Raw genomic sequence first — 144179 nt, 5'->3', positions numbered from 1 at the left:
TGTTTTAGATTTTATGATATGTACGTATAAACAGTCCCTCGCACTTCGATTTGTTGTTGTTTTTTAACTAAACATGCCGTGGCAAGACTGTCACTTCAATTTGACATTTTGTTGCACGCTTCCGTTTGTTGCTGCGGCCTCGTTTTGGAAAAAAATACGTCATGTTCTATGTAAAGCTTGACTTCGCTCTATTTTTAGAGGAGTATTTTCCTGGTCAAGCTAGGCAACTGACCACCCATATCGTTCGCTGTATGCATTGAAAATGATCTGAAGATTATATCTATGTATAGGATAAATTTCAATTTCGTAGTCTTTATATTTCATTGGGCGAAACCTACCTTTAAGAACGAAATGACCATTTTAAAAACATACACGTAATCCATTTTTACATCAGCCATGTTCCTTCGAAATCTAGGATCCACTGTGGTCATGAAACAGATTGAGATACCTGATACCTTTATAAAAACAGATAGCAAATATTAACCACTAATAGCAGCAATCAGTAATTTGATTTATAAAAATTAATTGCCTTCTCTATGCAACATTTAGTGACGTTGTAGTCCATTAATCAATAAAAAGAATACATTTCCATGACTTGTTCGCCCGTTGTCAGTATAATGTGACCGGGTAGAGTGTGTTGTTTGGTGTCTTCGGCGGCATGCGTCAGTGATAAAGCCCTATAAAAAGGGCAAGAGTTCCACTTTTCCACTTTTCAAACGGATATAACATGAATATACCACAGTCTCGCAAAACACACTTCATACACATTACACACCGCATACGTGGAAAGATGTCCTTAAATGACCCTGACTGTTAAGACGTTAATGAATTAAACAAACTAACAAACAATTAGTCAATGTGAACGGTTTTCTTTTACGGCGATAACAATAATCAATGCCACGGGGATAGTAAATATGGAATGAATTTCGTCAATGACCAGTTGACGTTTCATATTAATCAGAAAGTAATTCTGTCGTTTCTGTGCAATAACTGAAGTGATTACATGTCCATAATTCTTGGTGATTTGACTAGAGGAATCCTTATTCTACTTAGTAATTTATTTTTAAATTTAAGTAATTTTTCCCTGCAGATATCTGGTTCATCCTTACTTATCTTAGAGAAACCAGAGTTTATAATATATTCTTCGCATTGACGTAAAAGACAAATAAAACAACTAATGAATTAAGTGGATTGATATTTTTGGATGTGTTATCCGCATTTGATCAACAACATTTTAGAGAAGAATGCAAATGGTATCCCATCAACGTCCTTTGGATCTGATTATTTGGAATGTTTTTCATTGCATAGAAACTGCAAAACGGCCTTATCAATATATCGGATAGGGTAAGTTTAGTATGGTCGATTAGGTTTTTTATTTTGAAATACGTGAGAAATGATACATTTGTCAATTGTCAGACATGCATTGTTCTTGGATTCTCTTGGATCTGTTTGATATCCAGTATGTTTCTTTAATGAACACATTAAAGTACAAATTTTTGTCGAGTACCTTGACGAGCAATGGATCTTTGCTATCCGGTTATTCCGTCTGGACCCTACGGCTAGCTCCAATACTACATACAAGCAACCTGCTCCAAATTTATATTTTCATGAAAATATACCGTCATGTTACTATCCTTAAAATCGTTATTACGTGTTATAACTCAAGACCCTGTTAAGCACCAATTGAGATTCAAATTTCATGAGCATCTCTCTTTGATAAAATACACATTAAGCATTGATCGTTTTACTAACGATAATGTCACTCTTACTAAAATAGGATTTTTTTTTCGGTGCGGTAACGAGTTCCATGATAACAGCTTCGTGGGCACCTTAATTCGGACGAAAAGGAGTCGTTTTGAATTGTTTCACAGCCTCGAAGTGTAAAGGCCAGGCAATCTATAAGCTAGTCTTTGAAATGATATTTGCTTAAAATAAATCAGAATTTCTCAAAGGGCTTTGTAAAATGTCTAATAAGAAACTGATAGTTTAATTGTTCTTCATATAAAAAAGTAGAAGGTAAATGTCACCTTTATTAGAAATATAAATGCGTTTCCGTGCAAAGATATTAGGTTTGTTTTGTTTGTTTGATTATTTTGACGTCCTATTAACAGCTATGGTCATGTAAGGACATATGCAGTATGTAGTGTGTGTGAAGTACGAGGTGCGTGTTTTGGGGGTATGAGGTCATGAAAGCCAATCTAGAGTTATCCTATATATAACAATATATGAAGCCTAATCACAGCTATACTCCAACATGCAAATCGGAGTCAGAGTTTGGTCAAATATCATTCTGCACTGGCCACACGGTGGGAATACAAATTATTGAAAAAAAAGTTTTAATTCATCATATTATCAAGGGAAACTTAGTATTTGACAATTATAGTATATAACTAAAGAATGTAATTTGTCGCGCTTTTGGGCCAAGGTATCTATGTATAGATTACCGTCCAAAGATTACCGTCCAAAGTACAAACCAGATCAATATCGATAATTAATTGATAACTGGACCAAATCATCCTTTCGTTAAAATGTCAAGCAATAGTACGGATCAAGACATCCAACCTAGTAATAATGTGTTAACAGTAGGCCGTCAGGTACAAGTAGGTTAGTTCATTGACAGATTAGCGGGCATCATAGGGAAGTAGGTTCATTGCCATTCATACGTTGTTGGCCCCATATTCTGGTCCTAACAGGCTTTAGTGACTTTTGCGATATAGATAATTGCGTATAGATAAGCTTACATACATTGATATGCTTGCTTGGTTATGTGGTGAGCAATGTCGGTTAGTGTTACATATCAGTGCAAATTTATTGAACCAGAAGATATTAAACAATGCACGAAGATAAAAAGTACTCCGCTATGCTACGAATTTTACAAAATTTCCTGTTATCACTTTATGAACCAAAAAGACATAGTATTGTCCTTGATGACACCCCGCCTCTTCATGGACAAGACCTTCCAACTCTTGGCTAAGTATAGGCTTGTGCGGTTTTCGGTTCAACAAAAGGTCTTTCTCCCGCAAGCGGAACCGTATATATTTTGAAACGACTAACATTCACCAATTCCTAATTAGTTTGGTTTATTAGATTTACGTCATTGAACAGCCAGTGTTATTTTTAGGACGGCCTCCCATTAATGTGACGTCTTGAGTGTGTGGAGTGCGAGTATTCGAGATAATTGAAATGAATTCCTTAATGTTAAATTTGCATAATTTTCATGCAGTTTTCTAACAAGATGAAAAAGTACCTGATGTGTATGGCTTTTCTAAAGTCAAATCCGTTCAAACAGTGAAACCAGCGGTCTTAGTACTTGCTATATAAACTAGTAAACATAATGGAATACTTATTCGGTTTCAGAAATACGTACCGAACCCTTTGGACTTACTTAACTGAAATGTACAATGTTTTGCAAATTTTGCCAAAATTTACAAACAACACAACTATCTTCGTTATCATGACGTCACAACAGAGACGTCGACCTTGCGTATTGATTTAGAAATTCTTTAAAAACTCCATTGGCAAATTATAAAATCGTATGTTTAAACTTATTTTATGTTATCAAGTAGTCTGAAAAATTAATTATAAGTATGGATGTAAATATTTAACTTCATTAGGTTATGAAATGAATTTTGTTTGCAAAGTTTTGTAAGAATTCGCTACGCGGATGAAGTTTAAAAATAATGACGTGGCATAAATGCTTAAAACAACAAAACATCATTAAAAAAATATTGAAATCATTACGCTTTCGTATAATTTAATCAGAAGAACCGAACCAAATACTACATCGTTATTTCTTTACAGAGTATTGTTAAGCCAATGAAAAAGCTTGAATTAAAATGCCATTATAGACTCGGAAGTTTTGTCTTTTCCAGGAGCGGCAATCACTACGAGAACAACAGAAATAGTTTTGATGCTCAAAGTGAACACGAAGACCAAGGCTGTAATATAGACCATTTTAATATTTTGTACGCTTTGCTTTAAAGCTATAGCGGAAAATAGTTGTACTCTTATTTTAAGGCAATGTAATGCGGTGTCTGAAAATCATATTGAAAATTTCAACGTCCCTTTGAAAGGAAAACAATTCGTTCATTATCCTTATAAATAAGTGCTTTACCAAGTAATAAAATAATTCATCATCTGTTATTTATACTTTGTACATTAGAAATCCGCTAGCATTTCAGTTCTCGTGTAAAAAGTATGCAACAGAAAGATAAATTGAACGTTCGTCATAATTAATGATTTAGTGGTAAATCCGACCTGTAGGAGGAATGTATCATACTCCATTATTTCGACTCACGGCAAGTGCATAAAGGTATCACGCAACAACATGATCGTTTTTTCCCTGATCTACTATACAGATGGCTAACATAGTCTGCTATTCGACTTAACGCAAAGAAACACAAATAAAGAAAATGGCTTCAAAAGAGGAACCTTTTTATTTATTTATGGTATGAGGTGATGGTGGTTTCTATAGATTTGACATTGACCCGAAATTTGTGGCATGCTAAAGCTATCAGCATTCTTAGGTGTCTTAAGACATTTGTTTATCCGCTATGTTGGAAATGTTGTTAGAGATACTTTAACTGTAGTGTTTACTAGACATAATTCTCAAGATAGTTCTCGTCACATAGAGATTGGCCCTGTTTAGATTATCTTTGAAACTTCAAATGTCTTTAAATGCATTGGTTCATTACTATTGTATTACATCTCTTTTCATGCAAGATAAATGTAATGACTTAAACCTAATAACGGTAAAAAAAATAATAAATAAAAATCACAAAGAAAAAAATTATGATATCCATATCAGCTATTAAAATAACAACTTGATATTTTGTTTCAGGTTTTACCGTGGATTTAGCCGATATTGAAGAGATAACTGATACAAATAACGATATTATTATTAATTTTGATTACTCTCTTTGGAACGCGGATAATGGTTTTCAGATAAATTACCATAACAAATAGAGTATTATGCTTAAAAAGTTTTGAATATAATCTAGAACCAAAATCTCTGTTTAAAACGTAACATTTTATGTATTTTCTTCTCGTATATCAAAATAGCCTACATTAAATACATCATAATAAAGTAATAAAATAAATGGTTAAACCCAACACCTAAAGGTTCTGAAATATGTACTTATCTTTAAATTGTAGTGCATTAGAACTTCTTGAGGTCTCGTTAAAACACTGTTACGAGAGGAGATGATTGAAGACGACTCTTGGGTGGTATATAGCATTTGGATGATCCTAAATCCTCGTTTAACCAGTGCTTAACGGCACAATTTCTACACTGATGCTGAAAAGAGTATTAATGACCTTGACACAGACATCAGTAAACATGGTCTGTGAATAGTATCAACATTCCTTCCCATCAGTGTTGCCCAGACGTGCGCGAACATTTCTGAGAAAAGGAAGAAATTTTCTGGGACACAGAGCTACATGATTGTAGGTATGCATAATGAGGACAAAACACGTGATTTTGTGAATACTTCCAAGTCATTATTTTTATAAGCATGATGTAACAGGTAAAGAGAAAATGTAGATGTCAGACCGGATTCGAAAGTGGGACCTCCGACATAGTATGCTTAACACTAGGGAGATTGCTGTACATTTGTACCGTGCCTTTCTGTAATAAAGAAACACATATCATTTTATAGTGCTATCCTAATGATCCATACAACCGAAGACTCCTAACAACCACACTCTATCCGGTCACATTAAACTGACAACGGGTGAACCAGTCGTCCTACTCCCCGTATTCTTAGCGCTAAACAGGAGCATAAACTAACATTTTTATAGACTTTTATATGTGTGTCTCGGCCAAAAGAGGCAAGTTAGGCAGTGTCAAGAGAGACGTTAGAAGAAGAAAGTCATTTTCGAAAAAAAAAAATAATTATACCCTAAACTTAATGCATTCACAGAATAAGACGCTTATTTCAACACCCAACTGGCCAAATTTAATAATAGTAAAATAATACGGATAGATACTGATTTTATATAGTTCCTTGTTTTATTGGTTTTTTTTAGGTCATGGTGATCTATTACTATAGTCTTTTGTCTGTCGTACGTCGTCCGTTAACATTTCCTTGTGAACGCGATTACTTAAGTAAATATAAATCGAGCCTCATGAAACTTTATATGCAGACTAACATTGGAAAGAGCTCAGGCAAGTTCGAAAATCATCCTGATTCAAAAGTAATTTACGAAGTTATTGTCCTTTGCACTTATGATTATAAGTATATGATTGGACCATGTAAATGTCAACCAACACAAACGGGTTTGGTTTGTGATTTTGGCCAAACCGAAAAGGTACCGCTTTCAAAACATATGTTGTCATATTATGAAAATGAAAGCTTCTGATTGATCGAAATCTATACCGATTTTCATGAAAATATGGGTTTTCATGCTACAGTAACCCATTCAAACGCCCTACCTACCTATTATCACTACGTTGGATAAGAGGATCTGACAACAGCCCATTAGGAGTCATGTCCAGGTGACCTTTGGAAATGGCCAATCAAATTGCTGCCTGCAAAATACTGAAGATGAATTTCAGAGGACGAAATTGTTTGAAAATGCTTTTAGAACTATTTTTGTGTATGTAGTCATCTCGTCCAAAGAGCACAACAAAGCAAATTGCATATGTATACTTGGACGAAAAGACGTTTTCAATTGATGTAGCAAGATGTAAAACCTGCATTTTATGTGAAGTACACGTGGTAGAAAGGTTATCTGGACGTGACCCCCTATGGGATATTGTCAGATCCTCTATTTAACGGAGTGGTTATAAGGATCTGTATTTTAATCAGATTGCCTACCTACAGGACTGATATATTTGTGTATCAAATCACACCCCTGCGAGATGGTGTTCATGACATCATGAATATTCCTTAATGATTCATGAACTTTGAAGAATATTAATAGATTGTATGGTTCATGACAAATGTTCATGAATATCATCAAATGAGTATCATGAACTCTTCATGAAGTGTTATGAATCCATGAATAATTCATGATTGTTCATGGTCAATGTGTCGATAATTATCCATGAAGTTTTATGCATGACTGATATTCATCAAAATTCTTCAAAATGAATTCATTTTTAAAAAATGTAATGAATATTAATTATGCATAGAGCTTCATGAATGATTCCTGACATGCTATTTCATTCATTTTGATGAATTTTAATTAATATCCACCCACTGATTCCACATGACTACATGAGTCACATGACTTTTATATATATATCCCGCCAAAACAGTCACAATACAAAATGGCTGCTGTATCTGCTGGCATGTGGAAGGGGAAATATTTTTTTATCTTAAAATGGAACTTTTGGCACATTAATGAACCGATTATACTATTCCTGGATTTCCTTAAGCACTGATGAACACTTTCAGTAAGTTTTGATTTATCTGCATTTCTTTTTCAACATGAAATTGTTGCACACCGATATTTCTATAGTGATTTTTACAAATGTTATTGAATTAAATTGTCAATATAAACTATCATGCTTTACAACTATAGGTATATTTTGGACAAATACTAAGTTACTTGGAAAGTATTATGAAATTGATTGCTGAGTAACACTGAAAACAGATTTGTTTGCACTTAGCGGTGGCAGTATGAAAATATAAAACACACAGTGAACTCTTCGTGATTTCATGATGTTATATATTAATATATGGGTTATACTTAAGTTTTAAGTACATGAATTGCATGACAATATTCATGAATAATTGAAGAAAATTCATCAACGTCTCGCATGGCAGTTATACTTAGTAGTTTATATTAACAAATAAAATAAACTATATTTGTATAATGAAATCCCCCAAACTGTTAAGAAAGTCGAATTCCAGACGGATGTTAGGCGAATCTGTTACCAACACATCATGAACGTGATAAAGTCGTTAAACGTTTAGGTTCGTTTATAGAAAGTGTGAACAAAAAAATGTTAAAAGTACTATCACACCAGATTTTTCTTTTGACTCGTCAAATATGGCTTGATTTAAAAACAATCTGTCCTATCCACAACAATGAAGTTGCCATGTGTTGCATTTTTTTTGGGAAACTGCGTCATGTTCGTTTTGTCCATTTTATAACGTTGTTTCACTGCAACAAACTATAAAACAAAATTAACAGAACACCCGCATAACAACGGGTTAAACCGAACGCCATTTATATGTCTGTGTTGGTCGTGCAATACACATTGTAACTCTTTAAGTCATAGACCTTTGATGTCGACATCATACTTAAAAATGAGGTGGCGCAAGGAAGACGCTCAAACGAAAAAGATAACTTAAGAAGAAAAACAATATACCAAATTTGTGTTCTGTTACGATCAAGCATTTTAAGAAACACATAAGTCTACACATGCATAAAAAACAACCCGGTTAATAAATATAAAAACATCAATACATATATGCTGAATCTCGATGGCATCGAAAAGTAGGAGATCTAATCCAAAGGCCATTTACATGTGAAATACGCGCGTTATAGGGTCATTTCTATGCCATGCGAGATGGATGAGCAGCTCCTACTAAAGGATCCTTTTGGGTATTTTTTTGTTGTATTTTTACGATTTTATTGTTGATCAATTTCGTCTTTTTTATGCAGAACAAACATAAAAAATAGCAATCAGCTGTAACTTCTATGAGTACATGTGCACTTAAACATTGTGTCAATGATTCAATAATTCTACTTATTCTCGTTGTCAGGTCATCCTTTTGATAAAATGTGATTGTGCTAAAATATAACGTTTTAAGATGGATAGCCTGAAATACGTCTTTTATAATGTCCAGTAGTATCGACAGCAGGGAATATTATTTAAAAGACCGATATATCCTGTTCTCTACTGGGTGTCCGCAGAACACACAGCATGCTTTCGATGTTCAATCTACGAATTACTGGACCTGAAATAAATGCAATTGTGTTCTTGTTCTGGTGAATGGGAGATGGGGCGATTTGTAAATACAAGGGCTTAGAGAACGCTGTGTGTGTGGGTGTATAATACACGGTACCATACAGTAGTCATTGACGTTATAGAATTTCTGAATGAAATTCTGTGGCTCGTATTACAATATTTCTATGAATAATGAATTGATCTATGATAGGCCGTTGTGTATTTACATAAAGCAAATCTAGAATTTTCGGTCAATAACCGGCGAACATTCATGGTTTATGGAAGATCTGAGATAACCTTTATACTTTCATTGGCCAAATCTTGTGTTGTAAGACTAGAAAAGCCCAACACATTACTTACTAAACCACTTTTAATAACAAGTTCGTTGACTAAGGAATAAAGAATCAAATTATCCACAATGTATACATAAACACTATAAAGACAAATATACTCTCCTTTCTCATCATGGACATAAGCTGTGTTAATTTAGGTCGACACTTCGAGATATACATACGACAGAGAACGGTGGTGGAATGCTAAACTCATTTGAAATGTAAATGTCGTGTCCAGTAATGATTCGGTGGGTCGACTGATTCATAATCTTTATCAATGAAAATACATGTTTGTTGATCGTATTCTTCTGCAGTATGTTTCAATTAGGTAGCACCATGAAGGTGAAAGTACCGCTATCAGGATGTTTGAGAAAAATATACAAATAACAAATGTCAAGACTTTGGATGAGATGGTTCATGAATGTGTATAAAATGTAGCAAGGCGATATTGATACATATTTGACTTTCAAGGGAAAATCTTTTAATGCCTTTGAAAGAATAAAAGGTCAAACCAAATAACTGTTTGTCAGTCTTATTAAAATGTCTTATTTCAAATGTATTTATTTCTTATACCTTAGTTTTAAAATTGCTATATCTGTATTAAGTTTATAATGTATGTGTTTGTAATGGTGTGCGTGTGAATGTATGATGTATGTATTAATATAATTCGTATATATAACCTAATAGTTACCTTTTCTATGTTTTGTTCTTATATAATTTATTCATTTCAAATATTTTAACTTATTATCCACCCAAGGAAAATTTATATAGGCTTTGCCTGTTATTCGATCCTTTTGACTACGACATCATGTCAATAAAATTTGTTGAAATGAAATGAAAAGAATAATAATTGAAGTTGAACTCGATGAAACTACTTAATACATGCTGTTCATTTGCTCGTGACCTTGGGTAGATAAACATCGGTCTTTACGTGGGCGTCGCTTTCTAATAGATCTAAACTGTGGTTGTTAAAAAAATGAAAGGAGTTTTGAAGATTACCAAACAAGAGTTTTAACATTTTTCTTTTGGAGCTTTAGGAATATATTTTTTCACGTTGTCAGCAAACGACACGTGAGACGTGTGTAGATTTCTATCTTGCACGAAGAAGCCTACAATCAGCTGTTTAACTTGTATCAAGACTAAAAGTACATAAATTGAAATACATCTTCAATACAATTGCAATTTGTCATACGTGTATTTAAAAACCAATGTCTTATCAGTGTGAAATCAGCTGAAATATAAATAATTTATAATAGATTTAGAAGTGATTGCAAAAATCTTCCGCCAACGCTGCCAAAGGATCATGTCTAGAATGTGTGATACGGTTGTCTCCCGCAGTATTTTCTTACGTCTCTCGTTGTAGTCTTGCACAAGCCCAATTTAAGAATTGAATCTTGCTTTTGTCGATTTCATAGTTTTTTTAGCAGTTTATGTTGAATTCATTTCAGAATTTATGGTTGAATTTGTTTCTAAATTTATAAATTAAGCTGGTGTTTTAATGCCAAATATACGTAATTTTTCAGTTCTTTTGGTAATCACAAACATATATAATGATTGAACATTGTACCAATGACTTAGAATAAAGATGAAAGACGTGTATTTTAACATAAGTCCGTGCAGATAAACCTATGATATCTAGCAGTCAAATATCGTCTTGTAAACAAACCTGCCTTCTTGAAACATTCGGAATTAAATAACCAGTAATTATCAAAGCGTTTTGTATATAGGTTCACAGGGACCTGGCACAAATTTCTACCCAACAGTATATATGTCTGTATTATAGTATCAATGGTATGGACTCTATGGTAGAGAAAAACGGACATATTTGTAAATCCGAATATTTTAATAAACTGGCTCTACATATCAGGGACGCATATCTTACCTTGAAGATAAATAAACCTTGAAGATAAATGATTGATACTATAATACCTATACATATATACTGTAACTGTGTATAGGCCTACACATTTTGTACAACCGCTAACATATTTGTTTTTTTTTCTCTTGCGAAGACATCGGGTCACGACAATTACCGAAGCGTTCGTATATAGGCCTATTAAGCCTATTTTGATCGGATAACGTAGTATTATTCGTATCATTTTGGTTTGTATTTATTGTGAGCCACTTTTTTCATATTTTTTTTTCGAAACTTCACAGTTGGCCTCAGTAACATCTCACTTGGCTTTATTTTATTCAGAGAGAACGTGGTAATGTTTGTGATTACAAAAAGAAATGAAAAGTTACGTATACTGTGCCTTTAATCATATCCAAAATGAACTATAAAGTTCATGTTGAATTTGTTTCAAGAGCAACTCAATTCACCAATCCATGAAAGCGACCAAATCGACCATATTTTGATATAGAAAGTCAAACAAACCATACGTTTGTTCTTGTAGATTATGAAGGCGATTTTAAGGCTCTTATATCTTCTATCTAACTGACATTCTTATTCCAAATGTCCCCCTTCTGGCCTTCGGTTGAGCGTTCACACTTGTGAAGTCCTTGGGATGTGTTTCACCATAGTCTACGATATCAAACTTTATACTTACAGCTAAGGTCATTTAAATTACTTTCTCCTGATGCAATGTGTTGTGTGTGTAAATGTATGCGTATTGCGAGAGGCTGGGGTATATTCAGTTTCTTTCTAGTGGGATTCTAGACATTTTAATGGTGCTCTTTCTAGTGAAACTCAATCCCTTTCAATGGTGCTCTTTTAGTGAAACTGTAGCCCTTTTAATGGACAGGTGCTCATTCTAGTGAAACTCTAGCCCTTTTAATGGTGATATTCCATTGAAGCATGCCCCAAAACATACCTAACAGAACACTCCACTCGGTTATATTATACTTACAACGGATAAATCAGTCGTCCCACGTCCCTCATGCTGAGCGCCTAGCAGAAACGGTGAAGACTACCTTTACATATGTATATACTATGGTACACCCAGATGGGTATCTGGTAGCAAAATAACCTCTTTAGCAACCAGGAGCAGGACAAACAATTTTCAGTTCTGTGAACATTGCTGTTTTGACAACATAACTCATTCATACTATAAAAGTGCACGACGAGTGCGTTGAGTTGAAAAGTATATCGTCCATTAAGGTTACGCCAAATTACATCTAAAATTGAGCATTCAGTATTGTTAAAGGATAATCTGTCATTTCCGGTAATTATCTAAGTATCGATTTTATATCCAATAACAGTTATTGTGTACATCTAATCCCGTTAATGCACAACAACAGCTTTATAAAACATGTATATCTATATATTACATTTACATATCACCGAAACACATTGCCTTGCAGGTAAGGGCGCAGAATTCTACCTGCTGCTCCGGTTGCATGTTCGTAAAGGCGACCACAGTTAGGATATTAGCTTTTGTTCATCTTACTTACTTTTTTCTTCTTAATGTCTTTCGACGGTATGTTTCAGTGATATAGCAATATACGAAAACACAACACAAATATAGCGCATTCTTCCAAACCACGCCCCTTGCACTTCATAAAGGCATGTTGGGTCGTCCTAACATTTAATCAAACAAACACTTGACTAGCATAAAAGAGTGACGTGCAAAGTGTTTTATAAAAGACTTTGAGAAAGCCAGGTACCCGGATTTAGAATGGTTTTTTAACCTTAAGGGGCTAGGTCGCGAACCTATTATAAGTAATCTATATATTTTATTTAAACATCCATCTACTCATTTATTACATTAGAGATACTTAGATGAGAGTAAGGAGGGGGGTTGAACTATTACAATTTTTTTTATCTGTCGCCTCTTATTATATTTTGTTGAGGTGGATGTCAATTGCGATGTGGATTTGATGGTATGAGTCTTTCATCGATGCAGTTTTCGTGTGTTCATCATTGACAGAAGTTCTACATCAGAACAGTTTCGCTATTACTTGACATCAATCCTCAGCGTTAGAATTGCTGCCCCTATTGCATGATCGTTGAAGGCGACTTAATTAAGGATCTTATCTCATCTTCCTAACTGAATATATCCTTCCTAATGCCTCCCTTGGCACCGCCTCACTTTTGGCCTGGAGTTGAGCGTTCGCCCCTGTGAGGAAGGCTCTGGGTTCTATCCCCTGGCCGAGACACACCAAAGTATATAAAAGCGGTAGTTTCTGTTCCTGCTTAACGCTCAGCATACAGGGAGTGGGACGACTGGTTCGCCCGTTATCAGTATTATGTGACCGGGTGGGGTGTGTTGCTTGGTGTCTTCGGCGGCATGCTTCAGTGATATAGCACTATAAAAAGGGCAACAGTTCCACTATACAAGAAGACACAACATGAATATACCGCAGTCTCCCAAAACACGCACATCGCACAACATACACGCAAAACACAGCATACATGGGAGGCCGTCCTTACATGACCATAGCTGTTAAAAGGACGTTAATTAATCAAACAAACAAGCAATCCTCAGCAAAATTAAAGACCTGAAGACATGTGACAATTTAACCACATTGTAATATCATATTACTAAGAAATGTTAATCTGTTAATGCAATGCTCCGATCTCCGAACCAGAACATCTAAACAGCCCAGGGCACGCGATGGACATTGCTGTAGCACTGTATGACTCCAGGTTTTGGCGGGGCATAAGGCATAAAGGAAGACAAAAATGCCCAGATAATGAAACGATCCAATGAAATGATAAAATAACGAAATGATACTTTTGGTGCAATGCACAAGAAACGAATATATTTCGAAAGACAAATAAGCTAGCAAAAACAAAAACTAAGAAAGTAAATAAGATCGCCACAATACTTGAAGATTGCTTCTGCATCATAATGGAAATTGTTAGGATGCATTGTATATAATTTGCGATAATCTACCTCTGTAGATAGGATATATTACCTGCAGTGATGATATTTTGTTACGTTTAGTTACGTTCATTATATCTGTCAGAACATCTAGGTAGTGATAGCTGTTCCTCTAGCTGCAAGTAAACATCCCACAAGTTCGTAACAACGTTTGATGTAATATTCGTTTTACTAACCCACATTTCTTGTAAAATTATTTTGGTTATATTAATAAAATGGGTAAACAGAACACACAATTGAAGCCAGAGTGCATAAAAATCAGCGACTACACTTTCATTTCAACAATTATTAGTTACGTTAAAATTCAATGTATGTTTATGTTAATTAAAAGTGATTACATACATAAAATGTATGACGCATATGTAATCTCGTTAATTAAGGTATGCTGATATCATATCACGGCTCAAAGCACTATTTTGAAGCAAAACTATTAGGTTAATAGCAAGGTACACAATATCGAATTCTTCAAACTTTTAAAACCGTTCAGCACGGATATCTAAACATTGTATGCAAAATAGCAAAATCACTATAATACCAACACTGATTGCTCCTGGCAGATAGATTATAAAAAAGACTTACTGGTCGCATTGTGATCTAGATTAATTGACCTAGTGACCTTAATCTTTCAGATTTATAGGTGTACGCATTCCCACGAGGGAACATAACAGCTTAAGTATACATTTAGTCTTCGCGTGTAGTTTGTTGGACAAAAGAAGTTGTAGAATTAAAAACAATACCACAATAATAAAATTTTGACGGTAGAAAAAGGGCAAGTGCTCATTATTATACAATTTCATTATGAGCCCGACAAAACGACTTGACAATTACATAGTTGTACGAATGATTCATAATTAAAAGTATAAAAAGTTAATAAATATTACATCAATGCCATTTCGACGGATTCTTATTGCGTTCACGCTAAAAAAACGTTAACTTACTTTACTTTCATTTTTAACATTTTTCAAATTAAATGTTATTCGGATGTCGTTATATCGAAATAGCGATTATTCCGCTGGTCAGCACTGGTATCCACTAGCCGTGTGATGTTTCTGGCATGATAGTATATCTAGTTCTATATGCGCACACTACTAATTAAGCATACAAGATAGCATTTAATTCCATTGACCAACGAATATCATATTGATTAATTGTAGCTGAAATAATTGACCTACTAAGTCAGTTCCCATAAAATTTGACCTTGTAACCCACATTATATTTATTGGTGTCTGTCATAGTTAGAAAAGAACCGTTAAACTCTGATGAACCACATAGTTTAGCTAGATATTGTCTTAATCGAAACCTATATATTACAAAAGTTAATCCTCTTTGAGGTGAACTCGTCATACTTTAAGGAAAATCAAACCATCAGTACTTAACTTAGGGTGTCAAAGAGGTCATATTCTTAACTTTAAACCACTACTTCTACACAACATATACTTATGGCGGAAACGTACTGTAAACCTGTGATTATTTAATTCGGTCAAATGAATAAGGTGAGGTGGAACAAAGAAGATTTTGAACTGTATTAAAGGCACAGTGATTTAACCATACGTACGAACACCCTTCAGAAATATCTATTTGCGGTCGGTTAGGTTTCGATTGCCATTGGTGATTAACACTTCAATCTTAATTTATCTCCCTCCCTTGCCTGATACTAGTTATTTGTTAACAAGACGGTGACTCCAGAAACAATGGTTTTCTTCTGTTGTAAAGAAATCAGGGAGTCATCTTAGAACGTGACCTTTTCGTCAACAGCATGGCGATGGTCGTACATTATCTAAAAAGAAAATGAAAAATACACTTATCGCCAGGATGATTTATGGTGACTTTATGTTTTGGTGTTTTCTGAAGATTTGATTACATTATGATAAAGTACAAAGTGATTTCTTTTCATTCGAGGTCGCAAGAATTGTAAATGATCTAGTCCATTTTCTATGAATGATATCATTTGGTCGACCGTATCATGTTTTACGGTGAAAAGAATAATCGGGTAGCTGTCATTGCGAATGTTTTCGGACATAGATAACACGTTTGTAGGGACCCTGTTAATATCAGGGTATAAAGCATAGACATACGACCAATACCTACTAGCGAAACATAAATAGAATATTCAAATTTATATCTAAATTTAAATGGTGTTTTATTTACCAAATTATTCAAGTGTTCTCTCTTTAATTATCTGACATCTTTCTTGGCCTTAATGACATTAATTTTGTTGTCTCTAGCTTGAGTTTGGAAAGTAAATATTTTTTTTAAAATAAACATGTTTTCACAATGTTAATTTCAAAATTAGTTTTGCTTCTATAAGCTGTGACTGAATCATATTTTCTTTGGTAACGATACTACATGTACATCCATAATGATAATGTAAATAGGTCCTGTAGTTAGGGCATTAGAATTCTGATTTTCATGATCGTAAAAGGCGAATATATTTAGATACTATCTTTTCTCTTTTTTTCCTAACGTCTCGCGTGACACCGCCTCAATTTTGGGCTTGGGTTGAGCGCATAGACTATCGTGGTAGTTCCTGCTCCTGCTTAGCACTCACTGCTTAGCACTCAGCATTAAAGGAATGGGACGACTGATTCGCCCGTTGTCAGTATAATGTGACCGGAATGGGTGGGTTTCATTGTGTCTTCGGCAACATTCTACAGTAATACAATACAAGAGCAACACAAAAAGGGCACATGTTCCATTATATCCATTATACAAGAAGACCCAACACGAATATACCATACCTCCAAACCATCTCAAACGTCACTCACGTAAGACATTACACATTGGGAAGTCCGTCCTTAAATGATCATTGTTTTTGATAGGGCGTAAAAGTGATAGACCAACGTAAATATGTGTAGACTATTACAACCCAGTGATTATGAACCGTCAAGTGAAGTAGACGCTGGGCTCTGTAGAACCCAAGCGTTGCTATCTCACTGACCATAACAATAAATACTTGGTTAATTAGGCCATTATTTCCATAATCAATAACACTTCATATTATTATCTAAAATATTTATCAATAAAATATGTAGTTAGAATTAATTTATTACATAGCGATTCAATCGTTATAAGGTCACTACATCCTTAATTTTACAATTTGTATGTAGATGATTGTAGAGATACAACACATGATCATATTTCATTCGAAGTTTATAACAGCAACCATAATATTTAACCGAAATATAAATGGATGACTTCATTTTGATCTACTTTACTAGATACTCGGTTTTAAAGAATTCAGTTTGAATGTATACGTATAGTACAGGGATTAACATTCATGCAGTTTTAAATATATAGTTTGTAGACCATGAATCTTAAATCAATAAAATAGGTCCCTGTCATGAGGGCATACTTGAGAGGCCGTCCTTACATGACCTTGGCTGTTAATAGGACGTTAATTAATCAAACAAACAAATAATCACGACATGATCATGGGCCCTCTGCTAATCAAACTTTATGTCGAATTGTTTTGCCTAAATTTCCGGTTCGACATGTTACTTAGCACACGCAGACTTTGGTACTCTAGAGGTTGACAAATGGTTTAAACTGATGATTAATAATTGAATATAGAGAAAAATAGTTCAATAAAAATATTCTTACAATAAGATGTTTTGTTGTGTTAAGCTGGCCGTTTTGGTTATAGCTAAGGCAGGACGGGCAGCCTTGATCCAATATGCATCATGTAAGCTTGTGTGTTTTATAGTCGGTGTTATTATTTTTAGTGTGTGTGTGAGCTGCCCACGTTACAGTTGAAACTTAGGCACATTTCATAGTGCTATGTTATAGAAGAATACTGCCAAAGACATCCAATACCACACCTTACTCGATCACAATATATTGAATACAGGCAAATACGTCCATTGCCCCTGCTAAAATGAATCATAAGAGAAACATTCAGCCAAATACAAATTAAAATAAAACGACATTTAAGAAAGGGATACCCATATATCGGTGTAAAATCAGAATTTTACATAGCGCGATGCTTGGCCCTGGCTGCTAATAGGACGTAAATATAATTAACAAAACCACGTGACGGAATGTAACATGAAGGACATTTTATATCGATAGTTCATGTCGGCGGCATTAAATAACACACGTGTTCGTCCTCCTTGTATAGTGGAACACATGTTTTTTGATAGTGCTACATGACTGAAGCATGCACGACAAGAATATACTGCAGTCTCCTTAAAAAAAACCACACACTTATACACGCAATACACCGAGGCCATCTTTATATGACCCTGACTGTTAATAGTCAAGTAAACAAACAAACAAGTATTCGTCCGCAATAATGTTGTGTCATAAAAGGATAAGTCAGGATTGAGATTTGATATTTATTTTTTGGAAAACACGCAGGAAAGTTACTTTTCTCAAATACTTTTTCATAGGTTTAAAAAGATGATAAGAAGTTACGTAATTATGTATATCAATAGATAAAGGCAAATTACACCCAAACAAACCATGTATTATTGACAAATTAATTACGGATATTAAACTAGCAAATGCTTTTTCGTCAATTACGCAAATAAAAAAACCTACTTCTTTGATCCAAGTTGAGGTGATTACACGCTATGCAGCCGCGTGTAAATGGACATTAAATTTCACCATCTTACCAATACAAACTAATTTGCTTCATTAAAAGTTAGAGATGTATAAAGTATGACGTCAATTCAAATATGTTAACGCATGTGAAATGAGGAGATTTTGACGTCATACTGATTAAAACTTGTTTAATGAGTACATGTCATAGTATTAATTTGCATAACATAAACGTTACCATGGTAACGAAACGTAACATTATCTTTTATTGGAAACCCTATATAACATGAAACGCGTAAAACATCCAAAACACCAGTATTGGATAATGTAATGAAAATGAAGAATTTATATTGGAAAGTTACACTTCACCAAGATGGTTGCTATACGATTCCTCGTCCTGAATAACATGCCTGTTATTCATAGGTACTGAAGACGATCATTTTACTGCTTGTTCAAAATTCAAATGATTGTGATTTTTTTACGAACATTTTTCATCGAAAGGTGTGCATATTATTGTTTTGAATCACCAAATTACAATCATGTGTTAAATATGACGGTTGTCGAAGGATTTGCATTAGCCCCAACGTATAGTTTTGTTTTAAAGACTACAAGAACCATATTAATATGCAGATATGTCAGTTTATTTTCAAAACGTCGGAGTTTTTCACTTCCTTAAAAATACATTTTTGTGTTAATTTCGATGATTCAATTAACGTCCTTTTAACAGGTAGGAAAAATATGGAACACCTTAAGGATGCTCCACCGCTGACAAATGGTATTTTTTCACCATCAAAAACAGGAGCAGACGATGTAGTATTCTTCTTCAATTACAAAAGTTACTAACTTTACACCATTACCACCTTCGAAAAGTTTGAGCTTCTAGTTTTACTTTAAGTTAAAAATATGAAAAATAATTAATTGCATCCCGAAAAAAATTCCCTTGCACTATATCCTAACAAAAATTGTGCATGCACCAAAGGCGAAATCAATTATTTTATATTTTGATTAGACATATATATACACGATTAAACACCAATTATTGTTAAAATGATGAATATCATTTATGCTCTGTCGGCGGCGGAGCATCTTTAAGGAAGAACGCATGTTCGTTAATTGCTACAAAAAAGCCTTGTTCTTTTTTGTTCTTTTTTAATTTGTTTATGACGGTACACTAAAAACTTCGTTTTTAATCTTAAAGAATTATTTTCTGGCAAGAGGATCTGCACAAAGTTAATTGTTATGTCTAGGTAATGTGTTACATTTTCCGATAATCAGGGTGTCTACATTCCGAAGTGAAGCTAGCCCTATCTATCATTAACCTCATACTATTTACTTTCAGTAGTTCATGTACTACCCAATTTTCTTCACCATTTTGAAATCATCATTACTGTGTGTTATCACCGAGTTTGCAGTATTTAAGGAAAGTTGAAAAATTCTTCTCTGCTGGAAAATTTACGATAACTCAATTTCATTTGCCAAAAATAAGCTTAAACAGATATATAACTAATACACACAAGGGCATTTTAATATAGATGTAATGAGGTGTCTTGGGTTGCCGTTTCGAAGCAACTTCAATCAAATCTGTTTAACAAATTAATGATGTATGAGGTGAGCGTTTTCTATTTTATGGCAATCGCTTTAAAAATTCATCATGAAAGAAGGTCCGCGATCCTAAAATGTTTTAAAATCTTTTCTTCTTACACAGTGTTACCTCTGCAAGGATCACCTTTGGTTGATATCGTCTAAAGGAGCAGATAAAGCATTGTGTACTTTGTTCATAGTCAATATGACATTAAACATACATTATTTTGTTATATACGAATAACAGCATAAAAATATTATGAAATCGTTATAAGTCTTTAAAAGGAATTGTTTTACATTTCTATGTTAGAAATTGGTTAATTATACATGTCATAAGGACCTCAAGGAGTGTAGACTTTATGACCGATGCAATTTTTTTTCAAGAATACTGGTATGAATGATTTGTATTGGTGTGTTGCCCTGTTAGGAATTTGATATATCTGTTTTTAACGAAGGCTGACAGAATTTTAAAAGACAAGATAATTAAGTGTGAATGTCATTTCGACATCAATACAGTTTGTGTTGTTGAATTTCAGTTGAAGTATATATATGTTACTGGAGACAATACCAGCGATCGTATTTAAGTCTAAGGTTTGCTTTGTCATGTAATGCGATAGCGCCTTTATGGGGAAACTACTCGAAGAAAACATCTTCTACAATTCTATAAGTTATGACTTCTGACCTACCTGAGTTATAGATCGATATTTTTCACGACAACTCCGTATTAATTTTAAAGCAGTTCATTGTTGAAAAGTATTAAGAATACGTGTGTTTGCGTTCTAACTATTTCCTGCATGGTAAGCAAATAGCAGATTTCCTATGAGGCTAATTAAGTTTTTCAAAAAAAGTAACGAACGTTTCTTTGATATCGCAATGTCTTGTTAAAGATATCACATCACAAAGGCAAGATCATTCACTATGACGTTAATGAATTTTCACGTAATCAATATAGCGACGTTGCATTAAATATTGTGCCTTTCTCAAATCGTTGCTAAAATGCCATAATTTTTGTTCGGCTGTTCAACTAGCCAAATGTTGACAACATTGTTGAATGAAAATAATTGTTATTCAAGATTGGTGAAGAGTAACATTTCAGCGCTGTAAGCATGTTTTTTTGTATATATCATACGTCAAACCGACATACATGTGATTCATTTTAATATAAAAATACTGCATAGCGATTCGTATTACAATAGTTGACATGGGCAGCTGTTCTTATATTATCTTCTAACTTATCTCTCTGTGTATTCTCGTTTTGCCAAGTAATGTTATCCTTTCAATTCTAATTTCTCTACTAATAATTTAAAACAAATGCAAAACAAGTTTACAAATCGTTTAACACAAACTCCTTTCAAAGATGTACTCATGACAAAGGCAGAAAAGTCAGAACGTCGATCTGTGATAAATACCTAACAATTATTCCGCAGTGAAGGAATGAGACACTTACACATGGCTTTGAATTAAATTTCAGGACAACATAAATTCTGCATTTAAAGACAACGTAAAATCTGGAGGATCTTTTTTGTAGAGTGTTTGACACGCAGAATGCAGGCCTAGCCATCGACTTGTGGTCGCTACTCAACTATCAATACTCATACATAACTTGACGGCATACGAAATCTTACACGAGAGTGAATTTTATATAAGACACAAGTCAGTATTTTTATTTCAAACTGTGTATCTAAAAGTAAATTTCTTCTAGCACGAATCAGATATAATAGTATGATAGACTATGCAAGACAAGGACACGCAACACGAACCTACCAGTCTGTTGATAGGACGTTAATTAGATAAACAAACATACCAGTCTCCTAAAACACATGGTCGTAACCGTAAATTGAATTCCTGTATCATCTACCCAGCGTTGAGACTTGTATGTGTTCGGTGGGTCATTGCTATACCTAACAAATCTACTACGCGACCAATTGTCAATATAACAAATATTTACATGAACGCGGCCAACGGTATTCTATGGACTGAACATTTAGTACCAGTCATCAGCTGCTGTACATTCCTAGGAACAAGGCAAAATTTTCCGAGCGCGACGCAGTTAGGTGACCCCCTACCTATATAGATTATTTCTATTTAAGATACCTCACACTGATCAGTCCGAATTTTTTATTGCCATAAATCAAATAGCGATGCTATCTGGCATCATTTTGACATCCGTTTACTAAAGCCTTATCAATGATTAGATGACCTTGAAGACACACACATATTTATAAAATCATACTCAAACGGTAAAGCGGCTGAAGTAGGCAGGGAAATATATATAGTGGTACCACTCTGATATCATATCCTAGCTTAAAGGGCCCACAGTACACATTCCATAGCATTTAATTTTGCTGGTATACATCGCCTTTATCTTTTGCTGTTGAATATATCGTGTCTCATTTTCTTTTTTAAGCCGATTACTATATGCATTCTTTCTTGACATTGTTCATCTTTGATTTTTCACCAAATCACATTATCCAGGCATGACAATCTGATATAAATGACCTCTGCGTCTTTTGATTTTCACGGCACATTTGTCATAAATATGCATTGCTAATGTTATGTTATGTTTGTGGCATTTCGCTGTGGCTTTTCAGCAAGTCGTAAGTCAGTTAGCCTCTGGCTTCAGGTATCTCATATTAAGTATGTTGGATAAAGCACCAATTGTTAATGTTAAGTAAAACCCGAGAGAAGTATACGATATTTCTATTTGCCTCCAAAATACATAACGTAACCAAGTGACGGAGTTTGGTTGGTCAGTAAGAGGCTTAACAAATGATAGCTATATAAAAAGTTTAATGAGGATCGATATATCTTTCTCTACTTTTGCTGTGCGCTATGGTTTGTCTCGGCCAGGGACAGAGCCCAGAGACTTTCTCATGGGTGCAAACGCTCAACTGAATGCCAAACTTAAGACTGTGCCCTGCCCAGGGAGACATATTAAGTCGGTTGTCGGAAGAAGAGACAATATAATATCCTTAATCAAGTCGTATTTAATTATATCAAGCAATACGGGCACCGTGCGCCTATTCTATTCAAAAGGCCGGCCTGCATGATAACGTTGAATCATTTCATTAGTATGTTTTCCCAAAAGGGTTCCCGATGTTTTTCTTTGTCGTTCCTTTGATAATAATCTAGTTTCCAGTTTCGATATAAGCGTTGCAATGGTTTCCATAAACTACTCGGTACAATACAGTTTCATTTGTATCGAAAACATTGCTCTATCCTCTCAATATCAAAAACATATTTTTCTGATCGTCATAATTTTCAAAATATTAATTGTATGGATCAGGATCATTGGTGGTTACAAAACCTGATTCGGCAATGTTGATATTCTACAATAGAACGTATATGTAGATATGTTCGCTATCTTCATTCCCTACACATCAATCACCCGGATATTGCTATGGTTAATGTTACAGAAGCGAAGTGATTTGCATCAACATTCCATGGCCGTGGCACACATTCAAAAAAGTATATGAGGTTTCGCTACGTAAACACGAACCACAATCTCATCAAGATACCAATATCAAATGAATCATATATTTTGTATTTATCATTCTTGGTGACAGGTCTAAATGGATTTATTTTTTATATTTTATGACCTTGACACGTTGGTGATGATATGATCAGCGTTATGAAAAAAATTATATCTTATTTACTATCTAAGTATGTAAATTGAATTTCACTGTCGATTTATCATCGATTATTGACAAGAATGTATTCGGTTCCTTTCAGTTTATAATGATTTCACAGGCTGTAAGTTGGCGCGTATGTGTCGATGTGTTGTTATATGTAAAAGTGCATTGGGGAAAAGTTCATACGAATATGACAACTAGCGTACAGGACAGAATGAATTTCGATTGTTCTAGTTACGGTAATTAAATACCTTTCAACTTTTAAAAGTACTAAAGTAATGTCGTCATATAAACTATAGACTAATAATGAGTTTAAACTTGGAGAGATTTATATTGTTAAACGTTTGTTTGATCAAATTAACGTCCGTTTAATAGCCAGCGTGATGTGAAGTCGGGCTCCCATGTATTCGGTGTATTGCGTGTATAGAGTGCGCGGTTCGTGTTTTGGGAAACTGCGGTATATCCATTTAAGCATTGATGTCACTATTTTTAACTTCATCGGGATATGAAAGGAGGTTTTTTTTGCAAACTGTGAATCCGCAAATTTCCAAACAACATCAAGCATCGTTATAAGGAATAGAAATGATAAAATTAGTAGCCTTTAACTACCATGCAGATTGGGAAGTTTGTAAAATTATATCGTCCTAGAGGCATAAACTACCACCTGCAAATACAACTACTACAAAGCCTTTTCGCAAGACATACACAACCAGGGTTACGTAAAGGTTGGATGCGAATGGTAATATGTCGGGCAATAGTTAGCTCAAGCAGTCGAAGCAGTTCCCTAATAATTTTGGTAACAAGAATTTAAATTAATATGGATAACAATTGAATGTAATTTCATATGACAGGCTCCTTGGGTATCTGCGTTGTAACTCTTTTATTTGCACTTTATATTCTTTATTAGGCGCGTCAAATTTTGCATTAACACATAGATAAATGACTGACTATTTGTTTTGTTTGAATAGTAACATTTTTTACTAAGGAATTATCCAGTTCAAAGACCCAGGGGATATATTATATTATTATTTTCAATTTATGATAATACTACAGACAGATTAACCAAAACGCATCGAATGCTGTCAAATAAAAAAATATATTCTTGTAGTAAAAATAGTTTGTAACCGTCTCGACGGAACATAAAATGGTCTACCTCAATTAATACTTAATTGCGACATGTCAGTTAAAAAAATATTGACCAACGACCCATAATTGATAAATAATGTTTCCAGAAGCACGACGTGCTCCGAAGACAAGTATCTTAATTATCTACTTACATGACTCAAACACGCAACATGCTGTTTTAAAGGTAGGTTAATGTATTTCAAATAGAGAAAAAAAGAAAAGTGTCTGTCTAATTCCATGGTAAGAAACTCCAGTAAACTTTAACTCCACTGGGAGCGAGTCGGTACAATAGCCTGCTGCTTCTACACACCAGTACACTACCCCATGTCCCTTATGTAACCGCCAGCAATTTCAGATGAGCTAGCATATTTAGATTTATTAATGTCTGTTTAGCGTGATATTTAAACTCTCTGAAGCATTCGAAATATTTTCTTTTCAAGTTCCAAATGTACGTTTAGTTAATAGATAGAATTATATAAGTTTCTGTGAATATCTTTGGAATTTCGTAGGGAGTGATGCCAAAATATACAGGAAATCTGGAAGTGTTGTTCACGTACAGCTGTCGATCAGGGGATGCAATGATAAAATAGTTTCTCTCTTACTTTCATTATTTTGTTAACCTAACTTGCATTACGAGATATAATGCACATATGACAAAACGATTACAGACTTATTCCAATACCATTGTCTTTTACCCTTGAACTCAATCATCTGGTGCATTATTTGAGACTGTAGGTCAAATAAAGAACATATCTCACGACGCGATATCTAACTTAGATCTTATTACTATTGTTTCTTACGGGCTTTTTTGTCTCTCATGTGGGGAGAGTTGTCTACAGTCGAGACATGCAGAGACGTATAGTTTTTGCTGCTGCTTAACGCTGAACATTGCGTAAGTGTAATGAGAAGGATGTTTGTTGAATATGACCGGTTTTGATATTCTTCTCCATTGCTGCATTATTTAGTGCACAAGTACTAAAACGTGGACTCTCACAACCACAAGGAAAATAGTACGAGTAATGTTTACAGATACACCGTACATATACACTCATACTAATACCGTCGGCAAATGACACTGACTGATGAAAATAAATAAAACTAAATTTCCAATGATACATGTATATTGTCTCATTTGAAATTACATGACTTTATCAGTTAATTAATCAAACAAACAAAAATTACACATTGATACTTACAAACGTTTTTGTTCAAATGGTTTTTGTTAATACGGTGATATTATAGAGTATTCTCCTGCGTTTCATTTAATTCTGATTAGCACTATCACAAAGTGACACAGCACACTGCTTATTTACAATGTAGCTGTGAATTAACGTACGTTGTAAGCATCCGTTCACACATCGCAATACATGGCATTAACTTGAGGCTGTATTTGTGATCCTGGCTATTAATAGGACGTTAAAAGCAACTTAATTCCAGTATTGAAAATGCGTTTTCACTTGGCAATCAGTAGCTATGATAATGATATGCCGTAAAACTAAATTTAAAACGGAAGTGATATGTTAAAAAAGACCTGGCCCGAATTTATCCAAACAAAAGTGCAGACTTAAGTCAAAACTTACGTTTTTCTCCTTAAGTCACTTGTATGAAAATTTATGACTTAAGTCAGTTTTTGACTTAAGTTTGTCTCGAGAAATCGGGGACAGGTCAAAAGCTTAGGGAAACTAATTTGTTGACACTTGTTAAATATTATACAAATATTTCATGGGTTATTGTGCTCTAGTTCATAATATCTAACCCGAGGTGGTGGTAATCAACATATGTTATATTGCACGAGGCCGAAGGCCGAGTGAAATATAATATTTGTTGATTACCACCACCGAGGGGTAAATATTATGAACTAGAGCACAGTAACCCATGAAATATTTGTTTTATTACATAATCACCAATTTTTCAGTTGAATATTTTTATAAAACTAATACGACAATCACTTAACAAAATCATCAGCACCGTACCGTACAGAAAAGCTTCAAATCCTGTTTAAATTTGACGTATAGCCCACGTTCGTCACGTTGTAACTCCGGTTTGGATGTCTTATTGTCTTCTTTAACATTATTAGTCCTCTATGCAGCCTTTTAATCTAATACATTCGCCGTGTCCGTCCTCTACTCGATAAACATCTACATGACGTGCTTGATTCGAGATCTATAAATTAAAGCTAGCGCGAAATTGAGCGTGAACCTTTGTGACGTCATAATAACGTAACTCACCGTTTCGCACGATTCCTCGGAGGTTTTCTACAAAATTAGACAAAAACGGCGAGGTGTTCCAAAAGCCGTGCAATATAACATCTCGAACCGTGCAATATAACGTTTCCATGGAAGCGTGCAATATAACTTCAAACTGTGCAATATAACAAGGTTTTATTGAACGGTCGCGGTAATAGTTCGAAATATTATATTTCCTCGTATATAGATTGGTGTAAACAAATTATGTAATAAATACCATTGGATAACAAACACTACTCTTTACATGTATATTGCATACTAGTAATACTAGACTGCATGGCGGAAAGGCCGAGTGTTAAAGTGGGATGATTACGACTGGATAAATTAGTCATATCGTCTTATTAACACCTCATTTAAGGACAGATTCTCTTGTATGCAATGTGCTGTTGTCTGTAAGAATCGGGGAGGCTTCGGTATATTATGTTGTGTCTCGTTGTTTTTGTATGTCTCTTGATACTTAATTCTCTTGGTAGACAGATTAGTGTTAGTAGCATGTGGTTTTCTAGTGTTATGTTATCTTTTCTGAAAATTCTTACTCAAAATCCTAAGAAATCCTGGCTGAATCGTTGGAGAGTTAAAACTATTTAACGCCCTACTGAAATGTTGCTTCAATATTCCTCTACCGCCATTCAAACATTTCATTTTAATATTTAAGAAGGTAATCACCATAACACAATGTGATAACTTCACAGACACATTTTTTTTAAAAGCAATTTCATTAACTTAGCGTATGACGTACGTTGCGACATATCTTTTGCCATTTAATCCTATAAATGTTGAAACTTGTCACATTTTAGACAATCCGGCAATGTTGATGACGTCATTGATTTTACTTCAAAGTCTTTATCGATCAACGTTTGCAAAGCGATTCTCTACAATCTTGTCAAAACATTTTATTATTGTGTTTTTTTATGTGACGTCATTGGTTTTAATAAACACCATGAGATCTGACAAAAATGAATATGCATTTACATTGCCATATATAAACAGACAGTGTGATATACACAAAGACAGTGTTGTTTGAACAGTAGCTTCTATTGAAAACTCAACAGAGACATTGGAATTGTATGGCGAAATCAAACATTTTATCAATTCTAGTGGTAAAGTGCAGTTTCCTGGATCATTAATGTAAAAATGAGATTAAAGATATTTTTCTCTTCTACATTAAACTTCTCCCTTGACACCGACTAATATTTGACGCAGTTGAGCAGTCGCTTCTGTGGGAAAGGCTCTTGGTTTTGACTCTTAACCTAATCTTAAAAATTGGCTGTCTCTGTTCCTGGTTAGCGCTCGACATCAAGGATGTTAGACGACTGGTGAGCCCGTTGTCCGTATAATATGACGTAGTGAGTTGTTCCAGTTAAGTTTCTTCGGCGGCATGTTTCAGTGTGCTAACACTAAAAAGGACAAAAGTTCCATTATTACAGGGAGAAACAGCACGAATATACCACAGCCTCCCAAAACATACCCATACTCTTACAGATATCACACATGAGAGACCATCCTTACATGGGCTTGGCTTGTAATAGGGTTTAAGGACCAACTAACCAATCAACCAACTAAACATGAATCCAACGAATCATTCGAAATGTGTAGGGTTAATCGGAATTCGTTTTCAGCTCGAGTGTAACGTCCTGTGAACAGTTAACGTCTTCATCGCCATGTTTTAGTCTTGTCTGGTTGACAGTTGGCTGTGATAGACAAGTTTTGAAGTGATATGATGAGGATCTGACAATATTCCATTATGGGTCACTTTCATTCGGATAAGCCAACCATATCATAACTTGATAGGTAGCGAATTATTCCGTAGAACTTCTAGAAAAACGAACTAGTTGACAGAGCATCCTTTTTGTCTATATAGTCATTTCGGCATTTTGAAATGATCTAACCAGATGAAAACTTTGAATTAATGAGGTCACCAAGACATGATCTCTAATGGTATCTGTATGACACTGTAACGTAGAAGGATTTGAAATTTAATCCGAATTTAATTTAAATGTATGAACCACCATATGATGTCGTTGTTTTCAATACGTTAGGAGTAATAAGGAATTACTCACACACACACACACACACACACCTATATATATTACGTCCTTCATTAACGTATCATTTTATGCCCAATCTGATTAAAACACAGATCTCTTTCACCACTCCGTTCAATAGAGGCTCTTATCAAACGTAGTGATAATAAGAATATGTATTTAAATCATATTGTTTATATGTCATTCATCAACTGCTATTTGAACATATTTGTTGTCTGAGATATAGTGGGTTCATCAACAGTTTGATATTTAAATCAAATGTTCAAGATACGCAATCAATACTTTCTGCCTTCATTGGATGACTGATTGATATCGCTCAATTCCCTATTAACAACATGGGTGATGTAAGGACGAAAACTCCACGGTATACAATGTCTTGCCTGCGTTAATGATTTGGAAGGCAGTGGTACATTAGTGTTGCATCTCTGTATGATAAAGGGATTCTTACCTTTCGAAAGTTCCTAAAATTTAACGAATCCTTACCCTTAAAATTCTCCATAGGAAGGAATTATATATTTTTAAGAAGGCGCTTTACCTGAAGATGTTTTCCTTAAGATCTGTAATGCTTTTCTATGGGACAATTTAAGTTAAGGAAGGGAAGGAAGTGTTCATGAAGCAGGCCCCAGGGTATTGAGGTCTGATCATTCTGTTTGTGACATGTTTGACAGTTTGACAATATCCAACCTCATCATTATGTTTGCTATGTTGTATCTATGTGTCGGTCGATTATGCTTCGGGTCCTATCAACACCTGATATCGTTTAAGATTTGTCTCTTATTTGTGCCTTATGTTACGTGAGGGGATTTCGTGTGTGAGCCTGCGGTATGGTCATATTTGGTCTCCTGATAACATAATTAATGGTGTCCTTTTGCGGTCATTTAATTCAAAGGGTCAGAATGACTTATAGTCATCGTACTTCGTCGGTCATCCGCCGTGCGCTATCACCTTTCAAATTTTAAACTTCTTTTCCAGTTCCACCAAGTGGGATTGAGCTGAAACTTGCCAAAAACGATCCTGACATAAAGAAGTGTTGTTATTTTGTATGTCGAACCGAAATCCAAGATGACCACCACAGCCGCCATCTTGAGAACACTTTATGAACCTCATAAGTTCTACCATTACAATTTAGTCACAACTTGCATGAAATGACCCTGAAATGGTACCGACTAAGTTTTGTTATTTTGTGTGTCGAACCGATATCCAAGATGACCACAGCCGTCATCTTGAAAACACATTTTGAACTTCTCGAGTTCCACCATTACCTTTTAGCCGCAACTTGCCTGAAATGATCCTGACATGGTACCGATTAAGTGTGATGGGCCGCCACAGCCACCATTTTACAAGCACATTTAGACTTTCGTTAGAGTCCTGTCTGTTTCCTTCAATGAGACTTATTAAAGAGGTATCGTTAGAAAGCAATTTTAACATTAGAAAATACAACAGAAAGAGATGATCCCAAAACACATCCCTGAAGTAACCCTGTTGGTATGTTTTAAAAAAAGGCTTGAATCAATCGAAGACCACTCTTTGTCTCCTGTTTTGCAGATTAGATGAGGACAATGTCAGATTCAGATTACTTTAATACACTCTGACACAATTACATGACAAATCAGTATATTATACTTTGACATGACAACATATTATCACCGATTCCACCAAAGCACGATCCAAAGCTTTGCTTCTTTACCATTATCCTAATGTTATATGTTGTGTCATTTACAGCTAATAGTTGATAGGCTATTCAATCTTTAGGTAAAAATCCTTATTTGTGTTTGGATATTATATTATGACTGGATAGATAATGAGCAAGTTTTAATTACAGTGTATGTGAATATTATACTTAATAAGAAATCGCTATCATGTTTGAAATCAGAAGTATTATTTTCTGAGATTTTTAAGGATATACCAAGATAGGACAGCAGAGAAAGCGTTCCGTTTCAGCATCAACGACATAAACTATACCAACGTTGATTATATTTTGGTCCAGTTTCGATTCGTCATACTGATCTCGGTCATATCCTACCCGTGATACCAATGTAGGTCATATTATGTACCTCCATTCCAATATAGGTCACATCCTGACCCTCCATTCCAATAAAGGTCACATCCTTACCCTCCATACAGATATAGGTTACATCCTGACCCTACATTCCAATATAGGTCACATCCAGCCCCTCCATACCAATGTATGTTTCGGCCAGGAGAAAGGAAGCCACAGAAAAGAAAATCTTTCCTTAGTTTACTAATAAAAGGGATGCATAGCTGACAGTTCATTATCAAGCACTAAATCGGCCAGGTACCAGACATCAAGTGTTATAGGCTCAAGACATTCTAGAAAAAAAAAACAAGCATTATTTATTCATAGGGCGTAAAACGTAATATGATTTACTTAACACGGTTCTTACAAGTCAGAGAAAGTTGTAAAGTGTCGTTTCATAAAAAAGCAACAAACCAAATATGAATTATTTTTATTCATTTTAGAGCTAGCATAGTGCCAATATCTTAACAAACACCAATATAAACACATTGATACATAAATAAATTTGAAATCAGTATTTGTTTCAATGAAGAAGACAATCGTTTTCATATTCCTTTGTTTTCCTGTCTTCACTTATTTTATCCCTAAATGGTTTAATATTAATCAGTAATATTAGATGAAATGTATCCCCGATATGATCCAACAGACAATAGCATCTAAGCAAATTATGAAACAAACGTCACAAAATGACATGAATCATATATTGCTACAGCATTATCTTTTTACTTGGAAACTTAAATGACATCTTTGGTAAAACGCTCATGAATACCCATGAAAAACAATGTACAGCATTATTTTTAAATCTGTACTTTACAGAGAGAGATCTGCTTCTGGAATCAGGCATTGATATTGACTAACTATGCATTTATATATTTTGGACATTTCAAAGAGATGATAGTCACAAGTCAACAGTCACGTAGAACCAATAACTGGTTACAGAAGCAGATTTTGTCCTTACAAACAGACGGAATAACAGTAATTTTTACATAAATCTTTGTATATGATTTCTTACAGTAATAAATTGTGAAATATGGCAGCAAAGACAGTTGAACAACATATAATTATATATATTTAGTGTGTATCACATTTGTACAGCATTGCACACACTCATTCAGTAACTAACTGACAACTGGTGTTCACATTCTTCAAACCACTGTCCGTGTATCAACAATATCGCCAATGATATCAATGTCCATAGACATGAATAAGTATAAAACAATAATTAATAGACGTAATACACATGGATAGAGGGATCATAAAACCAGAAACTCAGTTAAGTAACAACAACGAATACAACAATATCTGATCGGTCAAAGTGGGACAGGAATTATTTCTTAGTTTTAAAATGTTTATGAAAAATGTACGGTACTACCACTAATATTTGTTAACTACAGCTTATACATTATGTAACACACACACACACACAAAACATTTATTTATTCTCGGTAGAAGATAAAATAGTTTTTAGATTGAGCTTTCAAATTATTCGGCAAGTGAGTTTCAATATTAAATACTTGATAAAAAGACTTCATAGTTGCTATGTTAATCTACTAAACTCTCTATTTAAGACATGCTGAATCTAAATGAACTGTTTTTCAATATTCAATTTCCCATGAAATGAACTACAAATATGACCCGTTTTGACGTTATAAACATTCAAATATTCATAATCAAAATCCTACAGTATAAGAAAAGTATAATAAGCAATTCGGTAGAGTAAAGATGTTTTAATTGAACATGTCGCTTTAAAGTGCTATGTTTTTTCACATTAAGCCAAAACGTAAAAACGTTTAAAACACCAACTGTGGCAAGAGAAGAACATAAAATTTATTTTGAAAGCGTTCTGTCTCACGTGCTATAACATGAAGTTAACTACGATTCAGACAAATATAAGAATATTCAATTATGTAATTAATGATAGATTCCTTTGGCAATATCGTATACCACTATGATTACAAGGAACAAATATCAAAATTCAACTGACGAGATTTGATTGAAGGCAAAAAGAGTTCTTGTAATAGATACACGCATTTTGCAACTAACAAAACGTTAAAACAAATTTAAGAGTCATTTTATCGAATATTTCATCGCTTTACTAAGTACAAAAACGAAACTTTGTAATATAGTGTAGACAATAATAAAATGAGATTAAGATTGGACGATATCACGATTCCTTACCTTGAGCGGTAGACTATTTTTTTCGGTATATAGGGAAATGTCCTTCGGTATATTGGAATATATCAACTTACTGTAAACATACCTGATTTAGAGTAATCAACTTTTAGCGCGAATTAATCAGGTTAGCGCAGTGGTGAATTCGCGCATGTATAATAATAAGTATGCTTACGTTACGCTAACATTGTAATAAGCACTAAATGTCAAAGCGGAAATGCTGAAATAAGTATGTTTACAGAATCAAATCACCGGGTTAGAGCAGAGAAACATAAATGTTATAATAAAACTAATTGAGCAAAAGTAAAACGGGTAGGTTTCTATTTCGGTGATTAATAAATTTGAGTTACATAGGTATGTACGGTAATTATTTCTATAAAAAAATCTAAACATGAATATGTCGAACAACAATTGTCTGGTGAAAAATCTGTTCGGTATTTTACAATTGTCACCGGTGTGTTATATAAACAGGTAATATTGAAAATGGCATAACAGAAAAGTTCGAACTTGAGGTATATCTAATATCGAATCTAAATGATGTTATTACCAGTAATATGTATATTATATCAGAGTGATACGCAGAGAAATGCTGCTTAATATAGGATTTGATTGAGTGTTAAAAAACTGTCATATATTAAACATTCCAATACAGCTTATCGATTGTAAGATTCTTATGGTAATTAAGATTTGATTTATTCGACCACTTTAAGTTATTTAAAATAGAGGTTAGAGTATAGAGCATCTAAACGTTTGACCTCTGTATATATAACATGAACAATAACGATGTTTTAATGATTTTGTGATGTAATTGTTGAAATTGTTATACTTTTGTAACAAGTTTCAAGAAAACTCAAACAGAGCACACATTTACTTGGATTACATTGTGAATACAATTCAGCCACACTATTTCGCAAAAAAAAACCAAAGCCGTTTTGCTTTGCGGTCACCGATTTCGTCTGTTTCATCATTTATCATGTTGGGATACCTTAACTTTTTTCGATATGATATAATAACGCTATATATTGCATTAGTAGCGTTTGCACAGAATATAAGTGTGCTGAAATTGATATAAATGCTATGAGCCTCACTAATGTGTAAGAGTTTGAAATTCGGGGACATATTACATTCATTTCAAAACAATCCCCTTTTTTAATTAGTATCTATAGACTTTTGCGATTAATGTGTCATACACTCAATGCCACAATAAAATCAGTCATCATCCTAACCAATCAGAAAGTCCATTGCATGTATGATATTATCTAAGAGAAAATGTGTATACTACCTGAGGCAGTTGTCATAGTCAGGGAATAGTATAGGTGAAAAGGGAAACCCCTGCTAACCTCCTTCATTATTACAAGGCTCACCACATGAAAAAATAATAATCAGCTTTCGTACACGGGCGTAAATTGTAGATAACAGACCGATTACTTCATTATACCTACACTCGATCAACAAATACGAAAACATTGAATTTCAAAAATACATTCGAACACTCGCAGATAAAACACACTAGAATACTATTCAAGTGTTATGAATCAAACATACATTTCTGACGGAGTTAGCTGTGGAGCAAATAAAACACCGGGAAAACATTAAAATCTTATCGAAATAAAGTATATAAAACTAATCTATATCGACACTTATGTATTCAAATCGAAAAAAATGCATTTCAAACGCGATATGAAACGACGAGTTATTTTGCTTACGTCAGCAAATGACTAAATCTCGATGTATTTCTTACCGTTAATACAATATCAGAACAAAGCAAAATATGAAAACAATCACAAAAAGAAACTCACGTTATATAATATGACAACTTGAGAGAATTCAGCAATAATGAATTATGGATTGTCCTCAACCTAATATGATTTTATTTGGAAAATTAATTCTTCATCGCATTATTTTCGTTTTTTATAGATTTTTTAGAATGCCAAAACTTACTGCCTCTAAGCAGTTTTAATCACTCTTCGATTATGTTGGTTTGTTTAAAGCTAGAGCTTCAAACACATTTTACAACATAACCCAATAAATGGTCATCCATTATCTACGTAGCAGATACCGCTCTTTGTGAGTGAAATAGTAGTGTTTATATTTGACCAATATGGCTATTATTAACCTGCCATAAACTTTAATGTGCGATACCCCTTTGCGTTGACCGAATGACTTTCAATAGAGAATCATAAGATAATGTAAGTTTTTTACCTGTGATTTTTCTTTAATTTATGTAATGCTCATCAATAGAGAATTAAAAGGATGTTTTATTAACGTTAGATAAATGTTGATATAACTCTGGGTTCACTAGTTTACCATTCGTAACTCCCAATTTTGACTCTCTCAACATTATACTGATTCAGTGATTCAGATCTATGAGCACTTGTCAATGAAAACATACTAGCTTTGAATAGCATAGACTTTGAAATAAAACACATATGTTGTAGTAATCTAACTTCCAAAACTGTTGAATCTCGCAGCTCTACACGCTATTCCTAAAACAGACGACTTTGCAGAAGAAATATATGGAAACTGAATACGGTGAAGGAACGAACAACTTGCACTAAGAGATGAATACTGTAGCACTGTCTCGTGAACATAAATGCATATATTGTTATAATATCTAATCGTAAAATGAACCTTAGTTAGCTAAGTCAGACAAATGTGATTTCCATTGGGATTTGTGAGTGCGACATCAGCACTGCATATGAATATCCGTTATCTCCCTTCTCAACAAAACAAGAACAGGAAATGCAACACCAGCGATGTCTACAAAACCATTTGGAACGTAAAGGACCAGGGTTATAACATATATGTCCAGGGTTACAATTCATCACCTGAACATAAAATCTATTATATAACACCAATGTAACTCCAATGTAGCAGTTTGCTGAGTACCCGTGGAAATTACAGATTGCAATGCAAGATTATGGCAGACATTTCTTATACTCGTAAATGCCAAACTAAAACGTTCCAATGTTAACCAGATTTACAGTTCAATGTAGTCCTGTTCGTCTTCTTAATAAATGTGTGTTGCATATCTATCCAAAATGGACCCTATCGGTATTTCTTACTGTTTTTTGAAATGTGTCTTTTCTTGAAATAAAAAAAATCGCTAGAAAGCTATGGACAGAAGACATATTAAAAAGTAAAAACATAGCTGTGCTTTACATTAACTTATGATGGGATTTTTTCGTTATAAATTGCGTCTTACTTTCTTTGACTGCAATTGAGATATTTTGGTTTATTGGAAAGATGTGGTAGGTACTTGTAGGTGCTAAGGATATCCACTAAAAGACACAAAGGTAACCTGCCTTTTGTCTAATAAGAAACTGACTTCACACAAACCCTGATCATGAACCTGAACACCCCCTCTCGCGCAACCGTTCTCATAAATGATATCATAATGGAATCATTACGAATCGGAAGCTATATACACACAAATTTATACATATATAACTGCCACACACACGGAACATGATTCGACGACTGCGTTAATATCGCAGATGTGTTATACATATCTGTAACTCTGTAATTCAAACCGTCAATATATTACCCTCCCCTTGCCGAAATAGTATGTTTATATCTGGTACTTATAACAAGGAATGGTGGTATACGTTCATTTTTACGTGATCTTCTGTGTAGCCGTCGCATCTTTGCTGCTCGTCGTTTTTGATGAGATCTCTTCCTCTCTTTCTGCAAAATGTTTTTTTGTGATTTTCTTTTTAGATTTTTATGTTTTTTAAACAACACTGGACGCACAACTTTCCCACATTTTCTACATCGAATTCTGAGTCGCAGACGACGTTTGTTTGAGTCTAATAGTGACTGGATAAATGTAACAGGCAGACTAACTTTCTGCCATCTTGTCTTTTTTACACGCGTTATTAAGCTAGTCAACACTTCGTGACCAATGTCATCCTCGTCTATACGTAATACATCCAGGAAAATCTTCTTGCCTCGATTGTTCTTCCGCTTACGCTTGCGCATCAATATCCATAAATGTGCGCTCAATGCTTCCAAAGGACCCGGATTGTTTGTGACGTCTATGGTGAATGATAGGACATCTCTTTCTGATACATTTCCTGCGAAAGAAAAAAAAGAGTCTTACAACACTATTTAATACATTCTGACTTCTTAGTTGAAATCACAAATGACACATGCTAATCTGCAGAACCTTGAAAGACGTCATTGATATGGTTCCAGTACTAAAAACAACTAGAGGGAAAATAAATATAACATTAAAAAAATGAAATTCATTCACATTGGCAAAACAATAAACAAAGCACAGATGAGATTTTGCATTGTCTGCATTATTTAATCCTTTAGCTGTCAACTTCATACATATATTTATTCTAGTCAAAATTTCTCAGTGTGTACCTTCGTGCAGGTGTGCGTAAATAATGTGCCGACCCCATAAAATGCATATAAACTTTATTATTAATGACTTTAATTTACACTGCCTTGATCTTAACGTGTGGGCATACTGGAAATATAATAGTTTTAATGACATTAATGTATTGAATCACTTTTATCCTTTCATAAAAGACAAAATCGCAATTCTTGTGAACAAACAGGTGAATACCCGGTTAGAAAATAAATCTAGCGTCATCACGATGCGACGATTAATGATACTTTGGGTCGAATTTCCTGCATTCTATGGGCAAATACAATATAACATCCTTCAGACGACAGCATGATATATGAGAGTGTGCTGATAGTTTGATGGCTACTTAAAATTTCTCTAAACTCTTAAAACGGCGTTTTCATCACTAAAAAAATGCAATCTTAGACAAATATTGTCCGGTTTCGCTTTAGAAAGCTTCGAATTATAATGAAGACATACGCAATATCTTACGCGTGACAAATTTATAGCAGACAGAAATTCATCGACATCGTAAAAAATTTAAGAAAATGCTGCAAATAAGAAAATGAGACTGTTTTATGTTTTATTATATAAAACATGGAAGTCGATAAAAATATGGCCGCGATACAATGTTACTTTTGTCATAGTTTGCGTGAGCTACAAAGGACAGCATGGCAGATACAGAATAAGGCAATATTGGCATTTTAATATCGACTTTATGCCATTGTTTTTTTTTAAATAAAAATGCTTTCCGCTGTATTAACATATGTAATGAAGCATGTCGCCGACGACACAGAACAGGCAAATCCTCTGAGTTTTGTTCGTTTGTTTGATTAATTAACGTCCTATTAACAGTAAGGGTCATATAAGGACAGCCTCTCATGTATGCGATGTGAGACTAATAAGGTTACATAATGTATTTACCTGCAAGTTATCTATAACTTTGAGTTTATATTGGTGATAATTACTAATAGATTTTTAAATTAATTTATATTTTATTCAGCTAGTGATGTTTTATGTCTTACGGTTAAAATTTGTGCGACGAGATGGTATTTGATTAAACTGGGGTTTTTGAACCCGGTATTACATCCTGAACTGTGTAGGACACGTGGCTTGGCTGATACGATTTTCGTCCTAGTAAGTAACATTCAGGGTCATTACGGACCGGCTGCTCGTGAATGCGGCATTTTGCTTATTCGGCATGCGTGCTTTGAGGGACTACAGTATATTGATGTTGCTTGGTGTCTTCGGCGGCATGCTCCACTGATATACGTATGTAGCACTATAAAAAGGGAAGAGTTCCACTAGAGAATAAAACACAACATGAATACAATGTATATCGCAGTCTACGAAAATACGCACCGCACACTTCATAAACGCAACACACCGCATACATGGGTGACCGTCCTCACATGACCCTGGTCGTTAATAGGACGTTAATTTGATCAACCAACAAGACATTGCAATATGTATAGTGCTAGCCCACTCAAGCATTTTGCCAGAGACACAGAAAAAGCACACTCTACCAATTCACATTATACTGATAACGGGCAAACCAGTCGTCCCATTCCCGTTATGCTGAGCGCTAAGTACATGTAGGAGCAGAAGATACCATTATAGTGTATCTCGACCAGGGAACAAAACCCTGAGCATTCCTGCAAGATTCAGGGAGGGGGTAATGGTAAATTGAAACCTTAACCATGTGGTGCTTGCGTCGTAAGACATGAATACATATTATCTGACAAATTAACCATCTAGCCATGTTTGTTTTTTGGCGCGTAAGTTATTTACGGTAACTACTTGTTTCTGTGAAGACAAACAAAGTTCCTCAGGAAGAGCATTATTGCATACAAAAATTGGCTTTGCCCATTTAAGTGTACACCGTCGCCAGAATAGACTAACATTCGCACTGACACAAAGCTATAACTTGCATATTTACCGGAAATGAAACGAGAGCGAAACTTTCAAATGTAAGATAAATTAAAAGACATTTTTAAAATCCTGTAATAGGAGCCGGAGGATATCTTTAATTAATGGGCAAGGTGTATTTTAGGAAGTAGGCTGACGGACAGTGTGACTTTAATTGGTTGATAATACAATTAATTAAAAGTTAAGAAAAAACATCAAAATATGTCTTTAGAGACGTCACCACTTAACATACACGCTTTGTGGTCCTTTAATTAGAGATAAATATCAACTGTGGTTTATTTTAAGTCAAATAATTTATATATAGAACTATATAACAAGGCGAATCAAGTGCATATGCATATATTTCAATTTTGTTTGGCAATGTTAAGAATAATAAATATTGGATTTTTCCTGTGTACAAATTTGGTCTAGTTTATGGACATTTCATTTGAGACACAATGAAATTCGGATTAAACCGTTAAAAGATCCGCTACACAAGCAGGGCCTGGCACCATAAAACTATTCACAGACAAATTGTTTACTCAAGTATATGATTTTACATAGACTTGAGTAAAATTCTGTCTCAGAAATTGTTACTGTGCCGGGCCCTACCTTTCCGATATAACCCAAGATGTCCATTATTGAATGTTTGTTAGAAATATTCCATGTTTTCTCCTGTACTTAGTTTAGATCTATGACATTCAGTAGGGAGTGTTGTCCGGTGTCGTCTTTATCTTGCTTCACATAGCACTTTAAATTGGGAAACAGTTTGCACTAATGCAAAGTTACACAACACGATCATACCGCAGCATCCCAACATACATTCACATATACACATCGCATACATCGGAAGCCGTCCTTAAAATGACCTCGGCAGTTAATAGGAATTAATTAAAGCAAGCAATCAAGAGTCGTCCATTGACTATATATCAAAGACTGCACCAAGGTTTAATTATAAGATATGCGACAGTCATTGACCATTGCATCGAGATCCTTCATAATTGTTTATCTAATTGTTTGAGTAACTTAACGTTCTTTTAACAGGCAGTGTCATGTAAGGACGGTGTCCAATATATTCGATGTGTGGCGTGATTGTAACAGATGAACAGTTGCCCTTTTGATTGTGCTATCATACTGAATATTCTTAATGTGCTAATATGTTTAAATAATAATGATTTTTGTTTGTTTGATTAATTAACGTCCTATTAACAGCTATGGTCATGTAAGGACGGCCTCCATAATAATGAGCACATTAACACGGGGGGTTAGCTTGTGGTGGAAACAAGAATTTGGTTTTCTGCATGTTTTGGCTTTAGCCTTTCCGAACGAGTTATCATCATTTAAGGTAACTTGAAGTAGGTTGGTCTGTTGATTACGTTTAAATTACAATTACTATGAATAGGTTATATACAATGTTCTGTGTCTAACGGCCGATAGTGTGGTTTTGAACGATGCGGTATGTACACGTTGTGTCTCCTTGGGATAGATGATATTGCTGTTTTCATGAGAGAAGTATGCATGGAAACAAGTCGTCCTTCTTCTATTTAGTGAAAGTGCAATCACATTTCCCGGACATATATTAACATGTTTGCAACGGAACGGACGTACGTAAATTACTTTCACATCGGCAAAAGCTCCTTCTCTGACCTAATAAGGAAGTTATTGCGAAAGATGAAGTTCGGTTATAACCAACTGAAGTCGTATTTTATTATTATGCTTCTTGGACAACAGGGATGATTCTTTCACTCGTACTGTACAGACAAAAAACGTCTCATACATTTATGAACCTCAAAGTGACCTTTTTAGAAGTATAACGCTGGAATTGTGATATACTAAATATGTGGATTACAAAAAAAAAAGAGTATAGAGAATTACCTTTGATTTCACTTATCCATTAATCTCATAATTTCATTTCAGTAAAATAAGTTACTAACATTAGATAATTGTCAGTCTTTAAACACCTCAATATAGGGGGAATTCAGGGGGTATTGATATTCATAGGATTTTCTTTTCAAGATACAAATGGATGTTTCGTACAGAAAGCTATACCGTGATTAGTTTTAAATATGAAATTGATCATTATTTACAGTTGTGAAGCAGTTTACGGTAAATAATAATTGCATTACTCCCAGTGGTTTCAACATGGAGAACGTGACGATGCAGAAGATCCTCTTTGTTCCCTCCTAAATGTGTAAAACGGGAATGCCTTGTGTTTATAATGAGTACCTAGCGCTAATGACATGCGCCGTTAGGGATATAATGCAGACACTTAATCGCTCGTGTCAGCTATGACGTCATTATGACAATGAGGGTGCAGACAAGGGTCACGCGAGATGAGCAAAATTGAATTCTTACACAAAGACCTGTCCATTCCCTATGTGTCTACCTGTCGATGCGGATAACATCAAACCTCAAAGGCGTGGACGCTCGGAGATTAACCTTCGAACTGCATTGTTATGCATACAATTTCATGTGTAGAAGAAATTTAAATGTACCGGATTACTGTCCCTATAATAGTGTTCAGTTTCATGACATCCATTTTCACGGTGGTTTAATTTGATGTAAACATGTTAGTCGCAGCAGCAGTTTTTTATATACACTGTAAAAGATAAGAGGTATTGAAAAGACATACTCGCCCAGGTATCCTTGAATAGAGACCTGGTTTTTTCGCATTAATCGTTTAGATAGCTTGTGCTAAGATCATTCAGTCACCTTCCCATACCTTCTCTCCGCAACTCTTAGTATTATGAGGTGGCATCACAATGTCACATTATCAATACAAAGAAAATGTAAATTTCAAACTTAAGCATTAACCGTTTAATAACGTCTCGGATTACATTTTGACTTTAGTCTCACCGAGTATACGGTTGACAGCTCTTTCGTCATATGTCTTCCACAGGTTAGGCTACAAATAAAATCCGGTTCATCTGTGTTTAATATACTTCACATGCATACCTGCTGAGAGGAGCTTTAATGTTTTGGCTCTTCTTTTCTATTCTTATTCCCTTTGAAATATGTCGGGAAAATTGGTAAATTGCAATCAATTGCCCTCTCATATCAAATGTATATCGAAGAATTGTTATCTTATTGATTAACTAATTATGTATTGTGTATTTGATCCGATCTTCAAGTGCAAAAACTTGTTTACAAAATACGTTTTTTTCGAAGGACTTTCAGACTCCTTCCCCTCGCTCTCAATTAATGAAGGGGTTTTTGATCTATAATATCTAGATGAAAGGAAGACAATTGAAATTCAAGACCCCTCGGATAGGTCAATGTTACTTTGTCCACACTATTATCTTACTGAGAATTCATAGTTGACGCACCACCGACAATAACCATAATTCATGTTAAGCAATAATATAAATACTACAGCGTTGTCTATTTCGGCAATATGCATCTATCAGATGAACAAAATTATGACATTTAGACAGCATGGTATTACGCAACAAGACTACGGTAATTCTGTCAATGGTTTAACTAGCCAATTAAATGCAATCGAGAACGTATTTGACACGTTTTTATCTACTCATCCAATTGACTCCACATGACTTGTCATTGTGTTTGTGTTGGTATTGCTACAGTAAAAAGGCAAACCAGACTTTAAATATGGATTGTAACACTATATAGTGCCAAGATAAGCATCCCTTCAAGTAAAATTGACCAATTTTTATGTCATATTCTGATGAAAATGCTTTTGCGCATGCGAGAATCTTTGTAAAGGTCAAATGCCCGAAGAAAATATTTATAACAAACAGTTTAAGCATCTCCGTATGTCTCTTTTCCCGGTGACGAAGTTCAGAATGTTGACATTTCAAGTATTCGTATGTTATGAAACTGGTGTAATTTGAGAAAGTTTTGAAGAAAGAATACTGATCAAAACTTAATTTATGCGGACTAAAAATAAGCTCATTAATAATAATTGTCACATCCAAATAATAATAAAATATTATGCATATTGTGTATATTGTGCCTAGCACGATATCAATCTGTCTTAGTTTCCGTAGCTTTCGGATTGCGTGCCCATATTACTGAATATCCACATATCTAAGATCATATTAGGCTCGTCCCTGCTTATATACGGACCCTGTGTATATAATTTCTCATCGAGTTCACGGACAAACTTGTAATGTAGACCCAGTATATTGTAACTAGCAAGCAAAATCGTATGCAACTCATCAACTTTGCATTGAGAACTACTGTAAAGAATTGTTTACGACATAATTGTTAGCAAAGGTACGACAAAAGAAAAAAAAAGAGAGAAAAAATCGACAAAAACATAAATAATGAGAACATCATGTGGTACAACGAATAAACATGTATCTGGAATCGTTATAGCTACAAACAATGTGTGGATATTGACTCACGCCAAGGGTTCGTATAAATAGGTCACCAAGATTGTTTTAAACAGTACATACGTTCAAGCTCTGCATTTTGTGAATATTTCATTTTTTCAGTTAGTATATTGTGTTGTAATGATGAAACCACATGATGTCATTTTTGTGCCATCCGATGATAGTTACAATGTTATCTCTCTTCCTTGTGCTATCTAACGAAGGCATGTTACCTAAGTCACTGAGCGGCTAGGAGACCCAGTCGTAATATACAGACAACAAACGAACCATTCTCACCACTTGTAAGATGTTTAGTCTGTGATATATATTGCTTTCTAAATGACCACTCACTATAGGCGAAGATCAAAAATGAACAAGAAAACCTTTTTTTCGAATTTAGAATGAAAATTTAAAAAAAAAATCAGGTATGAAATTAATCATACAATCGGGTGACAATAATTGAGTTTTAGTAGAATTATCAATTCATTCTGTTTACAAATTAATCATTATTGTATATGCTTGCAGACAGGTAATAAAAATGAAACAAACATGTTGTAAGCCGTTATAAAAACACTTGTCTCACAAAAAGGTGTGAGAGAAAAAGAACACCTAAATGCAATCGAAGAAAAGCAAATGTTTCTTGAAATCATACAAACAAGACGGTAAATAATACAATGCTTAGTCTGAGAGCACCCTATCTGTTATCGACCGATTTTCTTGGTGTATATATGACCTCACAGAAGTAGGTCGGGTAGGTAGGACCACGCCCCCGGTACCCAGTGTCGCCCTGTACCTGGCGGAGTTTTATCACAAACCACCACGACTGGGAAAGTATAAAAGGATTTACATTATGCATGTCATTATCACCAGACTTTAAAAGGTAATTTATTTTAAAGTAAAGTCATTTTGATATAAAGTTGTGTGCTCTGTCTACATATATTGAGTCATGATACCCGATAAAGCAATTGATTAAAAGAAATAATTTCGAAATAAATATTTAAAGCGTGACCTTCCATCGTAAGTTTGCATGATAGATTACAATTTGTCTGAATAGAGTAATCACGATAAATAAAATAAAAAGTAGTTCTAGCTAAATGGTATCTAAGAGTCCAATTTACTTATATTGCTAACAAAGTATGGGAATATTATGCGTCATTGTGAAAATGAATTTTCACGTTCTATTGAAATGCGGAATGTTATGCCATTTGATAATTAAAATCAAATTAGCTGGATGAATGGGGAAATAAGTACACTCATAAGAAATTGAATAATAAGTTTATTTTTATTAGAAAGCGTTATGTACTCTGATATAACCATACGAACAGTTATATGACACCATTAACTAACGACGTTATTACATTATTTTGTGTGCTTGCCACCGAAATAAATAACCTGTTTATATATATACATTAATTAGTTGCTAAATATGCATGTAATATAAATATAATTATACATTTCATCACCAAAAACTGGTAAACCACAGAGAGTTGTGCAAACGAAACTTGATATATATAAATATTGCATTTAAGCATACACCATTACAAGCGTGTAAACGTGTATGTGTATGTTAAGCCGGCGTGAGCAAATGCTGTCTTGAAGATGGCACATAGCAAAATACAAACTGTTCATGATCAGTCGTGATCCTATTTGTTAACAGGCGATATCAACAAGAACCACATCCTATCAATTAACCCAATATCTATACTTCATTTCAAAGAATATTGGATGGATTGATAAAAAATGATAAAGATTGATATACAGTGCAACTCAGTTTTGGTTGGTTCGCTTGATTTTGATCCACGTCCTATCATTAATTAGTCATTCTAGGGCCTCAATGTTATGCATTGTGTTGCAAGTATGTGGTGGTAGCGTCTGATTTAGGAGACTACGGTACGTTTGTGGTGTGTCTTCTCTTGATGGCCAAATTCAATGTGTCATTTTAGCATAGTGCAAAATACAGCGAACAATGCTGCGCAGCTAGGGTGAATTGTACCTGTTGCCTACAATGTATCAATGTATCGCAGAAGACGACCGGATATGGGATCTTATTCTTCTTTACTGATTTTCATTTTCCTAACGTCTCCCTTGGCATCGCCTTACTTTGGAATCGAGCGTCATTGTTACTTTATTTTTCTGTGATTGTGGGAATCTTTGCCAATTCAAAAGTGGAAACGCATACTATAAAATAGACATGACGTAGGACACTCTACCATGTCGTTTGATATTGACACACACGTGCAAACTATTATTAATCTCTATGATTACAGCTTGAAAAATCCTTTTTCTTCTTCTAACACTTAACGAATGAAAGTGCCAATATTTAAACTACAAAAATTATGTCATTCAGAATAAACCCAACTGAAGTGATTTTATGAAAATGGTGATTTCCTCATTCTTTCGAAACTATTTAAAAGATTGAGAAAGATTCAATTTCCTAAAACCCATATACACCAATTTTATTGAATGCGGAATTTTTGTTCCAATTTCGATCCGTGTACAGACTATAGCGACCATAATTGATTTCCATACTTTAGAGCACTTCAAAACTATGAGCATTGTATGAAAGTGTTCCTAGGAACCTCTTACAATTATATTCATTGCAATCAGACTATTTAAAAAAATTATGAGTCACAGCGGTCATCTTGGATTGCTTGCATATCTACCTATTAAGCAGGCTATTAACATGATTCAATACTAGGATAACCTACACTAGAACCAATTGCGGACTAAAATACAGACAGACCTACGGTGTTTACTACCTATTCATTGATGCAGGGCTGGCATATATTACATGTTCCATGATGGACCATGTCGTCTTTTCCTTCCTGCCGCGGATACAGTAGAAAAGACATTATTCTGTACGCACATTGCAAGTTGGACCCCCCTGAAACAATTTCACATTAGTATTTCACCAGGCCTGACATTCATTATATCACCCCAAGGTCACGGTGCTGGCTTGTTTGTCGGAGGAAAACAAGAAACCGTGCACTGCATTCATTGCGCCTAAAAGTCCCTATAGTTTTCTTCTATATATATTCGACTTTCGATCGTGTAAATAAGTGAATATCGATACGTTTTCGTGGTTATCATGAATCCCCTTAATGAGTTCGAATTACTGTTATGTAAACGATAATGATAAATTAAATGTTTTATATACATGTAATCAATCTTTTAAATAAAGAAATGAACGGTTTCTAAAAGTTGCCGACAATATTCATTGATTAAACGACAGAAATAGACCATATCAAATTCAGTGCTGAGTATATATATATACTCTAATTTCTCGTAAGTTCTAAAACAGAAAGGGCATCGCACCAGTACAGGTAGGAAATAGATGGTTTGTTTTTAATTTTAGAATTAAATGTCACCGTATACCTTTATAACTATTAAAATACGGTTTTTGTATTGGCCACCTACACGAATCTGACATGCCTGCATGGCAATTAAATGAATTATTTATTCAAATATGATATGTAATGTCATGCAATTTGATCTGATGTCAAAATGATTGGTCTTATATTACCAATATATATAAAAAATTAATTCCTTTTCAATCTAAATTGCTCCTATATTTGGATAAACATGAAACCGAAAAATCAGGAAAACGACTTTTAAACTAATCAATATACAAGTGTATGTTCGCTTTTTAATTGATCTTTATGGGACGTTTTTATGAAGTGTTTCTGCCATGATAAACACGAAATACACTTTTATACAAGCATGAATTCCGATAAATCAGATTCAAAGCATGCAACATATTGACGAATTTATGCACTTTCATCAGACTTAGGACAGATTTACGAGCGGCTGGTCGTTTTGATTAATGATAATCATATCAGTGCAATTAAGTGAATATATGGAGGTATGCATGAAGAGGGTTCATTATTCATAATTTGCAATGCAATTAAAAAGGCAATAAAAGCGATGAATATAAATTATGCAGACAATTAAAAAGATTAAACAACAAATATTTGATGATAAAAAATAAAATGACAGTTATGTCCTCATAAGTGATACCATTAATTAATCAATCGACGGATGATGATTAGCAATAATAATCAAAATCATATCGTTAACAACACGTGCAACCGTTAATAGATTCATATAATAGGCAGTTAATCTATTGACCTTATACATTATATAAATTGGCTAGTATGATAATGAGTTTTATAAGAAACAAAACAATTTCCATAATACTGTTTGGTACAGTCTGACATTAAAAATTCTTTTGTTAACAAAATCAAAAGTGTATATAGTGCCTTGTACATGACCCAAAGAGCAATTAAAAACTTCAGTTTGCACATTAAATCGCGTGTAGATAAGGACTATATCTCTACCGCTGTGATGGCTCGTCACGTTTGAACATATATGCAATCTAAACAGAATCATAAAACCTGGTGCCCTACATTGATATATATCTTAAAGATTTACAGTATTGAAGACACAAGCTTTAATTTACTACAATTGGTGAGAGCGATAAAGTTTCAAATTGCTTACGTAATGACATGATATTGTAAAATACTTCCATAGAGTATACTATCAAATCAAACAATAAATTTGAAGTTTGATATTTAAAAAAAAAAATAAAAAAAAAAAAAAAAAAAAAATAAAAATAAAAAAAATGAACAGTGAAATGGGAGTCCTTTCTTCACATATGTAGTTAAAATTGATTTTTTTTTAGCTCACCGGCCCTTGGGCCGGTGAGCTTATGTCATGGCGCATCGTCCGTCGTCCGTCGTCCGTCGGCGTCCGTCTGTCCGTCAACATTTCCTTTAAATCGCTACTAGTCATAGAGTTCTGCATGGATTGTAACCAAATTTGGCCACAAACATCCTTGGGGGAAGGGGAACAGAACTTGTATACATTTTGGCTCTGGTCCCCCGGGGGCGGGAGGGGCGGGGCCCAATAGGGGAAATAGAGGTAAATCCTTTAAATCACTACTAGTCATAGAGTTCTACATGGATTGTAACCAAATTTGGCCACAAACATCCTTGGGGGAAGAGGAACAGAACTTGTATAAATATTGGCTCTGGCCCCCCGGGGGCGGGAGGGGCGGGGCCCAATAGGGGAAATAGAGGTAAATCCTTTAAATCACTACTTGTCATAGAGTTCTACATGGTTTGTAACCAAATTTGGCCACAAACATCCTTGGGGGAAGAGGAACAGAACTTGTATAAATATTGGCTCTGGCCCCCCAGGGGCTGGAGGGATGGGGCCCAATAGGGGAAATAGAGGTAAATCCTTTAAATCGCTACTAGTCATAGAGTTCTACATGGATTGTAACCAAATTTGGCCACAAATATCCTTGGGGGAAGGGGAACAGAACCTGTATAAGTTTTGGCTCTGACCCCCTGGGGGCAGGAGGGGTGGGGCCCAATAGGGGAAATAGAGGTAAATCCTTTAAATCGCTACTAGTCATAGAGTTCTGAATGGAATGTAACCAAATTTGGCCACACACATCCTTGGGGGAAGGGGAACAGAACTTGTCTAAATTTTGGCTCTGGTCCCCCGGGGGTAGGAGGGGCGGGGCCCAATAGGGGAAATAGAGGTAAATCCTTTAAATCACTACTAGTCATAGAGTTCTACATGGACTGTAACCAAATTTGGCCACAAACATCCTTGGGGGAAGAGGAACAGAACTTGTAAAAATATTGGCTCTGGCCCCCCGGGGGCTGGAGGGGTGGGGCCCAATAGGGGAAATAGAGGTAAATCCTTTAAATCGCTACTAGTCATAGAGTTCTGCATGGAATGTAACCAAATTTGGCCAGAAATATCTTTGGGAGAATAAGAACTGAGTTTGTATAAATTTTGGCTCTGGTCCCGGGGGCAGGAGGGGTGGGGCCCAATAGGGGAATTATAGGTAAATCCTATAAATCGGTACTTGTCCTAGAGTTCTGCATGGATTGTAACCAAATTTGGCCATGAACATCCTTGAGGGAAGGGGAACAGAACATGTATAAATTTTGGCTCTGATACCCCGGGGGCAGGAGAGGTGGGGCCCAATAGAGGAAATAGAGGTAAATCCTTTAAATCGCTACTAGTCATAGAGTTCTGCATGGAATGTAACCAAATTTGGCCACAAACATCCTTTTTCGGAAGGGGAACAGATCTTGTGTAAATTTTGGCTCTGACCCCCCGGGGGCAGGACGGATGGGGCCCAATAGGGGAAATAGAGGTAAATCCTATAAATCGCTACTTGTCCTAGAGTTTTGCTTGGATTGTGACCAAATTTGGCCATAAACATCCTTGGGGGAAGGGGAACAGAACTTGTATAAATTTTGGCTCTGACCCCCCTGGGGGCAGGAGGGGTGGGGCCCAATAGGGGATTTAGAGGTTAATATTAAAATTCCTTCTGAAAAGAAACAATGAACCTGTATTCAGAACATTACTTGGCATTACAAACCAGGTGAGCGATACAGGCCCTCTGGGCCTCTTGTTTATTTTCCTTCGTGTCCTTAATACCTTTCTCTCTAAATATTTTTTCTGTGTTTCTCTATATATGATTGTAAGATAAAGCATAACTCATGCCAGTCAGTCAATTATTTATAGATTGCAGTAATTTGTGGTTTGCAACTCATAATTGTTGATCAAGTAACATAGATAATCTCCTCCTGTGTTTAAAGGTAACTTTTAATACATCTACATGGTCGAACGGTCTCATACACTTATATTATTTTCGAAACAAACACGTGTACTATATCGTAATCTAACAAGAAAATACAACGAATTTTTCGGCTAAAAAGGCTGATTGGAGAGGCACATAGACCATTAGATGATAAAAGCGCTATCAAAATGATCAAATTATTTGTTAAGTGCGATTGTAACCTTCTCTCCAACAGCATTGTCTTTGATTCAAAAGATTTTAAAGCACCCTGGGTTCACGCCGATCCTTAGTATAGCTGAATGCAATAATTAGTATTTGATTCTTTGCGACTGTTTGGCACTTTAAAGGGAAATTAACTTCTATTTGATTATACTAAGCTATGCTACTGTTTAATCGAAATATGTTATTGTTTTTCATGATTATTGAAAAGATTCTATATAAATCTATATTGTGTAATTGCTAGTTGCGTTGTCAGTTATATCAGCCGTAAACAGTGATGTACCCGAGTAGAACTGGGACCATAGTGACCAGATGGTCTGGATATGCCGACATACTACCACAAACCCTGGGATGTGTCCCCTGATTGAGACACACCATATAAAAGTGGTAGTTTATGCCACTGCTTAGCGCTCAGCATAAATGGAATGGAACGACTGGTTGCCAATTGGCAGTATACTGTGACCAGGTAAGGGTGTGCTTGCGTGCTGTCTTTGGCGGTATGCTTCGGTGTGATAGCACTATAAAAAGGGAAATAGTTCCAACATAACAAGGAGGCATACATACATACATCCACCCATCGAAATAAAATGCCTACATAAGATGCTGACCATAAATCATTTTGACTGCAGATAGGACAAATAAACCAACTCGGGATTGCGAGTTCGATCGTTTTGCAAAGGACGATTACCCAACATTGCACACCTTTAAATGCTATTTTAGGTCATAAAGAAAACAACATAAACCAAAAAGCAATTACTTTTTCCTCCCTCATTACAGCAATATATATTGCTATGTATGTTTTTACATATCCACGTGATTGCAGACCAGTAGATCAATGGTCTAAGTTCAGTGATACACAAGTCAGAAATACCATACGCACCACGTGGTATAAGGTCTCAACGTAATCTTCGCTTATGAAGTTTGATGTGCTCCATCGTGTATAGTAAATCCTATGGTAGATCTCATGACTGCGTGTAAGCTATCTGCCTGGCACGCTTCATAATAGTCGAATAATATAAATATGCTGTTAACCAAATGGGAGAATTTTGTCATATTTAATTCTCGAAAAATTTAATATTCTAGTTCTAACAATATGCTTTAACTGGTTCTGTTGAGCTTTCTGTTAGAGGTAGACTCTGGTTTGGCCCATTCACAGCATAGGCTATAAAATGATACATGTAGCTTTTTCTATTAAGCTTTCAATCGAAATATGGTTTGCTGGTTTGCAGTATAATGTCAACGGGTTGAGTGTGCTAAGCGGTATCTTTGGCGGTACCATTGCAATAATACATATGTACTATAAGAAGGGAAAATCACAGTATTAGTACAAGCATAAAGAATACGAATATACCGCAGCCTCCTATTACATACAAGCAACCATGTACGCAGCACATAACATACAGTGGAGGTTGTCCTTAAATGGCATTGGCGTTTAATATGATATTCAACATAATTAACTCCCTAACCAACTTGGTTGTGTAATTGTGGCATCAACCCAACAAATAGGCAGGTGTACGACATAATCGTTTCGATAAAATATCTGCTTACTATTTAGACTCTGATTTAATCAAGCAGTATTGATATTGTTATCTGTAATCAATGTTGCTATAGTTTCTTCGAGAACAGTGATCTCACATCCTAAAGAAATCGATAGGAAGATAGGCTCATAGTCATTAACCCATGTGTCATGTTCATCTTGCATCTCATGAACTCATTAACTAAATAAAGTCATAAAGCTGCAGCAAGCATGATTCATCAACCAAAGTACGCGCATTAGCTACTTCCCAACGTTAAGGTTAAGTAGAAAAGTCATGTGAGCATTGACAATCAGACCCGCGTGTCAACGAACGTTACATATACTGTCGAGTGGTTTGTTATCATATCCAAGTGTCTACCTATGGGACACTTATTCGGAAGATGTTTGCGGAAATAGTTTTCATTTCTTATGATAATAGCGTATCTTTCTATGAATACACACCACGTTACTCTGACATATGTTGGCCGCTTATTACATATTTACCAACAAGGAATTCCTTTCAATGGTATTCAAAATGACAACTCTGTATAAAGCCAATACAAATTATAGGAAATGATCGCTAGAATCGATATCTATTAATAATAATTGTTTAGTCTATATATTATATATTCCGTTATAGCTCCCTCCAATGTCGTAACCGTTTTCCCCTTGTCATCTGCCTTTGGTCCTATGTTTAAGAATATATTGTTCTTTGTATAAAAAGTTATTATTGAGTAGTTACGTATACATTATAAGGGGAAATATGCATGCAGTTTTTTTTAAAATAGCGCTAGAATATTTCTTATTAATAAAATCTACCCTGACTTTACAAAGTATAGAGAACATTTATATCTTTCCTGTGGGTAGGTATCCATTGTGATGTCATTTTTTTGTTAGCGAAAATCACGACGTATGACGTTACGCTCGTAAACACATGACGTCACAATCAATACTTACCCGCAAAGGTAGATAGCTTTGTAATATGCAAATACAGTGATGTATCAATTTTTTTTTATTTAAAAAAATTGTTGATGCGTATGAAACGAGATGAAAACATGCAGCTGTTCCTGACACAGCGGCTTATATACATCTATGCACATACTTTATACAAATCCCCAGCTGAACAAACAAAGGTAATATTTTGTTGTCACATTAATACAGAAAAAATAACAAGAATGTCACACAATCTACAATCATGCATTACGATATGTGTGATCCCGCCCGATCATGTGGTCTTTGACACATGACATCTGAACTTTAAAAAATATTTCATATCTATTTATGGTTGTAAATTTCATATGCTCGTCAGCTGCGAGTTCACGATAAAGTACTTCCGTTAAAGTCTGAATATAAACTGCACATTTAGCATGTTTAATGTTTATTTATTTACAGCAGGTGTGCATGATAAAATATGCGGTGAAATGTTAGCCATGCTATATAGCATGCGGAAGTGAACATGTTTGCATAAACGATACAAATACACATGTACATGTTTTATAAAAACGTCTATATCAATACTTTTATAGTTCTAAAAAGAAATAATGAATGTCATCCCAACTTGTTGAGAGTAGCCACCTCAGTATGAATGAATGATTCTTGTTCATTGATTCTATTCCTCTGCGCGGTAAACAGTAGACACCGCCATGCTATGAGAGAACCTTAACAAAAGCCGTCATTAATGATTTGAACGCTCAAATGAATGCCAAATTAAGACTTGGCATATAAGAAAATGTCCGTTGAAAAAGAAATGATCCTGCCCCAAATTTTGTTCCTCTTACATTAAATGTGAGAACAGGTACCTTGGATTCACATATTTGTAACAAAGTCGTTATACAGGTGAATTATCAAGATTTAAATCTATATATTGTAATTGTTCTACGCTGAATAGCTGACATGCTGGTTTTTACGGTATTAAGGATAAGTCATAATTTTCGAGAGAATAAATTACATGACTGCTGCAGTTGAACGCAGTATCCTTTGAACGAACCACAAAATCTATTGACTTACAAATGATGACTTTTGTGAGAACTTTCATTAACATTATAAAGTGATGATGGTAGATTGAACAGGTGTTATCGAGTTATACATAATGTTTCTTAAAGGGGCGGCATAACCCACAATGCAACGGTATTAATAATGTGCCTATCAAGTTAGTTAACCTCACCTAACATAATGAGATCAATTAAGATGTAAATAAGAGAAATAGTTTTGTAACTGAATTAAACTGCTCGAAATACGTCTGCTTTACATCTTCATAGCTACCACACGTGTTTCCCATTTATGTTTAATTAACTGCGAAGTGTCAATAGCACAGGCAAGATACCTCAGTGATCAAAGGAGTATAATAAGTATCTGTCAATTTAGGTTGTGATCCTCCTACGTATGATGAAACAAAATCATTATTATCGGTTATGACATAACACGATATTTTATTGTAATGTGGTGACCTTGACACTGTCATCATTGATAGGATTCCTGAACGAAGCCCCCATGGGTGGCTTGCTGTCCTTTGCGGTGAAGCAATCTTAAATATCAGCGCATCATCATCTCACACCTATGACACTTGGTATAAGGCACAATGAGAGGATTACAGCTGCATCATACAGTCACTTTGTACATGAAAAAAATGATCTGAAATGCTTTTTCATGTCAGGATTAAGAAATTAATTGTATTTGGAAAATTGCATTTTCACTCCGGACTCTTCCATTCCGAACGCTATCATATGGCGATGTTTAGTATTGATATAATACGCCAATGACACTTGTAACACACATAAAATGTTATATTATTACGAGCTACTATTGATACAGTTCTGAATAGCATCACCCTGTCTAACCAAAACGCAAAATGAGGAAAAGTGTTAACATATAGCTTAATGAGTCGGATATGCATCTACCTGTGAGAGTAATACGAATCGTTGCATGAAAGCAATTTTCCAAAATGGTTAGTATCAATGGAAACCATTTTGAGGAAAGCGTTTGCGGAAGAGATGATCAGCTAGATGCCTACGTGACGTCTCGAACATTTAGCATGACGTGACGCTAAGCAGTGGACTCTTACCCCGTATAAACGTATCAAATTGTTTACTTTATAGGAGACAACCGATACCATATCTTTGGGAGGATATGAAAAGTGCCTATCAGTATCTGAGGAACATTCTTCTCCCGAGACATTTGTAAGAGTTATCATGTCATGACTCACAACCACATACACTGTATCGGATGCTTACAGGCTAATTAAAGTCTTTCAGTCCAATAAGGAGAGCATTTAGAAAATTGACATGAACAGATTTGTGTATTTAGAAAGCCATTCATTAAAATAGTTTGATTCATAGTTTTATTGCAGTATGGAATTTCTCTAAAAAGCTAACATTTTCTAATGTGCGTTTTTATTGATGATCAACAGATTTCGGGATGCGATGCAATGGAGTTTAATGTCTAATGTGTTCTCGTTACCTGAACTGCTATTTAACAGTCTATACATTGAATGTAGTGCATACACTGCGCATACAACGTCGATTGTAGTTTCTTTAGTAATTACTTCATTTATGTTAACCATACGTAAGGCTCTGCTAAACCCTTATTGTCTCGAAGAAGTTTTGGATCAACGATGTAACAATTTTTTTCTAACGAAGCCTCCTTTTCCGAGTTATGAAATCTCGGAAAAACATAACATGATAACGCATTTAATAAAAGGGTTATCTATTTGAGTTCTTTGTTAAAATTGCTGTCGAAACAAATAAACAATGATGTTCTGATGAAGCCATAGTGATTTTTGTCTCAAATGTTCCACGACGCACTAATACCTCCGTAGCACCAACGCTAGCCATATGCCAACGCAGTTATACACCGTTTAGGTGTCGTTAAGATATGTACGCTTCTTATGTAATGGGCAGTGTTGGAGCGTTGCTGTGATTCAGATGTTAGAGTAGTCAAGCGTTCTGGTGAATCAGAGGTAAAAGTATTAATAATTTTGTTCTGCTATGCTCAATAAATACACACTGATGTAATACAGTCAGGTGTATGACTCAGTTGCTAGAAATAAACATTTCAGCATCAGTAGTTTTGACCACATTTCGAAAGGCAATCATATCTATTGATGAAGGCTGTAAAACACCATTAGTATACAAAAAAACCAAAGTAAAACAGTTACCATGAATCTCAGGGGAAAAAGAGTTCGTTTTTTTATAGTAAGCGAGAAAACGATGAGGTAACACTTCATAAATTTGTACATTTTTGCCCGTGATGGGTCTTTAGAAACTAGAAACATTAGTGTTTAAACAGTATCAAATTTAGCGTAAAGTTAATATTTAAATGAATGATCTACAATTGATTTCGGATTTGTTTAATTCTTGAAGCGCATATGTTCTTGCGTTCCAACATGATTACCATTCTCAATGTGTACATTTGATATATATGATGTTTGTGGCTTATATTTTATAAGATCGTAAGTCTGACTTAGTTGTTTCAGATACATAGATGCCATATATTGAGATAAATGACGTCAAATTAGCCGCGTTTCTTATTAGATTCACAAGGGACATTTATAAAGTTACAAATGCAATGTTCGTCCAGTATTTCTGTATTTAAATAACGGTATGTGTGTGATCAATTATTTCGCATTAAGTGTATATACTGTCACTAATGAATGAATCGGGACTAAGTACATGAATGAGCAAAATGTGATTTATACACAAAATGTAGTGAAGCCTCCATTCATGTCTTTCCCTTCGCGAACAATGCTCTGTCATGTTACAGCATATAAACAAGCTATCATCCATTTCTTTACACTATAGAGAAAGACGTATGACATGGTTCCTAAAAGAGTTTTGTCTTTGGTGATGAGAAGGTGTTGGGAGTTTATGCCGAAATGAATTAAGATCAGACTGTCCCGGGAGCTAATAATTCATATATTAGAGTTTTTATCTGTGTTGTTTTCACACAGAGTGTTGCTAACGTTGACATTATCTGCAATTTAGTAACAGTTTGAGTCGGTAGGAATGGCAGAAATGCCATAAAAGTGAGGGTAATGATAATATAAAGAAAGTCGCTTCTGACTTTTACTGTATAGCCAAGGTCACTAAACTCTCTCTTGCCTCTTGCAAACAGGTTTAATGTGCATTTACATATGAATCAGAGCTTCTGGAAGTAGCACATATTTCATATAACTAGTGTCACTGACTCCTTGAACCCAAACTGCAGACCTGAACAAAGATGGATAGACAAAAGTAGCCCACCAATTGCATAATATGCACATAAGTGATCACTACATTAAATAAATGTGTTAAACCAATTCTATAAAGTTGGTTTAATACTTTTAGTGAATTAAATAAAAATGTTATTGTAGCGAGATTTTCTAGAAATAACAAATTTTACAATCACAAAATATAAACTTATATATACTCACTGTAACTGTATATAAAAAAGACAAAAATCGTACATACCTGCTTTTTCCGAGAAACTTATTATTTCCGAAAATCCACGAATATAAGATGTTTCCTTTTTCGGATGTTGTTTTTTCCTCTTCTCCAACTTTGGCGTTGTGTTAGAATCCCGTGTTAAAGAATTGGTGTTAAAAGGAGTTTGAACATCTCCCCTTTCGTTCGTAGATAAACCCAACTTTTTTATAATTCTATTTTTTAGTCTCTGTATATGAATCATTTCATTAAATTTCAACTGAAATCCTTTTTTATGGCAATTTTTCGTGCAGTTGACACGTACTTCCGGTGAATACTGCATTCCCCTATCCTTTCTGCCGAACAGATTCCTTCCATTGAACCCTCTTGGCACTGGGGGATTTGCACGTTTAGTCCGAGAGATTGTATCGTATCCTTGACCAATAGTAGGTCCAGAGAACATGATGACCAAAAGACATAAAGTCAGAAGGCGACTTTTGATTACTGATTCCAACATTATGTCGTGATAAGTTCCTTCACTGAAACCTGAAAATTTAAGACAGAAATTATGTCAAAAACATAACCAAGTAAACACATTTAGACTAGCTTGCTCAGTCCAACAGTTCACTCTTTTATGAATATGAATAAAAATTATTTCTTTCTGCAGGTCAAGTACCAACATTTAAAGGTACGTTAAAAATAAAAGACATTAAATCTTAATTAAAAATTTGCTCTAATGTGTTTTCAAGTCGATGTAATCAGTCGACAAATCTGTTCCCAAGGCCATTGACCTTTGAAAAAAAAACTTGAAGGTTATTTTACAGCTTCCACTTGAAGTTGCCTGGAATCCGAACTATTCTGACGATCGACGACAGGAAGATACAAGTTTCTAGCGTATTCAGAAAATTTCAGAATAAAATTAGCGTCCTATAAAGCAGATAATATTGGCATTTACATTTAAATTAGTGTTCATTTTGTCAAATAAAAACAGCTTCATCTGTCATAATTGATTGTATCTGATATTCATCCCTTAATACTTTTTGTGCGTTTCATTCTTCCAACTGTAAAATAAAAAGTCGCAAATGTGAAAAAACAACGTTATAATCAAACGTCAGATATTAATAGATCATAACAATCTTAAAAAAATGAATTGGTTGAAAAGCGATATATTATGATTGTGATATCAAAGTGCAACGAATTTCAATTCAGAATGGATATATTTAATGTATACAAAGGCCGAAATCTCAAACGAAAAGATATTGAAACCTTCGTAATCCTTCAACGGCGTCGTACCAAAGGTAAAAATGCTGAGGAGGATACATTTTGATTTGGTGAAATTATAAATGAGGTCATTACGATGTAGGTCCAATTATCTAGAATGCTTTGCGGTAGATCCCAACTTGGTCTTTACCACTGGGATTGATTATTACATACCCGTGCTTAAACATTTTATAGCTCGCTCCTAGGTTTTTGATGTACAGGTATTTACAATATCACTTGTGTTAACCAGGACACCATTCCCTATAATTGAGTTATACTCTCGACGTAACTATAAATTCGAGATATTTTTTAATAATCCCAGTTATTTGCCAATTTAGTTCTGGAATCTTGCAGATATTAACTAGCCAATACCGATATCTGAATGGGTTCATTACTACCGTGCGATAAATCCAAACACAAACATCTAGACTAACAGGAAATCAGAACATGATGGACAGATATATATGGGTGGCACTATAGAGGCTCAGATCATGTCGGAGATACACAACTGACCTTAACCCTTTGACCGAGAAAGGGAGTTCAAGATAATGTCCTCCTGTCTGTTTCAATTATATTCAATATACATACTTCGATCATTTTGGCAAGACATTTGATATTCAGTATACTTTTAATTGTTTATGGAGATTGACAATATATGGTATCCAAAATTAATTTGCCAAAGGTTGTTCAGATAAAAAGCAATTTTCATTACAAGAACGAAACATATTTGCCGAAAACGTTAATCATTAGTTATATGTGTTTTTTATCGCATCACTATATCATTAACATGAATATACCGCAGTCTCCCAAAAACACGCACCCCGCACAACATACATGCAATACACCGCATACATGGGAGGCCGTCCTTACATGACAATAGGTGTTAATAGGACGTTAATAAATCAAACAAACATTAGCTGAGACGATTCATATATCACAAATCTTAAATAACATAAAGATCATGTAGTTTCTTGTAACATAAACAATACTCACAAAATATGTTTAATATTATCTTGTATTTAAATTGAAATATTTAAGTTTAATCAACGGCCATTTAAGAAGATTCACGGTTAAGAAGGTAAAGACAATCCTGAGTACCCGTGAAAACCCCATCGCCCTACGGCCGAGTACTACGGTCATAACCCGACAACTGTTCCCCCTGCAATTTAATTGTAAAAATTGAAACAGGAAATCTATCACTTGGCTCATACATCGAAGGTCTAACGTTCAATGTTATTCGACAAAAACATAAAAAAACCGTTCGATAACCTTTTGGAAAAATCAAGAGTCAATATACCACGATAACTCGTGAAACTATGCCTAAAAGGAAGGATAGGACAAATTTATAGGGAAAACACTTTGTAAGAGTGCAGTTAACTGAACTGGTCCACTGTTAATGGGGATGCATAAAAGTCGTATAAATGTCAGGAAACAAATAAGTAAATGCCGATAACCGAGTTAATACATGCAGAGATAAAACCTGAAGCAGCAAATGTTGGCCCAGATTGTCTATCAAATGAGTGTTCAATGCATAAAGATCGATTTTTTAACAAATTGTAATAGATTAAACATTACGCAGATTCTACAATAAACAGCATATACCGTTTTATATGATAGAAAAGAAATCCAGATAACCTTTAGATTTTTTTTTCTTTATCTGTAAAATTCTGATAAGAAAATAGTGTATAATGAAGGATACCGTAAAGCGCATCTCCTGATCTAGCGATAAGTTCGTCTTATCAGATAGGTTCGTCTTGTTCTATTCAAACATTCGTTCGCCAGAGGGAAGTAATGATATATCATATATCCAAGCCTATATGAACTTAATGTACTAAATTACCGAATGGTGGTTTAATTCATGTATATATGAACATGGTTCATGCGTGTTGGATAATGCGGTTATGTACACTACAGTTTGATAAACCAATATAAGACATAAGCCGGGAAGAAGTAAAGAACTTATCTGAAGGATGTGAGTTTATTATTTTAACGTCCTATTAATAGCCGGGTGACGTAAGGACGTGCCAGGTTTAATTTGTTGGTGGAGGAAAGCCGGAGTACCCGGAGAAAAACTACCGACCAGTAATCAGTACCTGGCAACTAATAACGTCCTGTTTGTTAACTGGCAGGGTCATGTAAGGACGGCCTCTCGTGTATGCGGTGTGTTGTTTGTATGAAGTGCTGGTGTGTATTTTGGGAAAATGTGGTATTTTTGTTTTGTGACTTCTTGTATCGTGGAACTGTTGTCCTTTTTATAGTGTTATATCACTGAAGCTAGTATTGTGTAGGACAGCCTCCTTTGTGTGCTATATGGTGCTCGTGCCGAATAGATGTTTGGGAAGATGATGCATGTTCGTATCTAAGTATTTCGTCAGGTAATAGTGGAACGCTTACTTACGTACTTGGGTATGCTTTCAAAGGTCCTGTACAACACACCACACCTGGTCACATTATTAATGACCACAGAAAAATCAGTCGTCCCACTCACGTAATAACTAACCACAACAAACTTAGAGGCGCTTGTTGTGTGTGTATTTATATATACACAGAAAAGACAGTTCGACGTTACATTTTCAAACGCTTGTATCAACATTAATATATGTTTTAAGAACACTCGAGTCAACTAATGATGGAAACAGACGGAACGTTTTATAACGATAAACTTACAAATATTAACTAATTTAAATAACGTCATAAAAACCATACTGATATCAACAAGAAATAGGTTTGCAATATCTCATCGCTTTTTTATGTTAAGAAGTTTTATAAATGCCTTACTAAATATCAACATTCCTGTACCTTTGACGTACAGAATAGCAAGTGTCAGTTAACCCCCGACATGTACAGCGGTATAGTAATATGCACCGAATTTTATGTTAGCCTCTGTCATCACTTGACGCTAGTGACAATAGTCATGGTGCAAAGCTTACATCACGCGGGACGAAATCTGAGAATGGAGGAATGCGGGCTTCCCTTTGTAAGTTTGAATCGTAAATCAATTAGCCATTATATATCTCTCTTTTATAAATAGAGAGTGCAACTGCGGCATTTTTTCTTGTCATTCATGTGCCATGAGTGACTTGGGTAACCTTGACGCTCACACCACCTCTACATATTTCTGCTTAGACTGGTCACGTGGAAAAGATTTATTTATTGTCCTGTGTTTTCAAAGGCTTATCAACTTGATGGAAATGATGTCATTTAACATAATGTTATACGTTATAAGACATTGTTATTTTTTTATTGCAAATAAAAAACCTGTTCGTCACATGAGACATAAGATTATATCATGTATGCTGCATGCTTGTGGCATTTTGATTTCCTATGCTATACTATATGCGTTCTATACGGCGCTATCAAATTGTAGCGCAAAACTAGATTTTGATAAAGTAACTGTAATGATGAATTCACACATTGTTAGTATATAAAGCACAATTAGCTGAATCTTATTAAACCGCATTTTGTACTGGCGTAATAAACGCTTAAATGAGAAATAACGTTCACAATAATTGTATTTTGTGTAACCAACAGGACAGAAAAAGAAGATAACGTTATTTGTATGGAACGCGTTATCGTGATATCAGATTTAACATTTGTGTATCAGTTTGTTTGTTTAAATTAACGTCCTATAAACAGCTAGGGTCACGTAAGGACGGCCTTCCATTTATGCGATGTGATGCGTGTATGAAGTCCGGGTGTGTGTTTTGGAAGGCTGCAGTATATTAATGTTGTGTCTTCTTGTATAGTATAACTTTTGTGTAGCAGTGTTGATGATATCATTATGTAATAGTGATTCATAATACCCAATTATATTTGCATCAATAGTACATCCCTGCACATTACGTAGCGACATACTTAGCGTTCAACAATTATGTTATAGGAAAAACAATACGGGGCAAAACAGGGATAAAGAATAAAGAGAAAAAAAAAAACAAATTAAAACCAGGACGCAAAAGATTTCAAAAAATAATGAAGTGTTTAAGTAAGCGATTGAAGTTTAAAATATCTTAGTACGCAGTGTTTGGAAGTGCAGTGCTTTAAGTGGATAGATTCAGTTTGGTTGAGAATGTGAATATGTTTGTTTGATTAATTAACGTCCTATTAACAGCTATGGTCATGTAAGGACGGCCTCCCATTTATGCGGTGTGTTGCGTGTATGTTGTGCGAGGTGCATGTTTTGGGAGACTGCGGTATATGTGAATTAATAATGATTTTAGAAATTAAGAATGATTAGCCGTACATCTGTCAATGGTCAAGTGTTCAAGTGGAAGAATTCTGTTTGTATACCAAAGTAGTATTAAAAAACAAATACGTGTATTTTTTATTGATGATGTTGGTAAACGCGAGAGACATTATGCTAGGTTTACACTATGTTCCCGGCGGCCACGGCAGCCCTGTTTCAGTCCACCGTGGACAAAACGTGGTGACCGCAACACAACGTGAAACAACGCAGGAGGACGTGATAGACAAACGTGAGCCACGGTACGGATGGTAAACGTAACGTGACGTAATAAAACGGGATTGACGCAACAAAACGTAACTGTGCGTACGAAGCCGTAACAGAACTTGCAGACGGTCCGTGGTCGAACGGGCAGCAAACACGTTCCCCGGAAACTCACGGTGCTTTCAAGTTTTGTAACGTTCTGTTGCGTTTCTACACGTTTTATCACGGATGATGCAGACTGGCTGCACGCTTTGTTCCTAGAACGAATATACGTACCCGGCCTATATACATGTACCTTTCGGCCGGGTACGGATTGGTTCCTATGTGTCGTAGTGGAGCACTGCCTCCGAAAATCACTCGGGCATAGTTTTTCATACTTTTTTGTAGGTTTCCGATTATTTTATGCGTATACATGCATTTACATATTATTTTTGTCCAAAACAAACATAACTACCATTCTTAATATCTACCGTACAGCTCACAAGACGTCAAATTCACAATTTGTGGACTCGCCGTATAAATTCCCTTCAGAAAGATCTTCATATGTAATATGTAAAAAAAATGATGCCTCGATGAGAATTTGATATTTTATGTGGTTCAGTTTTATTGCCTAGTAGGTAAGCGATACCAAACAAGTACGATAAAATGCAAACAAATGATTTATAATGGTTTGCATAATCATTAATTTGCTCCATTAGCGGTAATAGGCACCAATTGTAGCTCTAAAGACGACACCATTTTCTGTCTATAAGTCTTTTGAGCTACAATATTGCAGCTAGCTTTGTTCCGTTTTATCCAGGTTTGTCACGATTTTCACGGCAAGCCAAGGTGGATGGTCACCGTTTCGATGCGTTCTGGTAAGGCACATCACGGCTTTTAGCGGTTGAAAGCCCGACGCGCTACGGCGTATTGCGTCATATTACGGTCTTACGTTGCAAGTAATATATGATGGAGTACCATTGGTTGGTCTGGTACATATTTGATACTTCATGGAGTATTTGTATTAATGGATAATAGAAATAGTCATTATCAAACACATTTTAACCATCAAATTATACCAAAGCTGTTCTTACAAAAAAAGCCTATTAAGTGAGAACCATAACATAAACATGATCTGCATAGAAACACGTTGCCATATTAAACTACTGTCTCCTATTACTTAGCTGCTATATAATGCATTAAATATAAGATAATGATATATTTTTACCAAATCTAGTTAAGATTTTTCTTTTCTTTTAATACATTTTGGAATCAAAATGTGTTTTAAAGAAATTTTCGGCAATAGATATCGTTTCATTTCTGATTATTTCCAATCAACTTTAATACTCTGGGCATACACCTGCTCCAAAGAGTCCGTCATCAGACTTGCATCCCTAGTAAGCCTTGGCGAACCGTGATAAACGTATAAGATCTTGATCAAAACGTGCAAAACGTAGCAGACCTTATCAGATCGTAGAAGTCCTAGAGAGAACGTAGTGGTATCCTCGGTAGACCGTACGGAAACCGTAGTGTACCTTTAACCTCCTTGAGCAGTCCTTTCCCCTATATCCACGGTCCTCCACGTAATCCGTAAAAGACCGTGGCAAAACTTCGCAAGACCTAGCTCAGCTTGAATACAGAGAGAAAAACAACCAAAATTCCACGGCGTACTACGTTTCGGGCAAACGGGGCTGCCGTGACCGCCGGGACATTGTGTACACCTAGCATTATGCAGTAACCTAGATTCCATGGTATAAATATGTTTTCTGATCATACGTTCTACAGCTTGCCGTGATTCGGTTTGATTTCATTGTTTAAAATTTTTATCATGTCAAAATTTTGTTTAAAAAAACCTGAAAAAGGTATTTTGATATTGATTTCTTGCTCATCTCCAAAAATCGTATTGCGTAGCTTGTCATCCTTCTTTCCAAAACCACTTTAATAGGATCTCGTTAGGTTGAATAACAAAGACCTTAAAAATGGTAATGCAAAAAATGGAACGTTATTATCAATTACTATCAATTGAATCTAGTTCCTGCTGCTTTTCCATGACCTATTTCCTTGCTTGGCTGCGAAAGGGCGCGATGAAAATTCGATTACTTTTTTAAACACACGTTTGTCAATCAAGTGCACCCTAACATACAAAACGCATGCGTTAAAGAGTGTACCCAGAGGAGCACTTGACACCGTATTCTCTTGCGCTTGTTGATGTATTGTCTCCGTGGTCGGTTCCTCACTAGTAAATGTCCCAGTTATAACACGCTGATGGGCTAAGATTTAGATCAAGTGATGGAAACATTAATTTGAACGTGAAATACATTTACTTACGGCAGCACCATTGGAACAAGATTTTAATAATGTAAGAAAAACATACGATGAGACCGGAAGGGATATACTGTTCGATGTCTCTGATGCTTTATGAAGAAGGAGGCATTTTAAAATAATAAAACATGAGATACAAACCTTTGCTACAGCTATAATGAAATCCACTATTGGCTTTAAATAGTAATGTTATGCAATGAAAACAAAATGATTAAAATTAATATATGATTTTAATTGATATCGTCGAATGCGTTTAAGTCACGTATGCCAACGAAAGCTCTGTCTTTTGATTTTGTGTTCATTCCAACCATTTGAGGTTACATAAGATAATTCTACTAATCTCGGATAGGTTTTGCTAAAAACTAATTGCTTTTTTACATAAATTCGCTATATCTTTATATGTTATTATATAATATATATACTTTCTATATCAAATCTCAACACACACACATATATATATATATATATATATATATATATATATATATATATATATATACATGTACCTATATAACTATTAGAGAGTGTGGAGTGTTCTATAAATTCTTTAACTATGGACTATAAATAACCATCATAAAGTACCATGATACCATATGAGTGATAACCATTTTGTTGTTTGCCTGTCGTGTTGTAATTTGACACTATAAATACTAAGAGTGTCATGTTTGGTATATTAGGGAAGATGAATCTTCCTTCATCTGATGTATTGTTATTTACGAATTTATCTTGATGCACAGGTCTTCAAATTAAACAGATCCGTATTTTCGAAGTCCAGCCTAATTGCGGGGTCGATCAAAAGTAGATCGGTATTTATTTAAGTCTTGATATTGTATGACTTCAACTCATGTGTTCTAATTGCATGAATCGTTATTTTCTGATAGCTTTGATTCGTTCGTAATCGTTATCGCGTAATAGCACAAAAACATGTCACATTTCCAAATGTTCTAAACCTACGAATGTTGATATGTTTCCGCACACCAGAATTCCTGAATGTGAAGTACGGGAAGGCAAGAGAAGGATTTAATATCTCAATCACATATAATGACCGAGTGATGGTTGGTCCATCCTTCTTCGACCCCCATTTTCCTACTTCACATACAAGTGTGCGTTTCATGTGCATTTTGAATTTCATATGTTCTTAGCATCAGAATAACAAGTGATGTCACTGTTGTTACATTCGGAAGTATATGTCGAAAGCTGTAGGGATCAGCTAAGCGACCAACTAAAACCAGATGTTCGCGAAATAAAAAAGTTCTAATCTAATGTGCAACACCGTACTACGAGTTAATATGCAATAGCTTGCGGTTCGTGATTTCAGTAACCACGTGAATACCTTCAAGCAACATGCTTGTAAGATCTTTCATAATTTCTTACTGATAAAAAAAATAAATCTGGAAACAGATGTATATGCAATGCGATGTTTGTTTGTGCAACTTATATTCCTTATACTATGTCCTAACTGAGTACCATTTTGTTGTTTTATAATCACTTTTACACCACTTGTACCATCATCATCAAATGTGTAGCAAGCTTTGTTTGTTTGATTAAATTAACATTCAATTAACAGCTAGGGGCAGGTAAAGAAGACCTCCCATTTATGCGGTGTGTTGCGTGTATGAAGTGCTGGTGTGTGTTTTGGGAGACTGCAGTATATTCGTGTTGTGTCCTCTTGTATGGTGTAACTCTTGCCCTTTGAATAGTGATTTAGTACATCACATGATAATTACTAGGAATGCGATTGGATAACAGCCATGGTCTATTTTGTGATAGTTCCCTGTCCTTCTTTACTACGGGAGATTATACCTGACTAAGGGAACTATACCAAAGTATATTCCCCCAGGAATGAACACGGGACCAAATACATGACGTCATAATGAATGCCATATGACGTACTAAATCTATTATGGCCCTTTCCCTCGGGAACAGTTCTCCTATAGTGTTGTCTTGCGAAGTAAAGTCCCCTCGTATTCGACTCGGGGACTATACCTCGCCAGACAACACTATAGGAGAACAGTTCCCTCTGGAAAGGGCCATAAAAGAATAATAGCAAACATGGACAAATAGACATGCATCATATTAGTATCGACGATAGAATTGTTTAATCATTTTAATCGGAGTGTATTTCATAGGTCAAGAACAGTTTAATATGTATTTGATATACAACTGCTTTAAGACGACTCAAGAGCCACTTCAACCTCTCTGAAAATTATATTTGTACCACAAGATTGTCACTAAATGATTCAACGTAGCTACTACTTAATCTATCAAACAGACCGCCAAAATAATATTAGTGTTTAAAGGACTTCTGAGTGCTCCTTTGGCTTTGAGAATTAGGCCAAGTTAGGGACACGTCGAGAAGCATAATAACAATTATGTATGGTTTACTTAGTAATCCTCTTACGGATTAGTGATTAGCATAGGCTAGATTGTAATGACTTTATATATTGCATTTATCTGGTAAATTAACTCTAAGTCTTCAAAGTAGGTCATCAAAATATCACAACGACATCCAATCATTGGAAATGACCATTTAGATCAATCTTCAAATCGAAAGTTAAGTTTGATTTTGTGTATTTACGTCCTATCAACAGCCAGGGTCACTCAAGGACGACCTAAATATGCGGTGTCTTGCGTGTGTAAATGTGTACGGTGCTTGTTTTGAGAGACCGCGGTATATTCCTGTTTTATCTTCTTGTACAGTGGAACTGTTGTCCTTTAATAGTGTTATAATTAAAGCATAGTTTTTACAAGTCGTATCAATGTATGGGCTTTGTATGTTTCAGATTGAAGTGGAATCGGAAAGTGTCAGTATCATACAAAACTTGTGAAACCTACCTGTTCTATCCATGATCCGCATTAATGTGTTTTTCAGTATGGCGACGGATTCTTTAGCAGCTGTACATTACGAAGTCTTCATTGTTTATTTTGTTATTTAAATAAACATATTTGTACATCATCTATCTATAATTCCTAGAGATGCTTATCTATGAGGGGAAAGAAATCTCGCATCAATAAACTAATTTAGGGGAGGTTTTACGAGAAAGCTAAGGTCTTTGGTGTTATTTTCATCACAATTCGTTCATTTACAATTGCTTAAACTGATGGCAATTTATTTTATCATCTTATTTAGTTAATCTCATTTTGAGACCCTCCGACTACAACGCGGGGGTTGCAACCCTGATATTGTGCCCCAGTTAAATCGACATTGTATGGTCTGTTCATAATTTCCATGTAGCTATCGGTCATAGAAGAAAACGCACTCAATGGTTCCTTAAAGGCGACTGAATTGAGGATATTTTTCCCCTACTAACTTCTTCTTAACCTTTGTTTAGCGTTCGCCTTTAGTTTCTGCTCCTGATTAGTATTCATCATATAAGAAGTGGGACGACTGGTACATAAAAGTGGAAAGTATTTCATTATGAAGAAGAGAAACGGGTTTAAAAAGTAAATCTTACCTTTTTAACTCAGACCTGATACGTGAAAGTAAACCGAATCTCGGTAGATGGCGTTTCGCTCGGTAGATTGGCTGGCTGCTAAGATAATTTCCATGAAATTTCAAGATTTTAGCTCAAACGATTAAGATTCTAAAACCCGGCTCACTGTGAATATCTGCTTTCAGATATTTTATTGAAACAACACTTCATGGACTGTGTTGGCGGATGCAATATATGTCGTTCAACCTGGAAAAGAAAAAAAAACATAATAAAGACGTTAATATGAATTCAAGGTCACGTTTAGGTCATGTGAAGCACGATTGGGTGGACGTTTGATACATGTACAGTTAACCTCTGACAAAACAGTATTCTAAAAGTTGACGTTATTGATAGGATCAAATGATTTACGTCTTATCCGTCAATTAAACTAACAACTTATTATTATCGTAATTACACCCGTATGTGAATACCCTATCCGTATGTACTATTATGTAGATATGAAAGGTATATTTCAAAGGTATAATTGACGTATGTTCTTACCGTTATGAATGAGCACCTGCATTACGCGGACGAGTGAATATAATCTGATTTGGCAGATATAGCATTGCTAATGAGGTGTGATTCTGATTCTATCCTGAAGCTCTAGTGTTGACAGTCAACATTATGATTGACGACACACTGCCATATTTTATAACAGCTAGTTTGTTTTAAATCAGTACTACTTAACGTGAACGATTGTTCCATCGTGATCGAGATCGTATCATGTAATCATTAAACGTATCAGAATAAAAAAGCCCATGGTCAATGGAAATATAACAAACATGGATATCTCTCCTTTTAACATTTTAGATTAATCAAAATTACCTAAGATCAGATTATTGTTTCGTGTCACAAAGACGTGAATTACGTTTAATCGAATTTATTAATTGAACTGCATTACTAATGAGTAGGTAATTTGTAGACAGGGATATATAATTATTTTACTCGCTATTATAGCTAGGGTCACATGTTACATGAGGTAAACCGGATTACCCAGAGAGACGGAAGTCTAACGAAAATATGGCACCCAAAACCAGTTTGGTTCGAATTTTGTTTCCTCTTATAACTACGGGTGTAATACTGGCTGGTCTCATGCAAATCACCCATGTCTCTTGAGGCTGTATTACAATATACATGGCTACCCATGCAATATAGTCTCATGACGTCACGGCGTCGACAAAATTTCTTTTTTTTTTCTCCGTAACAGTTTATAATCATGTTTCAGAAACTATACTTGTTCCTATAAAAATATGCAAACAACGGGATTTGCGTATCGTGCAATTTTCATATATGGAGAATTGCCTTGAACAAATTTTAAAATGCCGGGATACCATAGTTATTAAAATTGCAATAAAACGTCGATGTATGAGAGAAAATATTTTTATATGTGGATAGGAAGGATAGGGATAGTCTTACCTCGGGTTTATAGTGTTCTATAACCATCGGAAAGCCTGGGGATTTACAACATTCTGTGAATGCGAGGGTAGAATATCCGTATCTTTTATATCCACATATGAACGAGTCTTATATATACCACATATATATTTTGATAACCAGACAGTTAAATCGAAGTAGATACTGTATTTGGTTAGTACATAAAGATGTTTAAGTTTCAATTGGTTAATAAAAAACAACCTAGCGAAAAGTTAAAAAAATGTTTTGCAATATTCCAGAATCGTCTTAAGAAATAAAGTCATATTAACAGTCAGGACTGCCTCCTGTGTAAGCAGTTTCGTGCGTGTCTGAGGTGTTATTCATGTTGTGTTTCCCTGTGATAGTGGAACTCTTGTCCTTTTTGTAGTGCTATCTCACAGAACATGTCGCAGAAGACACCGAACAACACATCCAGTGCGGTCAGTAAGTACATGTAGATCATGTTCAGACGGAATTTACACAGAGTTTGTTTTCATTCTCATTACAAAAGAATTATCATAATTTAAAACTTTAAATGTAACTGCTTCTGGCTCCTATCCTATATATAAACAATCACACTTGATGACGCTAGCTTCAAGAAGTTTAGACAGCTCCAGGACACACTGTATATTGCAGAGAGACTTAATTTGAGATTACAAACTAGCTGTATCCTGGTTCTGGGGTTAATGTCTGTGTAGCAGATCGCATTTCTGACGCCTAAAAGCGATTTTTTTATACAGGAGAGTTAAAAATTGCATCAAATGCATAATACGATGACCTCCACATATCATATGCCATTTGATATGCATTGATATACTTTTTGAACAGTAATACTTGGTACCTCTGTACATATGAACTACCTGTACAAATGAAAATGAACTACTTTTACACATAAAAAAATAACCCTAGTGATACCGGATAAGAGAAAATACCTGTACAGACGTATAGCCTGTAAATATCCGCATGCATACTGCAGCTCTACTGCCCTCGTTTTATCATAGTAAAAGGCGACTAATTGTAGAATCTTATCCTTTTTTTTCCAAAACTAGATTCTTTATCGTAGTATTTCGTAAGCGTGCCATCAATTTATGGTCATGTTTGTGGTGAGTGAGTATGATTATTTTCATGGTTTTCCATTAGCTCTGAGAGAATTGTGCCCTCTTCTCTCTTTCTCTGATTTATAATAATCATGTTGTGTATTTTCCCCCTATTCTCTCTCTAATTTTGTACATATTATTTCATGCTGTTACCATATGTATTTTCATATATTATCATTATATACTCTTCATTTTGGAGGAAATAAAGATAATAATAATACTCGAGCATAGTATTCGTTAGCTTCATAATGTCTTAGGTTTCCGATCACTTTATCGAAATACAAAACGATAGGTTAGCTTGGATAAGTTTATACTTTTACAAATGTAGGTTGTTGAACTATTGTCTATTTTTATAGTGTAATCTCACCGAAGCATGCCGCCGATTCTGTGTCTACCTGCTGCATAAATGGAAAGGGACGAATGGGTTTTATGTTGTTAGTTAAAATAGGCCCGGGAGGGAAGTGCTGTCCTGTGTAATACTATACATCGGCATTTGTTTCCACTATCGGAAGAAACACCACACAAGTATATACCGTAGCCTCCCGAATCACATATACACATACTATAGTGTATACACGAGATACCTTTCTAATCTCGTATCTTTAACAGAGAGCTAAGAAAAACAGACATGTTCTGCCAGTATCACTTGCACACTTGTTATACCTGTACGTACGCTAAATCTTTTTGTCCTATCAAGACGTATGTAGTAGTAGGTATACAATGTAACTTGTTTTCAAGATTTGATTTTTAATGTAACATATCAGATATAATTAATTCTAAGCTGTCAGCACCATTTAAAAAACATCTAGACCAGATTTACGTTTCACATTTTACATTTAAGTTATTTTAGTCCTTATCTAACTCAATGTATAGTGTGCCCTATATAAAGGTATACGTATTGTTTATCTAATTAGCAGAATCTTTTACCGGTGTGTACGTACTTACTTATACAAATAACTCCATACATATTCGGTACATACACCACTCGACAACTACCGGTTTGAATTTTCTAGTGTTGAAAGCTTAAAGACATTATCAGCATTTTACCTCTTCCTTATTACACAAACTCTTGCCGTTTTTCCCTCACAAAAATAGCTGAGAACACCTCGGCATAGGTTAAATTACTACCGAGAGAGCTTTTTTACGTGAGAAATAATTACTGCCAATGTGTTGTTCATTGGCACATGGTTACATTGCAGGGCATTAAAAAATAATTTCAAGCTAGAGATGGGAGATACGTGATGAAATCTAGGTCAAAATTCCTAGCAACACGGGATTACTTTTAGCGAGGAACACTGCTGAAAAGATTGTTTCTCTTAGCTGTAACGTTTTATAACGATTAGTTGTTTATTACCACCGTGTTATGTAGAATGGGGGTTAATATTCTCCTGTCACTACACAGAACGTTTGTCAGTGCACATCAATACTATCATCCATACAATCTGGTGTATTTTACACATCGTAATACAGTTAGTTTGTATCTGGGCTTGCTGATCGTACAGTGAATACATTTAAGGTCATGTTTGTTTTGATTCTGATAAACTAAAAACACTCAGATCTGTCGAGAGAAAGTGATATAAGAGATCACTTACTTGTACATTTTTTCCAATACCCTCATTACTATTTATCAGCCCAATCAGGTTACTAACACAATACAATCTAGGAAATATGAAACTTAACCGAGAGAAAATTATTTTGAATATTTATGTGTATAGTCAGTATCAATCATACATTTATGTATGTACACGTAAATTATGTTTTTCAAAATGATATGGTCTCGTATATATTTTTATAATATTTGTTTAGAAGGATGACAGCATACGCCTTGTATAACAATAAGTAACAAAGTTGATATCCATGTAAATGTGTATAAACATACAGCGTTAATATACATGTACTTATACAGTTGGGCGGTTGTTTAGAGTAAGAGTATGACAGAGTTATGAAAAGTTACTTAAATTATTATGTAAATATACTTGTAAGACCACGCGATCGTCACCGGCGGATCTGAAACACGTGCTAGTTATAAAAGATTGTCTTAATATGCACCATGACCTCTCCTCGGGTATTAGAACGGGGCGCCTAGTACCTGGTGTTACGCTTATAAAATAATGTCATTCAGATTGTACATTATACATTGATGTGTCCCGTTAACAAATTAAAGTAAAATAAGTCAGACTCACCTTCGGCTGGCAGATGTATAATATCCATGAAATTGTTTAAAAATCGTATAACAGATATCTTATGCAGTTGTATCGTACGCTCACAGAGCCGCTGTCATTCATAACGTGTGTTTTATATAATGGTAAGACCGGTTACTTTGTTATTGTATGTATGTCACACATAGATATACATATACTCGGAGCGTTGTCTGCGAGTACTTTGTTTCCGTGGAAGTGAATTGCTTTGAAGTTGGTGTATATATATATATATATATATATATATATACGTGTAAGCATGAAATACAATGTAGTAAAACACCAACACAGAATATAATCAATTCGGGAGTCATTCACAAATACAAAACCGCGCATGTCACGTGATCTAACAGCAGTGTGTCCATTTCATTGGTGTATATTACCCATTCATGCTCTCTGCATACATACATACTGACTTGGTTCGCTTTTACAGGGTCCCCTCAGAGCATGCTGCCCTGACTAGCTGTAGGGCCAATAAAACACTTCACGGCTTTAAATACACACACAACGTGAACTATTCTGTTGATTCTAAATAGACATGCATTTTACTTGCTCGTATGTCTGTTTCTGATACGTACAAGCACGCTGTTTATTCTAGTAGATAAACTGACGATAAATGTGATACATTTGTAAGTGGACAAAGTTTAAATACCGATTCGCGATCGAATCTGGGACAAATCAAGCACCTTGTTTAATGTCAATTAACTCAATTCTTTGCATTCTTAAACTGTTTTATGACATGATTTTGTGTGAAGTTCTTTTGTGTAGCGTGAACTGCACATTGGATCCAGTTTAAATTGTCGGATGTTCCGATATATATATAGATCATTGGCGATATATTGTGGAAGTATTTAAACTATTTCAGTGATAGCAGTAGCCTCTATCACATTCTCTGTGAGGTGTCTTGCATACCTTGCTTCTGATCTGAACTATTTTAGACGCACGTGCGTTTATATATAGATAACCAAAGTGTATCAGATTTTACTTGAGATATTCAAGTGTATATCGTTACAATAAGATATATTCACAACTAAAGGTATCATTAAGCAATCGTTACATTGATAAATTATCTCAAAGTTATGCGTTTAAGTGTTGGCGGAACAAACTAATGATGTTATCATTAAACGTTCGGATAACCCAATTCTAAGATCCTTGACCACCATAACACTATCAGCAGTTAATATACAAATCCCATCATTTATCTCTTTTACTTCATTTCATTATGACTGAAATGCATTTTTTTCTCTAATTAGTGAGGAATACACACGATCAGTTGGCTCTGATTGTGGGACCAGTGTAAAATATAACTAACATGAATATGACATATTATTTTGTATCTTTTATTACTAGTTTCATATGCGTTTATTGTACGTGTTTCTTAAAAATTAACAAAATTGTTGCATTTCTTCGTGAAGTTGGTGTATATTGCTAAACTGTCATCTCTTAAAACTTGGTCATTGAAAATGGCCTTTGGTCTTTTAAATATAACGTATCAAATCAACCAGTAAAGCAATAGAAATTGAGGAGTCAGTTATGTTGGTTGGTTGATTATAAATATGCCCTATTAACACCTAGTTTCTGTAAAGGACGGCATCCCGTTTATATGGAGTGTTGCGGGTGTTTAGGGAGACTGTAGTATGGTCTTCTTGTGCGTCGTTGTAGTAGTGGCAATCGTGTCCTATTTATATCTCGCTGACGCATCCTGCTGGAGGCAGAACAAACGCATTCCAACCGATCACATTATACTAACATATGGTAAATTAGTCGTCCCACTTCAGTTATGCTGAGCGCTTAGCAGGAGCGGTAACTACCACTTCTACAGACTTTTATGTATCGGCAAGGGAACATAACCCAGAGCCTACCTCACAGGTTTTATCGTCTTAACGATCTAACAATCCGGGCAGCAGAAGCCAGGTTTTCGTCACTTGATCTCGCTAACCAAAGATTTGTTTTCCGAATTCAATATTCGATACTTAAAATTGGTCTGGAATCGGCAATTAAAATTTGTCTTAATTATAATTTGTATGATGGCGGGTATAATTAATGTTGAGATCAGAAAACAATGCTTGTATAATTAGAAAACGAATAGAGTGGTTTATAAAAAGAACATTATTTGTTCGGTGTCTTCAGCTGTATGCTTCAGCGAGATAGCACTATAAAATGAGTTCTACTGTTAACCGCAACACACTACACACATGGCAGTCGTTTTTAAATGAATCTGGTTGTTGATAGGACGTTAAATCTAGTATACTAAACTTTTATCATAATATAAAAAAACTAGTGTTAATCTGATTTTTTTTTAAATTTTTCGATTGGAAAATTGTCCGTATCTTAGGAAAGTCAATGTTTAATTATATTCCTCCCACGCGTTAATCTATCCACGTAACTTTAATGCAAACTCGTTAATGTAAACGCTTTGCACCTCATCGTCTTGGTCAAAAATCTCCCATCAGTAAAGCTAAGTTCTGACGAGAGGCATGTGGCCGGGTGAAATACGTAAGGAATTGTAAACAAAGACACGTGTTTACTGTAGGTTTAAGATGATGACGGGATTGAACATACTACAAGTTTCCAAAAACTGGTTCAGTGGAATTCGTTCGCTGGTCTAAATCAGGATACTGCTTAGGAAGACTCCTCACCGCTATTGTTAAAAGTACATCTATACACGGAATCCGGATACAAAAACAGATCCTTACTTCGTATCGGAAATCCGCCCATGGTCAATTCGTGCATGTAGTTCAGAATTAGAGTGCATTCGGCAAATTATCACTTAAGTTTTAAGGATCTTCTCTGGTGAAATTCAAAATTTCCCGTGAGTAGCTCTTTTTTCTAAATACTAAAAGTGGCATTGAAATGCAAATTAAATAATGATGTGCTTGATTTCAAACTATTTTGAATCAAATATAGTGATATGAAACTAAGATTTTGCCGTAATTTCACTGTTTTGACAAAACACATGGCAAACTACAATAAAATCTTCCATATAAGTTATCTGATCAGCATCATTGTTTGTATGATTGACAAACAATGTCTTTAATAAATGATAGTAACATGTAGTTAATTAATTGTGCAGAATACCAACATGGCGTCCCAACTCCCTACACCCTATTTGGCTGTTACAACGATTCATCAAAACGTCATATAATGGTACCCTCAGTACTTAAACTAATACAGTGTATGTGTTGATTTATGAACATATATAGGCCCAATTAATAAGTGATTGAATGTAATATTTGGGTATGTGGAATTCTGATTTACAGTGCAATTCTATTATTGATAATTTATTTATTTTACAATTATGAAAGGAATTTGTGGAAAAAAGATTGTCCGATATTAATTATCATAGGCAATTGGAAATATATGGATGCATATTGCAAATATTGTCTATTTAATCATTTTTCTTAATTGAACAAAAATATATAATGTAAATTTAAAAGGCCAACACATAGAACAGTATGGAATGACAATGGAGGGGAACTTACTGAAATAGTACAATGTAATGGGCAATATGTTTGTTCTTATTTGTAGGAAAACAATACTATTATTTAAAACGTATAATCATTTGTTCTTATCAATTAGATATGACAGTTTAGACTTGGACAAACAATGAAACCTTATTTGAGTATTCTGACCACTCTCAACACAATAGCATTGTTTAAAGAAGCTATTGTAATTGCTAATTATCATCAGTTTACTTCATATCCTAAATCTTGTCCACTGTTCATTGTTTGGCTTGATGACCACAACAGCAAATGGATAAATGTTGTCCATGAACACCCAAACACATTAAATCTCTCAGTTATGACAGGAAACGGATATCGTTTCTAAACCGCAAATCCAGTTTCCTAGAAATTTGTATATGTTTACAATGACTTAGTTATCTTAGGGTTCAGTATCCAAATAAGTACAGTCATTCTCCGAGATAATGACCTATCCCCGACCTACAAACTATCGGACACACGCAGCAATCAGAAATGTTTTAACTCCTCTTAATGTTGCACTTATTAGTCATTACAATTTACTTTATTGATACAGATCGGAATATATTCAAACAAAAATTTAACTATTTATTACAAATTGCGGAAAGAAAAAGGTTAGGATGATATTGGTAAAATTGCAACTTATTATTCAGAGAGTTCGATTTATGTATATACCTTGGTTTTGAATGTGATTACATATCAATCGTATCGGGTGACAAGCAAAATTTTTAGAACTGTTCATTATAAACAAATATGTACGCTCGTCTATTCAACATAAGTGCGGCTGTCCTTAATCAAGTCAGCCTTGCACAGCCACATATTACACGGTAAAACACAGCTAAAGATGGCCGAGCTAAATATAAACGTTTACTTTATTCTGAGACCTATAATAGTTTAAGATTCTTAATTACGTAAGGGGTATCTCAGTGTAGAGCGTCTGGTGAACCCAGACTTCCAGGTCATTTATCAGTTAACTACAAAGAGCTGCCTAGACCCTGATTGATTAATACCCTCGAAACCGTCGGAAAAACTTGCTGTTTACGTGATTACGTGTTTCTGACATATTGTGATATTTCAACAACACGAAACGCTTAATACACGTCAAGTATATTGTAACATTTTGAGGTATTCAAATTTTCTTTATCTGTTTATGTACATATTCCACATAAAGTTCCTGTCCACAACACCGGTCACACAGAGCTTTTTGTTTATTTTTTTCGGCAATAGATTGTTTTGTGTTTCCATTAGTAATTTTACTTGTAGGATACAGCGTCTAATTGAGCTCCAAGGACCCTCAAGCTTTCTACCTATGTAATGACCTTTTTATTACTTAACGGAGTATCAGTACGATGCCAGACTTATCAGAGCTGTCACGCCCAATATCATCAAAGATTTAAAAAGTATATTAAGGATGCAATACATTACTCTATAAACTGAGCTTTACCTTTACACTTTTTACCTTTATCAAATCTGAAAGCATGCATTTTTTCTTCAAAATGGTTTTCTCATTAAAAGCGTTATGAATTGTTCCAAGCCGACTAGAATATAATAATGCATTACGGTAACACATTTTGACTGTAACGTGGCTTTTTAGTTATCAAGAAATAGCGGAATTGCTTTAAAGAGTTCAAACCGACTAAATAGAGTTAAAGGTTTGTTTAGCTTTATACACGGAAGTAAAATGTCAGGAGGCAAAATTATATACAAACATCTTTTTTGATGGAAGATTTATTAAGAATACCTGTTTGGCATATTACTAGACATCGTCGTTCCGAATAAACTCTGTATTTATGATAACGGAACCTTTTTGAATTTATAGCATGCCTCTAATGCAAGCTAAACTTGATCTTTGCAAATTGCAAAAGAGCCGTTGTTTCAGACAGAGGAATGGTTTAAATTTAGTTTCATCAATAATAAATTTCGTACTCAGATAACTTAAATAAATCTGAATAAATACTGGAATACATTTTCTTTTACTAGAAAAAAAAAGTAAAATAAAATTGATATTGTATAGACAATGTGAAAGGCTACATCGTCACAAATAGGTCTTATAAGTTGCACATGTTAATATACGTGTTTGATCAATGATAATATGGTATTTTCACTTCCTGGAACAGCAAGATTATCAGTAAATATAACATAATAATGTACGAACGAGGATTGATACAAGAAAGGTAGTTATTTTATAAATCAACAAAAACATCGGTTATAATAATATAAATAATATAGTACTTCATACTGTATCCTGTATACGCTTCACAAAACTAAATTACATATTTGTTTTCATCTGTATGTGTTATTACTGATTCAATATTAGTAATTGCCCAAAGAACAACTATTATCTTAACTTTGTTGGCAATGTCGCATATTTTCGTGATTATTCAAAGATAATTTCGAAATTAAACTTTTTTTCCGAACTTTTTTTCTCCAATCAATTTAACTTGAAATAAAACACTAATTTTCGAACATTTCATCTTTGCAACAATTACCAGCTATATGATATCTTAAACGATCGCCGCTGTGTTAAAGACTATGGGTTTGGTCCCTGGTTTGAGACTTTATTGATGTGGTATGTTCTGCGTCTACCAAGCGCGGTCAGCATAAAAATGGGACGACTGGTGTGTACATTGGGAGCATTACTGCCTTTGGCTGCAGTGAGATAGCACTATAAAATCGACAGGAGTGTCGTTATTACAAAGATACATAGCACGAATATACCACAGCCTCCATAACATACAGATATCTATATACCTAATATGTTTCATGAAGACCATCCTCAATTCACCTTGGCTGTTAACAGGACAAATCCCCTGCCAACACAACCGATATTTTTATTTACCTGCATCGTATAAGCACTTTTAGACTATTGTAAAGGTGAACGACCTTCCAAGGAGTAAGATCAGCGTCCCGTGACGCCAGGACTTTTTTTACCATAATAATAAGTTGTTATTCAATTTCAAAGACATTAAATAATTACTCTACTGGATAGATATTCAAAATAAAGTTTACCACACACAAAATAATTTCACGAAGCATAGTTATCATACACGCAACATGTTCTATCTGGAGGCCGTCCTCAAACAACCTAACAGTTAATACGACGTTACGCCAAACCGCCTAACAATTATTATGCTGACCAACTGATGTCATTTGTTTCTCCCTGCGAAGAAGCTTTATTTTTGAAAGGTGAACGCCCTTACATCATAACCAGTACTTTGACCTCAGCAACCCAATTTCTACCACAATAAAACTTTATTCAATTCCTAGCATATTTGATATGTACCATACTGGATGGATTTTCAGAATAAAGTTTAAAGCTCGTTCTCGTCAAGGTGTGCAATTACGCTCAAATATTAATCCCGAGGTAATTTCCAAAATTGTCGTTTTAAAATAATTGTGTCTCAGTGTCAGTTGGAGTATAGCGCGATATACCCAAGATTTGTTCTCAGTGTGACACTAGAAATATTAACTACACGGTGTTATTATCTATAGCCATACACTTCAAAACATGAGGATCATTCTTTAGTTTATTATTATTCAATTAGTAGTGTATGTAGATACGGACGTTATTCCGGTAAGAAAAGAAAGACCTCAGTTGTATTGCGAAAGTACAAAAATGCGTAGGTACTAATTTAGAATACTTTGTCAGAAAGGCCGTCATAATAAGATATGTTATCTTTGAGTGACGCGAAAGAAGGATTGGACATTGATTAGAACAAAATGTCAGTTAAATTAGAACAAAATGTCAGTTAATGTCTTATGTTAATGACCTTCTTTTGTTGTTGTTTTGTTTTACTTTTGAGCTATGATATTACTGAAAAATACTTTAGGACAAAAGATATGTTTTCAACACCTGATGAAATTCTGAGCTCCAGCCCTGACCTGTACATGATCGCGGACTGAATCGACGATCTTCCGAGACGTTCCCGCTCGGGTTACGAAATTTTGGCTATTTTGCATTAATACGTACTTTACGTGGTCTGTTTACTGTGTATTCTGTCACAGTTCGTGACCCTTTGACTTCTGTCTGGGACTTACGATATTGTTATGACTTTTTCAGCTGAATACAATACACCGCCGCGTATATATACACGGTTACACCACCGTCTGGGTCGCTTTCATTGGTTAGCCGGGTGGCATGGCGCTATGACCTTGGTCATTTTGTCACGAGCCGAATAAGGGTCACGCGATTAGTGGTCCGGGCTTATGGAGGCTAGTTACAATATCTTTTGTACCACGTATACATAGTCGAGTAGAGGATAATTCTCTTTGCGCATTGCTATCAAATTGGTCAATGTTTTTGATGCTAAATGTAAGGATAAATAATAAATTCACCTGAAAAGTACCTCTATATATTCTACTGCCAGCTGATCTTGCCGTGACACGTGATTTTAAAGTTCCTGTTAGTCCTATTTCTGATTTAAAATCATATAATTATATACTATACGCTGTCATTACAGTGTGCACATGAGACATTCCCTATCGCTACAGCTGTAGTAACATTACAAGCGAAAACACCGTGCGATTATAGCATCATTTTCGCCACAAAGCATCTGAAGTATTCCTACCCGGATCTATACGGGGCCGGGATGATAAGAATTTATCTATATTATTGACATTGGCATTATGTATCACAAGCATAGATACATATATTTTGGTGAACTTAATGAACACTAACCCAATCTATAAATCCGTCGTGTATCACTTGAACTCACACATAGAACCCTTAAATTTCGCGGATGTTTTGGTTTATCGCAACATTCGCGGATGTTTTGATTTCTGGCTACTTTCGCGTTTTTTATTTCTGGCTACATTCGCGTTGTTTTTGATTTCTCGCTTCACATCACTCTGCGAATTCTAAACGACTATAGTTTATTTACATAAAGTTTGGAGCTTTTATTTTTGTTTTCATTTCCTCGAAAGGCCTTATGAAAATTACCATCTATGTTTGACAAAGAGCTATCACGTTAAGATATTCAAACCTTGTTCATCTGATTTGATTGTGATGTTGGTAGAACTTAGCTTTTCGTAAATAGAAATACGGTTAGGAAATAGACTGGCTAAACAAACCGACGATCAATTTGTAATGAATGTAAGCGGCACTTCCTGATCTTGTTAAAGTGGTGTTTGCATATCGAAGGGACCGCACGTGCATAGACAATACCTACCTATAAAAGACAAAGTACAATCGTCGGTAAAGTCTATAACGATTCTGATTGGTTGTTATTGAACGATTCTGATTGGTCGTGGTATTGCCATCAAGGAAACGGCATCATATCAGTGAACAAGAGAACGATAATAAATTGTTAAAATGAAAGAAAAATATTTACCATTCTAAGATATAGCTGACAGCGTATACACTTTCATAATCATCTTTATCCTATATAATATCTATCCCTTTAACACGAGAAGCAACTCTATCAGTTGACTTCAAAACGTGGGACAAGGAAGAATTTCCAACCGTGTGGACAAAACAAAATTGTCAAATTTTCGAGGCGATCTGCCCCTTTATCAAGACATACAAAACAAACACGATTACACTAATATTAAACTATACAGCACAATGGAGCGAAATTTACCCTTCGGCAAGTGGCAGCCGAAGGCCGGATCTACATAAATGTATCCATGGTGTGCGGCAGAATGCTAAAATATGAGCGATGACTGGAAAGCGTGCCATGTGTGACGTCAAATGTGTGGCGAAATATATAGTGCTCATTGGTAAAGGATGCAAATTAAGTCGCCTATCTTCTCGGTGTGTTGGCAAAGAAGCAAAGTCCAAACTTAGTCGCCTTTTGCTTGGCAGCATATGAAAAGGATCAAAAACGCGTAAAACAGAACGGAAAAATGCTGGAAGTAAGGATAATTAATTAAAAAGCAAGTTATCAATTGATGTCAATTAGTTTATTTAACGTTCGTTAATGCCTTTGGGATAGCGGGTGTGTAGATAGGTAATCCAGAATCTCTTTCTCGATCGACGCTTGGTTTGTGTTCAGTAGGAATAGTGCTCAATTGCAACCACCTGCATGTCTTTCCAACTATGGATGGGTAAGTTGAATGTCCTTCAAAACCATAGATATTGATAAAATCATTTGAATGTTTTAAATATTTATATTCCATTCCGCGAAATCCACACACGTTATAGTTTAAAAAGGAGTCGTCAGTAGGCGGGTTTGAGATTTCAGAACAAAACAACCGATAATAATAAGTTTTACGACACCTTATGTTCTTTGTATTGTAGTTCATCATAGAGACTGTTTTTTTCAGCTTGTTGTACTTTAAATGTAAACAAGGTCATCTCGTGAACAATGACAAACACTTCTTTGAAAGATTCGTGAAATCTAGAGCCGATTTACACGTGATTGATGTGAGCCTAGTTTAGCAATTAATTACATACAATTAGTTGGTGTAGTAAAGCTTGTGTTGGAGAAATATTTTATGAAATGTTCGAGTCTGCAGGGTTATTTTCCATAGTAGTTCAAAATTGTCGGATTACTTTAAGCAAAATTAAAAGCCTTTATAATCCGAAATTACCAGACAGGTAAAGATATTAACAAAAATACGCCTATCCATGGTTGCTCCTCCATAGCGAGAAACACTAATATGAAAATACTACAGTTCCCAAAAACTCACAGGCATTCATTACACTTACTAAGTTACTTTGGTATTATCTTAAAGTTAACTGTTTATTACACTGTTCAAACTTTGTGGAAATTATACTCGACAATGTTTTGTGACCGTCGGAAAACTAAATTAAGATTCAGTATCGGAACCATTACACATTGCCTAGTTACCTTAGTACGTAATGAAACGAACATATCATAAAAGAGTTAAAGTAATTATTCATCACTCTAAAATATGTTAGTGTCTTGATCGCGATCCTATTTAAGAAAAAAAACCCAAAAAACAACTGAAGAGTATATCTAGAATTTTGAATTATAAAAAAAAAATATTACACGTGGTTTGTTTTGAAAACAATTACATGTAGTTACATAGATCGTTTTTAAGAACAATACTAAATTTCAAGTCTGTAGAGGACGTCGATGATTCTATTAGAAAGCATAGTAATATATTATAATTGTTAGCAAGATTGAAAGAAAGGACTTGTGTAACACTTAAGATGACAATCGGAAGTAAACTGACCCAGATCACACACGTGACATATATATTTATATACAACCTAGACGTAACTATATATGGTAAAATACGGTCGGTGGTCACTGACAGCCCAACGGTACAGTTAGTGCAGAAAATTGGACACGAAACTTCACCGTCTAGTAGTTCCTGTCAAACATATTTAACACAATTTTGAGGTCAGAGTTCAAATAGCATTTGACATTATGCCACCGCGATAGCGTAATGGGGTCATAACCTTACACAAACTGAATGTCTCTTAACAGTCATCTTAATGATAAGCATGGTTATCTTACAACGAAATGTCTTGTCAGTGTGTTGTCGGTTAAAATATTCAAACGCATCAGCATATACCTTCTGTACTAATTTCACGACGTTCACAGCAATTTGTAAAAGAAACGCTTATAACTCTTGTAAGGAGTCCATGACTACTGTTTGAAACTTGTTATAGGTTAAGATAACAAGGCGTAATGTTTAAGGCCCAGTAGCAGCAACAAAATGCTTGTTAGTTCAGCAAATAAACCGCGTCACCCCTTACCAAACAATACAATTGTAATATTACATTAGTCATGAACTTTTTTTGACAAATCACCGATACTTAGAATTTAGAATATAATGTGCCACACATTAGGAATTCCATTTAAAGTCTATTCGATAATAGGACGGGTGAACGGTACGGTTTCGATTACCTGGCTGGCTTTGATTTCCTTTGTCTGTCTAAGTAGTGGCGTAATATACACTTTACCTGTGTCAGCCAACCAATAAATCACTATACAAGTAGTACACACTTTATTAGGCTCACCTGGCTAATATTCTGTTTCCTGTTCCCTCTGAAATTCTAGTTTTGTGTATAATCTTAATTTATTTCGTGTAAAAGTTACATGCGCTCTATTTTCACTCAGTGGTGTTTTACATTTGTATGTATACAATTGCGCTACATAAATTAATGATAGAGTTTTTCTATGTTTGTTCTTACATGTCACTAGTGGTTAATTACATAGTTGTTAAATAGAAGTGAGTTGTGTATGCTTTATTGCTGTTGTTTATATGGAATTATATCAAAGGACATTATTCGTTACAAGCAAAAACCTAAAAGAAATAAGAACTTTATTCTAAATTGAGTACCACAGTACTGCAAAACTAAACATTATATGGCCTTGCCTAAGTGGTTTATAACGTGACCTAACTATTAGATCACACAGTTCAAAAGTCTTGACCAATATATGAGTGCATCAATCCATCAAACGAATTTACTAGGAATCATTCCGCAGACAAGTACCCGTCTATCGATTCTATGTGAACTTCTGACGAACTCAACTATTTCATTTGAAATTAGGTGAAGCATTTGAAAGTGGATTCTCAACATTGAGATAAGTGTATCGTCCAAATATGCGGTGTATTTCAATTTAATTGAATACTTCTCCTTTCCTAAATTGCTAATTAAACTTATATTCTGTAACAATATATTGGCTATTTTTTATTTTCATAAATCAATTCCGATAAAATCAATACCGCTAATGACCATAGCTGTTGATATGACGTTTATATAATAAATCAAGCCAAAACAAAAGGTCGATTCTTTATGTTTTCCATGTTCGATATGTTTTCTGTAAAGTAGATAGCTTGCATCGTAATAACGTTTTCATACAGTAGGCTTAAAGAACAAACAACACACTTTTGTCAATAGCTCCTCCAATCCTACATAATATCATTTACTCAAATTGATTTGTCATTTAGAAGTTTGAATAGCTCATTGTTACATTTGAGACATAATTAAACACAATGACCGAAATACAAATGTAGCAAAGTTCATGCAGTACAGAAGGGAGTTAAACTTAGTGCACTAATTCCGATCACCTTTTTGAACTTAACTTTATTGGGGTTATATATGTACTCGACTTACGTGAAGGATGGTAAATGATTCTCCAGGTCAAGGATATAGTTTAATAGCTGAGTGATAAGTCGAGAAATTTATAAATAGATTTAGTCGGTAGTTTGGCATCAGTAAGAACTGCTTTAAACAGAAAATTTTACCTTAAGATACCTTAACGGTGACGAACAGTTTTGAAACACATATCGCTACATCATTCAAACTATGATCTTGAATTCGGATATCAATAAATTAGGTATGACAATTGAAATTCATTTAATCCGCTATCGTTTTGTTAAAAGTGTCCACGTAGAATGAACACTGAGCAGTCATTCAACCTAAAGGAAGGCAATGCTCGGATACGTAAACTAAGATGATTTACCTTGTAATATGGGATAGGCATGGCGAGTAAAATGTATTTTTATGTCATAAGCCATCAGATGAACATACAACAATTAATTGTATGATAATATAGAATAATCGTGCTTCTCTGATTTGAAAGAATGTTAGTCACCGTTTGTTACAATGATAAAGACAGGCGGAGTGGGGATGGTGCTATAACTCTTTATTTCATATTCGAAACCCACGTACAACAGTTAACATTTAGTAGATATTGACTGCAGAAGTCAATGTATCTCCAACATTTTGCATTTTGTAACAGTCATTTATTGTTCTTCTACATTTGACATTCTCTCGGTTTCAAATCATCGGCTTACACTACTGACTCATTTGTCGGTCACATCTTGTCTACTGCGGAACTGACCAACATCTCTTATCCTGCTGGGATAATCACCCTCCTGATTGTGGTCAGCCATAGTACAGTTTTAATCACAAAATTACGACCCCTGTTCATATCATATATTATGTCTGAATCACAAATGTTAATGGAGGGATTTCCACCAACCAATAACTGTCATTTACCAAACATAATGGAAGGCAAATTGCATAGACATTTTGTGGCAATAGTTGCGCAATAACCTACTGCAACATTAAAAACTACTTCTGTTACACAATACCCTAATCACACGGGCTTAAATAAAACCACACACGATGGACTTAATTCATTAAACTAAACATTCAAACAAACAAAGGCACATCGTATTCTGAGTATATCCTTATCATATTCGCGGCATATTAAACATGGATGATTCTGATTTTACAAGCTTCTGTTAATAAAATCGGGGATAGAGACATTACATTAAAATTTCAAAGTAGTTAGTGTTTAATCTTTTTTTATTTATGAACTTTTGTATTATTATACTAAAAAGGCCGAGAAATATTCTCAAAAACAACGTTAAAGTTCAATATGAAAATGATAAATTGATCCAATCCTAATACACTATAATTTATTTTCTGGATTGAAAATCACAAGTTTATAATACTAAACTGTTGTTCAGTGTCCTTTTCAGCACGTTATACCACAACTCCAATACAGTCACAAACGCAAACACATCATATACAAACACAGTCACAGACACCAGGCAACCACCAGAGGACACATCACATACAGACACAGCCACAGACACTAGGGAACACATCATATACAGACACAGTCACAGACACCAGGGAACCACCAGGGAACACATTACATACAGACACAGTCAAAGACAACAGGGAACACATCACTTACAGACCCCAGGGAACACATCAAATAGACACCAGGGAACACATAACTTACAGACACCAGGGAACACATCACATACAGACAGTCACAGACACCAGGGAACACATCACAAACAGATAGTCAAAGACACCAGGGAACACATCACATACAGACACAGTCATTGACAGCAGAGAACAATCACATACAGTCACATACACCAGGGAACGCATTGCATGCAGACACAGGCACGAGGGAACACATCACATACAGACACAGTCATTGACAGCAGAGAACATATCACATACAGTCACATACACAGGGAACGCATCACATACAGACACAGTCACAATGAACACATCATATACAGACGAGACCGTCCTCACTCTCCCCTGAGGTTGATAAGACGTGTAACACAAGCAATCAATACAGCCAGCTATTAAAGACATCGAGCAACATACCCTCAGGTGTTGGAAACAAAATACTGTTTTTATTATGTTGTCGATCAATTACCGCACAAACTTTTTGATCCAATATCCATTTGACAAAACTTGTCTCTTTGACATAGTTGAACCCCTATCCATTTTATAGTGTCATCTCCCTAAAGCATACCGCTCGACCAAGTCTATCTCCTCAGTCACATACTTAGAACGGACGAAACCAGTCGTCCCACTGCCTTTATGCTGAGAGCTACGTATGAATAGAAACTACCAATTTTATAGACTGTGTCTCGGCCAGGGGAGGCGAAAAATTCTTAATCGCACAGCAGGTAATATTTTTGCTAAGGTCACCAAAATCTTATTTCAATATTGTGTGACGTTTAATATACATGTAGTCTTACAAATACGTGTACTGTATCGAAAGTGTCGATACAATAAACACTACTGACGAACAATAGACGACTTTGTATCTACACATAGTCTTCATAGTTTTATTTCTTATATGAACTTTTTGTACCAATTTAGGGGAGATAATCGTATTTGTCTTATTTCTTGGTCAGAATAAATACATTTAAAATGGATCAACTTTTTTCTACAGTAGGAGAACGAAGTATACGTGGCAGAAAGAAACTTCATTTTTTTCATTAGTCGTAAAGTACAAATGAATAACTGTATGAGAGAATCAAAATCCTTGTGTATTGTATTTATATTTACACCGTACATTCATAAATCTTCGTGATGTAAATACAGGCATTATATAGTACGGCTGCTAGGTAGACAGATAGATAGGTATATTATGCAAGCTAATTTTTCATCAGAACGAGCGCGTCTACGCCTGCCAGAATTTTCATTCGCAGTCCTAGCCTGTATAACGAAGATATATTAATCATAATAGAATTGCATTTTAATTACTGTATTATATGGGATATTTGTTACTTTCTTCCGTGATTTGAAGATTTCAACTCATTCCGTGAGCAAAAATATCATGGTTGGTTTGCACATAAAAAATAACCTTCATATAATAAGTTGTGAGTTTTTTGTTATAATAGTGATCAGGAAAAAATGGAAATTTCATGTGATTCTTTGTTAGTGGAAATGATTGATTCAAGATCAAATGACTAAACATTTTTGGTACGTAGTAGCATATCATTCCATAAAAAGACAATGTCGATGAATTACGATTTAAAGATGCTCCACCGCCGACAGAGCATAAATGATATTAATCATTTGAACAATAATTGGTGTTTAATCGTGTATATATATGTCTAATCAAAACAAAAAATAATATAAAATAATTCATTTCGCCTTTGGTGCATGCACAATCATTACTCCATACTAGGATATAGTGCAAGGGATTTTTTTCGCGATGCAATAAATCATTTTTCATATTTTTAATTTGAAGTAAAACTAGAAGCTCAAACTTTTCGAAGGTGGTAATGGTGTAAAGTAAGTAACTTTTGTAATTGAAGAAAAATACTAAATTGTTTGCTCCTGTTTTTGATGGTGAAAAAATTCATTTGTCAGCGGTGGAGCATCTTTTAGATACAATGACTATATGAAATAAAATTTGACCTCACCTGTCTAGTCTTTCTCACGTTTTAGCGTTGTCAAATCCCAATGGTTTTTAGGAGTATGTTGTTGAAATTTCAAAATTACTGCGTAAAGCAATATAGACCTGCGTATGTCAAGGTGACTTTTGAAACTAAGAAATTGGCTATTTCGAAGAAGCACCAAAGGTCAGGGCCTGGTAATCAGCCATAACGGTCGACGACCTTTGTTATAAATCTATAGTGTTGGTCTTTTCACGGGAAATGACCGGTACTGGCCGCGAACTGATCCGTGTCCAGAATGGACAAATTATCTGATAATGATTGGACGGGCGTGCTATCGATGGAAGAAAGTGCATTAAATAGATTGTGGGAGAGGTCAAGCATTTTAAACTCTTATAAAATAAATCACTCCTATTGAAAAAGATACATGGTATTGTTCCGACTAGAAATTTGATGTTTTGCGTTTAAATAGAGTGAAGGAAAATATACGATGATTGAAAAGGGATAATGAAACAGGTTAAATTGAATGTTGGATTGAATTACATGAACTCGACAAGAAGGCACAAGAACACTTCATTCAAAATAATAGCTGAGATGAGAAAATGTACCCAAAATTAGCTTTTTTTCTCTTTTTTTCTTTACATATTTTCAATGAAAATTATATAACGGCCATATCTCAGTAGGAAATCGTTATCTAAAAAAAAAAAGTTTTAAAAAATGTATTTATAATTAATGACTACTATGAAGAAATTCCATTCTGATAATACTTCCGTGAAAACGCATTTAAGCCAATAATTTTCGCTGGTTAAGTTTTAGCTATATGTAATCAAAATTTCGCGATATGGTGACAAGAGAACATTTGAGTCAATGCCTTGCAAAATTTTGAGAATATCACCCAGCGATTAATGTAAGTCTATCATACGGCTAAGCCTTAGCGTGTGACTGTTAAACACTAAACTGTCTTCCTAAGACATCTATGGTCTATAAAGATGCTAGAGCTTTGCAGACAATCTTCATAACGCGCGCTAGTGCACTATGATTTAATTGTCTGCAATGCTCTGGCTTCTGTATAGACCATAGATGCCATAGGAAGACAGTTTAGTACATATATGTACATTATTAACTTATTTGGGGGATTTAGCATTAACATTGTTTAAACGACGTTTTAATCCACAAGATGGAACAGCCATTTTGCCGGTGATCAGTGTGTAACCATATTTATATTAGTGATGTCATAATGGTCACGTTTTGGGTGTCAGTTATGCTACTATACACTTCAATTTGCCTTATTTAGTTTATATAGTAGAAGTTGCAAGAGGATGTAAATGTTGATACTTATGGTTATGCACGTTATGAATGGGATTGCATACATAAAAGGAAACTGAAAACAAATCTTCTTAACCTAAAACAGTTAATGTTTCTCTAGTCCCAACATTTACTGAGAATCTTTATTAGTTTAAACAGGTTACCAAGAACATATCAAGACTCATCCTTATATAGCGATGGTTTTAGGGGGATTTTTTATGAGATCCCACAAACGTAGGTCACTTCTGTTTTGAAGGACGCTGTGCATGAAGAATATGGTAATTAAATATGGAACTTAATACGATATGACAAATATGTCAAAGGTTTGAAGTGATTTTAACACATGTGCTAGCAAGAGTCACCATTCAAAGCTCACTTTTCGTAGAAGATTCAGTACAAAAGCACCAGGCCTGTTGTCCTAATGAAGCTGTACATCGCGGCAGGTACACCAAGTAAAATTTATGAGTGGGATTTAAATTGAGTGTATAAATGTTCTCAAAATCTGATAAACACATTCAGAATAAATGTCAATCATATACACATAAATTTTGTGTGTTCATGTCATATAATATATGTTTTTTTTTCATTTTATGTATGATCGTGTCATACTTGGTCACTTTATTTTGATGTAATATGCCACCCCCTTTCTTTAGTTATATAAGAAACCCATTTATATGTCTTAACAGTTTCAGTTTGTTTGTATTCGCAATTTGTTAAGGAAAGCGACACACAAATTTGTTGGAATGTATTTAGACATATACATATCTAGATACTGTTGGTGTGTTTATAATACTAAGTGTGTTATCAATCAATGAAAGCGAATGCTACCCAACACCATGAAATCGACAATGTAATCACTTTCCATTCTATAAATACCCCTTCTGAGTGCAGAATGTGGTACGCGTTTATCTTCGCGTGCCTTTACGATGTAAACAAACTGTCGGGGATGGATAAGAACCTTTCCAGATCTATCAGAACATTACCTATACAGTACAGAAATGACATGTAAGCATCAATATAATGATATCCTGGTGGTATTTTAATCCCGACATTGACCTCATTTTAACGCTAAAGTATACAAAAGCATTAAAGCATATATCGTAATGCAAATTAATCTGCACTAGGGTTGCATGACTTATGTTTGCCGTCGAATGGCTTGACCACTAGAATTTGTATTTAAGCTTGGCATAATGCACTAACACTGCGGTAACTCAGTCACCTCTGTTTTTAGGTATAATGGCATATTACTTCAATAAAGATTTGAAACATTTGTTATGAAAATTTAAAGCTGGGTAGGGAGGCAACTTGAAATTGAGACAGACGGCTCTTGGTTATGTGTCATGGAGAGGACATACGTTTCATGTTCATTTTTAGCTTTTGAATTTTAACTGACCATCTCTCTTGACACCTAGTCACTATTGGCCCCCTGTGATGAAGGTTCTTGGTTCTGTCCCCTGGTCGAGATATACCATAGTCTATTAAGAGTGGTATAGTTACTATTCCTACTACATATGTAGTTCTGTATAAAGGGAATGTCAGGATTTTGAGACCAATACAGTGTGGTTTTTGATAGCTCCAGTGGCATATTCCAGCGCGATAGCACTATATAAGGGCAAGAGTCACTTTATCGCAAAGAGACACAACACGGATATATATATCAGAGCCTCTCAAATTACAGATATAAACATACACAACACATTGAATACATCGGAAAGCCGTCATTACATGTCCGTACCTCTTAATAGAACGTTATGTCTAATTAACCAACCAATTTAATTGATATGTTGTTATAACATTATACTAAAACAAATTTGTTCACTTAGAAGGTCCAGGAAAGCAAAATGTAATTAAGGTTTTGTTATTATTTGAATTGTATTTGTATCAAATGTTCATGTGTGTTTTGTGTCTTTCTCACAATGTTTGGCCTGGTCTTCTTCTATTTAGCTGGTTTATCATGTAAAGGATACCCTGGCATCCCAGTGTTTCTATACAGGGACAGGGCGAGAAGACACGAGAGGTGTTGACACAGGTTATGTTTTGATTAGACCGATATCTCCTCTATCTACCGGTATACTCGATCCACGTTATGTGTGTGTTGTGAGGCGAGTCGTATAATAACATTACTTAGATGGGATTCAGATAATATGCTAAACTGGTTAGAGCGCGCTATCAAGTATTTCAGGAAAATATATTTACCGTTTTCCACAAAATAATATCAAAGATTCTTTATAGAATATTGATTTCGAATCAAAATTGTATTTATTTTATTGATTTTAATCATTATCATAAAAAGGTTATTGAACCTGGCTGTTAAATAGGACATTAATTTAAACAAACACACAAAACGGTTATGATGAATAACCTTTATATTTAAAAAAAATAAACTTTTTCAATACATTTGTAGTATTTCCTTCGGCCATTTTGGTATGATGTGACCGGATGGAGTGTGCTTGTTCAGTGTCTTCACCAGTATGGTCCAGGGATTTAACACTGTAAAAAGGGGCGATAACTCCACTTTTACAAGGAGACACAGCCTCCCAAAACATACAGTCATTCAACACACTGCAACGCATCGCGCACCTTGGAGGCCGTCCTCAAACGACCTCTGCTCTTTATTAGTGCTTTAACCCTCACTAACCAAGCCACATTGATGTCTGATGTAAACTCATCAAGAATGAAGTAACAATGAAAGCTCCCACTCCCAGTATTAATAAATGAGACTTAAATATTGATTCGTCATGTCTTCATACAATGCCTTGGTCGGTTAAATATATTATCGTTGTATTAACAACCAAGACAATTTCTGGAAGGTCATGGAATATAGAACATATAGAAAGTAAAATCATATACACAAATTATAAAAATGGGTTCACTCTGTATCTAGTTCACATTTAGGCGATAAAAGTATTAAAATATTTAGTATCGCCAAAATGAATAAATAACGGGTGTTATTTACTGCCAAATTTGACTCGCCTACTGGGGTTCATTGCTAACCCAAACATCCTTACTTGTTATGCAAATAGGATGCGATGTGTGCAAACATGAACGCATACTGATGTGTTACATTATACATGTACTTCTAGATAATATTTCGAAAATATATATATAATACATATACTTTGGCTATATCAGAAAGGCTAGGCTTAGGACCACGAAGAGAGTCCGTAAATATATAGACTAACTACTAACGTTACGACTGCGTGACAAGTTTTTCAATTTTCTCTGTTATTCGGTTGAATACTCAGACAGAATTTTGTGCATTTTTATGTCATTTATGTTACCTATTTTCCATTTTGCCCCAATACAAAAGGTATCATACATACCAGACAAAGAAAGAAATATCAGCATAATTTTAACATTATACGCATTCTCCATCATAATGCCATAAATCTTCGAAAACAACCTCGTTTCTTTACAAAATACATATTTGGCCTTGTTATAGTATATAATTATGTTTTTTATATAAAATCTACATACATTAATTCATTATATAATGATTGTAAATATATGGGTTTATTAAATATACGACAGGTATTCAACGCCAAATTTTTACCTGACATTTTCATTTCTGTAAGGTTTCCTTGATCATCTCCTGCGTTGTATTTGTTGTCTGATATCCGACAATATAAAGTCGGCCTTTACCGTAAATAACAAGGCTTTGGAGCAATACCTGGGGTGAAGGATACTAAGTCTTGGGTGGCCAACATTGGGTTTGTTTTTACAACATACACTCTCCTCACACCTATAATCACGGTATCTATACCTTATGAATATTCTATTTCGTATATAAACGACTTAACAGTTGAAGTTTTATTTTAGTAACACCCTCAATTCTTGTGACCTTCTGTTATAGCTACATATATATGTATTGTAGGGCCTTCATTTATAGCTTAGGTATGTTTGACAAAGGGCATAAAAGTTCTCAAAATACACATGATATAAACTTATTCTGAAACACACCCGAACACATTGCTTGTCAATTTACTTTACATAAACGGACAACAAGCACGGTAATAAGTTGATATCGTTTCAAATGAAATCAAATACTGTAATACTATGTGTTACATACAAGGCCATCATAATGAACCGTATATCTACCGTATGCCGCACAAATCAAGAACCATTTGTAACCCAGTTGTGATCCCTTTTGACGAAATTTCGTCATGTATTGCGCTTGCAAGTGTTTTGGTCACATTAGACTTTAAATCATGATGAGGAGAGCGTTTCGGCGAAATTATCATTGATTTTTATTTACCCGTCTGCGATCTAATTTCAAAATGGACATAAGATGTTTACGTTCCATTAGGTATACATTGACAGTAAAAGTACAATCTAGCATACTATCTATGCTGACCGTTTAAAGAGGTCATACGACGAGAAAGTCGTGCCTGATCTGTTATTGTTATGTCGACAACAGGATTTCTCAGGACTAAACCACAAGTCACAATAAACATCTAATCGATTATATTAAAATTGCTAATGATTGAGTGGTACACAAATTTCCTGTCAGTGGTATAAACGTTCGATAGGTCTTTCAAACTATGCAATTGTGAGAAAATGTTAATTAAATCTGTTTAGTTTAAAAGAAAATTCATGTTAGAGCTGTATTAGGAAAAATGATGATAATACCATTTATAATCTTAGAAATAATCTTAAAGATCGAAACTTTCAATTTTAAACGATTTTATTGAGAAAAATCTGTTGAATGTCAATATGATTGGATATCCATAACATATCTTATTTCTACACTTTGAGTTTATTACTTTCGAGTCATTGTGGCCTGGGCATCCTAGCTACTGACCGTTGGTCAAGGTTGTGTAATGGTTTTTTTACAGTTCTATCCAACCTTTAATTCGACGTACATGAGAATATCCGCAGCTTTCAAACATTATCTACCCGAAATAGATCCAATTGACGATTTATCGTTAATACCATAAGCAAAAGCAAGAACTATTTACAAAATCTTGTTGACCTTAAATACCCTATAGGTTTAGCCACGAGTGGTTGTCGGCGTATTACATACGGCTTTGTTTTTGACCGCGACTTATGTCTGTATGTTATCGACAAAGGACTAATGTTAAGTAAAGCTTACTTAAGGCGTTAACCGAATTTATAATTGTTTACACGGGTGACCAACTGACGATGAGTATGTGTTGATAACAACACAGTACATTGACAATAACAACATGTACACTTTATTGGTGTTCAAGATGACTTAACGATTATGATAACAAAGGGATCAACCCAAAATCAGAATTAATGATACATATGTAAATTTTTTAGCGCAAGAACACGCGTTTTATTAAAAGTTACTTTATTTTGGATACATGTTTTGAAATGGTCATTTCTAAGTGAAATCAAGTATATCATCGTCTTTATCAATTTTATTTAATACAGAAGCATCGCTTAATTTGAATAATCATTGTGATTTAAAATAGTCCGCCAGCTTTATGTTAACGAGTCCGTAATACACGTTGCAGTATGCGTCATAAACAAAGGTCTTATTCGCACCATAAGACCTTCGCAAATATTTTTACGTGAACGTCTCCAGAGCTTAAATATCTAACTTACTGAAAGGCACTATAGTTGAAAACATTAAACTTTTGGATTATATTTTGAAACATTATCATTCTTCGTAGGTTATGACAGAAAAAAAAATTGAATCATTATATTTTCATTAACCTGATTAAAGTATGGGTTGCGAGGTCCACAGCTGTGGATACAACGTCACGGATTGACAGAAAATTAATCGGTTAAGTGTATCCCCCAGCGGTTATTCCCGAATATCCATTCATACTACTGGCGCAATAAGTGCAGTTTGAATTATAGTATTGGTAAACTGGTATTGTTTTGTTTGTTTTGAACACAGGTGGCAGTATAAAATAACGGGTATTTAACCTTTCAGATCTCGAAAAAGGTGATCTTGTTGGTAACACTATAACCACAATCATCTTATATTGTTATGATTTAAAAGGATAGAATGAGAAGGATTATTGCTGAGAATACAAGAGCCCAACAGGACCAAATCGCACACTTGTGTCGCAGTTCATGTTACCGGCCAAAGTATTTTTGAGAACTTCAGGCCCTTTTAATATGACTTTCTTATGCGATGAATTAACTTAATAACTGAGACCTTGAACGAAGGTCAACGTCATTATTTAAAAAAAACCGTTTTTATTGTATAGTTCTACAGACTGTTCTAGATGTATGACTAGGTTAAGGTTGAAATATCTGTCGTTCATCACGCTACCCAATTTCATAAAAAAGTACAAGTATAACAAACTGTATAAGATTAGGCTACCAGTTCGTTACAAGATTTGAGACACATTTATTTACTGGCAACTTTAAAATTATCTGATCTTTTATATGCCAAACAGTTATTGTGGATATACTGGTATCAGTGTAATCAATTTGTCTGTGTGTTTGTCCTGAAAACTCCTTAACAAATGTACTTGCTCAAACTCAATAAAAATTGCAGCATTATGGGGGACATGTGTAGATGTACATACAGGTTTTGATTTGCCGAAATAATGGTTGGCATGGTCACTTTACACAGGACTTGTAAAATAGTAAATGAAACACTTTTTTTTAAACTTGAATATTGAATGTCTATGATTGAAGCATCATATGATTCAATACAAATATAACTGCTACCATGGAAACACAATTGGGAAAGATGAAGGGTACCGTGGACATTAATAATCTCTTCGCTTACAGTTGTGGTTAGTTTTATGGGATGGCTTTATAGCGGAGGAACGCTACCCCTGTACATATGAATAGATTTGTACACACAAATCTGAAAAATGTATGATCAAAGTGATTTTAATAGCCAGATCACCCATTCATTTGCTTTTTAATCAATATTAAAAACAGAAATAAAACGTCTACATAGACAAGATTGGAGCATTACAAAGACTGCTATAATTTATAACGTTGTTTGGACGTTTGATTCTTATACCATCCCATTGAGCAACAGTGTTAACAGGGGAGTTAGTTAAGATCACCTAATTATTAACGGAATTGTAAAACCTTTACATCGTCTCAAAATTAATGAGAAAACTAGATAGTAATCTCGATGTTTTATTTAGATGTTGTTTCTATTTATAACTTCATCCTAAGCATCATCCATCTCAAATTGAATAAGTTGACCTTCAGCCAGTATCGCTGACAGGTTGGGATAGTACTTAACATAACTTACCCACGGGGACCAATTATCATTAGCATCGTCAGCTTGACAAGCCGTTTAAACACATTTTCTGTTGGAGACTCGATTTCAATACTTCTTTTGGTAAACGCCAATGTATATATGAATATTCTTGTAATCGTGGAAATGCGACTCAATGAAATATATTCATTTACAAAAATGATGTATTCTTTAGTTTCTATAAAGTTAACAATGCGAGTTTGCATTTACCCTAACATTACGTTTGTGGGTTACATTGACTCACAAGTTTTTCATCTATTTTCTTTATCAACGCATTGTCAACTTATATCACAGTTTTCATAACACTATCATTAATTATTAGGGCGTAAAAGTTAAAGTTTCTTTTGATAAAAATTGTGATTTTAATTTTATTAATAAAGCAAAATTGATTAAATTTATTATCAGATGAACGAAAATAGGACATAAGCATCATTTTAACAATGAAGCAAGGTAACATAGAATACAATTATAATACACAATACCAAAGACTCGGGGTATTTGTCGATCCGGTTTCGCCAAATAAAACAGCTGTCTTGCAATGTATGCAAACGAAGAATCACATAACTAAGGTTGCCAGAATCTGCGCATGCGCAGATTATGAAGAATACATCGACCCGAGCCAAGCGGTGTCCAAAATACGAATGGTCGTATAGTACAGTATGTGATACGTGAAATGAGAAATTGTGTCAAACAAAGCAATGGATCTCATTTTCATTGCTGAAATTACTATCGCTTTAACCCTTAGACTCAGACATTCAACATTGTGTCGAAAAATTTTCATTTGCATTCCTGCGACTAAAGCGATTGATGTCACGGTCCCAAAAATTAAAAAAGACATGGCCAATTTTATATCTAAAGGTATCATTATGCGATTTGTTTTGTATCTATGCGGATAATACCAAAGTCATTTCGGTTCAGATACGTCATTCGACATGACTAATGAATATAACATAATTAGTATTACAGTTGACAAAGCAAACTAAAAAGGACTTGAGAAACCAGCTTCTCATAACGTTATGCTAAACAGAAGTCAAAAGCACAAAAAGCACAAAGCGACAGGACTTGCGGAGAGAACGAAGGTCATTATAGGTTGTCCAGAAATTAGATCAGAGAATGTTGATGTTAAGGGGTAAAGTAGGCCTCATTGACTTTGAATAACCTTATCACACTGACCGTGTATCGACTACGGTCTTTGTTTACCTGGATCCGTACTCGAAGTACAAATGTATGATGAGGTTCTAACACCATGTTCTGTCTGCAATTTGCGCGGAAATGCGTCATATAGACTGCATTGAAATTTATAAACATCTGTGAGACAATAAGTTAACATAAATCACTGACATTAATATTTATTACCGACTTCCTAATTCTAGTATTTTATTAAGTCTAAGTATGGAAGTGAATGTTTTACGATTTCAAAAAGAGTTAAGTTTCATTTTTCAGAATGATACGAATGCATTTGAAAGGAAGAGAGGATTTAAGTAGGATTGTAGGATAGCCGAACTGAATGCATGGGGCGGGGGGAGGGATGGGTGGGTTGGCGGGGGGGGGGGGGGGGGGGGGGGGGGGGGGGTGTTAATGTAGTGACGTGGTGGACGAGTAGTTAGGATGTCCAAATTTATTACCACAAACTCTCATCTGTGGGTTGCAAGTTCGAGTCCCTTGTGTGGTAGTTGCCAGGTATATTTGTACTGACAGCTGGTCGGCGGCTTTCCTCCACCAACAGACCTGGCACACACCCTGGCTGTTAAAAGGACATTAAAGTAACAAAACCTGTGTGATAGATACATGAACTGATGCTAGTTATCACTAGTCCAATTTGAATATACTTAGTTTACAGGATGGGAGTTGAGTAATATGTGGGGCACTTTTATTCATGGCACACATGTATATGCATTAAAGCCTTAGAACAGATAAACCCTGATAAGGCATAATGTATGTCACATTACAATAAATCAAAAGCATCTTTATGTAACAAGTCTAAGTGATTTGTAAGGATAATAGAGAAACGTTGCAGCAATTGGGTGAAGTATGACATTGCTCTGGATTGTACAAATATGTCTTTAATATCCACGCTTGTGTCGCATATATTCTTAATCGAATATATGCTACATATCTTTTTTCAATATCAGTATCAAGACATTTAGATAAAAAGAAACCTTTTTATAAATATGTGCATGTAAGACAATACTCGGTACTTCAAAAACATTGAATTCAAGCAAAATGTTCATAGAATTAAACCACAGTTTTTACGGGTTTACGTTTTACCTTAAGACTAAAAAATAAGGAAATGATTTATCGGTCGTTCAACTTGGCTACAAATAGCGGTCGCCATATTACCCGGGATACCCTTGTTTAGATATATCATGAAGGGCCGAATTACATTTATTATGAACACGTTCAAATAAAATGTGAATATTTTAAATATTTTATAAAACAAAGTGGGTATCATTATTGTTGTCTTTGGCGACAAACTTTAGTGAGATAGCTTTAAAAGGGCAAAAGGTCCAGTGTTAACAGAGATAAAACTTGGGTATACCACAGCCTCCTAAAACACACGCATTCACATGGGCAATACATTAGATTCACTGGCGACAGGGCAAAATTTCCACTCAAAGAATATAGTATAGGTACTGACTAAAAGGCATGATAAATTCAGGCAAGGTACGACAAACCAATTTTGATTTAAGGCGATATTATAGATGTCATGGGTCTGATAAAGTGAGTAAGTGTTTTGTAGTATAATTACATGCATTTAATCATGTAAAATATAGGCATGTCACATTCGAGGTGAATGCCCTATCTCGGACAACAACAGTCGACCATTTCACCATAGATATAGTATCTAATACGATGGGGTTCATCGCGCAATTGTACCCGGAACAAACATCAACAGCAGCAATGCTCGTAACGTCAGCGTATTGTACCCGGAACAATCATCAATAGTACCATCCTCATAACATCATTGTATTGTACCCGAAACAAGCATTAACGGTAGCAGTGGTCATAACATCAGTGTATGTACCCGTAACAAGCATCAACAGTAGCAATGGTCCTAACGTTAGTGTATTGTTCCCGGAACAAGCATCAACGGTAGCAGTGGTCATAACGTCAGTGTATTGTTCCCGGAACAAACATCAACGGTAGCAATGATCGTAGCTTCAGTGTATTTTACCCGGAACAAGCATCAACGGTAGCAATGCTCGTAGCGTCAGCGTATTTTACCCGGAACAAGCATCAACGGTAGCAATGCTCGTAACTTCAGTGTATTTTACCCGGAACAAGCATCAACGGTAGCAATGCTCGTAGCGTCAGCGTATTTTACCCGGAACAAGCATCAACGGTAGCAATGCTCGTAGCGTCAGCGTATTTTACCCAGAACAAGCATCAACGGTAGCAATGCTCGTAGCGTCATTGTATTTTACCCGGAACAAGCATCAACAGTAGCAATGCTCGTAGCGTCAGTGTATTTTACCCGGAACAAGCATCAACGGTAGCAATGCTCGTAGCGTCAGTGTATTTTACCCGGAACAAGCATCAACGGTAGCAATGCTCGTAGCGTCAGTGTATTTTACCCAGAACAAGCATCAACGGTAGCAATGCTCGTAGCGTCAGCGTATTTTACCCGGAACAAGCATCAACGGTAGCAATGCTCGTAGCGTCAGTGTATTTTACCCAGAACAAGCATCAACGGTAGCAATGCTCGTAGCATCAGTGTATTTCACCAAGAACAAGCATCAACAGCAGCAATGCTGGTAACGTCATCGTATTTCATCCGGAACAAGAATTAACGGTTATAATGATCGTAACGTCAGTGTATTGTTGAAGAGTTCCGTTGCCGCTTCCTGCCCAGTGCATAGTCATTGGCAAGAGAATAATTAAGTCAAGCTGTGTCATTGGGCATGTTTTACATCTTGTGTCCTTCCTTAATGCTAAAATATGTTAATTAAGCTATTACAATATCACATACTAAAACTTGATAGGTTGTTCGGCTTTGAAAAAGAAAACCAAATGTGCAAGGACTATGCAATTTATACCTTGCACATTAATGCACATTCAGTATGTCCTGATATAGTTGTATAACTTTTCGTGCTTTAGAACGTTTCCTTGAGTAAATAATGAATACTACGCAAATTCGTCTGAAAAATCACAGCAAAACCGAAGGATTATGTTTAATCGCACTTGAAATTGAAATACAATAAACTGGTTTGGTATGGTTTGTTATACTAACGTCCAACAAACTACCAAGGTCATTTAAGGAAGGCCGCTTGTTAATGCGGTGTTTTGCGTGTGTGAACTGAGAGGTTTTTTGAGAGGTATATTCGTGTTGTATCTTCTTGTACATTGGGAATTCCTTGTCCTTTTTATAGTGTTATACCACTGAATCATGCCCGAAGACACCAAGCAACACACCCAAACCAGTCACATTATACTGATAATGTTCACTCTCCTTAAGTGCTGAGCGCAAAGCAGGACAAGAGACTACTTCTATTATAGACTATGGTGTGATTCGGCCAGAAGACAGAACCCAGAGCCTACCTCACAAGGGCGAAAGCTCAACCGAGGGCCAAAGGTGAGGCGGTGTTAAAGGAGAAGTTTGAAAGAAGAAAGCTAGGAAGAAAGGTTTCCTTTTTACGGTCATGTAATAGGTACAATGATTGACCATTAAGACAGTAATTTGTCTACAGTTGTTCTCAATTCAGCAAACGTTAAATATATTCAATTTTATACATCGCTTATCATTGAAAAAAGAGGTTCCATTCTCAGGTACAATTAACCAATATGGTAAGATCTCGCTTGGATATCATAATGGGTAATATATCTATAGCAACGTATAGTCTTTAGAAAGATATTACATAGCAAAGAACACAGAAGTTGATATCAAATTATTTTATTATCTTAGCTGTGAACGACATCTCTATGATAGAAAATATATTTGGCAAATATTGATCCAATCAATACCTTGGAATAGAAAGTGCGTTTTATGTCCTGTCCGTCAACTGACGCAAAACTAAATTAGAAAAAGAAATTACTTTTAACTTTTTGTTAGAAATTGCCAACATTCGCTTTTTTACTGCATTAGTTAGTAACTACTCAACTGACAGGACATATGAAATTGACAATGACATTTCGTTATCTTTTTGTTTATCAAATATCATTAACATCTCAACCCATGGCAAATTTAGTGTTGTATTTGCTTTATTTATATATAGGTCGTTTGTACATGGCTCAGTGAACCAAAACATTTCAGTTAACACCACTGATGAACAATGTTTGTCATCCTTTGAATAATTTATTTACGAAGATATCATTTCATGAAATTGTTCCTTTTATTAGAAAATAATAGGTCAATGTTAAGAGTACATTTAAGAGTTGGAAGTCATGTATGTGGGTGACTGTGAAGTTGCAGTCCTACCAACTCAATATTTCCATAATCAGTAACGAAAGCAATGCATAATTGATGAATACAGTTATATTGGTATTCAATATTTCTTTTAGTACCATCGCATTATAATTTGATGGTCCTTTAAATATTCCTCACAAATGACGTTCGTTCTCAAAAAAGGCTTAGTCGACTTAATAAGTCGTTAAAGACTAACATTAGAACGAGTTATCGCAAACTGATTTATCATTCAGACAACAGTAATAAAGCCAAAGAATTAGGCCCAAATATTGAGGGGTGAGATTGATATAATTATTCAACCGCTTTATACAGGTCTCCCACTGACACACACAGGGTAAACTGGCATGTTACGTTTTGCCATTTATTTACTCAAGCGGGTGTATTTCTGTAAACAATCCCCAGTGTCACCGTGTATTTGTTATAATACGGGTGTACATTGTGCATTTAAGAAAGTCCTGTCATGATATGTGCCAAGTACAAACTTAACTGTATAATCAGTGTAGGGTATAATCAATTGGTGACACAGAAATTCAAGTAGATCTATTTCTTTACCTGGGGAATAGGTAATAGTGCTACATAATTCTATTTTTTTTTTTTTGTAAATAAAGATGATTTTACATTTTATTATAACGTTAAAACCGATGACGTTATCATGCTGAGATAGTGTCAATAGGACTAAAGGGAGTAGACGTAATACCCAAACATACACTGCTGTCAACCTTTTTATGGTCGTTTAACCAAAGCTTTGTTCTCTGTACACATACATCCACGAGAGAAATACAATTCTTAGGTTTGGAAAACAGACTCACTTACCTTAAAACAGCTGATTCTACATTCGAGGTATTTACAAACATCCTAACTCGCTTGGTCATATCTCCGTTAAAGTTTCAACATCTCAGCAGAGCCTTGACATTAAATAGTCCCCTATCGACAGCTGACTAAGACCAGCACGGAGACAACCAGGTGATTCTGTATATAATTTCAGATTCAGTGCAAAGAAAGGGAGTCTCGTCCTATAACAATGTAATGCTAAGCCTGTGCTACATTATGAGCTGACATAGAACTACTCACCTCGGTCCATGCTCCCGGTGGTGTGTATACCTCTCTACACCCGTATATAACATGGGTACTTTCTCATCACACTACTTAGTAACACAAATTCTAACCAAATACTGTATAAGCCTTTCAAGTGTTCCATGACCCGTGACCTCTTACCCGTGACCTATGACCTGTGACCTACGCTCCACTCTTTGTATCAAAGTAGGATTTTTTTTGCTACCATCATTGAAATGAAATGAAACGGAACTCTTTAATAGTGTGTTTGATAAACTGGCTGTGACAATGTTGTACTGATTAACGATAGACACAATAAACTGGGGTATTCAATTATTACATACTCGTCTCTCACAAGAATCACTTAACGGGTACGATACGGTGCATACAGGCACACAAACCAATGGAATAAGTGCGAGCGACACACTATTTACATGATATAATGTGATAGGAGCACGTCTCCACAAGGCCGTACATTATCATTCTGAGATATATCTATTGAGTATTGAACTAACGTTGTCATCAACTATGTAAAGTCATAATATATTCACTCAATTTTCACTGTTCAACAAGTATTGAATTGAAAATTAATTCGAGTGATAAATCATACCAATATAGGCCTAGCACTGTATTATATGACGACTCTCATATAATGTTACAGATAACAAACGTCCTAGCCAATGTGTCACTGGATTACGTACAACCCTCGAATGAGGTAAAACCCCAAGAAGTGTATCTAATTTATGACCACTATAAATTTGCTGAAAATTTTACGTGTTTTGTTTCCGTGTTCGGCTTTTAAAGCTGCCATTTTGTTATGATATAATGCATTCAACGTCATATAATCATTGTGACGTCACAACAAGACTTTCTTACCCTGTCACTTGATTAACATGCACTATATTTAGGTTTATCATCTTGGACAGGTTTATCTGTCATAGGTAGGTATCGGGGAATAAATATATGTACACTTATCAAACTATTGTGGAACAGGCACCGATTACTCGAAACAAAAGTGAAGACTTAAGTAAAAAAATATTTTTTATGTTATTTATGTTAAAAGATCATACTTAAGTGTAATATAAACAGAAATTAATTGAAATACTATAATATTTCAAAAGAGCAGTTGATTGTAACAAATATCGGCGAATATGTCTTACATTGTAGCTGTAACGTTGATGGACTTTATCCTTTGGGTATACCATATTGTAACAGAAAGACTCTGGGAATAAGATTCAATTTATCATATTAGAAAATATCAAGGTAAGGTGGTGAAAACATGATAAATAAAACAATAGTAAACAAGCATGCCACTAAGTGAGATAGGGATAGACAGCGAACGTTTGCTATTTATGTAAGTAGTTAAATTGAAAGGTTGAATGGGTATGTCTGTACGTTTTGGGAGACTGCGGGTTACCACATTGTGTCTCTATTTAAAGGAAATCTTGTCTGATTTATAGTGCTATCTGACAGTAGCATTCTGCCAGGGACACCGGAGACCAAACCTTACAATTGTGATATTTAGATCACCCGATTACTATTGTGACAGTATATGTAATTCTCTTATGAATGTCACAATGTGACAGGAATGGATTAGATAGGTCTTTGTTTAAAAAGTCGCGATATATAATGGCGAACATTTTTGAGATTATGACTGTGTGAACATATGAAAAGCTACAAAACGATGTATGAGCGAAGGTTGAAAAGTAGCAGTGTTAAAGCAATGAAAACGCATACAAGATTTTGGTTGATGTGGTATGCTAGAGTTACATTTGATTAACAGCTAGGGTCATTAAAGGACGGCCTCCTGTGTGTCTGTGAGTTTTGGAAAGCTGTGGCATTATGTCTCCTTGTAGTGGAACTCCTGCCCTCCTTATAGGGCTATCTCACTGAAGCATGCTGCAAGATGGAACATTGGCATATATAATGCTTCAGGCCTTTAGTTGAGCACTCGCTCGTGATGAGAGCTCTGGGTTCTGTCCCTTGATCGAGACACAACATAGTCTATAACAGTGGTAGTTTCTGCTCCTGCTTAGCATTCAACAAAGTGGGAGTGGGACGACTGGTTTGCCCGTTAATATGACCAGGTGAGGTGTGGTGTCTTCGGCAGCATGCGTCAGTGGGATAAAACTTTAAAAGGGCAAGAGTTGCTTTATTACAGATAGATATAACACGAATATACTTCATTATCCCAAAACACACATCACGCACATCACACACGAATATACCACCGACATGAGAGGCCGTCCTGAAATGGCCTTGACTGTTAATATGATGTTAATTAATTAAACCAAAACACATCTAACTGCGTCTTATCCATCTTTTATTGCATTTGTAAGGTTATGAATCATAGAATGCACAGATATAGTAAACCGACAAACTATCTAAATATATCGATATTTGTTTCATGGACCGCTTTGTGGTCCATTTCAAATATCGATACCTTACTTAATTTGATCCTTCGATAGAACCACCAGAAAGCTACTTTACTCCTTGAATATTAGAAAATAAAATACATTAATATATTTCAAATCAAGTATCAGGGATACTTACCTATTATAACAAAGACAGTGTAAACAGTTATCTCTGTCTAATGTTACCATATATGGAGCCCATCCATAACATATCTATTATCAGCAGACTAACACCCACACCTCCCCTATCAGATGATGTATCTCGCTTCCGCGTGAAGAGATGTAGGCAATCAATTAGGATATAATTATATAAAGCAATGGTAATTATAACAATAATTAGAAATATATCAAAATAGACATTATCAATTTATCCTAAGTAATGTATTTTGAAATGTAAGGAAAATTAATCCGTAGCTCACTTTTATCTTTTTGCTATCAATTTGGAGCATCCGATATAGTATGTTTCAGGATTAATAAATATCTTCCCACATATCATTAATGTTAAGTTCAAATATAAAGCAAAACGCATATTTTGGTCATCGAACTTTGGGTCGGATTCTGGTGATGGCAGGAAGCCGGAATGCCCGGAGTAACATCCAGCGATATACGGCCAGTAACTAATAACGGAGCATTTAATTAGCCACCCATGAGTTTAGAAACAACGAGCGGCTTAATGGAAGATATTTTAGACGTTATCGTAAAAGATGACAAAATTTGGGATCTTATCTTTTCCTAATTAACAGGAGCCCGCTCCTATGTTGGTACATAGCTTCAGTTCTGCATAGCGCCAACATAAAAGAAATGGGACGACTGGTTTGCCAATATAATGTAAACAGGTAGGATGTACTCTGGCAGAATGCAACAATGGAAAACCTCTTAAAAGGTCCTCAATCACATGGAGATACAACATGAATATACCGTAGCCTTCCAAAGCATAAACAGTCTTACATGGTACATATAACATACACGCGAGGACATCCATCACATTATGACATTGATTGTATAACGAACCTCAAAGCATAATCACGGGAGTGACAAAGTTACACACGTAGAGGAGGAAGTAATTCCATCAAATTTTAACATAATCAATGATGTGTTTTTCTGTAAGGATATTAGTGATTCTGTAGACTCTAATATATAGTTCTGTTACATTAATACGTTTACCAAATGCTATAACTCCTTTGTTATATAAATACATGCTGACTTCAATTAAAAACTTCATTTTTTTTTTAAAATACCATATATTAGTCATTTCTAAAATAACAGATATTAGTCATTTTATGATGTTGTCGAATTGTACGTAACTATTCAAAAATCAATGCTTATTTATTACAAACTGAGCAACATGTTTATTTGTTTTTAATGCTGTATAAGGTAAAAACAAACGAGTCATTGTATATTCATCGACTTTATCAATAGGGGTGCGGCATTACAACTGACCGCAAATTCGTGAAAAAATAAACACATTTAAAACGAATGATACTTCCTACTTGTAATATCTACTTCTGTATTTTGTTTATGACATACAAATCGAAAGTTATTCACGTGGAAATACTACGTAGACAATAGATAAATAGATATCTTAAAAATCAGAAATGGTATCAGTTCACGTTTGTATTTGAAAACGCCCTCGTTTTTAATTAGTCACAGTAACGTATTTATCTTTGAAAGCATTGCGTCAGCAAACACCAATAGCCTTTATTATCCTTGATCATATGATAAACTTACTTCTACCTTTGAACGTGAGGAAACAGAAAGCTGATTTTAAAGATGGTGGTTATATAAATTAATATAAACCATGGGTGGTTTTTTGTGACCTTTGCTCGATTACCAAGATTTTAAATCTCAAAATGATTAAATCTCAAAAGAGGGGTAAATAGGTTGAAAAATGAGACATTTATCTGTAGATTGTTTTGGTTAATATTTTCAACTGACTGAAGCTTTCAAGTATGAACTTTAAAACGTCTAGTAATATAAAAGAACCGAAAAGGAATCATCGTTAACCTATAGTCAATTTTACCAATATTGACTTTTTATTCCACTTGGTTCCAAATTACGTACCACAATACATATGCAAACGTAATTTTGAGTATAGAAAATTAAAAAAAAATGAAGGAGAAAAGCAAATCTTCAGATGTCCCAATCACAACGCCTATCTCACTTTACATGTGATGAAACATACGTGTTTATAAAATCAACGAAAAATAGAAATAAATCAGTGATGGACAATACTACAGCAGAACACATCTAAGCGATCCATCTGTATTACACAATAAACACTAGTGATAACCAAAACAGATAATCAGCAGTGCAGGTCACGAGGTTTAAGTGTTTTGACATTCTATCATGACCTACACCGATAAAATTTACAACGTTCAACGATAACAGTTACCTACTTGACATCGCTTAATACCGCGAACACACTCATGATTATACTCACAGGGGTCACTCTGATACCGGGACTCAGCATATATCCTTGGCAGTAGTACTCAGACGTTCATCAAACGTTCAACACGTTTGAGATCCGTCTGAAATGTTAGCAAATAACCCAGCAGTAATTTTAAATAATGTTATACAAATGAAGACTTATATTATAATGATCAGTCATTGTACATGCATGTAAACTCTATAGTCTGCGATTTAGAGGGAGATCGACATGATTGTAAAAATCTAACATATAATCATCCAGCTTCTTACGATAAACGCGGAGTTTTAGACCTGCAGGAAAATGTCTTTTTATTATACCTACTTATAACTAAATAACTGTGCTTCAAATAGAGAAAGTATTTTTTAACATTTTACGACACATGTCATCACTTCAATATGAAAGACATGCATTGTGTTCTCCAAATTATTTTAAATCCGTGTATATATGAAATAAAACACGCTAAACAAATCCGATGTCAGCACCTATATGCTAATGACGTATCGTCGATAAAAACAAGGACGCATCTTTTTACAAACCTTTAAAATGTACGGTTTTATTATTGTGTGAGTATATAATATTATGATGTGACAGGTTCGAGATATTCAGCTATCTGATCTGGAATGCTTCTGTTTGTATTGTCTTCGGTCAATGTCCTATCAAAACAAAGGAGACTCACTGCCCAATTTTATTCAAACCACACATGTTAGAGACATACATAACATTTGATATTCGTAAAATATAAATAGGACGTTATTGTAATGAGGTGAAAACGGTATGAAGCTAGTATATTAATAATCCGAAAAGGCCAAAATAAATTCAAAGTAAAATCAAATCATTTCTATGGAATATATATTCAGCCACTATAGGGCCTTCTTCAGTCCGAAAAAGGACGTTATTGGGAAATAATATTAACAGTCCGTTTTTTTTAATACAATGTAACTCTATTTAAAATATCTGGGATAGTAGGCAAGTATATTAGGGCAATCTCGGTGAGTTCGATTCCTATAGCTACTAGTCATCTAATGATTTGGGAATACATTTGGTAAGCTGAGCAGGTATTGTACGCTCATCCTACACGAATTGTTTAACGCTGGTAACCTGCAATACATTCCTGCGAGAATTAGTAAGACATCTTAATGCTTCTTGGAATCTTAAGTTCACGTGCATGCATGTTCCATGTGCATAAAGCATTCTGCATATTTGTGGTTTCTGCTAGTTCCTGTTAAAAGTATTTTCACTCACTATTGTTGATACAGAATACATGCGCTCGTATGTAAAACGATGAAACACAAAGTAATTATGCGAAATATTACAATAACCGGACTAGATGAGATTGTGGTGTCTAATATTTGGTTAAACATGAACCGAACCCACCATGTGATTCATTACTATATAAACACCTAAAATATTCAGAATACTTTGCTGGTTTTTATCCCCAACATGTGTCTTGAGTATATACTGTTTTACATGTTAACCAATTACAAAGTGATCGAATGTAATTTAATTTAACCCATATTTGCTTAAAGCGAAAATTTCTTATTTTATAAACCTGCTCTATTTTAACCATTATATAAGCTACTGAAAATCAAACTACTTTGTTTCGAGATTTCCTTCTCTAGATTTTACAAGTCCTATGCCATTTAAAATATAAAAAAGCAAACACAAAACAATTAAACAACTTACTATAACACATAGATAATACGAGAACAAGAAGTTGTTAAGAATTGCTTCTTTCTAATTATTTATGTAACAATTGATTATAAGTAATATCTATAAACGCGTAATTTTATCTCAGAATTTACATCTTTGCTTATCAATGGAAATATGCAATCGTCGTGGCCTTATTAGAAAGACATATTTCTGATCCGAATGATTTTAATTTTACAAAGACGTGAGACACTCAAAAGGGTAAAATGTGTACTTAATGTTGGAAGAATCTGACCCCAGTGGTAGGGCTAAATACCTATCTGAAAACGTTTGACCTTGATGACGAGGAACAATGTGACATACGTGACCTTAACACAGAGTAACTGCGTTTATAGTTTCATTGGCTCATTAGTCATTAGCAACTCAGTTGGTATCTACATATGTATATAATAAATGGTTACTTTAATGTTAAACTCCACTTGTTTATGATTTTCGGTGTAAATGAAATGAAATATGTATTAACACATACAAGGTCACATAAATGTTTATTGGGTACGTACCAATGTAAGTGTAGACAAAGCAAGTGTCTGAATATAAATCATGATTTTGTGATTGTAGATAATGTACCAAATGAGAACCATCTTGGTGCTACCTTAGATCATTGCTGTCGTTCCTTTTTTTCCAAATAAAACGTTTTTAGTGCGACTTCTTGTCTCACATATTTCAACCTTTTTTGTAAATCCACTTTTTAATTATTGTGTGGACACCTATTTTAATACACTGACATACTCGATACACTACCGAATAGAGCTGTATATTCTAAAAATGTGCCTTTTATACACCATTCTGCGATATGTTGAACTGGTTGCCATTTTCCAAAAGTGCTCCGTATAGCCTGTCAGTTTTGATGTTTAAAGTATTGTGGTTTTGCTGCAGGTCATATGAATGATGTCTAGTCAGACACATTAAATAATCTGTAAATAATTTGTTTAATTTACATTCCTGTTTTCAAAACAAATGTGGTTAAGAAATCTTCCACTTATAAAGGTCCAAATGAATACAATATTTAACCAGAGCATAACAAGAAATCAAACATCAGTAAACAATACCAAAATATCTGTATGGACTAATCATCAATTGTATTGATATTTACTTTTAATTCTGCCTATTCCTGACTATGACTTATGTGTATATTTGTGATATTATGTGTTTTATTTATAAATACTGTATATGTAATTAGGTATTGTACTTAAGGCCAAACATAAGACGATGCTTTGACTCATTTTGCTATCAAAACATTATTATTATTTTAGCATTGCAGCTCTTTTCATATTAAATTTACCAATGTCCATTTAGTATTCAACCTCCCGTAATTTACCACTAGAATGCAGTTTAACCCTTAAATTTACATTGATGACATTTCTGTATTCAAATTTATACCGAGTTTGAAGATATAATGAATGATCGCTGACACGCAAAATGTGACGTCATAATAACAATGACGTAACAATAAGCAGCTGGCACTCATGCAATGAACAACGTCAACTGTGTGCGGTAGGCAGATTACAAGGACATATTTGGGTTGCAATGATAATTGATATTATCAAACGCTTAATTAATATATTTGATATCCATGTAAAACGTGTTACACTATCCTGGTATTGGCTAGTTTAAACAATCTGGCCTGTCTTTAAATTAACCTCAAGTTATTGCATTAATTGAAGCAATCTGAAGCTTTTGTTTTGTTTAAATCCGATGAAAATAATTTACATTTAAACCTGCTCGTAAAGACCACCCAAGGGACAGAGAAAAGTGGTCTTTATAGGTAGTTGGCCTTATACACAGTTTGATTAGTGGTAACATCGGTCATTTTGAACCATCTGTATACAGAGGTGGTCGCTAAGGTAGGTTGTAGTGTGTATTTGGCACAGTTGCTAATCATGGGTTGTGTTCTCTTTGGTATTCTTCAATCCCATATATATTGTAAACTTAAACGGTACCCTCATGTAAAGCTGGAAATAAACGTTCAATATATAATGTATTCCAAATGCAAGCGAGCCTGGTACGGATAGAAGAATGGCTCCTTTTAATTTGTCCTGATCGTAAAACATTACATATCACCATACGAATCTACTCTTGGTTATACCTATTTATCTGGGTTAAAAGTCCATTAACCCTTGTAAAACGTTTTGACAAAAAATAACGACTGATATTCCGAGATTACATAAAATATATTAATCGTATATGCCACACAGTAAGATGAGAAAATGTAGATGACGTCATCAGGTCGAGATGAATATGCAGCACATGCTTACTTCATTATAAAATATATACATCACCCCTCTTCATTTATTTAGAAAAATCACGTGCGTGATAATACCCGCTCTATTACTACATATTTCATATGATCAAATTGTGTTGTCTATGCATTCACTCAAATTATATAAATGCAATCCGTTATTTCTATGAAATACTTTTCGTCAAGCTTGAACAACTTTTGTCAGATCAAATGTTGATAGGCTCACTTCAGTAGGAACGCGATAACGAGGCACGAAATCGAGTATAAAAGATTTCTTAAAGATGTTTCTGATGAATTTTAATTCATTTTAAAGCCGGATTGCACCGTGCAAAGTAATTTGAAACACGCACAAAACTGCATTTTCCCAAAACATAGCATTAACTAGATGTTATTAGGATTCCCGAAATTTAAAACTTTCATACATCTTCAAACTAAAAATACCACAAAGATAAACCAATTGGTTCTTGTAGGTCTTTAAGTCATAAAACAGTGCAGAAATGTCAAAACTTTCAAAGTTACGTATTAACAAAAGATGTAAGTTACACATTAAACTATATTTTTATGGAATCTGTATGATCTGTAGAGATGCAAGATCTCTGAAATGTCCTCATATTGCGCGTTAACGCAATATCAAATCATTGTTCGCAACACTCTCACACAATGTGTCATAGAAAGATTGTTAAATGTTGATATCTATACACATGTCAGTGCTAAAAAGAGGATGATCACATTTTAGTATCGATAATGCCATCCATTAGATAGAACAAATATAATTAATGGCGGTTTTGTTAGTTACGTCAATATTATAATCAAATTTGGAATACTGCTTTTTACCCCATGGACTTATATATATTTCGTAAATATCGCCCTACAAGTAAGGCGTTAGAATTGTGCCTGGTGCCCCTATTTCCTGATCGTAAGAGGCGAGTAAAATTAGGATTCTATCATTTGATTTCTTCCTAACTTATTTCTTCCTGACTTTACCTTTATACACATCATTTAAATAGGTGGTATTTTCTGCTCCTCCTGGTTCTCCCGTTGTGAGTATAAGGTGACCGGTTGAGTTGTGTCTTCGGCGGCATACTTCAATTGTTAAAAGTGCAAACGTTCTACTATGTCAAGAAGACACAACATGAATATACGGCAGTCTATAAAAATACACACCACGCACTTCACACACACAACACATTGTATAGATGGGTCCACAATGACCCTGACTATTATTGCAGAATCTTGATTGTTTAGAATATGTACGACCATACGGCTTTTTCTAACTTCTTAGGATACGAAAATGTCACGGTCATACCACCGGGGGTTCAGACCCGGACACAACACGAATATACCGCAGTCTCCCAAAACACGCACCGCCAACTTCATACACGCTACACACCGCATACATGGGAGGCCGTCCTTACATGACCCGGCTGTTAATAGGAGGTAAATTTAATAAAAAAAACCAAACAGCTTATTTCAACCATAACATTAAGCATGTTTTCTTGATTTACACCACAACATATTGCATACATGGGAGGCCATCATTACATGGTACTGGCTGTATAAATGACGTTAATTTAATGAATCAAACTATTTCTAAGCGCGTTTTAGTATCGTTTTACGTGAAATTAACTCAATGTCATGACAGATACATAAACTATATATATACCCATAAACAGATCATAAGAGAATGACCTTGTATATAGTTTGGTATATTCCTTAAAGTCCATCTGACATCAGGTAAAGTACATCGTAATATAATGGCTTAGAATCACTTGGTTTTATTTTTCTTATATGTCTATTTTATTATGTTTCACTTAAATTGATAGTCCTGATATATGATATCACTGTTGTCATAGCAACAGTCAGGGTCATTCGCTTACAGTAGAATATAGGTCTTAATGTTCTTTAACAAATGGATAGAAATGAACAAGATGGGGAAAAACCTCGAAGCACGTAAACCATTAAAACAACGTCTTGTCTTTATTAATAAATAGATATATCTAAAGATTAAATCGACATACAAATATCAGTTACATTGTACAGGGCGTTCGTATTATAAATGTTCCTTAATTAAGTACATGTATATATACGTTTATAAGCCAATTATTATTTATTAACATAAATAATGAAAATATCAAAACAATACATATTACATTTTAATCGTAAACAAAACTGGCCTTTTCGATATGTTCGATCATGCATTCTACTCATTTAATGAGAAATATCCCTAATAATAATAGGTATTATATTCAACATGCCAATTGGACAAAATAGTAATAGCAGACATTCAACATTTTAACCATATGACATATACATATGTAATTGCCAAATATGATCGCAGCACTATTCAATATACTATCCTCACATAAGGTACCCGAGTTAAAAAAAAATATCGACAGGTTGTTTAAACCACCAGGTCAATGACTACTTGACTGAATGTTTCCACGTGTATGAACTGGATCCGTTATCCATATTGCCGATAAATGACGAGACTAATAGCGTTAATATGGTTTTGCACCATGCCTCATGTAGTGCATTCCTGATAACACTTCACCACAAGGAATCACTTTATAACACTCGCCTACTCGGCAACATGAAACCAATGATCCCTTATCTAAACAAATGTTAGTGAGATCATTTGACTGATATCGGCGAGGTAGCATATTTATGCTGGGTCAAACGATTATAAAAGTGAGAAGGGATGGTGAAATAGAGGCCTATTAAACGTATTCATGTCTACTTTCCTTGCTTTAGTATATTTGTGATTTTGATTCAGAATTAATCTGAAACGCAGATTTTTAGTTTATAGTCTTGGTGGGTCCATGTATACGGTGTGTGCCGTGTGTTATATATTTTTGGGGTCTGCGGTATGTTCGATATACTTGTTCCCTAGTAATAGAGAAATTCTTGCCATTTTTAAAGCGATATCTTAATGGAGCACATCGCACCTACTTTATATACTATAACGTAACAGATGGTGATACATGATTTATGATGTTCACCCAAGCGTGAAATGTAGGTAGATGACCCTTTAGAAGCTAACGATACGAACGAGAATGACTTGCAATGTCACATGACATAACGTTAATAGTGTAAGTCACCAATGTTACACTGGACACAGATGCAGACTGTTAAAATTGATTTGGAAGTTCTCAACCCATATCAACAGGGAATAGATAAGGACGAGCTTTCCTAATTGTGACAATTTAAAAATGTGATAATTCTCTACCATGGTAAAATGAATCTTACTCAGCTGTTACATACTTTTTAAACTGCCTGATTTATTTTATGGACAAACAGGAAACTATTATATTTTATCATACATTATCGTGATTTTTATATGTATAACTACAAGTAACTTTATTGTCTTTGTTTTTATTTAATTAAAGGCAACGTCCTATTAACAGCCAGGATCATATAAAGGCATGCCTAAAATGGGATGTGAGAAAAAGCCGGAGTACCCAAGAAACAACCAACGACATACGAACTAAGAACATATATATATATATAATTGCTAGTGGTGTAATGAATAACTTGTAACAACTCTGTCACCGAGGCCTTCTTCAGATGCATCATTGTCACACGTGTTGACACTAACCAAATATAAGCACGTTAGAGTATGTAGGTCAAACAAACATCGCTGTTTCAAGGCCGCAATTTATCCATTAATGCTATTCAAAACTAAACCAGCAGGAAGTGTCTAATTTAACAATCAAGTATATGAAGTCGTCGTTTCAGCTAGCTACGTCTATCTCCAGTTACAAGGTAATGAATTATTCTACATTTTTTCGCATGGATTTGAAGGTGTAAACATTTGATAATTTCCGTGGGATTCGTTTGACCTTAACTATATCTAGGTCATATTATCGCATTTGTGTTACCACGTAACTTTTACACAGATCATTATTTTCTACGAAGAGGCATTCTTTATGAGAAACTAATTTGATAAAGGAAAGATAACTCGTACAAGTTTGAGACAATCTACATCAAAATGACTAACAGAAATTGACATGACCCATATCATAATATTGAATACTTTATACCCTATAGACCATTATTCATGAATAAAACTGTTAAAATGTTTGTCTTTCTCTCTCGGTTTAATTTCAAGTAAGTTTTGCTACTCTAAAATGGGTGGGTAAAATGCATACAGTAAAAAGCCTAGCACGATACTGTAAACAACATCCAATAGCTTCAACCGCAAAGTGGAAAAAGTTAATCTGCACCCTCAGTTCAAATGATAATAAAATATTCTACCGGCATAAGATGTAACATTCTAATGCATCTGTTAAGATCAAAGTGCAAAACTCGTTCCTTCTTTACGACGCACATTGATATCGAATTGAGAGTTCACCCATATGGGATCTTTTCCCTGACCTAATAAGGTTGATATGTACGTCAGCGAGGTTAGTATCACGAAGTATATTTTGTAATAAGATTATATTTGCCAACACGAGGCTTGCCGACTGTTGACCAGCAAAACTGGTTGGGACCTATCTTTTTTCCGTGCTTAATCGGAAATAATGACGAACAGTGGTAACACGCAATCAGGAAAGGGACGTCGTAATGCATCAAAAATGATGTCTTAAAAGTTTAATGCTCCTAAGTCTTTTAAAGACAGTTAAATTAACTCTAACAACCGCGGGACAAATAGAATCTTACATGGGTCTGCAAAGTGGACAGGAATATCTTAACTCGAGTGAAAGATTTATGCTGGTTGACCCGAGGGATTCCAAGTGTTGGCGGCCAAAATAATTCACGAGGGTTAGATATCCCTGTCCGAGGGTTAGATATCCCTGTCCACATGTCAGATCCATCTTTTATTATTTATCTCCCATATTTAAAAAAAAAATCAGAAAAATCAATGACTACCTCGACAGTAGTCTCCACATCTATCGATGACGTCATGTTAAAGTGCGTGTAAACTGTCGATTTCCTACCCCGGTAAAAGACAGAGTTAACTTTTCATTACCAACCGCGGGATAACCCTGTCAAGCATGGGAGGGTGACGTCATGTTAAAGTGCGTGTGAACTGTCGATTTCCTACCCTGGTAAAAGACAGAGTTAACTTTTCATTACCAACCGCGGGATAACCCTGTCAAGCATGGGAGGGTGACGTCATGTTAAAGTGCGTGTAAACTGTCGATTTCCTACCCCGGTAAAAGACAGAGTTAACTTTTCATTACCAACCGCGGGATAACCCTGTCAAGCATGGGAGCAAATCCTGTCCAGAGTTAGAGCTAAGGTATCCACAAACCCCCGCATAAGTTAGCGTGAGCAGACAGTGAGTTCAAATTTAAACCAAAGCTATAGTTTAATTATAAAAGTAAACAATCAAAATTTGTCGGTTTAGCGACATGCTAGTGTACACTTGTGTTTTGAAGAGTTGTTTTGTGGCATGAGCAAGCAAAATTCCAATATCACGGTTCATAGAGATAAATCAGAGGTTTATTACACTTCGTACATTGTACTGTTTACAATCTAACCTTTAAATATCACTGCTGCTCCTGTATTGTGAGTTGTATAGAATTCGGTTAATGGAAAACGCCAAACCACAAAAAAGGAAATATTGTAAATACTGGGGTTACACACTGTAGTCATTTGAGTCCTTAATAAAAAGAACCGAATACAAAGAATTACATTCATTTCCGGTCTTTTTCCGGCTTGGAACATAATACGTACATTTGAAGTTGTGTTTTGTAAATCGATATGTTGCAAACACTTTTTGATACAGGTATGACATGACTAAACCATAGATTTATATACACACATAAGCTATAAACACATGCAATAACCAAACGAGTTTGTATTTAAAAATAACTTTAAAATTTTACATCCTCTTAAAGTCTTAATTTACGTATCTTCATGAAACAGTTCATAATTTATAGAAAATATCTGAAACATGGTCTAGGTTATGGGCTTATCTAAATAAGACTTATTTAGATGTTTTGACAAAATATTTCGAAAGGGCGCAAATTAAATGAGGTGGATGTCATTTCAGCCGACATTTCGCAGGCGACGGAAATTGAATGACTACTACATATTAAAACAATGCAATTCCATTTCATTCTGCGCACGTTCCCTTGTTGTCTATGTGTTACACTGTGTTCTCATGGAAACCTTTTTCTTAACATTGCGTTCTCGAAGAAATCTTTATCTTAGCATTGCGGTTTCGTAGAAACCTTTATATTAACATTGCGTTCTCGTGGAAACCTTTATCTTAACATGGCGTTCTCGTGGAAACATTTATCCAGCATTGCGGTTCTCTCGTGGAAACCTTTATCTTAACATTGCGTTCTCGTGGAAACCTTTATCTTAACATTGCGTTCTCGTGGAAACCTTTATCTTAACATGGGTTCTCGTGGAAACCTTTATCTTAACATTGCGATCTCGTGGAAACATTTATCTTAACATTGCGTTCTCGTGGAAACCTTTATCTTAACATTGCGTTCTCGTGGAAACCTTTATCTTAACATTGCGTTGTCGTGGAAAGCTTTATCTTAGCATTGCGTTTCGTAGAAACCTTTATATTAACAATGCGTTCTCGTGGAAACCTTTATCTCAACATTGCGTTCTCCTCGTGTAAACATTTATCCAGCATTGCGGTTCTCTCGTGGAAACCTTTATCTCAACATTGCGTTCTCCTCGTGTAAACATTTATCCAGCAATGCGGTTCTCTCGTGGAAACCTAAACATTTATCTCAACATTGCGTTCTCATGGAAATCTTTTCCTAGCATTGCGTTCTCCTTGTGGAAACCTTTATCTTCATTCATTTCTTAATTCCTCCAAATTGAAAAGTTACATCAATAATAATGAACAGCATAAAGAAGAACAAAACAAAAGTAAATGCGAAAGGTAAATATACAAGAAAAAAGAACAAAAATGACAAAAATATATGTATATACATATATAAACATTAGTTCACATTCAGAAAAAAAGTGGAATGCATATAACCCTGTGACATAACCATAGGTTGAATTAACTGTGGACAAAAACTCAATTTTAAGTGATAAAATATAACGTAAACCTTATAGAAAATTGACCCAAGGTTTGAAGGGTGACTGCTATGAAAGACATAATTATATTGTCATCACCAAGAGCGAGAGCAATGTCGTCTAAAGGACGACCTAGTATGGTGGTAATTTGATCTTCTCTTTCTGCTTGGTCTAAAGTTACATATATATGAACAGGGTAAACATTTTCTATATTTGCATAGAAACGATCTCTAAGTGAGGTTACTTCAGGACTCGTGCAGTCTAAAAAACAGTGGGCGACAGCATCTGAGGCAAATAAGCTGCAACTAGTACAATGTAGTTCGCAGTCAGGTGGAATAACCCATAGCTTAGAGACTCGTTTACAATTTTCATCTAAATTTGGAGATGTCTGTGACAGACGCCAAAGAAAAAAAACTGATAATTGTCTGTGAATTTACCTAAATCTGCATAGGTCACTATTTAGACTAAGACGCTGTTCCCATTGTCCCATTTATCTTAACATTGCGTTCTCGTGGAAACCTTGATCTAGTATTGCGTTCTCCTCGTGGAAACCTTTATCTTAACATTGCGTGCTCATGGAAACCTTGATCTAGTATTGCGTTCTCCTCGTGGAAACCTTGATCTAGTATTGCGTTCTCCTCGTGGAAACCTTGATCTAGTATTGCGTTCTCCTCGTGGAAACCTTGATCTACTTTAGCGTTCTCCTCGTGGAAACCTTTTTTTTAACATTGCGTGCTCATGGAAACCTTGATCTAGTATTGCGTTCTCCTCGTGGAAACCTTGATCTACTTTAGCGTTCTCCTCGTGGAAACCTTTATCTTAACATTGCGTGCTCATGGAAACCTTTATCTAGTATTGCGTTCTCCTCATTGAAACCTTTATCTTCACATTACGTGCTCATGGAAACCTTGATCTACTTTAGCGTTCTCCTCGTGTAAACATTTATCTTAACATTGCATTCTCATGGAAACCTTTATTTTTAACATTGGGTTCTCGTGGACACATTTTTACCCCGTCGAGGGATATCTGCACTTCCGGTAAGGGTAACATTTCTCTGTCTTACCCAGGGCAAGATGCATATAGCATGTACGCGTATAACATATTCGCGTAATGAACAAAATATTTCAAATTGTCATATGCATATAGACATTGGTCTGCGCAGTACATTTGTGCAATCCATATCACCTTTGACCTCGAGCTCCTGCTTCACGCGCATGTTGAACGTTGACTAAATGTCATCGCAATCGGAAGTCCACATGCCCGGTAAGAAGACTGTATTTAAATGGATTTAATACAATAAATGTTTATTATTTCTTTTAATATTTCAAATTGATTAAGATTCTTGTTTTCTCACAGTGCAACGATTTGAAAAAAAAAAAATAAGAAAAAACTTTAATTTAATAGAGTAAGTAAATAAATATCTATCTTCGCTTTTTTGTAATCCGGTAGACTATTTGTAGGTTGAAAATACTTTCGGGGAATTACAGGGAAAGAAAAAGGATAATTTGTTACCTAAAGAATAGGACAGGGAAATATCTTCCCTCGAAGGAGATTCACGACTGTCTAATCCGACTGTCTAATCCTCGGCAAGACTGGGTTAGAGTATTCTCTGTCCTACATGTACTTTTAAGTTAGGGAAAGATGCTATTAGTCTAATACTGCGTTCTCGTTGAAACTGGTATCTTACTCTGCGTTCTCATGAAAACCTTTATCTATTAGTACATGCAATTTTCTGGTTCTGGGTGTTTTTAAAAGTGAGTTGTAAGTGTTGTTTAAGGAAATTATCATTCGCTAATTACAAGTATTTGTTGATTTTTATCAATCATAATAAAACACTTACCCAAAGCGACATATATATATTTTTATTATGTATTTATTATAAATTAAATCTATACAAAATATACATATATTGACTGAAAAGGTCGAATTTTTAATTAATGATGTATCGAAACGTAAATGGTGTCTTCAGCACTATTATCAAACTCCTTACAAACTGTTTTTCTTTTCCTCTTCATTTTTGTAAGTTTTGGTAAAAAAGCACAAAGTCACCTAACAGCTAACTACATATTACTAATGTAATATGACTCGAGTGAAAAATATTCAATAGACCTAGTGGGTGAACCGGGCTGATATATAGGGATTAATTACGTAACCGAACTATGTTTCCTCTATATCTAACCCTAACTCTAACCCTGAAATTTAGCTTTAATAGTTTGATGCAGCAAATTTATTTCTGAAAGATTCACATTACTAACTAAATTGTATGTTGATCATTTTTGACAGTTTGAACAATAGCTATTAATCCGCGATGTATCAATGATTCAGGATATGCAATTTTGAGTACGTCAACACTTTTATCAAGAGAACCGAGGTGTCAAGTTTACGCCATTCTCTGCTCATGCACAGCTGCAGTTCAGGTGTCAACTATGACTTCATAATATAAATAGACATATACACCAATGTATTGTTATTTTGAGAAACCTTTCCTCTGACCTTTGACCATATAGTGTCCTCGAGTGATTCACGCCGATAAATACTTTACCTCACACATGTACACGGGACTAATAGGTGGAGTCCATGTTTCTAGCCATTGTAGGTGTACTTATATCTTACCACGTGATCACAGGTGTGGATCTGAGCATACCACACACAAACACAACACAAAGCATCAATACAGTCACAAAGGCTGTATTTGTCAAAACTGGTTGCATTTTGATTTTCTAATTAACAAGGACGAAACCGTTTCTTCCGCATACTAAATATACGTTTTACCAATCTTAATGGAGAATGGGGAGTAACTCTAATAAAAATACTTATTCCGAATCGACCTCTACAATAAACGATTACATGTCGCAGTGCTACATACATTGGTAACTGTGCCTGTATTGGGAGGAAAGTGAAATGACGAATGACAAAATTAAAAAGAAATAATAATAAAAAAAACCAGGAAGTAATTCTCACATGGCAGGACTTTCGACAAATGTTATTACGTGTATATATCATATTAAACTAGTGAATATTAATATAAAGGAACGTATCTTATATTTGTTGTTGCTAATTAAAATATTGCAATATATGTTTTGTTTGTTACAGCCGTGGTCATGTAAGAACGACCTCCCATGTATGCAGTATGTTGCGTGTATGAAGTGCGAGGAGCGTGTTTTGGGAGACTGCGGTATTTCCGTCTTATCTTTTCTTGTATAGCAGAACTCTTGCCTATTTCATAGAGCTATATTACTGAAGACTGTTGTGTAGCCATGGGGACAGAACCCAGAAACTTCCTCACAGGCAAGTAAGTTAGAAAGAAAGAAAATGTATTGATATAAATGATGTTTGAATGATGACAAATATGTTTTATGATGTAAATATACTCCTAATATTTTCACTTTACCAATGCTTCATTATGCTATGCTATATTATGCAAATTCAAATACAAAATGTACTTAAAATGTCCGTACCATCATATGCCATTTAACTACATATCTCTGTTCCTACTATTACAACTTTATAAATTCAGGTTTCTTCTCTCTCCTATTTAAAATAAACTGTATGCAGATTGAATGGAAGATCTGTTATCGTTGATGTGACGAATGTTTAAATACATTGTAGTAAGGTATGTATGGGATAAGTCTTATGTGTAAGCGGCGTATTAGAAATTAAATAATTTGATCAGGTGTGATGTGCTTGTCTAGTTTCTCAGGCGGTATGTTTTAGTGGTATAGAACTATAACAACGAATCCCACTATTTATCCTGCAACTGCCCCGCATACTGACGGATAACTACTGCCGGATAAACTGGTGCTTTATTCGTCAATACGAAATGCTTTATCCGTCAATATGATCACATGAATTTGTTCCACATTTGACGGAATGTTTTCTAACTTGACCTCGAACTTTAACCTTCCGATGAAACGTCATTCAGTCCCGCTAAAAAGTGACCTCACATTCTCAGGAATGACGTTACTTTCACGTTATGGAAAATCTCATATGGTGGTGTCGTCCTTTATCTTGGCAATGGCAAAGGTATTGTAAAATAAATCTTTGATGGGTAATTATTGGTTTTTTTGCGTATTTTCGTATTGTTTCGGTGACATCACATACTGAATAGAATGCGCTTGTATATATCCCCATGTACGACAAAAGGAGTACACTCTCATTCGGTTTAGTGAATGAAGCTTTTCGTCCGCATCAAAGAAGCGTCTCGCTTCGAACGAAACCAAGTAAATTACTTCGTTTGAATGTCATAATGGTTGCAGGATAAACAGAATACACGGTTAGTATCTTACATCTGGGCTTTCGTAAGTCCCACACCAAAATATACCTTGTATTGTAAGATACTAACCATGTCTCCCAAAACACGAGGCTTTTGTTTGTTTGTTTGATTAATTAACGTCCTATTAACAGCTATGGTCATGTAAGGACGGCCTCCCATGTATGCGGTGTGTTGCGTGTATGTTGTGCGAGGTGCGTGTTTTGGGAGACTGCGGTATTCATGTTATGTCTTCTTGTATAGTGGAACTATTGCCCTTTTTATAGTGCTATATCACTGAAGCATGCCGCCGAAGACACCAAGCAACACACCCCACCCGGTCACATTATACTGACAACGGGCGAACCAGTCGTCCCACTCCCCGTATGCTGAGCGCTAAGCAGGAGCAGAAACTACCACTTTTATAGACTTTGGTGTGTCTCGGCCAGGGGACAGAACCCAGAGCCTTCCTTACACGGGCGAACGCTCAACGCAAGGCCAAAAGTGAGGCGGTGCCAAGGAAGGCATTAGGAAAGATAAAATCAGTTAGGAAGAAAAGAAAAGATAAGATCCTAAATTTAGTCGCCTTTTACGATCATGCAATAGGGGCAGCAGGTACAATTCAAACACGAGGCACTACACACACACAAAACACGGCGTATTTACGGGAGTCCGTTCTTAAATAATCCTGGATGTTAGTTGGACATTAAGTCATCAACCAACATACAGATTAACATCTCTATAGATATACAAGAACATATTAGGTACTGGATATCAGAATATATCGAAATGCCATAGCAATTCTAACATATTATACATTTTGATAAAAATTGATATTTACTTTATTAGCACTATATTCAAGTTACTTGGTTACATTTTTTAGTTTGCTACTGCTCCCTAATCTGCTGGTCTTTTTTTAATTAATACACACCCTGAAGCTAGCGCACAACCTGACTCGGGGAAATCTGCTTCGAAGTGGGCGGTGGTTATTTCCTATCACGCCATCAGTTGCCAGGCGACGCGACAGTTTTGCTCAGTTGGCGAAGTATCGGTCAAATCAAGAACTCGCCGCCATTTTTTGCCTTGTGACGTAAGAAGTTTGTGAAAAATGTTATGCGGCCAGTGGCCTGTAACTTGTACAAACTACAGCTTTTGTTTTTGTTTTTTTTCCAGAGATGTCATACACTGGACACTGCTGGCTTCAATGCGGTGCTTTCCATCACTATGTGAGAATACGTTATATACTTAACAGAAAAAAACAACATACGATATCTCCCGGAAATTCAACAATATTTGATTCTGGTATAAGACCTGGTGATAGAAAATGAAGTATTAAGAAGTCATATCAGAATCATTTTAAGCCGGAAGTTGAATAGAGGAATAAGAAAGTGGTCGTGAAATCTCTATATATCGTCATCAAAGAATAAATTGAAATTTCAAATAAAAATTTCTACTTCCAAAGTGTTAAAAATAAACCATCATATATAGACTATTCATTTCGATGACTAACAACAATGAACAGGATTAATCGTAAAAAATCAAATTTTCGGTAAAAGCATATTTTTGTATGCTGGTTTTCCTCGACCTTGTCAATTCCCTCGGCTTCGCTTCGGAATTAGACAATTATCGGAAACTTGCTGTATTCCTCAACCCCGTACATGAACTGTATGATAACACGTGGGTGTTGGATATTAGGATAGTATTATATGACATCACGAAGAGATGTCGAGGGAAAACCTACACTTGAAGCCTCGTTGAGAAGTTATGAGATGGGATGGGACGGGTGGAAGGACATTGATGCGATTAGTGAACAGATAAATTATATTCACAATGAACATTCTATGTTTTAAGTTGAGTTCCAAAGGATAAGGAAATGATTCTTGCATTTCGGGAATTGATCTTATCACGAAGGCTTGCCTTTTATCGAAAGAATTACATGCATTTAAAAATTCGAAGTATGACGAAACCATCATGGATGGAACCCGATGTTCAGATATTCTAATAAGAATAGTGTTCACTTTATCGAGTAACTGCAATTAAACTCTAGGAATTTTGGCATTCGAATTTGTACAATTATCGTTCTTTTTGCTATAGTGCAGTTGACGTCATTGTAATATTTCATATCATTTCCAGTGTGAATTTTATAATTTAGCACCGGAAATGATAATATAGAATCGGAATTTAATGCAGCCACACCACCATTGGGACGATTCCTTGACCCTTGTTATCTAGCCGTATCGGATTGACGTTTGGCGTGTAGGAGGAGAACCAGTCATCTGTTTGCTTAGCTATATCGGTCACATCCGCAAGTGTCGCTCGTGAAATGGACATTGCACTCCCTTTCCTAGACACACATCATTGACATTTACGGCTATAACTCACCATTGATTGGAAATATGTGACTTTTACAAATATCGGGATGTGGGTTGCATCAGAATATGTAAAAGGAGAAACGGATGGATTGGGGTTGTTTTTTTTTATCTATTTTACTAGAAATTGAAAAGAATAACTCAATATATAAGCATAAATCATGTAAATCGGTTTAAGCGCAAAAACATTCATGTCGATGGATTTTCCACAGAAAGAAACATTTTCTTGTAAAATTCAATATAATTTTTTGTCATAAGTTAAACATAGTCGTTACCCATTCGATTTTCAGTTTTCTTCTACATTGATATATGTGGTTGTTCGATTAATGCTTGATTTCTAATTTCGATTCTTTAAGAATTACCTACTATGTGAAGAGTCAAACCTGTCCTACTATACACCTTTATTGATCAAAGGATTGCACTACATATATTTATTCAACCTATCAAGATATACTAATCATGAGTTGATACTGTTTGTGTTTTTCCCTTGACAGGTGGTGTATGAATTGATATAGTGCTTTGATAAACAATTATAGGTAATTCTTTCCATTGATTGTTTGTACTACGATCATACTTTTCATATTTGTTTTCTTTTCTCTGATTGCGAAGGTGAACCTTGTTTGTTTTGTTTCACATCGTGACAGGTTTAGGTGGTAAAAGGTAACCGGAGTATCCCGGCTTTCTGGAGAAAAATCACCGACCTACAGTCAGTAACTTCCCCTACGAGACGTTGATGAATAATTCATGAACAATTCATGAATAATTCATGAATATTCGTCAATTATTTAAACTCATGAACTTTAAACTTCATGAATAATTAGGAAAAAACATTTCATGAACATTGATGAATTCATGAGCGTTCATGAATTGCTTTTATTCGAAAAATCATGAACATTTATGAACAATCTATCCATGAAAATTCATAAAAAGAATATTTTAAGAATATTCATGAACTTAAAACCATCATGAATACTCACAAATGTTTATTCGTGATAATTCATGAACTACAACTCGCAGCAGTATTCAAAATAATTCAGGAACATTCATGAAACGTCATGAACAGGAACAATTAATGAATATTCATGAACTTGAGTCGTGTTCATGAAGTTTAATTGATGCAAGTTGGGATCAGCGGCATCTGAATTTCAAGAACTATACTGGGGGTTCAGAATTGAAATTTTCTATCAAACCAATGACAATTCTATTGAAATCAATTCAATATTTGATGTGTAAATCCATATATTAATATATAACATCAGAAGAGTTTAACATGAAATCACCAACAGTTTACTGTGTTCATTATATTTTCATACTGCCACAGATAAGTGCTAACAAAATCTGTTTTCAGTGATACGCAGCAATCAATTTCATAATGCATTCTTAGTAAATTAGTATTATGTCCAAAATAAACCTATAGTTGTAAAGAATAAATGTTTATAAGGGCAATTTAATTCAATAACATTTGACAAAATTTCACAAACCAATATTCATGCATCATCACTATAGCAATATCAGTTCTCAACAATTTCATGTTGAAAAAAAACCAGATAAATCAAAACTTACTGAAAGTGTTCATCTGTGTTTAAAGAAATCCAAGAACGGAATAATTCGTTCACTAATGTGCAAAAACTTCCATTTAAATATTAATGATGTTACCCCTTCCACATGCCAGCAGATACAGCACCCATTTTGGATTGTGATTGCGTTGGCGGGAAACATATATAGAAGTCATGTGACTCATGTGGTCATGTGACAAGTCATTTGACTTCAATGGATATTCATTAAAATTCATCAAAATGAATGAAATAGCATGTCAAGAATCATTCATGAAGTTTTATGTATAACTGATATTCATTAAAACTCTTAAGGATGAATGAAATTTATTTCATTCATTTTGAAGAATTTTAATGAATATCAGTCATGCATAAATCTTAATTGATAATTATTGACATATTGATCATGAACAATCATGAATGTTTCATAAATTCATAAAACTTCCTGAAAAGTTCATGAGAGTCCCTTGATGATTATTAACTTTTTCCATGAACCACAATCTGCCTATATTCTTGAAAGTTCATGAATCATTCATGAATATCCATGATGTCATAAATACCATCTCGCAGGGGCGATAACTACACCATACAAGATTCGACCTTGCAACCCAGATGTAAATGGCCAGTGGCTAAATGTTAAAACACCTTAATTACTTTCCACCACGGTCTCTGACGATGACCACAATTTTCATGGTCCAATGTACTATAAATTGCGCGGCTTTTGTATTTTCTATTTACACAATATTTAGTCCCATATTTTACAGATGAAAAAGTATCACGTTGAAAACAATGCAAATTAGCAGAAAAATATATGGGATTCCCCTTGTCAGTATAATGTGATCGGGAGAGATGTGATTGTTTAGTATCTTTAGTGAGATAGTACTATGAAAAAAACAAGAGTGCAACTACTTCACAACAAGAATGTACCGTAGCTGCCCAAAAAACAAAGATTTTTAACACCTTCACACGTGGGAGACCTTACTTAAATACAATATAAGTGACCCTGGTCGATAATAGGATGTTCATCCAATAAACAAGACCAACCAAAGTCATATTAATAAGCAATTGACAATTTCTTTGTTGATTTATTATGCAAAAACATTATCAAATGTTTGATAAAATGACAGACTTGGTTTGTTTGTTTGTTTGATTAATTAACGTCCTATTAACAGCTAGGGTCATGTAGGTACGGCCTCCCATGTATGCGGTGTGTAGCGTGTTTGTTGTGCGAGGAGTGTGTTTGGGGAGACTGCGGTATATTCATGTTGTGTCTTCTTGTAAAGTGGTACTGTTGCCCTTTTTATAGTGCTATATCACTGAAGCATGCCGCCGAAGACACCAAGCAACACACCCCACCCGGTCACATTATACTGACAACGGGCGAACCAGTCGTCCCACTCCCTGTATGCTGATCGCTCAGCAGGAGCAGAAACTACCACTTTTATGGACTTTGGTGTGTCTCGGCCAGGGGACAGAACCCAGAGCCATCCTCACAGGGGCGAACGCTCAATGACAGACTTGGTCATTATACTTGGATAGGTTTAATCTCTGAATTATTTTCTACTGTAAACTAAACATCCGTAACTGCTGTTTCATAAAAAGATTGTTACTCCGCATCATCTATCACTTTAGTAACCGATCATAAATTTGCACTAAGAAACTCATAAATGAGATTTTATAAATATTCAAATTTTGTCAAATATGTTCTCATACGCTTGCATACGAATTATTAACTTTTTGCAAAGGCTGGTGATATAATCTGTAAATATATAAGGAAGTTTATACTTCATTTAGTTAACGCAAGTCTACGATAAAACGATTAAAATTTGAATTTTTATCACCAATTTGGGGATCAAAGACGTCAATGTTAGCGAATTAATTGCATTCAACGCCATCACTGAGGTACTATCGGCGGTATGGTATTGATCTTTACTTCATTTTCGATGAACGTAGTGTTAATCAAAGTATGCGTTCACAAATCAAAGTTTATTGACACGAGAAACAAATATCAGAAGCAATACACAAAAAAACACCCAATAAAATGCATTGCCTTTATGGGTTCCGAGTGTAAACCTAAAACATCATCAATATCGAAATTTGCTGAGCCAAACTTTGAAATGAAATATCTAAAGATAGTTATGTGTCGTGAAAAAAATAAGCTAAAGTACAAATATATATGACTGATTAATAAACTAATAATGCTGTGCTACACAAAGTAAATAAAAATTTCAAATGGATATATCTAGATATATATGGGTTTCAGAGATAAGTAAGAGTACAATCAATTACCATTCTTTTGTTTTTCATTTAGGAATATGTACGCACAACAAATGGATATAAATTGTCTGAATTGCGTGCATTATATAAAGGTTGTAAGTACTTGATAGACTCGTGCCTAATAATCCCTTTTTCACACTTATGGAAGAAATATGAAAGTGGAACAATGAAGAATGAAGTGTCGAAAGTTTAGTACGAAGACCCATTCCTAAATATCGTTGTTCAATAATAAATGATGAAATATAAGTTGTTTAGAAGCAATCGTCACATGATCCTTGATTTTACTTTCAGAACGATGTCATGTTCGGCAATATATACCATAGTTACTGTAGCTTCGTCATAAAATTGTAAATTAGAATATTTCAATATCAAAAATCATTACTTCATAATGTATTTTCAATTTTAATTAACCTATAACGATTTAACTAACAATATATTGAGTCACGTAAAGAAACAAATGATGTTTTATGTGTAGTGCATGTATGTATTTGTGTTTCGAAGATCTAGACATACATGTTCGTTTTGTTTATCTCCGTATTCAAAGAGCAACTACAGGGGCGTAGGAAGCGGGCGGTGGGGGGGGGGGTGTTCAGGGGAGTACCTTTTTGTGCTTCAATTTAGAAAATTTTCCGCTGCGCGGCGCGTTTACTAAAACGTTTGAGCACGTAATGTTCAAACCTTTAATAACGAAAATTCAATACACACGAACTAGACTACAAATGCCCATCAAGGGATTATATTATTTCAAGAAATCCTTCTTAAAAGATTAATTTGTTTATATGTCTTAGCAAGACAATCAATTCATTATTATGTGGAGTTACACAACAATGTGCCGATGGTGTGAATCCTGTATGTTCAGATCGAGCTGGGTTGCATAATGGTATGACAACTCTCACAATTATCATTTCTAAATGCAAGTAACTTTAAATCGAAAAATTACCGTGTTAGGAACGCTTTAAAATCATCAAAATACATTGTAAAAATCAGCCATTCCAAATCGTAAAAAAATTTTCTCGGGGGCTTTCGCCTCTCGCGAATTCGTCAAAATACATCGTAATAACTCATCTCAGCCATTCTAAATCGTAATTTTTTGCGGGGAAGACCCCCCTCCCCCGGACCCCACAAACACCAAAATCTCGCGCCTTTGTTGCTCGCAAATTCAACAAAATGCATCATAAAAACTCATCTCAGGCATTCTAAATCGTACATTTTTTCCCGGGGAGACCCCCGGATACCCCATGCACAAAAATCTCGCGCCTTCGGCGATCGTAAAATCATCAAAATACATCGTAAAACTAATCTCAGTCATTCTTAATCTTAATATTTTTCCAGGGATACCCCGGACCACCAAACTCGCACGCTAATTTGCGTATTCATTAATTCCCAGTTGGCGACGCCACTGTCTATAGATGTACAAGGATTATATATATATATATATATATGTGTGTGTGTGTAAATTGATATATGAAAAAAGTATATTAAGTATCTTCTTTTGGTGCTTGGCGCGCAGGGTGTGTGTGTTACGAAACATTGAGGACTTTTGCCCCCTATTATGTTTCATCTTCCTACGACACTGAACTACCATCTTTTGTTTACTAAATCAAATTGCCAAAGAGAAAGAGCATATACTTCACTCTGCCAAAAGACATTTGTGAATACAATAATGAACAAAATCGAATAAATACTTCATAAACCTACTCTATCAACAGAATAATAAATTATATGAAAAGCTATATGACCTATATAATACGATGTCAATTGTCTGTAATTCATGCCAAGGTACGGATTGCTATATTTTTGGTACCAGCGAGGGACGTTTTAACAAAAAATCAATATCTAGATGGCGGTACAAGACTCTTATAGCTTATAACGAAATATGATTTAAAAATAATTGCATGTCCTGTTCAACATCTATCATTTTTAACGATGTATGCTGTCAAAAATTGAAAAGTAGGGCATTTCTACGTCAAATAATATATCAAATATTATTGCCATACAAACTGGGTCAGGCGGGCAGCCGTCAATTCTAAATCTAATGTCGACCGTGTAACGAGATGTGGGGATCAGCAATTCCCCATTGCAAAAATACAACGGGTTTTGTTATTGGCGATTCCTGATTAAAAAATGCTTAATAACAAGAATAAAAGCAGCATTATTGTAGAAAATAATGTTTTCTTTTATTTGTTCTAAAACCAAATGAAAGTAAAAATGCTGTTGAATTAAGTAAGTACACGGAGTTTAATCTCCGTAATTGGCAGAGAAATTTATCCATGCTATATTAAAAAAATGTTTTTGGTATACCTGATATCCGACAAACATTAGTCAAAATTCACTGACTGAATGCCGATTATCAGACGGAAATCATCGCGGGGATGATATTTTCGCGATTTGGCGAGAGCAACACCAAATGTCGGGCTATTTTCCTCCGTGGTCCGTCGTAGGTCCTTCCGTCATTTGACAATTCTTGTTACCGGTATTTCTCAGAAAGTGCTGATGGGATCTCTCTCAATTTTCATATATAGGTTTACCTCAGCACATTGCACATTTTGCATTTTGGAAACGATCAACTTGCAAGATGACCGCCAGGCAGCCATCTTTGATTTTGATAGTTGAAGTTTGTTATCGCTATTTCTCAGAGAGTGCTGAAGGCATTTGTCTCAAATTTCATATATAGGTTTTCCTAGCGCCCTACATATAGTTGTTCATATTGCATTTTGGGACCCATCGGTCAACAATATATTGCTGACCGGCCGCCATCTTGGAATTTGGTAGTTGAAGTTTGTTACCGCTATTTCTAAGAAAGTACCCAAGGGATCTGTCTCAATTTTATGTATAGGTTCCCCTAGGGCCCCAGTTATGTATGTTGCATTTTGCGTCCGATCAGTCGACAGGCCGCCATCTTGAATTTTCATAGTTAATTATTTTACCGCTATTTCTAAGAAAGTACTGAAGGGATCTGTCTCATTTTTTATGAAAGTTTCCCTAGGGATTTTGTTGTGCATATTGCATTTGGAACCGATCGGTCAACAAGATGGCCGACCGGCCGCTATCTTGGATTTTGATAGTTTAAGGATTTTTTTACCGCTATGTCACGGAGAGTACTTAAGGCCTTATTCTCAATTTTCATATGTATAGACTTCACATAGGCCATGTATTAGCTACATGCATTTTAGGACCGATTGGTCAACAAGATGGTCAAAAAGTCACCTTCTTGGATTTTGATAGTCAAAGTTTCAAAAGTAAAGAAAAGGTCCTTCTTTCATTTGTCAGACATAGATTATTCTTAGGTGAGCGCTGAGATCCCTCTGGGATATTTTTTTGTTAATATTGAAGAAATTTCGACCAATAACACAATGTAGAAGCGACCGTAGTTCTGCATTACAGGATGTCGTCATTTGCGAAACAGCATGACGTTATCTCGAACTCAATCATACATAAGAACAACAACTCGCGACATGTGATGAGCCAAGCAAATTGTTAACTATCAGGTTCGTTAATCGTATAAATAGCCAGGGTAATTTAAGGACGTGCCAGGTTTGTTGGTGTATGAAAGCCGGGGTACCCGGGGAAAAACCACCGATCAGCGGTCAGTGCTCGACAACTCTCTAACTCTCGAACGCAGAACCCAGAGGTGGAGGGCTTGTAGTAATATGTCGGGACATCATAACCAGACGGTTCATAGAATGGTGTATAATAATATCAACTGTTCCCCATTTGTCTTCTATCTATCTTATTCTATTCTTCACATACATTATAACAAAATGTGGATAATGACGATTTAAACAAGTGAAAAATGTAAACAACAATAAGATTATTTAAATAACAGATTTATTTAACATCAAATGCAGGATACGTTAGTATCAGATCAACAAAATGGTTTACAATATTGACAGCATTCATAACAGCATCTCTCATCCAGCTTCACTCACATACTCCAATTAGCAGAGCAACGTTCTGCTTATTACAAAAAACTTCCTTACCGTCAAAATGTATACAAGTGAATACATAACTTCTGGATTTCATTCTCATCTAGCTTGTCAATAGCATTAAAACTTCAAAGCAGTTGCCCTTCAACCATTCGAACTTTCAACTACACTCTATTGGCTTACGAATCCGTCTGCAGTCCATCGTTAAAGATTTCAGTCTTTACACAAACTATGATAGACATAAATCAAGTGAGGAATCGCAATTAGGAATTAAACTTATATCACAGGAAATCACGAAACAATGTGACGGAATGCATACAATGTAAACACTTGAAAAATATTTTAAACGCAACATGGGCTTTCATCAGAATATGTTTCATTAGAAATGTTGCAAGCAATAATAGCCATTCACAGGTACACATGTAATAAAGAAATGGACCCATTTGTATAAACCCTTAGATACAAGATAAATCGCAAGCAGGAAATTGCAACATATTTTCTTAGGAAATCCTAGTCATCAAAATGTTCTCTTCATGTAAACATCGCTCTACTATAGGGATAATTTAATATTTTATGTAAAACTTACCTAGTAAGCATGTACATGTGGAACTTATTCTTTTCGAAGCAAAATGTATCTTGTATCCAAAAGTAACGCTATACTGTTACTAAGCAAGTGAAAAAATATACTGACATATTTGTTCAGTGAAATTGTCAATGAGTTTTTCTCTGCTTTAAACTTAAAACATAATATCATGCTTTAACAACAATCATAATTTAGTTTTGTCAAGTTCAAATGTTTTAAATATGAAACAAAAGTCGCAATACTAAAAAAAACATAAATATTAACCATAGTATCATCATTTGATTTTCAAATATCACATTGGTCCGTATTATAATAGCTGATTGATTATATGAAATACAATTGTCATACATGATGACTCATTAAAGAAACACTAATTTAATTACCATTTAATTATTTGATAGATGCATTCTTATCAGTGAATGCGTAAATTGGAACAAACAAAAATACAGTAGATTTATATTAAAACTAAATTGTAATTGTAGTATTATCTTACAAAATATTAAAGTGAACAGTCGGGCAAGGATGGCTAAAGTCGGTAAAACTAGTGTGAATGTATCCAGTATAATTTCTTATGAAATAGAAAAATAAAATCTCTCGCCAAAATCTGTCCGCGTACGAAGAAATTAATTTAAAGTATAGGAATCCTAAAACGTCCTCCCGACTGACTATGTCCTTGGTTACATTTACACGCAGCCTCGCTTTCAATGCTGTCAACTATCCTTTACTTTAATGGTCAGAACTGGGAAACGTAAGCAGAACTTGGCCGTCGTTTTTATATGTGAGAACTTTTGGAAGGCCAATGAACGCATTTAGACTGGTTTTCTTTGCCCGACTATTCACTTTAAGAACCGGTTTATTTATAGTTAACATTTTATTTTGTTTCAGGGGGGAACACATCTGGTGATAAGAAAACATTTATAACTTTTGCGCATATTGATATCTAATTGAAGATAATTTGGATCTCTGAAGCCAATACAGCTATAAACAAGTCAATCTGTGTCATCATTTCTATTTTTGCGTAAATTAATCTTGTTACAAAAATTCGATGAATATTTGGAAATAAATAAAAATGAAAATATTACAAATGAGAACTATATCTGTTTAATATGGAACTGTCATACATGTTGATTTCACCTAGTGGTCGGTTGACACAGATTTAGATATTGTCGTTTTACAGACACATCTCCAGCCTATATCTTGACGATGAAATAAAAATAAAATAAGTTGGTTTACATCTCTTTGCGACATGTAGTGCTTGCGTCCAATAATGAAGATGGTACGTTAAAATTGGCAATGATGATGAAGCAGTCTAGTCATAATGTTTATTGGCCTTCGACTGACTGTTAACACTATATCCACTAGCACTATGACAAACGTATATATTTGAAAAATCTTAATTAAAACTGCCTTGAACGATTACATCGCATTCTAAACATTACATATAAAGAGCTTAATGACATAGTTTTATTTAATTGTCACAAGAAAAAAAGTCATTAAACATCATAGTAAAGGTTGCCAAGTTCTAACTTAATGCAGTTTGTATTTGTATACATATCTCAGCACTCAATCAGGCAACCATATGACCATTCTAATACCTCATTCTGATTGCAGTTACGTTGGATTTTAATTATGCTTCTAAAGAATTGATTGCCGATTTCTTCAGACCAAGATACGTTAAGAGAATTTAAATATACAATCCTTACATGCAAAAACATTTTATGATTGAAACGTAATTAAGAATATTTTGTGTTTAATTGCTTCTATGGCGTCTTCGTTCAATTAAAAATAAAAATTTAATTCCCGAAAGGAATTTTATTAAAAGAACGTAATTCCACTTCATATAATGATAACACTATGAAAGATCTCTGAATTACAGACGCCAAGTCGAAAGAAAGCTATTTTAAAATGGTGACCTAAATAGATAGGCTTCCACAGTATTTATGCGTTTCACTACCATTTACAATTATCTCCGTGACACACTTTTTTCTTGCCTGAATGCAATCTAGTCCATTCCAAAACTGGACTTGACTTTGAATCACATAATATAGGAAATATACTTTTCGGAACATCTGAGTATTCCCTGTCCGAAGGATTTAGATTTATACAAAATTTAACTGTTAAATGAATTAAGTATCATGGAAAAAATATGTAAATAAGCTTAAATGTTATCGATTTAATAAAATGAAAGGAAACCCGTATCAGGAAATGTTCATTAGGATTTAGATCAGAATGTATTCAACTGAGAATGTATTCTTATATTGTTTACCTCATTCGCAAATGGAAACACCTATGAATGCCGTATTGCAACAATTCTGACACTTTATTACAACGACATTATGATAAAGCAATATCCCATCCCGAAATACATTTTCGAATAAAGCAACAAAGGATTTTCGATAATTCCAAATATGTTGGATTGCAAAACCATTGTGATATAAATCATTTCTTATTTTATTTGAGAAATAATAAATAATACTCGTACTCCACAGAGCTAAAACTATTTTGAACACATGGAAGTCATTTAGAGTATCACTAATGCTCGACTGATTACTACAATTCTTTTTAGTATTAATATATAATGGAAACGTGATGACAAATGCACTGATTTTCATCTACATAAAATATAAATGTATGCCGTTTCTTATATACATGAAATGTCTTATCAAAAATCGACTTACCTAAAATATATATTAACGAATAGACAACTGTCTTTTCAATATTCAATCAAAATATAATTCAATGGGGTTTGTATTGCGGTAATACAATGTAGCTATTATCCCCAAAAATATTTACCTCTTTTGTCCTTTAATATGCACCGCTAACATTTGATGCTCATACAATACAACATCAGAATTGAATTTCTCCTTTGATTTTACAAAGTATTTGTTTTTTAATGTTGCACTTAAGAATATCTACTGATACTGGTATACAGGTACAATTTAATCATGTTTGCACCGAGTTTTAGATATAATCCAAATTAAGCAATATCAATTGTGACAGGTATGATGATTAACACAAAACTTAGTATCTATCTCTCAAAATGTGACAATTGTATCAGGGAAAATATTTCATTTACTACGGAGGATCGTGATCCCAAATTGATGTGGGTAAAGTGCAATTTACCGTCGATCAGTCCTTCTTTCTGGTAACTATATCACACAAATAATGACAAAATATGATGTCACATTCACCGGCGTTATCATGTTTTGAATTTACGTATTTACTGAACAGATCACTATTGTGAGTGACTTACTCGAGTAAGAGATCTGAAAAATGATGACATAATTAGAGTAGCACAATACACTAAGCGTCACGAGGTTTACCAGATACTGGCAAGTCATTTTTCACGGAATTTGGACAGACCAATATTTAATTTTCATACTTTCTCTCTCTAAAAAGAAACTTAAAAGTTATTTTTCCCTTTCTTTCTTTTCCTCTTTTAAGAGAAAATTTCATTTAATTCGTTTAAGAATCATTTTAACCACAACAAAGTTCATTATAGGGTTAAGTAATTGGGAGTGTTGGTTGGTTGTCAAATGTAAGAGATGTATGAAGTGATGACGTCTTGTTATTGTTTTTTGCACGTGAAAACCACGTGTAGACCAGCTTACTCCTGCACGAGTTTGGACAGGTGTATGTTCTTTCCCACCAATAACGGATATTTCGTTGTGATTAATCGGTAAGTATATCGCCGGTAAGATATGAGATATTCCTGTGCAGGGTAAGTGCACGTGATGATCTACAAATGGAATATATTTATTGATAAATCTCCCCATCTGATCCTTATCATCACTACGTTTGATAAGACCGGAGTGGTTGTTAGAGTATGTATTTATAATTGCCATTATATATATGGTTATCAGTTATGACTTATATTTTTGTATCTAAGTTTGGAATATTTCACAATGTGAGAGTAATTAGTTTCCCTTCTACCCGTGAAATTTATGCAAAAAGGAGATATGGTTGTACTTTGGCTTCGGTACAAAAAGGAGAAAAAGAAAAATAGATGTAAAAGTTAATTATTTCAAATAGCGTTTAATTACTTTGGCAAACAACGGGGATGACAAAATGCTCAAAGCGGTTGTAAATAAATTTACTCAATTGTATATCAAAAAGCAATTTCAATCTAAAACAACACTCGAAGGGGGAATGTGTTTGGTATGAAACATTAGTGTTTATAGAAATGGTGTATACTTAACTTTGATGGAAAACGTTGAGGCCTAATAAATCGGGAAACACTTCATTCACACAATGTACTTTCTGATATGCATTATTACCGGGAACTTTCATTTAAAACTAGTTTCACTTAATTCAGCTTATTTTACTTATGTGATTAAATCGCTTTTTGTTTTCTAATACAAAACCTAAATGCATGTTCTTTCACAATTACAACGCTCAAGCTCTGCATTTTGCACACGGACGTTAATCTTAGAAAATGTTAAATTATCCAATATGGCGTCAAATTGTCTATGTTGGTAACCCGACGGTCTACACGTGTGAAAGGTGTTGAGAAGGTTTTTCCTCTTGATAACAATATCCATATGGGTACTATTTTGGTTAACGTTGATGTCTTTCTTTCTTATAATATGACTGTTCGTCTGTTTTTTGCTCGCCTTATCATCAGGACTTTGCAAGGCGTCATTTGAAATACAAGTTCGAGAACATGATGTCACAAAGAAACCTCTTGGACGCAAAATGATCCGACCAAGTCCAATTTTTGAGAATCTCACAAATGATTTTTGAACACAATCAGATTCTGTTATACCTTTTCCACGTTTTGTTCTTTTCTTAAATGGCTGTTTTGCCTTGATTATTAGATATGGACGATTTTTCTTCAGTTTCATCTTACGTCTTGGTGTACGGAAAACTTTTTTCTTCAAAGGAAATGTAATAGACGTCTTTCTATTACACTTGACACAGGTGATGCACAAGTGTAGAATTCTCTTTGATGTGTTTTTAATTTCTGTTAAGTATGAAATGGGTAAAGCAACTCTGTAAAACTTTGTTTCCGATGGTCGAAACTTGAATCTGGCGTTGATTCTGTTACCACGTCCATTTTCTTTATTGAAATCAGAAATTTTCAATGTGATCCTCCGATTCTTCCGAGCATTCCTACTATTTTTCCCTTTCCGTTTGCCCTTCTTTTTGATATGGATAAACAAATCTGCCTTGTTGATCGCTAGATTCGTTTGTGCAATGTTCGAGGGGATCTTGAATCTCATACAGGTCGTATCATTTGTCAGTTCTGAAACAAAAAAAAACGTTTATTAGTAAAGCAAAAAGGACATATCGGTTAACGCTTGCATACACCATATCTGATTTTCGTTCCAAGAACAATAAAACAAATCATGATAACGGTCTTGCTATACAAATTCAAATAATATTACACGTTTTGTTTTTGTCAATAGTGTGATTCAAGTGTTAAAAAAGATGAGTTGGTTAGACCAGATTGTAGGGCGACAGACAGACCAATAAAGATGATGCATCCTATTAGATCTTACTAGTGAAGTATGAATATTCAACGTGGAAATTATTTAGGACCTTTTCTCTCTTCTTTTGTTTGTAAATATATGTTTATAATGTATAAGCGTTATATTCCTCTCTTCAACCTGAAATCGAAATCATGGACTTCGACCAGGTTTATGAAAGTAAAGTAGTCATTAAGTAAGCTTGGTTTCTCGATAGGCCTCGCACAAATCAAGAGAGAATTGGATCCAAACAAAGATTCTATATATAATTGAATTGTCTGTAGTGTATTGCTTTTCAAATCTCTCAGCGCACATGTCTATCATTGATTCGTGTATTGCATAACAAACAAGTCCAATTATTTACGCCTATACAATAATGTGCATCAAAGATGTGAATAAAGACATGTTTTGTGCTGTTAACAATGGGGCGAAAGTTTAATTGTTTGTTTGTTTGATTGATTAACCTCAAATTAACAGCCAGGGTAAGTGTGTGGCGTGTAGGTAGTGTGCAGTGTGTTTTGGGGGACTGCGGTGTATTCTTGTATAGTTTCTAATTCTTTCCCTTTTTGTAGTGCTCTGTTACTGAGGCATGCTGCCGAAGACACCAAGCAACACACTCCACCTGGTTACATTATACTGAAAATGGGCGAACCATTCGTCCCATTCTCGGTATGCTGAGTGCTAAGCAGGAGCAAAAAATTACTACGTTTATAGCCTTTGGTATGTCTTGGCCAGGGGGCAGAACCCAGAGACACTTTGATATTTTCGTGTTGTGCCCCCCTACTATAGTGTGATAACCGCATCTCTATTTAAATAGTTCAGATAGTTTCAAGGATACACATTGTCGAAAAGCAATGATTTTGATAACAAATTAAGTAGTAATACACAAAATCATTGAAAAGAAAAAAGATTGTTCAGTTGTCATATAAGGATACGTATGTCCATTCCCCTTCTTTTATTTTGAACGTAATTATCCTGACCCCCCCCCCCCCTCTTAAATGATATACTACGCCACACACTTGTATTAAACTTACTATAATGTGACTTTCACAACGACTTTAAAGATTCAATGTTTCCCCTATATGTCATAACCCAATTCCTCTATCCTAAGGAGACAAACCAGACCTATACAGTATTAAGGAGAAGAAGCGTTTGAGTGTAATAGATAGTAAACACAATACATGGCGACAGCAGACGAATGACGATTGTTAAAGGTATTCCTGACATTGTGGGTCAGATAACCTAAAATAAAAATACCCATCGCATTTAATTAGCGTCAAATCGGAAGCTACATAATGTAGCTCAATACAACACCATATCTGCATTTGAAAGAATCAACAATTTGTTTTTAAACATTTAGGTTCATTGCATTGAAATGTAAGACAAAGTATTGTGCTTAAAATTTTAATTGTATAAAACCATTCCGTAGCAGATGTGATATTTTAGGTAACATGATCAGTGATGTATGTTGTGTATCTGAGAGCCACATGATGTAAGCTATAATATTGATCTCTATGGTTCATGTAGCAGACGCCCACGCAACAACACGAGTGAAGGCTTTTGGACGAAACATCACAATGCTTTGTCTTTGAGGAATTACATTCGCGAATTAACGATTTGATTAATTACCAAATGTTATAAATACTTAACGACATTGGGTATTTGATATAATATGACATATTGTGAATAATGTGAAAGATCTTTCAAAATGTGGCTGCTAAAATAGATAACCGCTTGATTGCAACAATTGGTCATACCGTGTGATTGAATAAACGACATTCATCACGATTTTATTTAACAAAAAAAAAATAGATACAGAGATTACACTGACGTTGACAGTCATGCAGGTGGCATACACATTCAGTAAGATGAGTATTTAATAGCAATAGCGAGGTCTGCGGAAACGAGGCTTAAGGCCCAATTAGATGCTAAGACTGGTGTCATTACCAGTCCATAATGGTACTACGTTACCCTGTGGACAAGGTTAAAATCAGGTCGCTTAGCAGACATATATCGACAAACCTTATTGATTCGTTGACACCCTCAATAATGATTATGGCCATTTTAAATAAATTACAATTTGTTTGATAATCCATGGTATTTACCATACATCCTGTCCTAGCGACCACCTCTGTGTAAAGACAACCAGCTTAATGAAACCGCTTTCTGAGATCCAAATATTACGTGTTGATATATGTTAATAAATGCATTATTATTGGTACTCCTTATAGCTAGGTACGACTGATTGGATATAAACTGAATTCGTGGAAGTGCTTGGGTACCATCAATGTACTGTAACCATCCTGGTACATGGTTTAAAAATAGATTCCATAGCGATGATGATACCGTTATTGTAAAATTCAACCTTTAACATCTGTTGAACGATTATCACTGCACACTGGCGTATCGCCCCATGTTCAAATGGATGTGATTCCGCAAGTACCAGACCGAGATGATAAATGTCTATTCCGTTAAGATTGCGTCTCATGGAAAGAATTATTTGCAAGAATATCTTCCAATCCAACATTCAAAATAAATATGCCATTAAATTACAATAAAAATCGAAATGCACATTAAAGTAATGGCACTTCAATTTTTAAAATCCTGAACAAAGATATATAAAGCCTAGATATGATTTATGCTGACTTGTTCTGAATATTATTGATCCACATAACACTTTCTAGTTTTTCAGACAGTTTATGTTCCAAAAGCCTCACCAGATGAGTCAGCGTGCCACATTAACTTCTCAGACTATCGCGCCATCTATACCTCTCAGGGGGCGGTTATAATTTGACATTTTTATTTATGCTTAGCAGAAAATATTCATGAATGAAAATGCACAGACGTAATATTCTACGATCCTTAATTTAGCGATGCTTTAGGACTATCACGGTCAAGCATCTCAATGTCTGTGCAGTAGAGCTGGTACAATCGCACGAAGCCAGCAAAGTGCTTAACGATGCGGACGTTTTAGAAGTA

The 144179-nt window shown here is 34.9% G+C and overlaps 2 protein-coding genes across 4 annotated transcripts in view; both read right to left on the bottom strand.

The window, feature by feature from the left end:
* Nucleotides 1-31684: 31684 nt before the first annotated feature.
* Nucleotides 31685-105142, bottom strand: LOC138314556 (uncharacterized). 3 transcript variants are annotated; one of them, XM_069254943.1, is made up of 4 exons: nucleotides 105013-105142; nucleotides 69233-69457; nucleotides 57821-58318; nucleotides 31685-37514 (listed from the first exon to the last, which is right to left on the bottom strand). In XM_069254943.1, exons 3-4 carry the CDS (start codon nucleotides 58287-58289, stop codon nucleotides 36982-36984), a joined length of 1002 nt encoding a protein of 333 aa, XP_069111044.1. In that variant the 5' UTR covers nucleotides 58290-58318; nucleotides 69233-69457; nucleotides 105013-105142; the 3' UTR covers nucleotides 31685-36981. The 3 variants fall into 3 exon arrangements, with proteins under 3 accessions (XP_069111044.1, XP_069111045.1, XP_069111043.1); XM_069254944.1 differs by lacking the exon at nucleotides 105013-105142 and adding an exon at nucleotides 104755-104975; XM_069254942.1 differs by lacking the exon at nucleotides 105013-105142 and adding an exon at nucleotides 73944-74387.
* Nucleotides 105143-135107: 29965 nt separating this feature from the next.
* Nucleotides 135108-144179, bottom strand: part of LOC138314555 (uncharacterized) — an 18748-nt gene continuing 9676 nt past the window's right edge. Inside the window, exon 3 of the mRNA XM_069254941.1 lies at nucleotides 135108-140977. Within this exon, the coding sequence (XP_069111042.1) occupies nucleotides 140097-140977 (881 nt within the window). The 3' untranslated portion in view covers nucleotides 135108-140096. The remainder of the gene's footprint in view (nucleotides 140978-144179) is intronic.

This window comes from Argopecten irradians, chromosome 2 (genome assembly GCF_041381155.1).
Source record: "Argopecten irradians isolate NY chromosome 2, Ai_NY, whole genome shotgun sequence".
NCBI classification, from domain to species: domain Eukaryota; kingdom Metazoa; phylum Mollusca; class Bivalvia; order Pectinida; family Pectinidae; genus Argopecten; species Argopecten irradians.
The sequence above is the reverse complement of the archived record's forward strand: the minus strand, read 5'-3'. Positions and strand labels throughout refer to the sequence as shown.

Excerpts from the sequence above, each read along its gene's own strand:
- LOC138314556 (XM_069254943.1), bottom strand. The coding sequence starts at position 58,289 with ATGTTGGAATCAGTAATCAAAAGTCGCCTTCTGACTTTATGTCTTTTG. Across the intron at positions 37,515-57,820 it reads AAGTTTCTCGGAAAAAGCAG|GAAATGTATCAGAAAGAGAT; the intron begins GTATGTACGATT and ends TTTCTTTCGCAG.